Source organism: Anabrus simplex, chromosome 7 (assembly GCF_040414725.1).
Source record: "Anabrus simplex isolate iqAnaSimp1 chromosome 7, ASM4041472v1, whole genome shotgun sequence".
In the NCBI taxonomy this organism is placed as follows: Eukaryota; Metazoa; Arthropoda; class Insecta; order Orthoptera; family Tettigoniidae; genus Anabrus; species Anabrus simplex.
In genome coordinates this window covers 55,288,475-55,432,653 of record NC_090271.1, presented here as the reverse complement: position 1 = coordinate 55,432,653, position 144,179 = coordinate 55,288,475, and positions in this window count along the sequence as shown.

Below are 144,179 nucleotides of genomic sequence, written 5' to 3'. Positions count from 1 at the left end.
CGTAGTTGTCTATGGAATACATCGCGGGTGAATAAACAAGTGTTGTACCCTCATGAATACTTTTAAACTGTAGGCTATTCCCTTGGGAAGCATACACACACTATCTGACCACACAACGGATACAATCTCTGCAGAGAGGAAGGTGATTTATTTAAAATTTCCACAAAAATGTACTTCAGTATTTTTTCACAGTGAGATAAGGGCAGACATATAAATGACCAGGCGAAAAACCATTATTCGCTATCGAATGGCAATATTTCATCCTTTTAAGTGAACAGCGCACATTAAAGTTCGGGAAACGTACTTCTATCGGTGATCTGTTCCCCGTTGTCCAGATATTTAAAAATAGTATGTCACTGAAATGATTTCGTAAACGTAGGCTATGTTTATTAAATACTAGCAAATGTACCCGTGCTTCGCTACGGTATTCTACAATGTATACGGATATCGAAGTAAATTGCTTTATATGAAGTGAATCAAAAAAATTTAATTGCATATCCCTTTGCGTTATCCGAGAAAAAGCATAGGGAGGTCCGCAGACGTTGTTTCCAATGTGAAGTGCGAGTTGAAGAGTTGTGATGATAACGACAGGTCCACTTGTCTGCCGCAATTCACTATGCGTAACTTCAGTCACATTTTGATGGATGAATGTGTTTTTATCGGGGGCACCTATACCTAATGATAAAGAGAATCAGGTAACAGAGTTTTTAAAAAAATGCACGCTCCCTTGCCTTATACTAGTCAAATCGAGAAGGGAATTATGCAGTACAATGGTACACAGGCGTTGGAGAACTATCCTATTCCTATTGCTAGTTAAAGTCGATGTGGGGAGTACTGATTACAACAGCAGACGCCCACCTGCTGAGAGTCACTATTGATGTGTAAAGTATTAATTACAATGTAATACACACACCTTTCTAGATAGCTACAAATCGACTTAAATTAATAAATGTAGATCGACGTACGGAAGTATATGGATGTTCACCTTCATTTACAGAATAACTGCTGCTAAACGGTCCATGATATCGAAAAGCGGATTGTACGGTAAGACACCTCTGGCCTCATTTAGCAATCTAAATGGCTGACCCTATGATATTTCCTGGTATCTCATCTATTTAAAGGTATGATTGAGCAGAAACGTTGAATAGGGTGAAATTTGCCTAAGGTTTTCACACAGTGAATTACTTTTCAGATACTTATGCGACAGCTTCAAACATAGAATTTGGCTGGTGGGCCAATATTCGTGTAGAATTTGATCATCCCCTCTTTCCTATAAGTGAATCAAACCATCAATTATACGTGTACAAAGTGCAAAATTTACGTAAATCAAGAAATAGAGCCAAATTTAACATAAGGGATGGAGATACGACAAAAAGTCATAGGACCAAAGTTGTAGATCACTCCAAATTGAACAAAGATTGTGGCATCTGTTTTGTGATACGACTTACCGTTTAGCCACCTAATACCTCGAAAGAAAGGTCTGCACCGTCATTAAAATTGCCTCCATATTTCGATATTTTTTGGGGGTAAAAAATAATTTTTTAAACATCTCGTAAATTTTCCATCGGTTACAAGCAAAAACCTATAATTTTGCCAAATTTCTATTTTCTAACTCGTCTGGGAGATTGTGCTGCCATCTTGGTATGGGGGAGGGGGTTAAAAATGAGGACTTTCAGGAAACTTTCAAGCCCATGAAACCTATCGGTTATCGTTCAGGATTAACATCACCGACTGTGTTCTTATGCAGATTTGAAACTCCCAACGTGTCCCTCTCAGAGAATTTTGAGAATTTTAGATTTTTCTAGAGATCCTGAAGTCATCAGGTTGTCTGGTACCAAGTTTTAAGTTTCTAGGATGCCCAGAATGGTCTCATTAATTCACGTCTGTTTTCATTTTTATGCCTTAATTTATATATTTATAGTACTGTATATATAGATCGCGCCAAACTGACTTCTATTTATTAATATGGATTACATATTTCACCCGCTTCCGAAGTGGTTCTAGGGGCGTCTTACTCCCACAGTATGTTTTCCATGTAGTAAGTCATACTTGAAAGTCATACTGGAACATACACACGTCTATTACCTTGGGCATTCTTGACATTTTATTTTTTCACCCTTTATCACCCTGTATGCCAAAGGGGGGCATTTTTGACAATTTCTTTTTTCACCCTTTCTCACCCTCTATGCCAAAGAGTGCTGAAGCTGGACTTTAAATATCCGGAATATTACTATTCATCTCAGCGACCCGGAAAACTATGGATTAGGCACTATATTCGATTATTATTATATCTCACTCTCCCTCCCCCTAAAGGGGGTTAAATTTGAGTTTTTAAAAGTCGGGAGTTTCACTATTCACCTCAGCGACCCCAAAAACTATGGATTCGACCCTTTCTTCGATTATTTTTTTACCTGGCCCCCCTAACCCCTGTCACTAAGGGGGCTAGAGGTGGCTTACCCCCACAGTGCTCGTCTCCAGATAGCAAGGAATAAGTTTCAAAATTTGATTGAAATTGCTCCAGTTTACACCCATACATCCATCATCTGTCCCCCCCCCCTCGCTCCCACCCAAAAGGGAGCAGAAATTTGACTTTTAAAAATCGGGAGTGTTACTATTCACCTCAGCGACCCCATAAACTACGGATTTGACACTATTTTCGATTATTCTTTTACCTGACCCACCTAAACCCCACTCCTAAGGGGGCTAGAGGTGGCTTACCCCCACAGTGCTCGTCTCCGGATGGCAAATAATAAGTGTTCAAAATTTGATTGAAATTGCTCTAGTGGTTTAGGAGGAGATGTGTCATTTGCACACATACATTCATCATCAGTCCCCCCTCGCCCCCCACCCAAATAGGACCAGAATTTTGACTTTTCAAAAATCGGGAGTGTCACTATTCACCTCAGCGACTCCAAAAACTATGGATTCGACACTATTTTCGACTATTTTTTTTACCTGACCCCCTAACCCCCCACTCCTAAGAGGGCTAGAGGTGGCTTACCCCCACAGTGCTCGTCTCCGGATAGCAAATAATAAGTGTTCAAAATTTGATTGAAATTGCTCCAGTGGTTTAAGAGGAGATGTGTCATTTGCACACATAAATCCATCATCTGTCCCCCCCTCGCTCCCACCCAAAAGGGAGCAGAAATTTGACTTTTAAAAATCGGGAGTGTTACTATTCACCTCAGCGACCCCATAAACTACGGATTCGACACTATTTTCGATTATTCTTTTACCTGACCCACCTAAACCCCACTCCTAAGGGGGCTAGAGGTGGCTTACCCCCACAGTGCTCGTCTCCGGATGGCAAATAATAAGTGTTCAAAATTTGATTGAAATTGCTCTAGTGGTTTAGGAGGAGATGTGTCATTTGCACACATACATTCATCATCAGTCCCCCCTCGCCCCCCCACCCAAATAGGACCAGAATTTTGACTTTTCAAAAATCGGGAGTGTCACTATTCACCTCAGCGACTCCAAAAACTATGGATTCGACACTATTTTCGACTATTTTTTTTTACCTGACCCCCCTAACCCCCCACTCCTAAGAGGGCTAGAGGTGGCTTACCCCCACAGTGCTCGTCTCCGGATAGCAAATAATAAGTGTTCAAAATTTGATTGAAATTGTTCCAGTGGTTTAGGAGGAGATGTGTCATTTACATACAAACATACAAACATACAAACATTCATTTTTATATATATAGATACAGAAATAGTTTTGAATTTACGTAAATACATTACTACTCACAAAGTTTGGAATGTAAGTACAGTTCTTTCCCTAAGGTACATTAGACTAATTTATTCGTATTCTTTTAAAAATTGGTTTGTTAATCTATCTGGAATTGAAGGTGACTGCGTGGATTCAGAGTCCTGCAAATACCGAAAATGTATAAATTAGTAGTCTGCAGAATTCATGAACAAAGGACATTAGATATAAATATAACAGAGAATAATTTAGTGCATTAAGTACGTAATTAGTCTTTATTCATGGCGAAGTTAGGGCTCGAGACCCTTTCTTACACTTAACCACAGCATTTAAGCCGTTATTTAACAGAAATGGAATTTAGAACATACAACAAATATTTATTTTTAGAACTTATATAGTAGAACTAACAGCAAACATGGAGAAAGTAATAATATAAATAATAATATAATGTACAACATGACAATATAAATTGAGATGTTAATAATTATAAAACTAACACTAGTTATAGTAAAAAAACTATAACTAGCAAATACCTTTGTAAGTTTTTTTATGAAAATATGTTCATTCACGCACTCATTCACACGTCTCGTCATACAAGTCAGGTAGAAGCATTCAGTAAGTGATTTCGGCATTCCATCTTGCATCTCCTACGAGAACGCAAATCTCTAATGTTAGTAGGGAGAGTATTCCACAGCCTAGCGGTAGTGCCTATAAGGGAGCGCTTGTGAATTCCGGTGTGACTGAGAGATATAGATAGAGAGGAGCCAGATCGTGTGTCTTGTTTATGTGATGTCCAACCCTTGTCTCGTTCCTTTACGGGTTCGGGTGTGAAGTGAGATGAATCTTCGTAGCGAGTTGTACGACCGGATGTCCTACCTGACGTCAAACTCATAAGAGGAGTTAATGAGATGAAATGAATGGCATGGTATATGATAGTAGGAAGGGAGAGGGCGAAACCCGCTACCGGAACATAGCCTACTCCTTTCGAATAGTATCTAGGGGTCTGCTCAAAGCTTTACGTTTACATCCGACGAACAAATCTCCATCAAAAGAATCATATGCCCTCACTGCGTATGAGCACTTTGGATAGGTTTGGAGTTTAATCCAAGTTTTTGGCACGCAATGTAGTGATCATAAATTGTATACCACCACCTCTCCTATCCTGCCGGCCAACATTCCGATGATGAAAATTATTTCGACCTACTACGATGTCAGGTCATTTAGACTTCACGCCTTAACGAACATAGCCACTAGGCGGGCTAATGCGTTAATTTACATGATGAATATAAATGAAGGTTCAGGGTAAAAACAGGTAAAGTCATCTTTCTTTAGAACACAGAAAAACGAAATTTTACTTCGGAACATTATTAAATAATCAAATAAAAAGTCGCAGAATCATATGATTTGAATAACTGAAGTTCGAAATGTTGTAAAATGAATTAAGTTTAGTGCGATTCCCAGTATTTCATCGCTAACTCGATTGCGACAGAAAGGTGACTGAATATTTCTTTTCCCTGACCATTCAATTATTATTATTATTATTATTATTATTATTATTATTATTATTATTATTATTATTATTATTATTATTATTATTATTATTAAATCACGGATGTGTTTCCCCCGGACTCAGTGCTTTCCCCCTTGTACCGCCTCAAGGGCAGTATCCTGGAGTGTGAGATATTTGGTCGGTGATACAACTGGCAAGGAGGACCAGTACCTCGCCCATTCGGCCTCACCTGCTATTCTGAAAAGGGGCCTTGTAGGGTATGTGAATATTTAAAAGGATAGACAAGGAAGAGGGAAGGAAGCGACCGTGGCGTTAAGTTAGGTACCTTCCCTGCATTTGCCTGGAGGAGAAGTGACAAACCACGGAAAACAAGTTCAAGGAGGGCTGATGTGGGCATCGAACCCCTCCTAGTCAGTTGACATCCCAAGGATGAGTGGACCCATTTTCTCTCCACCTACCAGTTTTGAAATTTCGTGGCAAAACCGGGAATTTAACCTGGGCCTCCTGGAGTGGGAGCTAATCACAGTAATCACTCAACCACGGAGGCGGACACTCTTGGAATTATGTTTCAATATTCTGTTTGACAACTTCAGTTCTGTGAGGACAAGGAAATAAATGACAGTTTTCCTCACTCGTAGCCTGTTGTGGAATTTGACAAAGACGTAAATGGGACTCTGGTTCAAAACACCTCTCACATTTCAAGGATCTTGAGGCGAAAAGTGCTGTACTAAGGCAGCACAGGATAAGACTTCATTAATTTTGTATCACTATATCGACTTCTTCACGCTGTGTCCCATTAGTCTCGAATCTGAAGGTAGAATCGATAATATACATGCTCGTTGTTTTTACGTCGAAGGCGATGTTGCCTACTCGACGAGAGCAGATGTCTTGTACTTCTTCATCGGCAGCCTTTCTTGGTCTATCTTATGCCCTTTCTGTCATTTTTGCCTTCTTGTCCAATTATTTCTCCTTTTCTTAACTTGTTAATCATTGTACATTTTTGATGATCATAAGTTTTAAGGACATTAAAATAAATGCCATAATCTTACAAGTGCTAGGTTTCCTGCTGATTATACAGTATGTTGAGAAAAAAATTGGTTTTCAGATAATAAATGAAAAATAGTTTATTCATATTATTCCTAGTGTTGACGATCCTGGCTAGGTAGCAATGAATTGAGCTTTAACCAAGACGAAGGATTTCCCTTCGGACTGGAAACTTAAACTTCCGATTATCCTAAGACTAGTTACTACCTATAGGGGCTGCCTGGCCGAGGCGGTAAACGCGTGCTCGGTTCGCCCGAAAGGACGTGGATTCGAATCCCCGTGAGGAAGTCGTAAAATTTAAGAAACGAGATTTCCACTTCCGGAGGTGCATATGGCCTTGAGGTTCACTCAGCCTACACCAAAAATGAGTACCAGGTTAATTTCTGGGGGCAAAGGCGGCCGGGCGTAGAGCTAACCACTCTACCCCATCACGTGCCGCGGTTAACAATGGTGGAAGTCTTTACCTTCCACTCCTCCAAGGGTCTTCGTGGCCTGTACGGAGGTATCTTTGTCTGCCGGCCCCGTGGTGTAGGGGTAGCATGCCTCTCTCTTATGCGGAGGCCCCGGGTTCGATTCCCGGCCAGGTCAGGGATTTTTACCTGGACCTGAGGGCTGGTTCGAGGTCCACTCAGCCTACATGTTAGAATTGACGAGCTATCTGACGGTGAGATAGTGGCCCCAGTCTAGAAAGCCAAGAATAACGGCCGAGAGGATTCGTCGTGCTGACCACACGACACTTCGCAATCTGCAGGCCTTCGGGCTGAGCAACGGTCGCTTGGTAGGCCAAGGCCTTTCAAGAGCTGTAGTGCCATGGGAGGGGGGGAGTTACTACCAATTATGACAGTATAAATTCGATAACGTTATGTAACCGTCCGTTTATGTTTTGATGTGTGATTTTACCAGGAGATCTCGAGGATTGTCGGGTTAGCAGTATATGCTGCTCGCTTAGTACCTCCTGCGGGACACGTGCGGGGTAAATTAAGGTAAATTAAGGTTAAACCTGCGGACGTGAGCAGCAGCCAACCATACCATGAGTCTTTAAACAGCACAGTCAGATCCACACCTACTTTCTGGTTACCCATACCTCCTTGTTTTGCTGTAAAGAGCACTTGTACGGGAGTATACAAAAACTCCAGAATAATTCTCATTTTCCTGTTCGCGCAGACATTCCAGCCATCAGTAAAGGAAGGCTTCGCTCTCGTCACCTACCCCTGGAAAATGCAAGGATATTAGTTGACAACGGGTTTATTATTAACGACTGCTGGAGACAGACATGGCAGATTAATGCTACGACCGACAATTTAAGATGCCGTACATATCGCCCAAGCCACCTGGCTTTGAATTGTCACATAAGATCTGGTCGGTTCTTAACCGAATAAGAACCAACACTGGCAGGTATGCCGATTTCCTGCACAAGTGTAAGAATATAACTCCTCGAAGTTGTGACTGTGGCGATGAAAAGCAGACTCTTCACAATGTACTTCAAGAATGTCCTCCGAGAGCTTTCCCTGGCAATCCAACAGAGTTCCTAGTAATGACGGAGGGATCAGTAGACTACATTCCTGGCCTGGGTATCAGTTTGTAATTCTACTATGAGACTAGCAAATGCACCCATGCTTCACTGCAGTATTCTACATTGTATACGGATATCGAAGTAAATTACTGTACATCCAGTGAATAATACATTTTCAAATTGCATGTCTCTTAGCGTTATCCGAGAAACGGTATCGGCAGTCCCCATGCGTTGTTTCCAACATAAAGTGTGAGTTGCGGAGTTGTGATGATAACGGCAGGCTCACTTGCCTATTGCCATTCACAATCGATTTGGGAAGTTAACATTGCAATGACAAGCCCCATTGTCTAATGCGCGGTCACATTCGATTAGGGAAGTTTTCGTTACAATAGCAGGTCCCCTTTCCTACTTCTAGACATATTACACTTGAGGAGCTTTTATTAGAATGGCAGTCAACTTCCCTACTCCCAGTCAAAATAGAGTTGTGCTGTTATCATTATAATGACAGGCCCCCTTTTCCTACTTCCAGCTAGCCTACCGCCAGTCACACCGAGTTGGTGAATTTCCATTACAATAGCAGGCCACTATTTCTAATGCCAGTCACATTTTAATGGGTACATTTGTTTAAAAATGGAGGGCACCCTCGCCCACAATCAAACATAATCGGATAGGGGAGTTTTGAACAAAATTGCAAGCTCCCTTGCCTTCTGCAAGTCAAATCGAAAAGTGAATTATTCTTGACAATGGTAGGCCCTCCTTACTAATGCCACTTATAAAGGAGTTGGAGAAGGGCCCCATCCCCACCGACAGTCGATGTGGCGAGTACTGATTACAGCAGCAGACACGCCCTTTCTCGGTCGTTTACAAATCGACATTGATCGAAATTCGAAAGTATATGCATGTTTAAAATATTGGAAACCTTCATTTGCAGTTTAACTGTTGCTAAACGGTACGTCATATCGGCAAACGGATTGTACCATTCAACGCTGTATTTAACGGTGTAAATGGCTTGTCCTATGATATTTTCTCGTATCTCATATATTCATTGGTTAGATTGTGTTAGAAACGTTAAATAGGGTGAAATTTGGGGAAGTTTGTCTCACAGTGCATTACTTCTCCGTATTATGTGACAGCTAAAAACAGAGCATTTGGCTCACATATGCCTACTGGCTGGGCCAATGTTCGTGTAGAATTTTATGATTCTATCTTTCCTATAAGTATTGTACGTGTAAAAAGTGCAAAATTTACTAACAATTGAGAAAAAGGGATAAATCTAACGTATAAGGGATAGAGATACGACAAAAATCATAGGACCAGAGTTGCAGATCACTCCAAATTGAACCGAGATTGTGCCAACGGTTTTGTGATATGACTTAACATTTAGTCACGAAATACTGCGAAACGAAAGTTTGAACCTTCATTAAAATTGCCTCCATATTTCGATATTTTTCGGGGAAAAGTGAAAAATTAAAGATCTTGGAAGTTTTCCATCGGTTACAGGCTAAAACGTATAATTTTTCCAAAAGTCAAATTTCTATCTCGTCTGGCAGATTGTACCGCAATCTTGATTTTAGGGGAGGGGGTAAAAATTGGGACTTTCAGGAAACTAAAGCTAAGAATTATGCAGATGGTCATTATTAACCTTTAAAACGATAGCTGTTCGAAATTTTCAAAATCTGCCTTTCATATAACATCAGGATACGGCAAAGAGCGTGGTCCGAACACCTCACAAAACTACACGCAGCAAAAAGGTTAAATCAAATTTTCCTTGAATAATGGTTAGTGATCAGAAGTGACACAGTTTTTTTTTTTTTTTTTTTTTTGTGGACAACTGGTCATTTATAAAACGTGCTCGTTTTGCGAGATAATCGCCTCACTGCAATGTGAGCGTTGCTATCAAATGTGTACTAGTTACAGCTTAATTGGGAAAACGTCAAATGGCACATTTGTTTCATGGAGAGTACAACCACACACTCGGCAGCACAAATACCTCAGGTACTCTCCATAATATATGTCAGGAATACAAACAGCAAGTTTTGTTTTACATGTTTTCAAATAGAATGCAGATGAGCTAGGGGGATTTTTCACGCAGTATTGGGTCGAACAATCACAGCGTCATAATTACGAACGCGTTTATTGCATTTTATACATTAAATTGTATCAACCACAATAAATCGAACGTAAAATATTTCACGAAGTAATCTGAAGGGTAATGACTGAATTTTGAACTACAATTTACGGCTTATCACAACCAAATTTAAAACAGGAGCATACATTAATACGATAGACCACCACACAAAATTTTAAGTTGATTAGTTAATGTGTTACAAAGTTAGGTTTATTCTTATAGGTTAGAAGGGAAATGTCCCTTGTCGCACAGCTGCCAATAATACTCATATACTTAATAATAGGTGTGGGTTTTGCAGTCAGGTATAAACTATTTGAGATATAATTTTTCAGGTTTTCGTTATACATACAACAGGCAAGTCTATTTTTGTGCTATTTTGCGAACAGAAATATTCAACTCATAATAAAGTACAGAAATACTTTTAATTTGTAGACATATTAAAACTTTATCAGGTGAATGTGATAAGAACTCTGTCGCCAGGAGCATTTTATACACCGCAAAGAGCTGATAATATTTCCAGGTAGAAAAATGCAATTGAAAGTTTTCAAGAAACACAGATGGAATAAAACTGCCCTGGACTGTAAGCTACTCCACACCGAATGTACTATAAACTCTGCGTTGACTCATATTAGTGCTCGTAGTGGTAGAAAAAGAGAAGCTGCTAATCGGATAACGATGATTAAGGAAAGGATTGCAAATTTTGGAATCAATAAATAATATTTGCTTATACTTTATTCTATTTTATTTCCCTGAAATCCGTATCTCATATCCCTAGGATATTTTCAACATTGAGTTGCTTGCCTAAAGGGGTAGAACTGCGGATTATTGTTTTGTTGTTAAATAATGCGAAATTACCGCTTCACCAAATGTTGTCAAACAATTCTGCGTTATATGAAAAATATTTTTAAATAATGGTTTTTGTTTGATTTTGTTTGATTACAAATATTAATGAAGAATCTCCTTTTGATCATGAAACTGACTTGTTCTATATTAACTAGGCATTATTTTCTGAAGTGGGTCAGTCAAAACCAATGTGTTTTTCACGTGTTTGTGTTGTTAGCTCGTAAGACTTAACAGCTCTCTTTAATAGAAGCAGCTGTGTAAATTCACTGTCAATAATTAATTTACAAGATAATAATGTTCACGTCCACAGTACCAACGTAAAAATATACTACACAACGCATGTCGGGAGAAGTGGGTTCGAACTACCCTGTCGGCATTACTGAAGATGTTTTTCCGTAATTTTTCCATTTTCACATCAGGCCTTAATTAAGGCTACGCCAAGTTCCTTCCCAATCCTAACCCTTTCCTATCTCATTGTCGCCATAAAACCTATCTGTGTCGGTTTGATGTAAAAGCACTTGTAATATACAAAATACGACGGACTGACTTATCTGGTTAAATCCACTTTCATTGACAACTAGCAAATGTAACTCTGCTTCGCTACGATATTCTACCTTGTATACGGACTTCCGGGCAAATTACTCTACACGCAGTGAGTAATATGGTATTAAATTCCATGTATCTTAGCGCTCTTCGGGAAACAAAACTGGAACGGCCCAATGAGTTTTTTCCGTTTTAAGGTGTGCGTTGGAGAGTTTTGATGATAATAGCTGACCACATTTCCAAATGCCATTCGCAATCGAGTTCGGGAGTTTCTTCTATAACGACAAGATCATTTGACAACTGCCATTCACAATAGAGATAGGGAGTTTTCATTACAAATGACTGGCCCCTTTCCTCAATGCCAGTCATTTTCGAGTTGGAGAGATTTCATTTTAATGGAGAAGTGCAGCTCTATGTAAGTTTTAATGAACCGAGATACAACAAAAGGTGATAGGACCTAAGTAGTGGATCTCTCCCAATTGAGCGACAATTGTGTTATCTGTTTTATGATATGACTTACGTTTTAGCCACCAATTACCCCGAAACGAAAGTACCCACCGTCATTAAATTGCCTCCAAATTTTGATTTTTTCGGTGCCAAAAGTTACACATTTGAACAGCTTGGACTTTCTTCTGAAGGGAAAGAGCGTCCAGGTTTCGGGATTAGCACTCGCGTACACACGGAGAAATTAAGGAAGAAAGTAATACAGTTAAGAAAGTCAATAATAATTGAAATTTAACTTAGGACAGCCGGATAGAAGAAATATGTAAATACCAAGTGGATGTTTTGGAAAATGAAGTGTCCCTCACTAAATTGTGATGATATGAGTTATGGATTTAAAAAAGCAATAATGAGAGATTAACGGATCCCAAGATAGCGGGTTCAAGCCCGGCAGAGGTAGTCGGATTTTTGAAGGGCGGAAAAAAGTCCATTCGATACTCCATATCGTACGATGTCGGCATGTAAAAGATCACTGGTAACACATTTGGTGTTTACCCGACACAATTCATTAAATCTCAGCCATAGACGCCCAAGAGAGATCCGGTTTACTCTGTCTGCCATCTAGTGGGCCTAGAGTAAAACGGTACGTCGAAAATTGCCGAGCAGACAGCCAGATGGCGTCAAATCGAAATGTCTGCACACAGTAGCTGAGGCCATACGATTATTATTATAATTACTATTATTATTATTATTATTAGTATTATTATTATTATTATTATTATTATTATTATTATTATTATTATTATTATTATAAGAGGATAAATTTAGGCGCAGGGATTCTTAGGTAAACAGATCAGAAGACGATGTTATTAGTTCAGCCTAAAGAGCCGAGGCAGAGGCAATAAAGTTAAGCAGAAAACAGAAATAGGTAAGCGAAATACAGTAAGAATTAGAGCAAATGCCAGGAAACAAATTACGGTGTGAATTAATGCGTTACACTCCGCGGTACTGTTCAAATATTAACAACCACCGTTAGTGATATTCAAAGGCGATTGTAGCATCCAATGGTATTCCGCAAATATCCCTCAGAATGGTAACTTGACGCCTCTCTCGCTGTCTACCCAAGGAACAACCACGAATTTACAGGAATTATGACGAAAATGGCATTACGGTACTTCCCTGCTGGCAAGCAGTCAGAGACGTTGCCACGATAACCGGTAAGTTCGTTGTCGGTCACTTAACAAAAGTTGTTTAAAGTGAAGGGGCGTTTCACACACACCCCACGGATTTTACAGTAAATCAATAGTTTAAGGGAAACTTAAAGACAGCTGTTCTGGTCAACGCATAAACCCCCAGTATGTTCAGTTATTTTTACATGATATGCATATCTAAACCTTTCCCTGGATGAGTATACCCTAAATATGAAGTTTAGTCGAGATCTGTTCAGCCGTTTCGGCGTGATGTTGGAACAGATCAACAAACTGATAAACAGATACGAAAGATAAAAATCACCGATATGATCTCGAGTTGGTCCAAAACGGATAAATAGAGTATCTGAAAAATTGGCTAAACGAACGAAATTACAGGCAGCTTACCTGCAAAAACTTTATTTATGTATATTTTCAGAATATTACCAAGATAACTCAACTTATCTTGTTCTTACCAGTGACTGGTTGTATTCGTGAACAATGACGTCCACTTAGCTGGCACAAACATTTCTTGTGTCCTAAAGCGGCGTGTAGCAGATAAAGGATGAAACTGTAATATTATGGAGACTATACGCTGTGTTAATGTAACATGGCTTCAGCCTAGCCATTTACAGTTATAACTTGGCTATTTCTTCAATATTATGACGAAATAACTTATCTTGTTAGTGTCAAAGAATAAAGAGTATTGATCTTAGTAGGTTACTGCAAAAACTTAAAACTGGAAAAACGGCTTATGTGTTTTTCGCCGGGATGTGTGATATAGTCTGATCATAGGAGTTTATCAAATAATACAAATATCTATGAAATATTAATATCCCGGGGTAAGCAAATTGCTTTATCCAGATGCTTTAACACGTGTTATTTTTTCTTCGTATCTGCGTCGCATTTACCATAATAATCGATCTAATATTTTAAAATTCTCTCCCCCAGAATTACACTCATGTTTCACCTATATGCGATAGAGTGGGAGGAGCCAGTTCCTACCTTGTTCGTTTCTGTACTAGTCATTGCTCACACATTCGATTCTCTGTCCTTACATTTCAAATTTCCGTATTTTCTACACTGTAAAACTTACATCTGTTTAATTGATGTCATGTTTTGGTAGATTCGTTATGAAAACGTCACGGAAGAATTTCTCTACTTGATTTACTGCACGAGTAAGAATATATCGTGGGTGATATTTTATTTCATTCTTGGACGTTAGTGTCACACAGACTGGAATAAAAACTGAACTGTAAATGGCTAGGCTGAAGCCATGTTACATTAACACAGCGTATAGTCTCCGTAATATTACAGTGTTTCATCTTTTATCTGCTACACGCCGCTTTAGGACACAAGAAATATTTGTGCCAGCTAAGTGGACATCATGAATTATGGTCTGATCCATATAAATTCTGACAGGTAGTAACTTCTCGTCAACAGTCTTGCTAATGACGAAACAAAGAGAGAAAATATCAAAAATGTTCATCGCAGTATCACAGGAAATATGCCAGAATTCTAATGAGTGTGTATAATATAATCCATGTTATAACTTGTGATATCTAACTAAAAGTGCACTCACATATATAAATACAGGCATAATCTGTGGTGCATTTAAAATTTCAGTGAATCTAGGACCCCCAGAAAATAATGATAGTGTCACCTTACAAAATTCTAAAACTTAAAATTGCACAAAACTACGGCATTCAGAAGCTGTTCATTTAAAGATTAAAATAAATTCAATGCTTATGGAAGTTTTTATCTTTAGTCGCCAGTAAGTCAATGCACGTGTTTTGAGTTATAATGGGACATTACCTTCGTCACAGCCAAGAAAAAATATAGATTTTGTTGATGTCAAATAGTTCGCTCCTCTTTACAGATTATGGTTAACAAGGAACAGGAAATTGATGACCTCATCCTCGACACCGTATCAAGAAACAGTACTAACCATACGGGAATTTTAAAATATTTTCAGAAATATTACATTTGAATTTAGACGTAGCAGAATGTACCTGTCGTTTATCTCCGCATCTCTTATAATATAATAATTAAAAACTTGCCTAACCTCTACTTCTGTTACTTTGTAAGGTCATGTACATTACTCCCTTTGGTAACCTGTCCTCCTCTTTTCGCCTCACTTGACCCCACCTCTCAATTTATTTGACAGGCACAGCTCCGTTCATTGAGTTCATTCTTAGCTTTTATCTCCTAATTTCGAGTGCCTTCTATCATTCTTCCTAGCTGTCTGTATCAGCATCCTGTCTCGTACTTTCATGTGTGCTACTTGCAACTTATGAAGAAGTTATATTGATATCACCCAGCTTTCACTCGCAGACAGCAAAGTCGTTCAGAAAGCGACTGATGTTCAGTTACTTTATTCCAATAGTCCCACAGCGGTTTGTTTGCTATATGAGTGTTTAAAAATATAACCCCAGATCTGTGGCGTTTAATATGAAGTTTTTGTGATTCTACAAGTCGGGATTATTTTAAGCCCTACAAGTATGTTCTTGTTATCATTATTTTCCAACTGTATCCGAGTGTAATCTACTACCATTCGAATTTCAAATTCATGCTAGTGTTTAAAATCATAAACTGAAAATTAACTGGAGTTATTGTCGTTATTAAAGCTGTCCTGTTAGAAATCTGAGGTCAGTTAGGAAATACTTTTTACTTATTTATTTATGTATTTATTTATTTACTTAATCGTTTTACCCTCCAGGGTTAGGTTTCCTCCCGACTCAAGGAGGGAAACCGCCTCAAGGGCAGTGTCCTGGAGCGTGAGACCTTTGGTTGGGGATACAACTGGGAAGGAGGACCAGTGACTCGCCCATGTGGCCTAACCTGTATTGCTGAACATCGGCCTTGTGGAGGATGGGAAGATAGGAAGGGATAGACAAGGAAGAAGGAAGGAAGCGCCCGTGGCTTTAAGTTAGGGGTACCTCGCAGCATTTGCCTGGAGGAGAAGTGGGAAACCACGGAAAACCACTTCGAGTATGGCTGAGATGGGAACTGAACCCTCTCTACTCACTTGACCTCCCGAATCTGAAGACCCAGTTCAATTCCTCCTACCACTTTTCAAATTTCGTAAGAGAGCCTGGATTTGAACCCGAGCCTCGGGGAGTAGCAGCTAATCACACAAACTACTACACCACAGAGGTAGACCGAACAGATAATTTAGTAAGTAATATTTATGTGTAGGATACCCACACACAGACCAACGTACTTGCACCACGGTCGGTGAACCACAGATCCTACCACCTTCATATCAATAAACTTACGTCATTGCAATGTTCACGGTATAACCATGTTACCTGGTCTGGGGATAAGCTATGGGGCGATTTTTTGCAAACAACTTCGCATATTGTATATCTTTAGGTCTACATATTGAAACGAAACCAAGTTAGTCATGTGACAGATTGCTATGGTTTACCCTCTTCCGAGACTGAGACATTTGATGCCATCAACTTGTGTATTTTAAATGTGCTTATAATATGTTCTCCAATGCTTACAGTACACTGGTATGGCCAATATATTGTGTAGGCAGCAACAATGTTTCTTGCCCATGAGGCAAGATTTTCTTCACACCTTTATGTTGTTATGGAAGGCAAATGCTTCATCGTGGTGTGAGAATACGATATATTGGCAGTAATTTCGTTATGTTATAATACATTATGAAAACTGAAAAATTTTTATGCCCTAAAAGCAACCTGAAAATAATTTTTTGATAATCATTTTGCGTGCTCTTATGAAGTCATCTGCAAAAATCAGTAATACACAAATGGCCTCGTATGTACCCACTGGGCAAATATGGCACTAATTACGATATAACATAAACCCGTACTTTTTTACTTTTTGAAATTGCATTTGATTGAACTGAATAAGCATTGATCATAAGAAATTGTAGTGAAATGTTGTTAGTAGAATTCAGAGCTTCTGTAGCCTCCGCAGTAGTGGAAATGTGCTTGGCAATAGAGAAACGAGGAAAGCAATCCTTACCACCATAATCTCCGGCTGCAGTGAAGAAAAGTGCCCGCATGCGTTCTGTTCAAGAAGTGACACTAGATGGAATGGGCTACTATACAGTGGAAAAGGACCACAGAAGTGCAACTCGTTGTAGAGATAAAATTGTAAGAGGCGCACACGAAATGAACGCAAGAAATGTTGTGTACCACTTTTCCCGGAATGCATAGAGTCATTCAACACTGTGCAGTAATTGTAAGTAGTTGTGAATTATCTTTTCTTTGCTATTTGCTTTACGTCGCACCGGCACAGATGGCGACGATGGGATAGGAAAGCCCTAGTGATGGGAAGAAGCGGCCGTGGACTTAATTAAGGTACACCCGAGCACTTGCCTGGTGTGAAAGTGGAAAACCACGGAAAACCATCTTCAGGGATGCCGGCAGTGGGGTTCGAATCCACTATCTCATGGATGCAAGCTCATAGCTGCGCTCTCCTAACCACACGGCCAACTCACCCGGTTATTGTGAAATAAAATATGTAAAAAAGAAACTCTCATTTTTTTGTAACAGCTTCGTTGATTGGTCCACCTATGCACTGAGTACACAAATATTCCCTTTAACAAAAAGGGTATTTTAGAGTTCTATTAAGAAATTTCTAAAAATTAAGTAAATAGATATGATTTTACAGCCCTACTGTACAATCCAGGAGAAAAAATAAATTAATTTGCCCCTAAAGAGTTTAGACGTGATGTAGCGCCGGAAAGTGGGCAGACAGACGTGACAAAGAGGATTAGACAAAATAAGAAAAAAAGAACATTATATGAGTATTGCATTTGAAAGTGTTAACGCTGTAAACTATGGTCGACTAATCCAAGGATGGCTGCGATCTGGATGCGACTCACTCGAACACAAATTCAGCTCAACTATATTTTTGTGGTCTGAAATGAAATGTCGTATGGCTTTGAGTGCCGGGATATCCCAGAACGGGTTCGGCTCGCCAGATGCAGACCTTTCTATTTGACTCCCGTAGGCGACCTGCGTGTCGTGATGAGGATGAAATGATGATGAAGATAACACATACACTCAGGCCCCGTGCCATTGGAATTAACCAATTAAGGTTAAAATCCCCGACCCGGTCGGGAATCGAATCCGGGGCACTCTGAACCGAAGGCCAGTACGCTGACCGTTCAGCCAACGAGTCGGACTTTGTGGCCTGATTAGCAGCGTTATGTTTTTTACTGTATGGATTACTGTTTAGTACGTTCGATGACCGCTAAGCGTAAATTAATTATGGTCGCATTGGGATATCGCCAAATGACATATCCATAAAGGAAATAAAATAATCATAAGGCTAAACGAAACTGAGTCGACCATGAACATCCCTTTGATTATCGGAACATGGTATTAAATAATGAACATCAACACTAGTATATTTCCTATTCATTTGTCTGTAAAATTGCGATGATTATGCACGGTAATGAGATTCAGTTCAACACGAAATTTGTTACCAAAGTCCTTTTGATGGTGATAAAATATAGCAAATAGTGACCAGTATTTAGCTAGATATTGTCAATGATGTGTACATTCATTATTGGATTAGACTGTCTGTAAAACGAAGCCTCGTGAAATGGCAACACGCATTGCTTTGTAACCCTGCACTAAGTCGTACTCAGTGGTGGTTTGGTTACAGAAAAAGTTATGTGTTCACAATTACATTCGGTTAAATGAGTTACCACCTCCTATACACCGATGAATCATTGCATTATGACCATCCCAACCCGGTAAATTTAACACTCATGGAGCGGGCAGGTTAACATAGGACATGATGGGAGAAAGGTATGTATATTACATAGACGGTGAAACAGCTTTAAGTACATGATTCTAGAAACAAAATATTCTTAGTCAAACATGGGTCCACAAACGAGCTATTTGTGATGTAATTCAGAATTTGTGGTTACCAGGCACCACTGATATGACTATGCGTAAACGTGCATAAACGTCATCCTAGTTAGATACTTTGGTAGAAGTTGCCTTTAATGAACATGGAAACAGTCTTCCTTAGCATGTTACATATTACAATGCCTGTACTCGTCGCCGCACAGAGTTTCGAATTCTTTCAAGCACGCCTGGATCATTCTGAAATTCTTGACAAAAATGAATGTGTCACCCCATCGGTGACGCATTGAATGTGTGGTTAGGGTACTTTCTTTTAAGAAGTTGATTTACACTGCACGGACACCGATAGATCTTATAGTGACGATGGGACAGGAAAGGGCTAGAAGTGGGAAGGAAACGGCCATGGCCTTAATTAAGGTACAGCCCCGGCATTTGCTAGGTGTGAAAATGGGAAACCACGGAAAACGATCTTCAAGGCTGCCGACAGTGGGGATCGAATCCACTATCTCCCGATTTATGGATACTGGCCGCATATAACGGGCTCCATCTATCAATCTCGGTGAAGGGGACACTACGCGATTTCCTATTGTTCCGTACATTTTACCAAACAAACTCAATGGATGGAATTATCTTCTGTCTCTGCGGATTCATCCTCCAGAATTGCCTGAATGCGAGTACAAGGACAAGTCATCGAACACTACCTTTAATAACGATTGAGTACACTGTGCATTCATTCTATCATGTAATTGTAACATACTATGTAAGACAGTTTTCTTGTTCGTTAGAAACAAAAACCTAATAACTTTTCTTAATGTTGTATTGGTTCCTTTTCCTAAACAGGATGACGTTTGCACACAATGAAGTCAGTGGCGGCTGATAATCATAAATTCTAAATTATCTCGCTAGCGGCTCATTTGCTGACCCGTGTTTAGTAAAACATTTTGCTCCAGGTTGCTCGCCAGCGCCGTAATTTCTACCTATAACAGTCCCGCATGCAACAGTGATGAATGGGAAGCCTATCAACTGATTTCATAGGAGCTACTTCTGCCAGCAGGTAGGTTACCCAAGAATACGAAGAGATAACCAGGCTGCCGCTTGCTGCATGTTCCTCAGCCTCGTTCTTGAACGCATAGTAGTGAGCTGGTGTTTGTTACAGTGAGTTGCTGTCACCATATCAACAAAAACTTGTGTGTTCAGCAATGACGAGTACGCAAGGATAATTTTTACCTATGAAGAATATGGTCGGAATGCAACCGAAGCTCGCAGGTGGTATGCACAGGAGTTTCCAAATAGCTACCTGCTGTATTCGCCGAGCAGGATTGCTATTAAGAGGTAATTGGTAAGAAGAAATTGATTTGGCAAAATTTGACCAGAGGAAGAGACAGCATTATAGGGCACATCTTAAGCTATGCGGAGTCATTCAGTTAGTTTTGAGGGAAGTGTATTCGATAAGAATGGTGGGGATAGACCAAGGCATGAATATCAAAAACTGGTTAGAGTTGATGTAGGATGTACAGGTTACGTAGAAGTGAAAAGGTTAGTACTGGATAGAGTAGCATGGGGATCTGCATCTAAGCATTTTACAGACTAATGACCCAAAACAGCAACAATAACTTCTATAGTTAGTTTTTCGTCGTGGTACACACAGATTCTTGGCATTGTAACAATTGAATACTTTGTGTTTTTAAACTCGCAGCACAGAGCAAGTGACTGTGTGGTTTGCCTTAAGTAGCTATCGGCTTGAATTCGGGAGACAGTGGGTTCAAACCCCACTATCGGCAGCCGTGAAGATGGCCTTCCGTGGGTTGACCTATTTTACACGAGGCTGTACCTTAATTATGGCCACAGTCGATCCTTCCCACACAGAGCCCTTTTCTCTCCCATCGTCGCAGTAAGATGTCAGTGCGACGTAGAGCCGATTGTAAAAAAAAAAAAAAAACCTCACAAACATTATATTGCCACAAGAATGTGCCATACGGTAACAATTCAATGAATAAATTTCAATAGAAACATTATGTCCCTTAAATTTACATTGCTCACGACGTCAAGATAACATTATTTTCATTCATTATTCTGTTTACCCGTGTAACCTTCAGCATTCTTCTGTAAAACCACATTTCGAAAGGTTTTATTTTTCCTTTTCCTGAGCTAGTTAATGTCCATGTTTCACTTCCGTACAATGCCACACTCCAGACGTGAGTATTCAAGAACATCTTTCTAATTCCTATATCATTGTTCGAAGTGAGCAATTTTCTTTTCTTAAGAAAGGCCTTCCTTGCTTGTGCTAGTCTGCACTTTATGTCCTCTTTACTTCTGTTATCGGTAGATGTTCTACTACTCAAGGAGCAATATGCATCTACTTACTTTGAGACGTCATTTCTAAACCTAATACTGTATTTCATCCATCACCTGACTTCCTTCCTTCCACTGCACTCCATTACTTTTGTTTCGGATTTACTTATCTTTATCATGTACTCCTTCTCCGAGTCCGTGTCCATACAATTTAACAACTTCTTCAGTCTTCGTAATCACCCAACTGTAAAGGATAGACACGTTATAAATTTACAAAAATGCTATGAAATACCTCCTCCTGGGAATAGTCTTGTTTTTAATATCTGTTAAATAATGCGGCAATAATGATCCTTTTAAAGAGAGATTTATCCAAGCAACCCTCACTCCGCCGTTATACAAAGTAGTACGTTACACCCACTATGAGTGATGGAGGCTTCTTTTAGAGCGACGCTTTCATGTATGCGTTTAAATCTTGTCCTTTCACTTCTTGCGAAGGGGGATGATTTATGATTCCCAGAGTCGTGTCGTAGACTTAGATTTGTTCGTAATTTGCTCTCATTATATTACAGTTTTTAAATATATGTCACCATTACACTGGAAGCTAATCAGGAATAATTTATAATGTATAGCCTTATTTTCCGAACACTTAGCGAGTGAGTGTCGTTGTATTGTCAGTCCCAACTTAAGGGGAAATTCACCCTCCCTTGGATGTCAGTCATTGTGCTCGTTCCTTTGTTTATTAATATAAACTTTCCTATGTTCATAAATATGTATTGGCAAAATGATGCAACTGACAGAAAATACGTTTCAGTTGAGAAGTGATTTCATTTAACTGAGAGGTGGCCCATATTTTATTTTCGTGCAGTTAGGGTCCACTATCCCGCTCAATAGTCCTGTAGGCAGGCTTGCATATATGAAAGGTGTTATAAAAGGTATTTCCTTCAATTGTCATGAAAAATTCTTCTACTTCTTCTATAGCTTTGCCCATGGCTCCGGGTGTGATTGTGTAACACATGTGGATTCGGCCCTGTTTTATGGCCGTATGCCCTTCCTGCCACCAACCCTACGTGGAGAAATATAATCACTATTGCGTGTTTTGTGTGGTGTTTGATATTGTAGTGTGTTGTCTGAATATGCCGAGGAGAGTGTTGGGACAAACACTTTCGCCAGTCCGCGTGCCAGAACAATTAATTAGTCAAGATTAAAATCCACGACCCTGCCTCGAATTGAATCCGGTACCATTGAACGGAAGACGTCAGCGCTGACCATTCAGCTAAGGAGTCGAGCACTTTCATGAAAATAATAATAATAAAATTATAAGTGATCTAAACTGTTCTTCATCCTTTTCTCTTTTATCCTATTAATTGAGTACGGTTCATTGTCCTGCACCGAGACTGAAATATCAGTGTAATGGACTTCGGTTGAGAGGACCATAGGTTCGATTCCTGGCCGAACATGGGATTTTAATTACGTCTGGTTAATTCCTCTGCCTCGATTACAGGGTGTTTGATTTCGTCTCAGTGCATATCTCCATTCAATCAGGATGCATCACTTTACCGACCACTACAGAAAAACAAAATAGTGAACACATGTGTCAGACTAGATTTGGTGTCGGGAAGGGAATTCAGCTGTAAAAGCGCTGACCGCAAGTACATCGGAAAACGCCGTGAGGAAAAATAAGAATTTGCTTATGACATACTAAGTTCACCTAGGAACGTATTCCCGCAGGGTTGAATGCGTCATTTTATTACTGATATAAGGTCGTTTGTCGGCGTTCATGGTGTCTTGTCGCTGCTTTGGTCTGTCTGTTCATCGATGTCCACGTATAATGACAGGGGGAGTTTACTTCGTGAGTAACTGGGGTTAGATCAAACTCTCGCTTGATAACCACTGACAATGCATTAATTTGCACTTTACGGTATAATTTTGCTTCGCGGTCCATAAGTTCCCGTTAGCGACCTCCTCAATTCCAATATGTCAAAAGTAAATTATGGCAGGGCGAGTAGATTAACAAGTATTGGAACTTCCATAAGAATCCGTAGTCCAGAGAAGTTAGTTCCATATTTCAACACCACGCACCGCACAGATCTTTTGGTCTGGACGAGCAGCAGTTGAAAACAATATTGTGAAGGCACAACGCACTGTAAAATATTCTTTGCGTCTGAAATGACTGTTGTTAGTAAATGCAGTCAGCATTATGGCGGACTGTTTTGCGTCAGAATGTAAATCGGAGTATAGTAAAGAGGATGCTAGCCACGTAAGTCCTGGGGTTTTACTAATGATGAATGTGAAGTTGGTAATGCAGCATTTTAGTAGTCGGGCGTTCTGCAAGCAACTGGTGTGCATGGCTTAGAAAAAGGGGAGTACTTGAAATATTTACACGTTATATCAACAACATTTTCGGTGATATGGATCCAAAATGATGACAAGCGTCAAAACACTCTGGAAAAGTTAAACAAAATTATCCAACGCAGTGATAACAGTTTCATCTATTTTAACTCTAGGAATCACCATCAAGAGTGCACGCTAGATTTGGCCGACTTCCTTGGTCTTAATCAGTGACTACCAGCCCACTTTTCATTTTCGATCTCGTTCTGCATCGGCGTATATAGGTTACGTTCCTACGTTCCTAGCTCATAGGTCACTGTTATTAATGACAAGCTGTCTTCACGCATAAGTTAAGATCAGAGCTACGGAATGAAAGGCGGTAAAATAGGGAGGTAAGGGGAAATATTCATGAACAGATAAAGGACACTATTTGACTGACAGATATTAAACCGGGCTCAGTCCCATAAATCTGTCAGTTAATGATATCAGTTTAGCCAGAGCAGGTAATAATGAAGTGTATTTACATTAAATTTTGTAATATTTTTGAGAATATTTTTTTAAAAAATATTTATTTGGCTGCTTGATTAACAGAACAGTAAACAAAATTGTACCGAGCGACGAATGTCTGAGAAATTGTTAGATATGATTCTGAAAATGAGTGTGTCCTTAGTGATGTAAGCGTTCCTTCATAATTACGGGTCTTTAGCGGTGGTGTCTCTAAATCTCTGCAATATCCTTCGTGTAAGCATAGCACTATAGCGCCGACAAGCTCCAAGACCAACTGTTTAATATGAAGTCGCGTTAAGACCAACTGACACAATCACCACATTGTGGAGGTAACGGTATACTACATGAGATCACTTCACGAGTGATGGTGGAGGACATCACATCGTTGTGACTGCAGAGAAGAGCAGTATTATATCCCTCCTCCATGCATGGTCTGTGTTCTTCCTCTTTCTAATTTTCTTCCTCTTCACCCCTAGATCGAAGGTGATATTTCGGTATAATTTTGAAATTATTATAAAATATTAATGTTCTCTTAATTGGTAAACAGTATTTACATCACTTAGGTGAAGTTATTTTAGATTTCCTTGGTCGGTAGATGCAGAGTGCGTCTCGGCCCGCGGGTAGCCACGGCTCTACCCTCAGCTCTACACTCTGACTGGCCAACCGAGCAAAGAAGAGGTAGCCACGGCTCTACCGTGGCTCTACGCCTCTGCATTCGGGAGACGGAACAGGGCTGGACATCAGGGCTGGCCCCAACCGACGGCTGTCCTGAGAATGCTTTTCCGCTTTTTTTCCATTCTCCTGCACTAAGGCGAATGCCGGCACAGTTCCCAGTACAGGCCACGTCCGCCAACCTCCTCCCCTTCTCCGAGCTTCTCCTTCACCGTAACAAATCTCACGGCCTGAAAGACGGTGTCACCGTCGAAGAGGCCCGCCTCCCCCTTCAGGGGAGGAATTAAAACGTTTCCATAAGTAAGTAAGGAAGTAAGTAGCATTCCTACCATGTAGAGATGAGGACTTTCATCTTGGAGACTGAACTGGTAACAATGGTTCCCTTAGCTGAGACTGGTATTGATTTCACTCATTTGGGTCAGTTTTTTATAATTGGCTTTATGTCACACAGATAGGTCTTACTGCGACGATGGGATAGGAAAAGTTTAGAAGTCGGAAGGAAGTGCCTGTGGCCTTAATTAAGGTATTTCCTGTTTTGAAAATGCGAAACCACGGAAAACCATCTCCAGGGCTGCCAACAGTGGGGTTCGAACCCACTATCTCCTAGATGCAAGCTCACAGCTGCGCGCCCCTAACCGCACGGTTAGCTCGCCCGGTTGGCCAGTTTCCTCGCCTTCAACTATGTTGTCTAACCTCCTTTGGTCAACTATCAATCTTTTCCGACCTCGAAGGTACTAGGTTTGCAAGGCCTGTATGGTGTTTCCGTTTCACGACCTTCATGGCCCTTCTGTTTCTTTAGCGAATACCTTCATTTCTCGAAGTAATGGAGATATTCCTTTTTCCCTTCTGATTAGTGTTAATATAGGATGGCTAACTAACGTAACTCAATGGTACTAGAGCCCTGAAAGGCCTTAGCCTACCAAGCGATCACTGCTCAGCCCGAAGGCCTGCAGATTATGAGGTGCCGTGAAACCAGCGCGACAAATCCCCTTGGCCGTTAATCTTGGCTTTCTAGACCGGGCCCGCCATCTTATCGTCAGATAGCCCCTCAATTCTAATCACGTAGGCTGAGTGGAGCGTCGAACCAGCCCTCATATCCAGGTAAAAATCCATGACCTGGCCGGGAATCGAACCCGGCGCCTCCGGGTAAGAGGCAGGCACGCTACCTCTTTGGCTGCTTGTCTGTAATTCGCCTTAAAGCAATAATCACAACCACCTCTACCTATGAATTGTAATATTGTTATGCGCCGTGGGTGTATGTAGAATAAATCACAGATTTTATTTTACTACCACTAGGTAAAATTATTTCATTAATATTTATTTATACTCTTTGGCTGAATGGTCAGCATTGAGGCCTCAGGTTTAGTGGGTCCTGGGTTAGATTCTCAGCAGGGTCGAGGATTTTAATCGCGTCTGATTAATTGTTCTGGTTCGGTGACTTGTTCTTTGTGTTTGTCCTAACATTCGCCTATTCATATTTATTTATTTATTTATTTTTTTTTTTTGCTAGTTGCTTTACGTCGCACCGACACAGATAGGTCTTATGCTGACGATGGGATAGGAAAGGTCTAGGAAGTGGAAGGAAGCGGTCGTGGCCTTAATTAAGGTACAGCCCCGGCATTTCCCTGGTGTGAAAATGGGAAACCACGGAAAACCATCTTCAGGACTGCCGACAGTGGGGCTCGAACCCACTATCTCCCGATTACTGGATACTGGCCGCACTTAAGCGACTGCAGCTACCGAGCTCGGTCCTATGCATATTGACACAGCACAACACACTGTCAACCACCACAGAAACACGCAGTAGTGATTACATCCGTCCGTATACGATTAGCGTGAGGAAGAGCATTCGGGAATAAAATAGGACGAAATCCACATTTTCCACACAATTCTCACCCGCCACCGCACAGATGTGGGAAAAGCGGTAGAAGACGATTATTTATTAGTAATTTAAGCCCACTAGGGAGCGGTCAGGACAAGTTATTTCTGGACGCTCGCTTTTCTTCCCTATACCTCTTCAGTTCTGCTATCAGTTTTTCCTTTCTTTCCTGTGAAAGATGTTTGGGAGATTTAACAATCATTGGTAGAGGAGACCACGAATATACCAATTTACAAAATTGAGGGTGATCAGAGACGTCAGCATCAGAAATCCAAGAGGAAGCTAAGTCCTTTTTTACTTCATTGAGCTACTTGATTACAGTCCTGTTGCTTTTTGTTCCGTACAACAATATTCGAAATAGACCTTCAACCTATTAGGTTAAAATATTCAATAGAAGAATAGTATTTTTTATACAATACAGAGTTCTTCAAACCGAGGGAGTTGGCCGTGCGGTTAGGGGCGCGCAGCTGTGAGCTTGCATCAGGGGGACAGTGGGTACGAACCCCACTGTCGGCAGCCCTGAAGATGGTTTCCCGTGTTTTCCCATTTTCACGCCAGACAAATTAAGGCCACGGCCGCTTCCTTCCCACTCCTAGGCCTTTCCTATCCCAACGTCGCCACAACACCTATCTGTGTCGGTGCGATGTAAAGCCAATTGCTTTCTTTCTTTCTTTCTTTCTTTCTTTCTTTCTTTGTTTCTTTCTTTCTTTCTTAATCCATTTACCATCCAGGGTTGGTTTTCCCTTCGGACTCAGCGAGGGATCCCACCTCTACCACCTCAAGGGCAGTGTCCTTGAACGTCAGACTTTGGGTTGGGGGATACACTGGGAAGGAGGACCCGTACCTCGCCCAGGTGGCCTCACCTGCTATGCTGAACAGGGGCATTGTTGGGAATGGGAATATTTGAAGGGATAGACAAGAAAGAGGGAAGGATATGGCCGTGGTTTTAAGTTTGGTACCATCCCGGCATTTGCATGGAGGAGAAGTGGGAAACCACGGAAAACCACTTGCAGGATGGCTGAGGTGGGAATCGAAGCCCTCTCTACTCAGTTGACCTCCAGAGGTTGAGTAGAACCCGTTTCAGCCCTAGTACCACTTTTCAAATTTCGTGGCACAGACCGGAATCGAACGCGGACCTCCGGGGGTGGCAGTTAATCACGCTAACCACTACACCACAGAGGCGGAGTTGCTAATAGTACTAGTGTATTAGGTTAAGACTGGTAAAGTGTAAGATAGGGAGCACATACCCAAGTGTGCCAGGTTAGATAGAATATACTGTTATGTTATTTATTCATCCACGATTTTCTTGATATTTTACAACGCTTTGCTCGTTGCTATGAACTGAAAATAGAATTAAGGAAATCTTACCAAAACTTTGACTGCAGTAACAGGTCTCTCGCTGTCTCACTGTGTGGAGTGGTTACGAAACTCCACGTCGTATTTTTAACATCATCCGAGGGAACGTGGCTTTTGTGTGGCCAACCAATTTCCTTCGAAACAAAGAAAAAAAAAAGACTCCAGATAACTGATCGTGGAGAATTATTACTACTGAGTGAAGTGACATTAAACAATACATCCGTAACATGGTATCACTCTATCAAACTATTCAATGATATTAAATATAGTATAATCAGGTTACGTTCTTTCTAAAGTCAAATACTTATTTTGTGTGTTAAAAATATAAATTATAAATGATTATGTTTCAATTGATATAGCTAGTTACTACTTATATTCACTGCGAAATTCAGTTAAAAATCTGAACATAAAATTTTGCTAATGCTAGTGGCTTCACGTCGCCCCGACATAGATATGTCTTACGGCGACAATGGGATAGGAAAGGCCTAGGAGCTGGAAGGAAGTGGCCGAGGCCTTAATGAATGTACAGCCCCAGCATTTGCCTGATGTGAAAATGGGAAACCACGGAATACCATGTTCAGGGCTGCCGACATTGGGATTCGAACCCACTATGCAATGATGCAATGAACATAAAATTATGTTTATAAACTTGTCTTAAAATATTTGAAGAAGAATTTTCCTAACCTGTTGCCTGACCTTTTGCTTACCGCCAGGCTCCACGCCTAATGAATTAACCATTCTGACCCGGTATGGAGTTAGACCTGGGACCCCTTGAACGCTGAGCTATCAGACGAGGACCCTCACAAACCATCCGAGCTTCTCACCACAAAATATGTTAATATATTTTTCTGCCTTTATCTACCATGTTCAAAATGTTAATTCATATTTCAACAGTACACCACGGGTGGTTGGAGTATTCCATTCCTTTCACATTTAAATTTAGCCAGTTATCACGGTTCTAACCAGTCACAAGACTCAATTTCTGACTAAGAGGATGACGATAGTCGATAACGAGCAAAATTAATTAGTTAAACAATAACGTTAATGTTATTAGCTCAATCCAGATAAAAACATCAATTTTGTGTTAATATCTGTATCTCAGTAAAAACCTTAAAGTACCGAGCTCGATAGCTGCAGTCGCTTAAGTGCGGCCAGTGTCCAGTATTCGGGAGACAGTAGGTTCGAACCCCACTATCGGCCGCCCTGAAGATGGTTTTCCGTGGTTTTCCATTTTCACACCAGGCAAATGCTGGGGCTGTACCTTCATTAAGGCCACGGCCGCTTCCTTCCCACTCCTAGACCTTCTCTGTCCCATCGTCGCCATAAGACCTATCTGTGTCGATGCGACGTAAAACAACTAGCAAAGAAAAACCCCTGGAATCCTATTTTGAATTCGTCAATACTGAAGATCTAGGCCTCTATTTTAACAAATTAATCAATGCTTCAACACGTGCCTAATTAACGATAGCCAGAGAGAAAACAACCAGTATTCCATTTAAACGTGTCAGGTTAAAGTATACCATTGTGTTGTTATAAAGGTCTCTGTGAATTAGCTAAGATGTTCATTCCCTTGTCTGTGGTCCGAGCCAAGGGAAATATCCCGCTGTCTCAACAGAGAGCGCTCGTATATCTCGGAGCACACTTACGGCTGTTCTGAGATACGGACAATATCTAACTGTCCAACAAGAGTCTTTACTTGGTTTGTAAATAATGCTGCAAGCAGTATCTTATTTCATAAAGTCAACACAATATCTCGCAATCTTCAACAGAGGAGTGAATTGCTGCATCTCTGGTCATAAAAAGTTACTTTTTCTATAACAGTTTTATTTCCTTTGGGAAATTTATTTTCCAGAAAAATTTAGGAAATGGACACAATAACACTATTTTACGGGAATACATTGTGTAAACAGATAGCTACTAGTTCAATACACCACATGGCAAATTTCATTATACGCCGGTCTTTCAATAAAGCAGAAAAAAGAGAAATCCATGCAGCAAGCGAAAAGAAAATGAGCGGGCCAGGATCGCACGATTAATGATGTAGAATGCGTCTTTCTAACAGAGAATAATAAATTACATAGAATTAGATATAAGAACACAGGCGTTGTAGAAGTGCTCGAGTGTGCAGTACGTCACTGCGCGGTTGCCACTACTCATTGTGCCACTGGTACTCGCTGACACGTACTGTTTCAGACTTACTGAAAGCACTCGACTCCTCTGATGTCCCTCTATGCTCTAATTTCTAGTCCATTTAGACCGAAGGTATTTAGACATATCGCAAATTTAGCAAAATGTTCAACATTTTAACTGATCTGGTCACAACGTTATAGCATATATTGGAAGGTAGTATGATAGAATTCTATGAGACAACTGGAACTGGTGACGCTTAAATACCATCGAGTCGAGAGCTATACTAATTTAACGGTGTAGGGGAAAAAACCTCTATTTCAACGGCGGTCCCTATCACTCGCCATTGCGTCACCGGTAATTGAAACTACATTCATAAAAATAATAAAAGTATTTCAATTTTTACCTTTCAAACCGTCCATTAACCACTTCATTCAATCACCACTGATCTGCATTTAGGGCTGTACTTTGAGTGACAGATTCTCTATTAGTTGTGTATCTCTTCATTTCCCATTTTCGCGCCAGGTAATTGCTGGGGCTGTCCCTTAGTTAAGGCCACGGTCGCTTCCTTATCAATCCTAGCCCTTTCCTATCCCGTTGGCTCTATAAGACCTATCTGTGACCGTGCGACGTAAAGTAAATTGTAAAACATGTTTTCCCAGTCCTTCCTTAATTTCCAGGGACATGGACATTTATCCAACAACTCTCTTCATGAAATATCCCAATTAATTGCTCTTCCTCTAAAAGAGAATTTGCTTCAAATTTTCTCCTCTTGAATTCCAATTTTATTTTCGTTATTATGAAATGTTCTATTCTGAAATTCTTCACTGAAGCTTATACGTCTACTAATGTTATTCTAAGCCATACCTCCAGTGGTAGATAACAAAATTCCGCTTAGTTCAGCTGTTCCCGACTCCTCCCAACCCAAATCCCGCAATATTCTTCTAACACTACCCTTTTTATCGGAATTCGCCCAGAAAAGATCGTACTGCTTTCCTTTGAATGTTTTCCGTTTCTTGTATCAAGTTTTCCTGGTGAGGATTCCATGCACTTCAAGGGAAGTCGTAAAGGTCCAAATCGGCAAATTTTGACGTTCTTACTTCTTTACATTTTATTCATGTCTGGATCATTCTGTTCAATGTGGCACTTGCTTCATTCAATTATTCTAATATTTACTATTTTAAGTCATTTATTTAATATATTTATTTATTTATTTATTTATTTATTTATTTATTTATTTATTTATTTAATTAATTAATTAATTTATTTATTTATTTATTAAATGTGCCACCAACAGAGACACGCTCCAATTATAGGTGGCTTTTACAAATTATTTGAACAAATAACATAGAAATACCAAAAAGAAGAAAATGTGAAAACGCTATGTAAAGGAGATGATAATGCTCTGTATGAAATGGATGAAACAATATATCATATACAGAAGCCTGCCAATAAATCAAACAAAAAATGTAACAAAATCATGTAAATATTACACATATAAACAAATCACTTCGACGAGAAAAATTATTTTAATATATTTACATATATGTCATATTCATAAGCAAAGTCAAGCTCTATATGATACTTATTAACTAAGTTATTGTATGTTTCACACATATTGATAAACGGAGAGTTCTTAAAAATATAGTTTTGGAGACTGGAGTAATAAACAATTGCCGAAATCTTAAATTTCCTTTTCTAACATTAAAGCATAACTCGTGAAGCGAACTATTATCGTCAATTAATACATTAACCATCTTATAGAGATAAATTTGTTGAGCTATTACACGCCTACTGGCTAGCGATACATATTTAAAATCATTCAACAAAAATCCATATGAAACATAATTTCTAAAGGGGAATATCTTATATTTTTTATAATAAATATATCTTAAAAAGCGTTTCTGCACCCTTTCAATTTGATTTTGATAAGATTTATAACACGGAGACCAAATTATACATGAATACTCAAGTTTTGATCGGACAATACTATTGAATAATAAGGTGAGTGCATACGTGTTAGAAAAATCTCTGGAATTTCTAATTATAAAACCCAATTTCTTATAGGAATCATCAACCATTGTATTAATATGCTCCTTGAAAGATACATTTCTTGTAACAATTATCCCTAAGTCATTAACAAAGTGAAAACTTTGAGTTCTTCATTATTAATTTTATATTTATAATTCAATGTATTTTTCTCATTTGAAATCTGAAGGAAACAGCATTTATTTATATTAAGTTGCAAACAGTTTTCAATACTCCATGCGTATAAGTAATCCAAATCATATTGTAATTTCAACGTATCATAAACATTTTTTATCTCTTTATAAAGTTTGACATCATCAGCATATAATAAACACTGGGAAAACCTAATTCTAGTAGGCAAATCATTAATATATAAAATAAAGGATAAAGGGCCAAGGTTAGACCCTTGTGGTACACCAGAAGTAACATTGTATGCGAATGACTCATGTTGATGATAGTAAAAATATTGTTTCCGTGCACTAAGATAAGATGCAAGCGGTTTTAACCAAGGAGGGGTCAGACCAAAGCATGACAATTTTTTCATTAAAATGCCTTGATCTAATTTGTCGAAGGCTTTGAAAAAATCTGTGTATATTACGTCGACCTGTCCTTGATTATTCAAAACGGCATACGCATATTGTATAAATTTTAATAGATTAGTCGTAGTTGATCTACCTGGCATAAAACCATGCTGATTGATATGTATACCGACCCTCACATGATTAAATATACGCGTGTACATTATTTGCTCAAATACTTTAGCCGGTGCACACAAAATACAAACAGGGCGATAGTTTTCAATATTTTTACTGTCCCCACATTTAAAAACTGGACATACTTTCGCTATCTTCCATACTTTGGGAAAGGTTTGCGTGTTTACCACAATATTATATAAGGGTCGTAAGGGAAAATCCAACACATTAGAACATGCTTTCAGTACGTACGGCGGTATTCCATCAACACCACATGACCTTTTAGGTTTTAATTTTTTAATAGCTAACATATATTCCTTTCCATCCACTAATTCTACAGATAATGGATAATTAACATATACATGAGATGAATCAGGAATATCATAGGTTGGTGGAGGTTTCGAATATACCGATCCAAAAAAGGTTGCAAAGCCATCAGCTATACTTTTATTATTATTAAGTAAGATATTGTTAAATTTCATGCCCTGTTCCAGACCCTCCTTGGTATTTCTTTTGCATTTCATATAGCTCCAGAACTGATTAGCATCACTTTTGATATTCTCTTCAAGTCTAGAAATATAATTCTTATACGCTTTACTGATCATATGTTTCGTTTCTCTCCTTAACTGGTTAAATATTACCCTACTATACTCTGAATATTTCCTTCGCTTTCTGTGTATTTCCTTCAGTTTCAAGTTATTTATTATGTCTTTAGTAAACCATGGAGGATACGTTTTCTTTGTGTGAAAATTCTTCATTGGTGCCGTTTCACAAAATACAGAGTGTACCTGAGCATAAAAATACTCAACAGCCTGGTCAGCGTCTGTAATTTCTACAATCCTAGACGAATCCATTCGCTCGAACATTTTATACATTTGAAAGAAATTAGCCCTTCTAAAGTCAAATGACTACTTAGGTTGTTCAGGTTGTTGTGAAACATGGCTACGCTCTCTGTTTAATAGTAGCGTGCCTGCAATTGCAGGATGATAAATATCCTCCTTAAGTAAGGGGCACTCATCTCTATATACTGTTAATGTGTTAGCATTCGTAATAATAAGATCAAGTGTATTTCCATTTGCATTAAGAATATTATTGACCAAGTGCAACTGATAGTGACATAAACTCAGCTAAGGATCTACAGGGTGTTAGGTGTATACCTGCAGATATTTCTTCTAGCAATAGAGAACGATGTGACGAACCACTATATATCAAACTTTTAGAAATTCTCGGAAGTTATTTTCGAGAGCAAAGAGACACGATGTTTTTAGAATAGGTAGTATGCCTTGTTCTTGTGAATGAATAGCTTCCCTTTGAGAACAGGCGAGTCACGCGCCATGCGTGCCAAACTGGTTTCTGTTTATGTTTACGTACAACAGCTGAACGCTTCCTATGCAGTGCACGAGATGTTACGTAACATACTTGTCAAACTGGTTTTATGTTTAAGAGCAACTGAGCTACGATAACAGCTGAAGGTGGCTACTACAGTAGCGTATGCCTTGTTACGTTACATTCTCGCCAGAGTGGTTTCGTAGTTGTCAGTATTCAGTTTCCGTCTTAGGGGCTTCAGACAACCCTGGTCATCGGTTTCGGACCCTGGATGTTCCGAATTCTCAGCGTTAATACTGGTTCATTTGCTGTTATGTCCTTTACGGGATTGGGATATGTGTGGTCATCAGCCCCGTGGTCTAGCGAGTATGGAAATGACCTGAAAACCTGAATCCGTGCGGGACCTGTACGAGCGTGTGATATAATTATTGGTTGGTATAGGCGCGCCGGGACGTGAAATACAGTAGATCCCCGTTGTGCATTGCGTAAAGGTACAAGAAAGATGGCAGGTCCTTACGCCAACGAAAGCAGTTATGGGATGCCCAAGTGAGTAGCATCGGAATTGAATTATCGAAACACATCGAACGTTTAGTTTCAAAGGAATATTGGACATGTTATACAACTAAATAAATTAAACGTACCTACATTTCATGCCTCCTTCCGGGCTGAGTTGCTCAGACGGTTAAGGTGCAGGCCTTTTGATTCCAACTTTACAGGTTCGAACCTGGCCCAGTCCGGTGGTATTTGAAGGTGCTCAAATACTGTAGGTCAGCCTCGTGTCGGCAGATTTACTGGTACATAAAAAGAACTGTGCGGGACTAAATTAGGGCGCCTCAGCGTCTCAGAAAACCGTAGAAGTAGTTAGTGGGACGTAAAGCACTTAACGTTATTATTATTATTATTATTATTATTATTATTATTATTATTAGGTCATTAAAAGCTGAAATACGTGGAAGAAAATAGTAAAATATGCGTGGTTTAAGAGGAAACAAGATGAAATGTATGTCACGTGAGTTAGCATCGGTCGCAGTAGTTACCTACAGATTACTATGCGTAAAGCGAGAACCAGGTCAAGCTCGTGGGGATGAGTCAGCTGTAATCTCGTATTGTGTATAAACATCAAACATACACATCAACAAATATAAGAAACATAAACAAGGTTACACGTTAGAGACATGTAGTTATTAACCTGAACGCCAGGCCGACGGTCGCTTTCATGAGTACAGATGAGTTATCAAATTATACACAATCCACAGATGTCGAACTTATCTAAGAAGATTCCGCCACAACTATATTACATTTTACTATGATGGTGCTAATAACAAATCGCAGCAGCAATTGGCTTTACGTCGCACCTACACAGATAGGCATTATGGCGACGATGGGACTGGAACGGGCTAGGACAGGGAAGGAAGCGGCCGTGGCCTTAATGGTACAGCACCAGCATTTGTCTGATGTGAGAATGGGAAACCACGGAAAACCATCTTCTGGGCTGCCGAGAGTGGGGTTCGAACCCACTATCTCCCGAATAATGGATACTGGCCACACTGAAGTGAAATGTCGTATGGCTTTTAGTGCCGGGAGTGTCCGAGGATAAGTTCGGCTCGCCAGATGCAGGTCTTTTGATTTGACTCCCGTAGGCGACCTGCGCGTCGTGTTGAGGATGAAATGATGATGAAGATGGCACATACACCCAGTTCCCGTGCCAGCAAATTTAACCAATTAAGGTTAAATTTCCGACCCTCCCGGGAATCGAACACGGTACCCCTGTGACCAAAGGCCAGCACGCTAACCATTTAGCCATGGAGCCGGACTTAAGCGACTGCAGCTATCGAGCTCGGTAAATCGCAGCAGATTACGCTACTGCGTGTTGAGATGATGTCGGTAGAACACAGTATAACTGTTAAGACATAAGGCTGCAGTAGAAGAAGAGGAAGAAGAAGGTAACGAGAGCCACATAGTCAGCACACAGCTGAACAAAGTGCACATTAGTGACACAGACATAAGAGTGGCGTGGTCGCGGGTACTACAGTCGCATTCGTAACACTCTGTTGTAGAAAAATAATGAACTAACATACAGTACGGGCTCCGTAATTCCAGGTGGACGGTAACAAGACTATCTCGAATAGAAAAGTACGGATTTACGAACGTACACGAAAACGCCTGTGAACAACATAATATACCTATGTTAAACATTACAGTACAACAGTTTAGAAAACAAAACATACAGATTGCATTAAAAGAAATGTTAAACTTTCCTTTATAAATTAACAAAACACTCTAGGCAATCTTCTTAAGTTAAATGTTAACTTATAGTTCCTATTTCAGTAATGATGAATATAAAACGATTATTTTATTGAATATTTATTCGTGACGACGACGACGACGACGACGATGATGATGATGATGATGATAATTGCTGTCTTAATGTCATCGGCCCTTAAAACGCAAAGCACGGACGATAATTCGCATCTCTGACAGCTGTTATTCAGGTCAAGGTCAGACAGACCGGTTTCATGTAGGGGTGGGGAACCCGTCCAGCGACATCCCCGTCGCTAAGAACAGCAGACAACCAGCATGTGACAGGTCTAGTGCTTTTGTCGAACTGCTTACGTGGAATATTCTCCCACAGTGCGATTTCAATATCATGGTCTTTTGGGAGTCCTACTCGCCGTATGCAGAAACAACCCGTGTTGACGTGTACGTAAATAAAGTTTATTACGTCAACGAAAGAATGCATGGGATAGAATTTCAAAGTGAGTAGTATCGGAATTGAAATGTCAAAACACATCGAACGTTTTACTTCATACCAGTAAGGGACATGTTATAAACATAAATTAATTAAACGTACCTTCCTTTCGTGCTTCCAACCGAAGAGAACATGTTTAAATATAAATGAGAACCTTCTAGCTTACTGCTGATTTTGCAGTGCCTATTCAACGTATCAAAATAAACGTTGCCAGGCTGAGTGGCTCAGACGGTTCAAGCACTGGTTTCATGAACTTAGGAGGCTCGATCCTGGCTCAGTCCGCTGGTATTTGAAGGTGCTCAAATACGACCGCTTCTGATCGGTAGATTTACGGGCACGTTAAAGAATACCAGTGGGCTAAATTCCGACACCGCGCGTATCCATTGGCACGTGAAGATTTATTATTATTATTATTATTATTATTATTATTATTATTATTATTATTATTATTATTATTATTATTATTATTATTATTATTATTATTATTATTATTATTATTATTATTATTGGGCGAGTTGGCCGTGCGATTAGCTTGCATCCGTCGAAAAGCCACTAACAATATTATTATAAAAACTGTGTTAGTCTATTATTACTGACTATTATGAAAATAAAAGTTAATCGCCCCACTCAAACTTCGTAGCTCGTAATCTGTCAGAAAACACTAAAGAAAATAGTGAACTTTTAACATGTCCGAATTATTATTAATAATATAATTGCAGACATGTCTCCGAAATTACCGAAGCATGTACTTACAAATTGTTTTACGTCGCACCGACACAAATAGGTCTTACGGCGACAGTGGGAGAGAAAACGGATACAAGTGGGAAGGAAGCGTTCGAAGTCTAATAAAGGTACAGTTCCAGCATTTCCCTGATGTGAAAATGGGAAACTACGGAAAACCATCTTCCCGGCTACCGACAGTGGAGTTCGAACCCACTATCACCAGAATACAAGCTCACAGCTGCGCGCCCCTAACCGCACGATCAACTTACTCTAAGCCCCAATGCCGGTCTGCGTAGCTCGGACGATAGAGCGCTGGTCTTCTGATCCCACCTTGGCAGGTTCGATGGCGGCTGAGTTCGGTGGTATTTGAAGGTGCTGAAATACGCCAGTCTCGTGTCTGTGGATTTACTTGCATTTAAAAACGTACTGCTTTACAAAATTCTGGCACTTCAGTGTCTTCGAAAACCGTGAAAATTAGTTAGTGGAACGTAAAGATAGTAGTAGTAGTAGTAGTAGTAGTAGTAGTAGTAACATTATTATTACGGACGTTTTAATTAAACGGGTCCATTACATTACCTATCGGCACTTACTGCCCGGTAATTAGCCTTCTGTCCACCTCTGTGGTATAGTGGTTAGTGTGATTAGCTGCCAACCCCCGGAGGCCCGTGTTCCATTCCCAGCTCCGCCACGAAATTTGAAAAGTGGTACGAGGGCTGGAACGGAGTCCACTAAGCCTCGGGAGGTCAAGTGGGTAGAGGTGGTTCGATTCCCACCTCAGCCATCCTGAAAGTGGTTTCCCGTAGTTTCGCACTTCTCCAGGCAAATGCCGGGATGGTACCTAACTTAAGGCCGCGGCCGCTTCCTTCCCTCTTCCTTGTCTATCCCTTCCAATCTCCCCATTCCGCCGCAAGGCCTACACAAGACCCCTGTTCAGCATAGAAGGTGAGGCCGCCTGGGCGAGGTACTGGTCATTCTCCCCAGTTGTATCCCCGACCCAATGTCTCACGCTCCAGGACACTGCCCTTCAGGCGATAGAGGTGGGATCCCTCGCTGAGTCCGAGAGAAAACCAACCCTGGAATGTAAACAGATTAGGAAAAAGAAGAATAAGCCTTCTATTAGAAATGCCCGGTGGCAATTCCATAGTAGACCGAGCTCGATAGCTGCAGTTGCTTAACTGCGGCCTGTATCCAGTATTCGGGAGATAGCAGGTTCGAACCCCACTGTCGGCGGCCGTGAAGATGATTTTCCGTGGTTTCCCATTTTCACACCAGGCAAATGCTGGGGCTGTACCTTAATTAAGGCCACGGCCGCTTCCTTCCCACTCCTAGCCCTTTCCTGTCCCATCGTCGCCATAAGACCTATTTGTGTCGGTGCGACGTAAAGCATCTAGCAAAAGAAATTCACAGTAGCTATTGTTCCTTCGAGCAATGTTCACGCATGGCTGCAACTACGGTTTTTGAAATCTGTCTCATTAATAACAATATGACTGAATGCTTACAGCCTTTTCTTTCAGTGTCCACCGTTCTTTCATTGACCTGAAAAGTTTATGAATAAGCATAGACAACTCGCATTGTTTATTGTCAGAAATTCATCGTAGACTGTCGCAATAACAGCACAGAAATGTTGCGCTCATTTTTCATTTACTTATTAACTATTTCCTTTCATTTTGTCAGGTTGGATCACTGAGTAATGCCATTGACGTCTTATAAATCACACACAACTACACAATACTTTATTCGCACGTATGTGCTGGTGCGTATCTTCGAGGTCACTGTAAGGATCCTGTGTACATTTCACACAGAGTATCCTAGACCGGTTTACGAGTACAGCAAGTGGCCTGGCACGTGAGTCATCCTCTGCTACTTGCCAAGCCTTTAGGGGAAGTGCACAACAACATGTGTTGGCCTGCGATAAGAAACAGGTTCAACAAGCCCTAGACTCTGCTACTGTACTTCCACTACGCGTGGACAGAATGACGTAACCGGCATATCCTGCTACAGCCGTTCAAAACACATTAGGTCCTGAAATATTTGGCTCAGTTATGGGCAAACTAATAGGACAAGATAAAAAGTACATAGCATATATTGTGAGATGTCTTTTTCTTTGCCGACTAGCTTAATATCTGCACGTATACACCTAACACCCTGTATATGCAGGTCCAAAATTTACAAGATTACTTTGTTCACCAGTAATTAATGGCAAATTAAAGTCACCAGCTATAATAAGATCTAAATTAGAAAGGTCCTTATTAACTTCAAACAATCTATAGAAGTCCAAATATGCTTCCAATTTGGTTGCAGGTGGAATATACACTGACATTATTACATAACTGTGACCATTAACTATAATTTTTACACAAACTGCTTCAGTATCACCAAAATCTAACGTTATTTGTCTTGATACTATAGAACCTTTAACAGCTATTAATGCGCCTCCTCCTTTCCTTGTACCACCACGATCTTCTCTGTACACATTAAAATCCCTACTAAACAGTTCGCTGTTAGCAACATGAGATTGTAACCATGTTTTCATAATCAACAGAATATCGTATTTTGATTCACTATTGTTAACATAAAACTCCGAAATTTTAGTGTTTAACCCTCTTACAATCTGGTAGTAAATATTAATTGCATTACAAATCATTTTTCTCAAAACACAAAAGTTACACAGTCTCATTTAATCCATTCACATCGTCCAGGGTTTTTAGATTAAATACCTGCCGATCACCCTCTCTTTTTCGGAGTTTAATGTTACCTCCATGATCTACCCATAGAAAAGCATAATTTATCTCCTTAATTTTTCGAGCTTGGCCAAGGACCTTTCTTCGTAGGGACGTCAAACTGTGGTTTATATACACCGTCTCATACTCATACTCATACTCATACTCATGCACTTATATTTAAAGACACTTTTTTTGCAATGCATCACTGATTTACACATATCTCAGGGACTATTCATTTTAGAAGGCTATGGTTTGGCGTGTTTTGAAAAGAAATACCTTGTTTCTTAGTTCGTCTTCCAGCCTGAGCTGCAATCGCAAGTTGCAATGTTGTCTTGGCGGAGGATTTTAAAGATTATATTCTGCAGTAGGTTGGCTTTACTGAATTTTTTACTTTTAAATGCAATTTACTTCACATCACTTTTTCTGAAACAAATGCTCCCTTTTGTCAGAAACTGCTGGGTGTATGTCCATTGCATGTTTACTAAATTTTTATGATAATGGTCTGGTAGTGTGAATCTACTTTGGTTGACATTCATTGCATTGTTTATTTTTTATAATGAAATACCTGCAAAAAAATTTAAAATGGGGAATATTTAAATTTTCGTAGCATATATTATAAAGGTATTCTAGATCAGTGTATACGAAAGACATGAGTTAAAATCATATTAAAGGATCATCTTTCTACATTCAATGGCTACTGATAAAAAAGTTCATTTATTCAGCTATTTTAACATCAACAAGATACAGCATTACGGCTTATCTTGATTGTGGTCTTACCATCGACTTACACGTCCTCACCTTTACATCCTTATTGCAACCCCTAAATACGCGCATAACTATATGAAGATATCTGTAACTTTTATTTACAATCCCGCTTGTGATACTACCCCAGTGAAGATCTTTCCTTTTATTAACACCTATATATTAACTATATATTGCTTTTGAGGACCCATCGAAGGAAGAAAAATCGCCAGGAACTGATTTTGAAACAGGCCTCCAAAATTAAAGAATCACACCGCAGCAAGTATGCTAGGGTGACACCGGCTGGAACCCTCGGTGTGTTTGAGTTTGATGCTGAATTCTTGATATGGCTCTAAAGCCAGTCTGAAGCTACATGCAGATTTACAACTCGGGCTTGCAAAGCCTGTTTAAATGTTCCCATGTAGCAATCTGATTGGCTAATTTCAGCAACTGATAAAACGAAAACAATGCGAGATATCGCATTACTTTATTCAAATTATTTATCAGTATGTTCAATTCTCCAACGTTCATATACCCGGCTCGCGATGTTTCCGACCTCCTCTAGTTAGATATCATTTATACAGCAAAACCTTTGTTAAAAAGAACCAATTTGTGAAGATGCTTTCGGATGGAGAAATTTTTATATAATTAAAATTCCATTTTTAGAGGTTTTGACAGGACATTTTACATTTTATCTGAAAGTAAATTAAAATAATACACATACAATGTAAACAAATTATTTTAATAAAAGCACAGCGTCATTTACTTTCTTATTTTCTCAGGATAGCATCGTATTCTTATTAGGCAATTTTGAAGCATGTTCTCAAAATTTATTTTGCATTTCTCATCAATCAGAAATAGTACACAAACGCCAAAATCGGCTGTCACAATCCGGAAATACTCACGATTTTAACTCTTTTAAATGCTTTTTAATTGAAGTTCATAAGCAACATGACAGTCTTATACACTCCTGCTGTGAGCGTGTAGGCAGCACAGTGTACACATGTGTACTATAGTCAGCATGTTCGTGGACTGGCGCCTACAGTGCAGGCAGCACAGTGTACACCCTTGTACTACAGTCAGTATATTCACGGACTGGCGCTAGCAGTAATCTTTTGCCCTGCCATTTCGCGACATTTTCCCGTCGTGGTGATACGGATTTTGGCTTCATAATCTCAAACATTTTTGTCTGAGCGTTGAAGTCTAAACGGTCTGACACCGTCGTTAGCCGGTTCGAGTCCCGTTGGTCGAAAAAAATTTCACCATCAGAATGTTGGCCGGCAGGGTAGGGGAAGTGGTGGTACACAATTTCTAATCACTAGATTGCGTGCCGAAAGCCTGGATTGAATTCCAAACCTCTCCGCAGGGCTCATATGGAGTGAGGGCATACTCGTATGACGCTGTTAACGGTGATGCATCCGTCAGATGGAGGCGTTAAGCCTTGAGCATACCCTTGGTGCTATATGACAGGAGTAGGCTATGTGCCGGCACCGGGTTTCACCCTCTCCCTTCCTAGTATCATATATCACGTCATTCATTTCATCCCATTAACTCCTCTGATGACGTTGACGTCAGGAAGGGCATCGGATCATAAAGAGCCCGCTGCGACAGATTCATCTCACCTTACCTCATACCCAACCCAATAGGGAAACGGAACAAGGGTTGGAAAACAATTACAAACGAATCTCTAACAGATTTGCGTAATTTTTGGTAGAACTTGCTCAAGCTACGACATTCTTAAATTCCGCCGCTCACATTCAACAACCCTTCACAACAGAGACCATAGTTCTGCTTACACCCTGAGCACGCAACTGCCTCTTGCTGGGTCTAGCGAAGAACTGTCACTGCAACATCCTGTGGTACAAACTGTCGGCACCACAGCGACACTACATGGCCAGTCCAGGAACTTAATGACTCTACTATGTATAACCGTGTTGCGACGATGTATAAAACGGCATTCTTTCACGCTTGGAGCCTTATTGCTTTCAAACAACCCCCACAGCTGGCTGAATTAATATACAGCTGACGATGGGAATGAGAAAACCAGGATTTCACTCCAGACTTTAAATAGAGTTTGACTCTCCTAGATGTGTTTCACCACATCATTTTCTCACACTCACCCCAAAATGAGGACTTTATATTGCTAAGCTCCTTCCAGGATACGTTCGGCTCCTTGGCTGAATGGTCAGTGAACTGACCTTTGATTCAAAGGTACCCGGGTTCGATTTCCGGCCGTGACGACGATATTAACTGTCACCTGACTGGAAGAATTTGTGTGTGTGTGTGTGTGCCTGTATTAATACATTTCTCGCCATCTACATTCAACACACCACACTGCCAAGCATCACAGGAACACGCAATACTAAATATATCCCTCCATTTCGGGTTGTCGTCAGGTAGGGTATCTAGTTGTAAAAATGGGTGAAATTCATATCAAGTGCAGACCCCAATAAATTGCGAAAAAGACCACGAAGTTGATGGGACGATTCAGAACATCTGTCTTCTTTCTGGATATAAACATTGTATTTATGACACTTGCACAGAGTAATATTTGCATGGAGATAGAATCTAGTGACTCCTATACTGTGGTGGAAAATTTGAGGCTTGGAGGAGACAGTGACACTAGTACGAGAGTAAAGCTGGTGGGTTGAGGTAGGTGCTCTTTATGGGTAGAAGATTCTACAGGGGGTATAATTTAAGACTTCGCACTACTGGTAACAGTCCGCGGGAATACCCAAGCCAGCGCCATATGGCTTGTGTCAAGCTTGGCGTGATAAAAATTGCTGGTAGTTGTCGCAGCAGATGCAGTAGCTCTCTCGCTCAGTTCTCTAGTAGCTATTTGACTTTTGAGGTGTCCCGATCGCTAAGTGCAACACAGCGTAGGGAATATTTTTGGCCGAGTATTATTTGAACAAGAAGAAGAAACCAGTTAAAAAGGTGCCCTCGAAAATTCTACAGACAGTTTCCCGGTTTGACAGTACCATTAAAACTTTATGTGCAACAACTCGATCACATGTGGCATTGTGCTGGTCACGTAACTAATAAGAAAAACGAAGGAAGGGGAAAGGCTCTCGCACAGGAAAGGTTAGCAGATATACAGTACAGGCAAGAGTGCTAGTCGCTTCGGCGAGTAGCTCAGGAAACTGGTGTTTTACATTCATCAGCAAGTAATGCAACAAAATATTTACATTTGCAATTCTATCGGACTCATTCAGTCCATGACACATTTCATTGCAAGAAGAATTTGCAATTTTTCTTCTTCTTAATGTGTTTACCCTCCAGGTCCAATTTTACCTCGGAGTCAGCGAGGGATCTCACCTCTAGTGCCTCACGGGCAGTGTCCTGGAGCTTCAGACTTTGGGTCGGGGATACAACTGGGGAGAATGACCAGTTACTCGCCCAAGCGCCGGCCTCACCTGATATGCTGAACAGGAGCCTTGTGGAGGGATGGAAAGATTGGATGGGACCGGCAAGGAAGGGGGAAGGAAGCGGCCGTGGCCTTTAAGTTAGGTACCATCGGCATTTGCCTGGAGGAGAAGTGGGAAACCACGGAAAACTACTTCCAGGATGTCTGAGGTGGGAATCGAACCCATCTCTACTCAGTTGACCTCCCGAGGCTGAGTGGATCCCGTTCCAGCCCTCGTACCACTTTTCAAATTTCGTGGCAGAGCCGGGAATCGAACCAGGACCTCCGGGAGTGGCAGCTAATCACGCCAACCACTACACTACAGAGGCGGACGATTTTGCAATTGGCTAATGAAAACTCATCACGGCATTATCGTGGATCAGAGCTGTATTTATTTATTTATTTATTGATTGATTGATTGATTGATTGATTTATTTATTTATTTATTTATATATTTATTTATTTATCCTGAGTAAGTTCAGTTTCTTTTAGTTTCTATGGGCGTAATCATGCCACTTCTTTGAGACGATGTCCGACTCGCTGGCTGAATGGTCAGCATACTGGCTTTCGGTTCAGAGGGTTCCGGGTTCGATTCCCGGCGGGGTCGGTGATTTTAACCTTAATTGGTTAATTCCAACGGCACGGGGGCTGGGTGTATGTGTTGTCTTCATCATCATTTCATCCTCATCATGACGCGCAGGTCGCCTACGGGAGTCAAATATAAAGACCTGCACCTCGCGAGCCGAACCCGTCCTGGGATATCCCGGCACTAAAAGCCATACGACATTTCATTTTTTTGAGACGATTACGTCCGCTCGCCTTTGTGGGCACAGCACTGGCAGTCTCCGTTTTCCTCTGCTTCTATTCCTCTGTGCTACGCTACTCCAGGTAGGAAAACCTTTTCAACTATAGAACTGCCAAATAAAACTTAATTTAGTGGTACTGTTTGCGCACTCTTACCTATAAATGTAAATATTAGAATTTGACCGGTAAACTGCAAATATGGCTAACATATTGTGATGAGTGTATATCAGTTTCATTTACTTATAATCAACCTATTAAGTTCCGCGGCTTACAATTAAGTATATTTCATACACGTAGTATCAGCTTGCACTATTTTATACTATCAGACATAACGTTTAATATGTAAAACGAAATTGTAAAATTTTCGTGATTCGTTCTTTTTATCAGGAATAAAATGCAGTGTTAATCTAATTTAAAGTTCGTGTCAAACCAAATGCAACTAACTTCAAAAACTAATTGAATTTCTTGTACGGTTTTGAGAATTTTCATTCAATTACGTAACATTTCGTAAATATTTCCGCTACTTAGAGCCCTTCACGCCCAGGAGAAATTTGTGAATCAAGACAAATGTGTATTGTAATACAAAGAGCTAACATTCTAAATATTTATAAAGTTTTAACCAATACTGGCGAGTTTTTAAACACCTGTGTGGACTCACTGAGCCAAGCTTATTTCGATTTCCAACCATGTTTACACACCCTAGCCCACACGTCCTTCATTCTCTTAATACGAACATTCATTCTGTCCTCTGACCAAGAAAGCCATTTCATTGGTTTCACCTCATCTTCAGGTGCTATCCAATCCTGTACGTTTTGTTTAAGGATGTGTATATTTACGACATCTTGTTCCGTTATTCCGTTGAGCCTCAAATCTTGGTGCCATCTAGGTTTGTCTTTGTGATTACAAACTTGTGTTAGGATCTGTTTCGTTAGTTTGCTATCAGACATACGGAACACGTGATCGAAGAAAGTTAGCCTCCTTTTCCTAATGACGTCGCTTTGCCAACCTTTTTATAGAGTACATTTTCTCTGAGCTTCCGGGTTACTTTATTTTTAATGGATACTGAGATCCTTCTCCCTAGCCTTCCTTTTATCTTCACCAATTCATTTCTAAAGCTTAATATTTCTGAGGCATACAAAACATCTGGTGTTACAACTGCCTGGTATTTTCGGATGTTAGCTGCCCATGATAGTACTCTCTTATTGTATGTCTTATGAGCGTCCATGTAGTCTGACTGCACTTTAATTAATCTCAAGTCCAAACCTTGTTTCTCATTATTCTTAATATCTAGCACTACAAGTAGAGTATAATAACATTTTGTGACGTACGAAAGACTGGACAATTTCTTTCTTTCTTTCTTTCTTTCTTTCTTTCTTTCTTTCTTTCTTTCTTAATCTCCGTACCCTCCTGGGCTAGTTTTTCCCTCGGACTCAGCGAGGGATCGCACCTCTAGCGCCTCAAGGGCAGTGTCCTGGAGCGTGAAACGTTGGGTCAGGGGATACAACTGGGGAGAATGACCATTGCCTCGCCCAGGCGGCCTCACCTGCTATGCTGAACAGTGGCCTTGTGGGGGAATGGGAAAATTGGAAGGGAGAGACAAATAAGAGGGAAGGAAGCGGCCGTAGCCTTAAGTTATGTACCATCCCGGCATTTGCCTGGAGGAGAACTGGAAAACCACTTCCAGGATGGCTGAGGTGGGAATAGAACCCACTTTTACTCAGTTGTCCTCCTGACGCTGAGTGGACGCCGTTCCAGCCGTCGTACAACTATTCAAATTTTGTAGCAGAGCCAGGAATCGAACGCGGGCCTCCTGGGATGGCAGATAATCACACTAACAACTACATCACAGAGGCGGACGGACAATTTCTTATGGAAGTATATATTTCCTGCATTCGAAGTTCATACTTCAATGATAATTCATTTAATACCATTATGGATGCTAGTGTACATCTGAAATAAAAGAGCTTCGGACGGCCCATACAGCACCAGCAGTTCAAACCATACGAATTATGAGTGGGCTTCCCTGCTGTTCCCCCTCAGTGCCAGCGACATAAATACAGGCCGAATTTTTAACGAGATAGCACGGAAGCCTCATTCCTTTTCCTCCCCCAACAAACCGCAAAAATGATATATTCCCTGGTTTATAGGCGATGGTACTAAGCCACATAATAGCGTGGTAAGTAATGCTGTGATGCAAGCCGTGAAATTATCGCTTAATAAACCTGTCTCATATTATCAGCTTCTATGGCTGGTTTCACGTGGTTCTCAGGTTAAACATGTGAGAGCATGACCATTAATTACAGTGCTGGCCAAAATAATAACGACTTAAAGTGACTTCTTTCTACTGTGCGTAATATGTTGGGAATGCACTGAGTTAGAACTTTTAGTTGAAACTGTAGGGAGTGCATAGGATTTTTTGTAAAAGAAAACATGGAGTTTGGTTGTAAAATAAGAAAGTTTCAGGATTCTTAAAGTTTTGAAATGCCGGACTGAGTGGCTCAGATGGTTGAGGCGTTAGCCTTCTGACCCCAACTTGTCAGGTTCGATTCTGGCTCTGTCCGGTGGTATTTGAAGGTGCTCAAACACGTTAGACTCGTGTCGGAAGGTTTTGTGGCACGTAAAAGAAATTCCTACGGTACAAAATTCCGGCACATCGATGTCTCCGAAGAAGAAAAATGTAGTTAGTGGGACGTAAGGCCAATAATATTAATTATTAAATTTCGAAGTACAGCAAAAAAATGAACAATTTTGAGCGTGTAAACCCCACTTTTGGGAATACGGTGGCACTTGGTCACTTGAAATCTTATGTATCAAAGGCTCATAAGCTAACACAAAACAGGTACATAAGAACTTCTTTTATCCGGATTAAGCGGGACCAGAACTGATCCGGATTAATGAGGGTCGGATAAACGAGGTTCGTGTGTACAACAAACGGGCAATGTCCTACAAGCCCAAAATCCAACATTACAACTCGGTAATTAAACCGGAAAGTTTGTACGCTTCACAGTTCCTGATTTTTAAAAAAAGGGGGAACTGCAACAGCTAGAAAAGAATGGAACAAATATTCTGAGGAAAAGACTACAGGAGACTACTGATGGGACTTGGAAGAAAATAAGAAATTAGGAGCTCTACAAGAACACTGCAAAGTTCACGGACACAATGCGTAAACGAAGGCTGAAATTCTACGGACACCTGGTAAGAATGGATGACAAACGGCTGAGCAAAATGACTTCAGACGCATGATGGGGTTAAGGCAACCTTCAAGTGGGTAGAAGAGGTCAAGAAGGATGCGGAAGAAGAAGAAGAATACCAACATAGTTGGGGATGTGTGGGATCTGGTAAATGCAGCACGGGTGAAGTTTAAGGAAGTGGAGATTGTTATCAGTCGAATACTGTGTAGGAGGGATACTGACTGGAGAGTGATCAGGGATTTAAATGAGACTATGGAGTGGGTATGTGGGAAATTGGGGAGTGAAATTTCTGGAGCCTAATGGGTGGGTAGGAGATAGGGATCTACGCTCAGATGGCCTTCACTTAAACCACAGTGGTACGTATAAGTTATGAAATTTGTTTAGAAGGGTACTAGGGAGGTACATTCAGGGAAACGGTGTTGTCTAGGGAGCGGTGATAAGGGTACAGAAATCTGGAAGTCAAGTGGGGATGACATAAAAGTGTTAGTGTTGAACTGTAGAAGTATTGTAAAGAAAGGAATAGAATTAATTTAATAGATATATACTTACCAGATATTGTAACGGATGCAGAAATTTTCTCACGAAACTGGAGAGTGTGTCGTAGAGATAGGATAGGAATGGTGGGAGGGAGAGTATTCATTCTGATGAAAAAGAAGAATTTGTTAGCTACAATAAAGTTAAAGATGAGAAACATGAAATTATAGGTGTAAGGCTCATTTCTAAAGATAATAGGCAACTTGATGTCTTTGGAGTGTACAGGCCGGAAAAGGGTAGCTCTGACACGGATTCAGAATTATTTGATATAATCAGCTATGTGTGAAACGACATGGAAAGAAATGTGAGTGTAGCGGTAGATATGAATTTACCAGATGTCAATTGGGAAGAAAATGCGAACGACAGGAAGCATGACCAACAAATGGCAAATAAGCTAATATGGGCAGGACATCTGATTCAGAAAGTGATGGAACCAACTAGAGGGATAAATATCCTGGATGTGGTGCTGATAAAACCAGATGATCTCTATAGAGAAACCAAAGTAATATATGGCATTAGTGATCATGAAGCTGTTTTTGTTGTAGTTAAGAATAAATGTGATAGACAGGTTTTAAAAGTAGGACTATTAGGCAGTGCCATATGGCTGATAAAGCAAGCCTGAGGCAGTTTGTAAGAAGTTACCATGATCGGTGGAAAACGGTAAATAAAAATGTAAACAGACTCTGGGATCAGTTTAAAGCGATTGTTGAGGAATGTGAAAATAGGTTTGCACCTTTCAAGGTGGTGAGGAATGATAAAGATCCTCCTTATAATAATAGAGAAATAAAGAGACTAAGAAGGAGGTGCAGATGGGAAAGAAATAGAGTTAGAAATGGCTGCGAAAGTAAAGAGAAATTGAAGTAACTTACTAGGAAATTGAATCTAGCAAAGAAGGCAGGTAAGGATAACATGATGGCAAGCATAATTGGCAGTCATACAAATATTAGTGTAAAATGGAAGGGTATGTATAGGTATTTCAAGGCAGAAACAGGTTCCAAGGAGGACATTCCAGGAATAATTAATTAACAAGGGAAGTGTGTAAGTGAGGATCTTCAAAAGGCAGAAGTATTCAGTCAGCAGTATGTAAAGATTGTTGGTTACAAGGATAATGTCCAGATAGAGGAGGAGACTAATGCTGAAGAAGTATTAAAATTTACATATGATAACAATGACATTTACAATAAGATACAAAAGTTGAAAACTCGAAAAGCGGCGGGAATTGATAAGATTTCTGGGGATATACTAAAGACAATAGGTTGGGATATAGTACCTTATCTGAAGTACTTCTTTGATTATTGTTTGATTGAAGGAGCTATATCAAATGAATGGAGATTTGTTATAGTATCCCCTTTGTATAAAGGAAAGGGTGATAGAAATAAAGCTGAAAATTGCGGGGCAGTAAGTTTGACATGCGTTGCATGTAAGCTTTGGGAAGGCACTCTTTTTGATTAATAACTTGTTCTATAGAAGGCAGTTCGGTTTTAGGAAAGGTTATTCCACTGAAGCTCAACTTGTAGGATTCCATCAGGATGTGGCGGATATCTTGGATTCAGGAGGTCAAATTGACTGTATCGCGATTGACCTGTCTAAAGCATTTGATAGGGTGGATCATGGGAGACTACTTGGCTAAAATGGGTGCAATTGGACTTGACAAAAGAGTGACTGAATGGGTTGCTATATTTCTAGCAAATAGATCTCAGAGAATTAGAGTAGGTGAAGCTTTATCTGACCCTGTAATAATTAAGAGGGTAATTCCTCAAGGTAGTATTATTGTACCTTTATATTTTCTTATATATATATATATATATATATATATATATATATATATAAGAAAATAAGAAAATATATATCAATAATATGTGTAAAGAGGTGGAATCAGAGATAAGGCTTTTGGCAGATGATGTTATTCTCTACAGAGTAATACATAAGTTAAAAGATTGTGGATGAGCAGCTGCAAAATGACCTCGATAATGTTGTGAGATGGACAGTGGTCAATGTTATGATGATAACCGGGTATAAAAGTCAGGTTGTGAGATTCGCAAATAGGAAAAGTCCTCACAGATTTAACTACTGTGTTGATGGGGTGGAAGTTCCTTTTGGGGATCATTGTAAGTACATAGGTGTTAATATAAGGAAAGATCTTCATTGGGAAAATCACGTAAATGGTATTGTAAATAAACAGTACAGAGCTCTGCATATGGTTATGAGGTTGTTTTGGGGTTGTAGTGAGGATGTAAAGGAGATGACATATAAGTGTCTGATGAGACTACAACTAGAGTATGGTTCCGATGTATGAGACCCTCACCACGATTACTTGATTCAAGAACTGGAAAAAATCCAAAGGAAAGCAGCTCGATTTGTTCTGGGTGATTTCCGACAAAAGAATAGCGTTTCAAAAATGTTGCAAAGCTTGTACTGGGAAGAACTGAGAGAAAGAAAACGAGCTGTTCGACTAAGTGCTATGTTCCGACTTGTCAGCGGGGGGATGGTGTGGAATGACATTACTAGATGAATAATTTTGAGTGCCTTCTTTAAAAGTAGGAAAGATCACAATACGAAGATAAAGTTGGAATTCAAGAGGACAAATCGGGGCAAATATTCATTTATAGGAACTGGAGTTAGGGATTGAAATAACTTACCGAGAGAGATGTTCAATAAATTTCAAATTTTTTTGAAATCACTTACGAAAAGGCTAGGAAAACAACAGATAGGGAATCTGCCACCTGGGCGATTGTCCTAAATGCAGATCAGTATTGATAGGTTGATTGAGCTGGAATTAAACTAGAGATGATCCACAATAGCAGTCAGTTCAGAAGAAGAGTCAACAGTCTAAAATCATTTGAAGAAAAACCACTAAAACGGGGGCCGGAATGGATCATTTCCAAAGTGGAGAGGAAGATAAGAAGCGAAAGAATGAAGAGGTTCTGGGAAGAGAAAAAGGAAAGGCCAAGCAGGATTAAGTTCGATCCTGTCCATAGATGGCCAAATTCGGAAAAATAAAAGAAGACGCCTCATCAAAACCTATCAAACATTTATCTTAAAACAATTGTAGGGAGAGAGTCATATATTTATGCGAAATATTAAAAAAACGTCATTTTTAAGAATTCTGTTAAAAATATAAGTTTGTCGCCAGCGCTTAATTATTGTCACAACTCGTTCTATATAGGTTCCGTCTATTTAGGTGCGAAAGGACGTTCGGGTGGTGGAAAATCCTGTCGCTTGAGGTACTTACTTACATACTGAATGGCTTCTAATGTCGGGAGTGTTAGAGGACATGTTCGGCTCGCCTGGTGCACATCTTACTATTTGACACCCATAGACGACCTGGCCGTCTGAATGTGTCATGATGATGATGAGGTAGAGGGAGGGTGAAACCTGGTGTTGGTTCATAGCCTACTCCTGTCGAATAACACCAAAGGGTCTGCTAAAATGTTTACGTCCCCATCCTGCGCGACGAACGAGTCACTATCAAAGCCTCATACGCACTCACTCCATATAAACACTGCGGATAAGTTTGGAATCGAATCCAGGCTTTTGGCACGCAATCTACTGATTAGAAATTGTACACCACCACCTCTCAAAATCTGCCGGCCAACACTCTGTTGGTGGAATGTTTCCGACCAACGGAACTCAGACCGGCTAACCACGGAGTCAGATGGTTTAGACTTCGACGCCTTAACAATCATGGCCACCAGGCGGGAGTATGACTTGTACGAATGTTGGAGACAGCAGCACATATCCACTAGTAATACTCTGAATATTCCTTAAATGGTATCAATACAGTTTTCCAGAAACTGTCTGGAAAACCATAGCAACTCTCTCCAAAAGCAGTCGGGCTAGAAATATCGACTCTTTCCTTTTTTATCCTTTGGCTCAATTTCCAAGGATATTTAGGATGCCGTTTGTACCGTGTTAGACTTATTGATAAAGAATTGTCATGTCTTAGCTGTTAAGACACAGTGTTTACAGTGCACTATGTCTTCTGATGTGGGCTGGAACAAAATTATTACTCTCATTGATCTGTTTCAGTCTCATCATTGGCTTTGACAATACGAAAGTGACTGAATCATGAGAGAGCTAGTAAATCCATTCCTTATGCAACCAGTCGCTGTTATGAATGGTGTGAAAATGTTCTTCATAGGGTCAGTTAGAGCGTTCATTTCCCTGGGGTTGTCAGACTGACATGCAATAGCAACGTGTGGCTCTGGTAGGAAAGAAACGGAAAACTACCTCACTCCACATTTCCCTATGACAACTGGTGGCGGATCAAACGAACCTCCGGGCTGAATACTCAACATCCCAAGAATTCATTCTACACTACTCTCTATCAATTTAGTGAGCAGCTTTGTGGAAGGAGCAGTGAAATATAAACAAATATTGAGGTAAGAATTACAAAGCGTAAGGAGAAGTTACACCAAAATGTGAGAAGTATATTGGAAGTGTATTTACTGCAATATGGTGCAACTCTCAACGTCCTGTTATTTTCCAGAGGTAAAACAAGGTCAATGTTTTCCGTTTTGCTTTACGTCGCACGCGTGGCGCGTATTTATAAAGACATGCACACGCATGACCGTCAAACATCCATGGCACTGGTCTCTTTGTCTACGAAAAACTGGGAGTGTATTTAAATGTCAAGTTACATAAACAGTTTGTGTGCTTTATGCGATTTATTCTTCAACTCTAACCTACTTTCAGGTGTGTTGTGTTTGTCACAACAGGTCGCTTGTCGTTGCGACTTGAGCGACTCGCAGGATAAAGGAGCAAGCAACTGTCCCGCACTGCATGTTCCTAACTATTGTATCTATATATAAAAATGAATGTATGTTTGTAAATGACACATCTCCTCCTAGACCACTGGAGCAATTTCAATCACATTTTGAACACATATTATTTGCTATCCGGAGACGAGCACTGTGGGGCAAGCCACCTCTAGTCCCCGTAGGAGGGGGGTTAGGGGGTTAAGGTAAAAACATAATCGAAAGTAGTGTCGAATCCATAGTTTTTGGGTCGCTGAGGTAATATAGTGGAACTCCCGAGTTTTTAAAAGTAAAATTTCTGCTCCAATTTGCGTGGGGGCGAGGGGGGGGACTGATGATGGATGTATATATGTAAATGACATATCTCCTCCTAAACCACTGGAGTAATTTCAATCAAATTTTGAAACTTATTCTTTGCTATCTGGAGAGGAGCACTGTGGGGGTAAGCCACCTCTAGCCCCCTTAGGGGTGGGGGTTAGGCTGGTCAGGTAAAAAATAATCGAAAATAGTGTCGAATCCATAGTATTTGGGGTCGCTGAGGTGAACAGTGACCTCCGTTTTTTTAAGTCAAATTTCTGCTCCCTCTTGGATGGGGGGACAAGGGGGGACTGATGTATAAAGTTAAACTAAAATAGTGTCGAATACATAGTTTTCGGGGTCGTCGAGGTGAATTGTACACTTCGGATTTTTAGTATAAGGAGACAAACCACGTGGGGGTAAGACAGCCCAAGAAACCTTTGGGGCGGAGGGGGCAAGGGGGTCAGATATACAAATTAACGAAAATAGTGTCGAATCCATACTTTTTGGGGTCGCTAAGATGAATAGCGACACTCCGGGTTTTTAAAGTCCAAGTTCAGCTCCCTTTGGGGGGTGAGGGGGAGTGATATATAAAAATAAGCGAAAATGGATGTATGTATGCATGTATGTAAATGACACATCTCCTCCTAAACCACTGGAGCAATTTCAATCAAATTTTGAACACTTATTTTTTGCTATCCGGAGATGAGCACTGTGGGGGCAAGCCACCTCTAGCCCCTTAGGAGTGGAGGGTTAGGGGGGTCAGGTAAAATAATAATCGAAAATAGTGTCGAATCCGTAGTTTTTTGGGTCGCTGAGGTGAATAGTGACACTCCTGATTTTTTCAAAGTAAAATTTCAGTGCCCATTTGGGTGGGGGACGAGGGAGGGACTAATGATGGATGTATGTGTGTAAATGACACATCTCTTCCTAAACCACTGGAGCAATTTCAATCAAATTTTGGACACACATTATCTGCTATCTGAAGACGAGCACTGTGGGGGTAAGCCACCACTAGCCCCCTTAGGGGTGGAGGGTTAGGGGGTTCAGATAAAAACATAATAGAAAATAGTGTCAAATCCACAGTTTTTGGGGTCGCTGAGGTGAATAGTGGCATTTCCGAATTTTTAAAAGTCAAATATTTGCTCCCATTTGGGAGAGGGTCGAGGGGGGGGTGACTGATAATGAATGTGTGTGTTCAGATGACACAACTCCTCTTACACCACTGGAGCAATTTCAATTAAATTTTGAAACTACTTCTTTGCTATCTGGAGACGAGCACTGTGGGAGTAAGCCACTTCTAGCCCACTTAGGGGTGGGGGTTAGGGGTGTCAGGTTAAAAAATAATCGAAAATAGTGTCGAATCCATAGTTTTTGGGGTCACTGAGGTGAATAGTGACAATCCCAATTTTTTAAAAGTCAATTTTCTGCTCCCATTTGGGTGGGGGGCCAGGGGGGGACTGATGATGGATGTATGTGTTCAAATGACACACCTCCTCCTAAACCACTGGAGCAATTTCAATCAAATTTTGAAACTTCTTTGTTATCTGGAGACGAGCACTGTGGGAGTAAGCCACTTCTAGCCCACTTTTAGGGGTGGGGGTTAGGGATGTCAGGTAAAAAAATTATCGAAAATAGTGTTGAATCCATAGTTTATGGGGTCGCTGAGGTGAATGGTGACACTCCGGATTTTTTTAAAGTCAAATTTCTCCTCCCATTTGGGTGGGGGGGCGAGGGGGGACTGATTTATAAAATAAAACGAAAATAGTGTCGAATACATAGTTTGCGGGGTCGTCGAGGTAAATTGTACACTTCGGACTTTTAGTATCAGGAGACAGACCACGTGGGGATAAGACAGCCCAGGAAACCTTAGGGTGGGGGGGGCAAGGGGGTCAGATATACAAATTAACGAAATTAGTGTCGAATCCATACTTTTTGGGGTCGCTGAGATGAATAGTGACACTCCGGGGTTTTGAAGTCCAAGTTCAGCCACCTTTGGGGGGTGAGGGGGTCAGATATACAAATTAAAGAAAATAGTGTCGAATCCATACTTTTCGGGGTCGCCGAGGTGAATTGTACACTTCCGATTTTTAGTATCAGGAGATAAACCACTTGAGGGTAAGACAGCACAGGAACCCTTAGGGGCGGGAGGTGAGGGGATCAGATATACAAATTAAAGAAAATAGTGTCGAATCCATACTTTTCGGGGTCTCTGGGATGAATAGTGACACTCGGGATTTTTAGTATCAGGAGACAAACCACGTGGGGGTAATACACCCCAAGAGACCTTAGGGGCAGGGGGGCAAGGGGGCTCTGATACAAAAATCATCAAAAGTAATGTTGAATGAAAATAATCGAAAAGAGTGTCGAATCCATAGTTGTCAGGGTCGCTGAGATGAATAGTGAGACTCCGGATATTTTATAAGTTCATCCCCCTTTGGGGTGGGTGGCGAGAGGGGAGCGATATATAAATTTAATCGAAAATAGTGTCGAATACACAGTTTTCGGGATCGCCGAGGTGAATTGTACGCTTCGGGTTTTTAGTATCAGGCGACAAACCACGTGGGGGTAGGACACCCCAGGAATGCTTAGGGGCGGGGGGCTAGGGGGTGAGACATATATAGCATCGAAAGTAGTGTCGAATCAATACTTTTCGGGCTCGCTGAAATGAATAGCAACACTCCGGAAATTCTTAATGTCCAAGTTCAGCCCTCTTCGTTGGGAGGGGGGGGGGAGATTGGGAGTGATATATAGAAATAGAAAATACTGTCGAATACGTAGTCTTCGGGGTCGCTGAGATGAATAGTGACACTCCGGAATTTTAATATCAGGAGACAAACCACGTGGGGGTAATACAATCTTATGTTAATTTTAAGGACACTTCCTCTAAAGCATTACTTTGTCGATTTATATATTTTTCATCTAAACAGTGTTATATGGCTGAAGATGATGATAATATACGAAACATGTACCACTTCTGACCATTAAAAATTGCCTTAAGCAATCATTGTATGGACTAGGTGGAAAATAAATAAATAATTGTGAATCTGAATCCATAGTTGTCGGGGTCGCTGAGACGAATAGTGAGGCTACGGTTATTTTATAAGTCGAAGTTCATCCCCCTTTGGGATCGGGGGCAAGGGGGGAGTGATATATAAAATTAATCGAAAATAGTGTCGAATACATAGTTTTCGATTTCGCCGAGGTGAATGTACACTTCGAAATTTTAGTATCAGGAGACAAACCACGTGGGGGTAGGACACCACAGGAATCCTTAAGGGCGGGGAGGGGCATGGGGGCTGAGATACAAAAATCATCGAAAGTAGTGTCGAATCCATAGTTTTCGGGGTCGCTGAGATGAATAATGGCACTCCGGAATTTTTTAAAGTTCGGCCCCCTTCGTGGTGGGTGGCAACTGGAGAGTGATATATAAAAATAAATGAAAATAATGTTGAATCCATAGTTGTCGGGGTCGCTGAGATGAATGGTGAGACCCCGGGTAATTTACAAGTCAAAGTTCATCCCCCTTTCTGGTGGAGGGTGAGGGGGATTCAGATTTAAAAATAATCGAAAATAGTGTCGAAGCCATAGTTTTCGGGGTCACCGAGATGAATAGTAACATTCCCGATTTTTAAAACTCAAAGTTTAACCCCCTTTAGGGGGGACGGGGAGTGAGATATAATAATAATAATTGAATATGCTGCCTAATCCATAGTTTTCCGGGTCGCTGAGATGAATAGTAACATTCCGGATTTTTAAAGTCCAGCTTCAGCCCCCTTTGGCATAGAGGGTGAAAAAAGGTGAAAAAATAAATTGTCAAAAATGCCCACTTTTGGCATAGAGGGTGAGAAAGGGCGAAAAAATAAATGGTCAAGAATGCCCAAGGTAATAGACGTGTGTATGTTCCAATATGACTTTCAAGTATGACTTACTACCTGGAAAACATACTGCGGGAGTAAGACGCCCCTAGAACCACTTCGGAAGCGGGTGAAATATATAATCCATATTAATAAATAGAAGTCAGTTTGGCGCGATCTATATATACTGTACTATACATATATAAATTAAGGCATAAAAATGAACACAGACGTGAATTAATGAGACCATTCTAGGCATCCTAGAAACTTAAAATTTGGTACCAGGCAAACTGATGACTTAAGGATCCCTAGAAAAATCTAAAATTATCAAAATTCTCTGAGAGGGACACGTTGGGAGTTTCAAATCTGGATAAGAGCACAGTCGGTGATATTTAACCAGAACGATAACTTATAGGTTTCATGGGCTTAAAAGTTTCCTGAAAGTCCTAATTTTTAACCCCCTCCCCATATCAAGATGGCAGCACAATTTCCCAGACGAGTTAGAAAATAGAAATTGGAAAAATTATAGCTTTTTGCCTGTAACCGATGGAAAATTTGCGAGATGTTTAAAAAAAATTATTTTTTTACCCTCAAAAATTATCGAAATATGGAGGCAATTTTAATGACGGTGCAGACCTTCCTTTCGAGGCATTTGGTGGCTAGACAGTAAGCCGTATCACAAAATGGATGGCACAACAACTTTGGTCCTATGACTTTTTGTCGTATTTCTATCCCTTATGATAAATTTGGCTCTATTTCTGGATTTACCTAAATTTTGCACTTTGTAAACGTAGAATTGATGGTTTGAGTCACTTATAGGAAAGATGGGATCATCAAATTGTACTTGAATATTGGCCCACCCAGCCAAATTCTATGTTTGAAGCTATCGCATAAGTATCTGAAAAGTAATTCACTGTGTGAAAGCCTTTCACAAAGTTCACCCTATTCAACGTTTCTAAAATAATCTTGCCTTTAAATAGATGAGATACGAGGAAATATCATAGGGCCAGCCATTTAGATAGCTAAATGAGGCCAGAGTCGTCTTTTTATACAATCCATTTTTCAATATGAATGCACCGTTCAGCAGCAGTTATTCTGTAAATGAAGGTGAACATGCGTATACTTCCGTATGTTGATCTACATTTATTAATTTAAGTCGATTTGTAGCTGTCTAGAAAGGGGTGTGTCTTACATTGTAATTAATACTTTACAAATCAATAGTGACTCTCAGCAGGAGGCCGTCTCTGTTGTAATCAGTACTCCCCACATCGACTTTAACTAGCAACGCCTGTGTACAATTGTAATGCATAATTCCCTTCTTGATTTGACTAGCAGAAGGCAAGGGAGCGTGCATTTTTAAAAACTCTTTTACCTGATTCTCTTTATCATTAGATATAGGTGACCCCGATTATAAACAAATTTACCCATCAAAATGTGACTGACATTACGCATAGTGAATTGCGGCAGACAAGTGGACCTGTCGTTATCATCACAACTCTGCAACTCGCACTTTACATTGGAAACAACGTCTGCGGACCTCCCTATGCTTTTTCTCGGATAACGCCAAGCGACATGCAATTAAATTTTTTTATTCACATCATGTACAGCAACTAACTTCGATATCCGTATACATTGTAGAATACCGTAGTGAAGCACGGGTACATTTGCTAGTTATCTTATAAAAAAGCAATGTGTTGCAATTTTATGCTATCCCGTATGATAGCGATACAACATTCCCGTTCACCGTGTGTAGCACGATACAAGTATAGTCCTCTTACATCATATTATGTTGAATAACTTATTCATTATACCAAACAATGCTAATCGACTGAAAATTCAATCTTTTCTTCTTCTTCTTCTTCTTCTTCTTCTTCTTCTTCTTCCTCTTCTTCTTCTTCTTCTTCTTAATCTGCTTACCCTCCAGGGCTGGCTTTTCCCTCGGACTCAGCGAGAGATAACACCTCTATCGCCTTAAGGGCAGTGACCTGGAGCGTGAGACATTGAGTCGGGGGATACAACTGGGGAGGATGACTAGTGCCTCGCCCAGGCGGTCTCACCTGCTATACTGAACAGGGACCTTGTTGGAGGATGGGAGGAGAGGAAGGGATAGACAAGGAAGAGGGAAGGAAGCGGCCGTGGCCTTAAGTTAGGTACCATGCCGGCATTTGCCTGGAGGAGAAATGAGAAACCACGGAAAACCACTTCCATGATGGCTAAGGTGGGAGTCGAACCCACCTCTACTCACTTGACCTCCCGAGGTTGAGTGGACCCCGTTCCAATCCTTGTACCACTTTTCAAGTTTCGTGGCAGAGCCGGGAATCGAGCGCGGGCCTCCGGGGATGGCAGCTAATCACACTAACCACTACACCACAGAGACGAACATGCAACCTTTGTCAGAAAATATTGGAAAGCTACTTGTATCGTCTTATAACTAGTGTCAGACCAGCTTAAGTAAACAGTAATTTATTATGTTCTCTTAGCGTAAGACTCCCTGTTGTGGTCACGCTGCCTTTCGTGGCGTGAGCAGTCACGGCGGACTTAGATCCGCACGTACATTCAAGTAGATTTAGGAATTGTTAACACAAAACTAACACATAAAACTCATTCGTTTTTGATTTAGGATAAAAAATGTAATATTGTTCATTCTAAATGTGGATACAAAATTTAAAACTTTCGAAATGTTACAGAATAATGCTAAATGAATAAATCACTGAACACACATAGGTCTGTACGCTACATTAGCAGCGTCGCGGAGTGTACGATACTCGGCTACATTTAGAAAAAGTCGCGCTGGATGAGCATGCGCACTATACACCTGCGAGGTGTCATTGCTCGCCTATTCTTCGTCAGTTACTTTTCACTCTACTCACAACTCGTGTTATTACCTCTTATTCAGAGCAGTATTCGCTTATTTAGAAATAACTCCTAATGAATCTTTAAATTGTTTTACATTCATTACTAGGGCCCGGATGTTAATGCAGTAATAGGTTAGAATGCAAACTTACTGAAGCGAGTAACAAGTAGAGTCTACCTGCACGACGGTAATGTTGTGAGGTTTGCATAAACATTAGGGATTCGGCCCATTAGAACTCCCTAATGTTTATGCAATCCTCACAACATTACCGTCGTGCAGGTAGACTCTACTTGTTACTCGCTTCAGTAAGTTTGCATTCTAACCTATTACTGCATAAACATCCGGCCCCTATTCATCACTATGTAACTGCTTTATACAATGAGGAAATTCGCCAAATTTCATTCACGCCAAGCACCCACTGCCTTTCACGCGTACACACGGAAAGTAACAACAATAGCTCGTCGCCGGAGTCATCGCTGCTCACCCTTGGCACTCTATCAGCCAACATCCCGGCCAAGACTGAGCAGTCTCGTACGGACAGTAGCGTTCTGTGTGGCCACGTGTGGTGGCAAACGTAGCATACATCTCGTACGTAGTGTGCGTGGCAAACAGAGCGTAGCATTCTGTGTGGCTACGTGGGGTAGCAAACGTAGCATACATCTCGAACGTAGTGTGCGTAGCGAACATAGCGTAGCATTCTGTTTGGCCACGTGGGTTAGAAAACGTAGCATACATCTCGAACGTAGTGTGCGTAGTGAACATAGCGTAGCATTCTGTGTGGCCACGTGGGGTAGAAAACGTAGCATACATCTCGTACGTTGTGTGCGTAGCGAACATAGCGTAGCATTCTGTTTGGCCACGTGGGTTAGAAAACGTAGCATACATCTCGAACGTAGTGTGCGTAGTGAACATAGCGTAGCATTCTGTGTGGCCACGTGGGGTAGAAAACGTAGCATACATCTCGTACGTTGTGTGCGTAGCGAACATAGCGTAGCATTCAGTGTGGCCTCCACATTATAGGGCAATTTTCGCGCAGGATTTTCAGTCTGCATCTGCTATATGTTTCAACACTACCGCACAGAATGTAGCGAAATGAGACAATATGAATTAAGGTCAAGGACAAGCGGAAGGAAGAAAATGACAGCGTGCAGACTATGAGACTGGAGGCATAACTGTTCTGTGGCTTATCTGTATATTAAAAGAATTTACTAAAAACAGCTTAGGCAAATCCCTCCGTGCGTTCTATTGGACCGACTTGCTTCATTTTTATTGTATTCTCTACGGAATTACCTGCCAAAGAACCATGGGATATTGATAGATCTCTAAGTTCCCCCAACTTTGAGTAATCATAAAATCATTAAATGATCACTCAGTAATTGTAGGCGAAGGCTTAACCTAACCCGCAATACATCATGTACTTGGAATGTTGCTAAGCGACTAACACTTTCGTTAAAGGAGCCTGGGACTAAGATTTTGGTGAAAAAAATTAAAAACCATCGATTTTTCTATTTGTGCATATTGTTGTACACCGGACTCCTGCGGATCATTTGGTGGTGGTATTTTCTGGGTTCCACCATTTTTAAAGTACTAGCGTGACATTTAAATGTCCGGTTGATTCCCCATCCACTAGCTTTTACTTAAAAAAATGTTTTTTTTATATATACATTTTCAGGTATTTAAAATGTTCCAGCTGAACCAATTTGGTTTCAAATTCTATGAGAATTTCATGGGTTTTTAACTCCTGTACTGTCTTGATAGTTTAGTTTAGTTTAGTTTATAGTGTTGATACTTTAAATGATAGTAGCCTTCAAAGGTTTTGTTTAGCATAATTTGAGAAAAACATAAACACACAAAACACATTTTTTCCTCACATGCATGGACTATATTTTCAGACTTTCTCTTTGTTAAAATTCTTTCCATACCTTGAAGTGCCCGTAAACCAGTTTTCAATGTGATATTTGAAGTAACTGTTCAGCTGGAGCCTTTTTTATGCTTATCGATTTTTAAAAATTTTAAATTGTAAGTGTTAATGTCTCAGAAATTTCTCTTGCTATTTTCCTGAAAATTGGTATATGGCCTTATTTCACCATTAGGAGACCATAAACCAAATTCAGTTCTATCAATAATTACTATTTTTTTTATAAATTCAGTCCTAACTACCCTTAATATTCTGACATGTGTGATTTTCATTCTTAGTAATGACCGGCTCCGTGGCTAAATGGTTAGCGTGCTGTCCTTTGGTCGCATAGGTCCCGGCTTCGATTTCCGATTGGTTGGAAATTTTAATCATCAATGATTAATTTCGCTGGCACGGGAGCTGGGTGTATGCATCTTCTTCATCATCATTTCATCCTTAGTAATGTCACTGCTTGCAGCCATGTTTGATTACTTCCTCTCAAGCCAGAGAGTATACGCTTCCTCGCATTACGGAAGAGTACTATTCCCTGCTGTATGCTCTTGGATTCTCTAACCTATCACAGCTTTCCGATATATTCAACAGATGGCAGAGCGTACCTCTGTACATTCTGCTAAGAGAAAAAGTCCACATACAAACAAACTCCATCATGACATACGCCTTGGACATTATCTGGGAACACCTATCGAAGGATAACGTAGCTACACTAGAAAGAGTGAAGGGCATTTAATTTGAAAATTTTCTCTGCCTGGCAAAATAGTCTCCTTCGAGACTAACCTATTAACTCAGAAGACAAACGTTTTCCATAGAAGAACTGCCATATAAAGCATCATTGCCTTTTACGACACAATTCCAAGCTTTACATCAAGAACTGCAGGATAAAAAAGCGAGTATTTAGGTATATTCTTGTCAAACACACGCCAAGATGACCTCAGAATGGATGAATTCTGACCACGAACTGTAGCATACCATAACACGCTTCTTATTAAATGTTAATAAAGCCACTGAGAAGGGCAGGCGAAACAATATGACTACAACAGACATATAAACACGAGTTATGTTACCAATTTATAATGAATGCTGCGGGGAAATACGGATCCACTAGTGGAATTCTATTTGTATTTTAACGTAGACGGAACAAAACTTAATTTCGAATGGTATTTTTTAAAAATAATGGTGTAAACTAGATTCCTGCATGACCGAGTACAGATAGAATGGCATAGTCAGACGCCCTGCTATGTCGGCAAACTGCCATACGTTACATGGAGCATTATTGTATAACTTACTACAACTGAGCATGAAATATCCAGTAAGGTTTGTGTACCTGTCTATGTGAAATGTATCCCCTGTTGTTTCCGTTGTTTGTCCTATAATTGTTCCGCCACCACAAACAATATCGAAAATAACAATTTATTCATATGGCATGGTGATATTTCTGATTTAATTGCCATTATGAGTGAGAAAATAATTTTGTTTCAATTATTAAGCATTAGTCATGAATCAACATATTTGGTAACGCGATGAGAACACTATCAGAACACAAAGTGTACAATATATAAATTAAGTGTGATGAGCTGCCAGCGATTCACAGCGTAACGGATCACGCGTTACACGCACCTGAACAACTTAGAAGGAAAATGAAAGAAGGCAACAAAGTGATGACTGTCACCGCCATTGTGCTTACTCCCTGCGAATGTATTTAAAAAATTAAAATATTAAGTACCGGTACTTATTTTATTTCCGCCCCTGTGGTGTAGTGGTTAGTGTGATTAGCTGCCATCCCCAGAGGTCCGGGTTCGATTCCCGGCTCTGCCACGAAATTTGAAAAGTGGGGTCCACTCAGCCTTGGGAGGTCAACTGAGTAGAGAGGGGTTCGATTCCCTCCTCAACCATCCTGGAAGTGGTTTCCCGTGGTTTCCCACTTCTCCTCCTGGCAAGTGCCGGGATGGTACCTAACTTAAGGCCACGGCCGCTTCCTTCCCTCTTCCTTGTCTATCCCTTCCAAACTTCTCATCTCCCCACAAGGCCCCTGTTCAGCATAGCAGGTGAGGCCGCCTGGGCGATGTACTGGTCATCCTCCCCAGTTGTATCCCCCGACCCAGAGTCTGAAGCTCTAGGACACTGCCTCTGAGGCGGTTGAGGTGGGATCCCTTGCTGAGTCCGAGGGAAAAACCGACCCTGGAGTGTAAACCGATTACGAACGAACTTATTTTGTTGACCTGTAAGAACGTGGGTTCGAATCCCCGCCAGGAAGTGGTAAAATTTAAGAAACAAGATTTCCAATTCCGGAGGTGCATATGGCCCTGAGATTCACTCGGCCTACACCAAAAATGAGTACCAGGTTAATTCCTGGGGGCGAAGGCGGCCGGGCGTAGAGCTAACCACTCTACCCCATCACGTGCCGAGGTTAACAATGGTGGAAGCCTTTACCTTCCACTCCTCCAAGGGCCTTCATGGCCTGTACGGAAGTGATTTTGTTTTTACTTATTTTGTTAAAACACGAGCCAAAAGTTCATCCTTTTCCTTTCTTTCATAATGCAATATAAAGTACAGTACATTAAAATATTCCTTAATCACGAGGAATTATGTGTGTCTAAGGGGAGGTGTGTTCGCTCCTTGTAGGTCCATAAGAGTAGTAATGTTTTCTTAACGTGTTTATAATGTTTTCATCTTCGTCTTAGCTCATTGGACAGGATTCCTATATCCTTATAAATCTGACCGAAGAACATAAAAATAATTTCTAAACTCCCCGGAAACAGATATGACTTAATGCGAATAACATTATATGTCATACTCAAAATTATTTAAAAGTAACCAACAATTGCCTAGTTTAACATCAGATGATTAACACATGTTATACGAACGGATGAAATGATTTCCATAATGAAAACATTACGAATTCTTCTATTAACGATATAGCGCTCAATTCTTCCAGTGACAATAATCCTGAGGCTATAAAGCGGGAATGAGGCAGACTTCGGATGGAAACACTTTAAAGGCAGCTGCAGCTGACGGGAGCAACTCATCCATAATGTAAGGCGCTAAGTGAGCCTCAAGAAGCTATCTCCTTACAAGTACATTAGGGGCGCGCTGTATCTTGACCTATATAGCTGCTCATCGCTCATCAGGTCGCGGTTAGAAACCTTCAGGACAGTTGTTCATTCGAAGGACTATCATAGCGAACATTGTATATGATGGTGGATTAAATACTTACCAAGTCTTTCTTGCTCGCGGAGATAGGCGATAAGGTAGTTGAACCAGGGCATATCTTTACAATTGAGCTTGGGTTTGAACCCCACTATCGACAGCCCTGAAGATGGCTTTCTGTGATTTCCCATTTTAACAATATCCAAATGCTGAACCTTAATTAAGGACACGACCGCATCCTTCCCACTCCCAGGCCTTTCTTATCCCATCGTTGCCATAAGACCTATGTGAGCCGGCGCAACGTAAGGCAGTTTTTAAAAAAAAGAACAATTTAATTAAAATTCGATTTCTTTAACGCACTAAGACATGAATTAATTTTAAATTATTCAATATAAAAATTACACATGCATTATTATTAACGTGCTAGAAGAATTCCAAGTTGACAAGAAAACAAGAGAATTGAGAAAGCAAACAGTGATCGACAGGGGCTGTCTGGCCGAGGTGGTAAACGCGTGCTCGTTTCACCCGGAAGGACGTGGGTTCGAATCCCCACCAGGAAGTGGTAAAATTTAAGAAACGAGATTTCCAATTCCGGAGGTGCATATGGCCCTGAGATTCACTCGGCCTACACCAAAAATGAGTACCCGGTTAATTCCGAAGGCGGCCGGGCGTAGAGCTAACCACTCCACCCCACCAAGTACCGAGGTTACGAGAGGTGGAAGCCTTTACCTTCCACCCCTACAAAGGCCTTCATGGCCTGTACGGAGATGACTTTGCTTTGCTTTTTTAAACACTGATCGACACAAGAACAAAAGTACAATTTTTAGGAGAAATTTCTAAACCATTTGAAGTCAGTACAGGAATCAGACAAGCTGAGGGATTACCTCTCTTACTATTTAATTTAGTTCTGGTAAAAGTGGCAAAATAAAAATGAAGGTGTAAATATTGGTAGATATATAAAAAACAAAATTCACCTTAATTGCATTTGCTGCTGATATTGCTGTTCTATCCGACAACAGACTGGAACAAATTCATTCTGTAGAAAAAGCCATGAAATAGCAGCCAATACGGGACTTCAAATTTCCTGTGAAAAGATAAATTATATGGAAGGGACTAGACCAGGTTTCAGCAGTCAGCCCATAATCTATACTAATATTATAAAGAGGAACAATTTGTTTGTTTGTAACGAATAGGCTCAAAAACTACTGAACCTGTTTTAAAAATTTCTTCACCTATAGAAAGGTACATTGCCAGTGAGTAACTGGGCTGTATTTTATTTTCAAAACAATTCGATGTTGGGGGCACGGGGGAAGAATATAAAAATAATAGGCTAATATAGGCAAAATATCGAATTTGTCGTATAAGGACGAGACAAAGCTCAATTTAATCCTCTTGACGCAAAGAACAAAACTCGGTAAGCCCCACGGGCTCGAAAACCAGGTTTTAAGGCCCTAAAACCAACCGTTACGGAGATATTGGCACTGCACTACCCCTGCTCTAGGAATCGGATAAAGAAATGAACTGCCGTAACCATGGCTACGTCAGCTCCAGGATTCTAGAGCAGTGAGATTATGTATGTACGTTTTTGCATAGCTGCCAACCAAAATTGGTACAAATAAGATTTAGTATCTGGAAAATATATACTGTTGGGTAAGGTACTCATAGGACTCTTTTGGGCGGGGATGGAAAGGGGATGAAGTACGAGTATGAAAAGCTTACTAAATATAAAAACGGAAGTGTGTGTGTGTGTGTAAATGACACATCTCACCCTAAACTACTGGAGCAATTTCACCAAACTTGGTACACTTATCAATTAGTATCAGGAGACAAACCGCGTGAGGGTAAGACACCCCTAGCACCCTTATGGGCAAGGGGAGAGGGGGCGGTATAAAAATAATCTAGAATATTATCGAATCCATAGTTTATATGTGGTCGCTGAAATGATTAGTGACACTCCGAATTTTTTAAAATTCATGTTCAGCCCCCTTTGGGGTGTGGGTGAGGGGGTAGTGAGATATAAAAATAATCGAAAACAGTGTCGAATCTACAGTTTTCTGGGTCACTGAGATGAATGGTGACAATCCAGATCTTTTTATCTCTTAGTGGTAGGGGGCGAGAGGGGGACAGTCTCATTGACAGTTGAAATCTTGTACATCGTATCGATAGTGCGACGGCTAAATACATTATTATAGTTATCACTTATTAATTTGTCGTGTCAGCCCCAGATTGGAGCTCAGGACTCATTCTTCCGAGGATCGAACCCATGACCGGGACGTAGGAGGAATGGTGTCGCTGAGATATACGTTAATATTATAAGGGAAATTATAAGTAATGACTATGTAATGGCAACAAGGCCAAGGAATCATAATTATAATGCTGATATAAGTAATTTAAGAATCATACAAGATTTAAGAGTTGAAGGCACACCAAAAGCTGTGAGCCACAAGTTGTGTAATTAGAAGTAAGGCTTGGTCGAAGTAGGTGAATCATAAGCTGCACCCTGCTAAAGGTGCGTAGTATATCTTCAGAAAAGGTGGGTAGCGAGTGAACGGAAGAGGCAATTCCGTTTTCGTGTGTCTGAGGACATTCTCCATAGGATGGAAACTTCGATGGCCTTCTCGAAGGGAGGCGAAAGTTAGTGAAGGTATAAAACAGGGGTACACACCCTGATCGAGGCTTTTTGGAACAAGTCGGCTAGAAGTGCGGGCGGAAGCCCTGTCAGTCAGGTCTCCGATAATAATAATAATAATAAGGTCCAAGTGTGGACTTAGAGTATTCACTTCAATACTTCGACCACGCCAAGTCTTCTATGTCAGCGTCATTTGAAGTTAGGAAGGAGATTGTAAATACTGTATATAATTATACATACTCATCAGTCTGCTATTAAAGGAAGGTTTTGGGAAATAGAGGACTTCGTCTCTTCACACGTAGCAAATCTCCCAGGCCCATTGAACAATCCCTCATTACCGCTCGGAGGAAATCAATCTGATTATTCATCATTTCTCGTCGTGGCAAAGCCTGTGTCACGACAGGAAAAACAAAACTGGTGTGCAGCTGCGGGGTACTGGGTTCGATTCCGCCTCAGTGAAGAGACAGATTTTTAAGAGCCACGCAGAAGAGGCTAGCTCAAGCAAGAAGATTCGCAGATCCGGTCCAGAGCAGCAGACGAGAGGCCTACCGTTCCAGCCTACGCAGAAGGAAGCGGACATCAGGACAGGAGAGCAGCAGGAGGCACCTGGAGGAGCTCAACGCCGAGACACCGAGAGAAGACAGCAGATATTCGGGCAGTGGTAAGTACCCACAAGTGTTGTAAATATGGCAGATTCCAATGTACCCAATGATGTGCCAGATAATGTTTCTGACTATGATAGTGCTGGGGATGCACAGGATGGACATTTATACGTGTCAGTTACTGAGGGATATCGGTTAATAGGTCATGAATTTAGTGGTGCCAAACCAGAGCAATTGCGTGAGTTTATTGCTAATGTGGATGCCGCACAGAGTATGATCAAGGATAGGGACCAACCGTTATTCTTTAAATATATTTTGACAAAGATTACGGGTTCTGCTCGCGAAAAGTTATTATCTAGATGTGACATAATCAACTGGGAAAGAGCTAAGGAAGCTCTTTGGGAATATTATGGAAAACAGGGCACTTTTGACTTGTATTTGTGTCAATTGTTCCAAAAAAGCCAGGGACCGAAAGAAACCGTGGCCGAGTGGGCCCATAGAATTGAAGAAATGGCGTTGATGTTTCGAAACGCTATCCTGGAGAATGAACCAATAGAATATCGTACAGGGCAGCGCAGAATGCTAGTGAAAATCGCGATAGCGGCTTTCACTCAGGGGATTCATACAGCGCGAATACAGGGTAAGCTACAGGATCGTAGCCCTCAAACTTTTGAGGCGGCTGTAGCTATTGCTAGACAAGAAGAAGCCATGATTAATTCCCAGAAGGAGAGAGAGGCACTCCTCAGGAATAGTACGGCTTCTAGAAAAGAAGGCGCGCACACCCAGCCGGTAAGCTACACGAAGGGTCGGTGGCAAGGCAAGGCCACGCAAGGGGCGCAAAAACCTAGTAAATCTCCCCATTATAACAAGGTGCTGCTAATATGCTTTAATTGTAATAAGGAGGGACATATAGCTAGAGATTGTAAGCAGAAGAATCAGAGTTCTAAGACAAAGGAATCCCTTACTCCTCGAAGAAACGTCGCAGGAGAGATAAAATGTAATTATTGCGGAAAGCCAGGCCATTGGGCACGGCAGTGTAGAAAGAAATTAGCTAACCAAAACAGAAATAGAGAGACCGGTAAGACCGGTAACGAGGTGAACATAGTGCGCACCTCTGGTTACCAACAGAGCGCGAATAAGGTGGGACCGAAATGCTTTAAGTGCAATGAAAGAGGGCACAAAAAGGCAGAGTGCCCACGTAGAAATTCGAAGCCGGAATTCAGGCGTTGTTACGCTTGCGGCAAGGTTGGCCACCTACAGTGGCAGTGTCGCACCAGATGCGATAGCGAGCCCAAAGGTAGAACAGAGTTCTTGCCTAGAAGACAGACTAGGAATGTTCAGAGTTGTAACGGTAATAATAATAATAATTCCCGTGATAGGACACGCGAAAAGACGCGATGTAGAATTTGTAGGCGATGGTCGCATTCAGCTAAAGAATGCTGGTTTAAAACCGAGAGAGAGGCTTTAAACTAGATAAGGGAGACAAGTCAGGGACGCTTGAGATCTCCCATAAGACCATCAGTCCCAGTAAGGTCGGACAGCATGAGGAGGGTACCGTATTAATAACGGTAACCGGGCGTAAGGATGCCTTAAGATTTTTAATCGATACAGGAAGTGATGTCTCTCTTATTAAGGAAGGTAGTGTTCCTTACGGTGCTTGGGTTAACCGCAAGGAAATTCTGAAGTTAAGAGGCATAACGAAAGGTTCGAAGCGAACCAAAGGAAAAGTTCGAATTCCCGTTGGTGGTAGATGCCCAGACTTCCATGTAATGGACAACGACTTTAATTTGAAACAAGACGGTATAATTGGAAAGGACGTGTTAAGAGACAGCGTCTTAAATTATAAGGAAGGCTATGCTGTGATAGCAGGTAAAAGATACCCACTAGGGGCGAAAGAGGATATGTGGGTGGTGCTCGAACCAAGAGTGGAGAAAATCGTAGCCATAGAAGTAGACAAACCGTCAGCCGAAGGCTTGATAGAGCGGCAGGAAGTAAAGCCAGGTGTATACCTAGCTGAGTGTTTAACGAAAGCCAAGGATTATGTCGCACTCGTTAGTATGTTGAACACTACTGACAGGGAGTGGCGATTAAGAAGCCCAGTAGTTAAGTTACTGGATGTAGAAAGCGAAAATACAGCGGAGGTACACAAGGTTGAAGAAACCATAGCTGTAAAGGGCGATAGTCAGGCCAAGAGGCCGATCGCGCAGAGGGATGATAATAATAATCATAATCAGGAAGGTAAATCTCGAACGCAGCGAATACGGGAGCTGCTTAGAGTAGATCACTTAGCTCCCCAAGACAGGGAGAAAATTTACGCTATCTGTACGGCTTATCAGGATATTTTTCACTTAGAAGGGGATAAATTAACGCATACGAATATACTTCAACATGCTATCCCCACACGCGTAGATCAACCTCCAATTCATGTGAGGCAATATAGGTTACCCGAAGCTCAGAAAGAAGAGATGGGTCGTCAGATAAATCAGATGTTACAGGATGATATTATTACTCCTTCGACTTCCCCATGGTCTAGTCCCATTCTTTTAGTCCCAAAGAAATTAGATGCTTCTGGTAAGCAGAAGTGGAGGGTCGTAGTGGACTACAGACTTTTGAACGACGTCACCATAGGAACTACGTATCCTATTCCATTAATTTCTGAAATATTAGATGCCCTAGGAAAGGCGAAGTATTTTTCCACTATGGATCTGGCCAGTGGATACCATCAGGTATTGCTGAAGCCTGAGGACAGAGAAAAGACAGCATTTTCTGCCTTAGGAAAGCACTATGAATACAAGAGATTAGCTATGGGACTTCGAGACGCGCCAGCAACTTTTACGCGTTTGATGAAAACAGCACTAGCAGGCTTAGAAGGCATTAAATGTTTGGCGTATATGGATGATTTGATTGTGTATGCTAGCTCTGTAGAGGACCACAATCAGAGATTACGTGATGTTTTTCAGAGATTGAGAGAGGTAAATCTTAAATTAGGTCCAGATAAATGCGAATTTCTAAGAACGGAGGTAGCTTTCTTAGGACACGTGATTACTAAGGACGGTGTTCAACCTGATGATCGGAAGGTTCAAGCAGTAAGAGAATATCCTCAGCCTACCACTACGAAACAGCTGAAAGGATTTCTAGGCTTGTCAGGCTATTATCGTAGGTTTATTCCGAACTATAGTAAGATAGCGAAACCAATGTACGAGCTGCTTAAGAAGGAAGTACCGTACGAATGGACGGATAAGCAAGAGCAGGCATTCCAGATCTTAAAGAAAAAGTTAACAGAGAAACCGATATTGCAGTACCCAGACTTTGAGAAACCTTTCATATTGACCACAGACGCTAGTAATGAGGCCTTAGGAGCAGTGCTGTCACAAGGACAGATAGGTAAGGATTTGCCGATAGCTTACGCTAGCAGGACTTTAAATAAGGCCGAAAGAAATTATTCTGTGACAGAGAAAGAATTACTAGCAATTGTTTGGAGTGTGAAGTATTTTAGGCCGTATTTGTTCGGCAGGCATTTTACGGTAGTAACAGATCATAAGCCTTTGAAATGGGTATTTAATGTCCAAGACCCATCCTCTAGATTAATTAAATTCCGATTGAAATTAGCAGAGTACGACTTTGAGATAGTGTACAAGGAAGGCAAGCGTAACTGCAACGCAGATGCCTTAAGTAGAATTCCAGTTAGAAACGAAGAGCCTGATCAGAAAGTGCGAGTAGTTAAATCTAGTGATAATAACCAAGAGACTAGTAATGAGGAGCGTGAAGCTAATGACCCCTTAGGAGCATCTGTTAGCTCAGATAATAATGTGCAACCACGGAGACTCAGCTCTGAATCCGAGGACGCCACGGCAGAGGTGACAGAGCCTGAGAGTGGAAGCGAAGAAGGTAGTGATAGTGAGGATGTAACCAAAGAGGCTAGGAACGCTAGCCCGGAGCTAACAGAACAAGAGAAATTAGAGATTATTAAGGAATGTCATGAGTCATTAGTATCAGGCCATCAGGGCATATCCAGAACGTATGCCCGGATAAAAGACCACTATCAATGGGAAGGGATGCAAAAGGATGTAGAAAGGTATATACGCTCATGCCCATCATGTCAAAAGAATAAGATTACCGGGCCTGAAGTAAGAGCAAAAATGGAGATCACAGATACTCCGAAAGCAGTCTTTGAGAAAATAGCACTAGATGTGGTGGGACCTTTAAATGTAACGGAAGCAGGAAACAGGTACATACTCACCTGTCAAGACCAGCTGTCTAAGTATTTAATTGCGAGTGCTATGCCGGACCAAAGTGCAGAAACCATAGCACGAACTCTGATTAATAGAGTAATTAGTATATTCGGTATACCAAATATTATACTGACAGATCAAGGTGCAAATTTTATGTCAGATGTTTTTAAGAAGTTATGTAGAATATTGCGAATCAAGAAGGTCCATACAGCGGCATTTCGACCGCAATCTAACGGTAGTTTGGAACGCTCTCATAGGGTGCTCTCAGAATATTTAAGACATTATGTATGCAGTTCACAAGATGACTGGGATAGTTATCTTCCTATGGCAATGTTTGTGTATAATACGACCAAGCACACTAGCACAAGTTATACACCATTTGAGTTAATATTTGGGCGAAAGGCAAATATCCCTGGTGTTCTTCAAAGGAAACCAGAGCCGAATTATAATGAATGCCAGAATGTCTTGGAGCAGTTAACCAGACAACTGCAAGAGAGCCATGAAATAGCTAGAAAGACGTTAATTAAAACCAAAGAACGAGATAAGGAATACTATGATAAGGCTAAGAATGAAGTTTCATTCAAAGTAGGAGATCTCGTGTTGTTACGTAACGATGCCCTACGAAGGGGACGTTCAAAGAAACTTTCTCCACCGTATCAAGGTCCTTATAAGATTACTAAGGTATCGGGAGTGAATTGCACGTTACAGGTAAACAAGCGTGGTAGACAAATTATCGTGCACCAGAATAGATTAAAAATGTACATTAATTAGAGAAGAATGTAAGATAATGGTTCCTATTTAGGTCGCAGTGAGTTACACTTCCCTCACTCCAACGGCATTGTGGATTATCGTGTACCGCTGATAGAGTTAGTTGAAATACTCTGTCAGGTCGCGTCGAAATCAGGAAAGTACTAGAAATTTCAACCTAAGTAAGAGAGGAACCTAGGAATTTTGGTACGGGAGTACCATAGTGAGTACGTCCTAAGTACCCGTCAGAAAGACTACAGGTGACGAGACTGTATGTCCAGATATCAACTCGTCAAAAATGAACCGCAGGGTTCAAACTGAATATGGAGAGAATTCGAGTTCATAATGAGGATTAAAATTATCTACACTTGCTATATGCACGTTCTGAAAAGCCTTCACTTACTGTCACTAGAAATTAAATGAGTAAATTAGGTAGCGTCGTATGTAAAATAAATGAGATCTGCTTGTAATTATTAAAATCAGAAAGGGCGTGAAGCCAAGCTTAGTTCCACTGAAACGAAATTCATTCATGGTACAGAAAAATTTCACAGATAAATGTTTTACGTAATCCATATGATATCTAATTGAAGGTCGTTATCATGAGGATAACCCCGTGTGGTGTCGGGGATTTACGCAAACAACACTCTACACTTTGGTACTCTTCTTCCCATACAGTTACACAGCCAGAATAACACCACGACTCGAACCTGTCTGTCGTAGGAGGCGACTAAAGGTTCCACTTAGGGAATGGGCTTGTGTTTAGTCCTTTATGCACGAATACGGGCGTCCTGAGTGAGGCATGGAACCCAGTGAGGCGGGTCCTGCCTGGGAAATATCACCATTAGGCCGGTGATTTTCCACAACAGTGTGATTCTCGTGGGAACAGAATCCACTGAAGGGAATTTTCTCACCACGTTGAGAACCATCCCGTGAGATGTGACTCCAAGGGTACGGAGTACAATCCAAAAAGATCACTTCGGTAGATTCATACCTGTATTTAACTTTAACTTCTGTAACCATTCCTGGAGGTAAATCCTCTGCAGTCTTTAACAGACGCTATTCAAATTCTTAATTGCCAATGATGTCTTTCATCTATCCGTAAGGATAAGGAGAAGTGACGCAGGTACGTCAAACAAGGAGAGAATTTTTGAATGGGCTAATGATGGCTCTAAAATTTTGTTAGAGCTGCCCAAGAGTGAAGTTTTACAGAGATATCAGTTACGAAAAAGAATTCGTAGATTTATTTAAATTGCTCACGAGTATACTAGTAGACTAGTACAGAGCATAATTATGAGAAGACAAACGTTACAGTAAGACAGTCAGTCACATTAAGTGTGTATTCAGGTACAGATAAACAGTTGAGGGTAGGTTCCACAACACCTAACAGTATAGTGTGTAAGGGAGAGTGACAAGAAAGTGAAAGTCGCTGTTTACCTTACAGGGAGGTGAACGAACGAGGGGAATGGAAGGGATGACAGACCGCACGACCTGGAGAATGCTGGTCGTCGCAGTTATGTTGCTAGGGGTGTCCATACCCACCAGTCAATTGGATTTCAAGATGAAACGGTACGAGAATACAGCCGGAGTCTATTTTGATTATCAAGGAGAAGTACAATTATACACTGTAAAATGGAAACTGGTTACTTATATTAACCTTACACGTTTGGCAGATCTATTTGTGATAGCCCGTAGAAATTTACAGAAGACTAAAACCCTCTGTATTCAGATAGAAAAGGAAGTACATATTAAGTGCGAACATGAGATAATGTTAGTAGAGCAACAATTTCAAAGGATTCAAGGGATTAAAGATTTAATTAGGAAAATTACTAGGATCGAAACACCGGAAGGCAACGGGAAACGAAGCAAGCGCGGGTTAATAAATGCAATTGGTACCATCGCAAAGACGTTATTTGGTACGCTAGATGACAGTGATGCAATGTATTACGAGGGCAAAATTAAGGAACTAGAACAGGAACAATTGTCCATGATACAAGTAGCAAAAAGTCAAATGTTAGTTGTAAAGTCAACTTTGCAATCTGTCAATAATACCCTGTATGACATCACAGCAAATGAACTCAAGCTAAGTGAAAACTTTGAGCAACTTAAGAGTTACATTCAGAATGAAACAACGGGTATAAATGAGGCTTTTAGACAATCAGAAATGCAAATATCATTAAATAAACACTTAATTGAATTGCAAGGATTTCTGATGCAATTGCATGAGCATTATCAGATCTTATTAGATAGTATTGTAAGTTCTCAGACAGGCACGGTGAGTGTCCAAGTGTTAAGTCCCGATGATCTAGTAAGGGCATATAAGAAGGCCCAAAGAGATTTCCCTAAGGGTTATGATCTGCCATATGATTTGCAAGTCACTTATGGGTACTTGATTCTAAAAATATCATCAGTGAGTGTATATATAACTCGAGATACCTTGGTGTATATTTTACGCACCCCTCTTACCAACAAAATAAAGTACAATTTGTACCATTGTATACCTTTCCCCTCTCCCATGAAGAGTAATCCAAACCATTTTGTGTATATATCTAATGAAAAAACAGTATGTATTAGTTGATCAAGAAAGACAGACATATGTAGAATTAAGTGATGAACAAGTGAAACAATGCAAGTGGACTGACAATGGACAGAGATTATGCAAGGCAATTTTTCCTATTAATAATGTAATGTCAAAGGGTAGTTGTATTGTCAAGTTGTTAACTGGTGTTAGCTTTATTCCAGAAGACTGCAAGAAAAGTGTGATGTCGGTTTATGAACTCTTATGGATACCTATTGATGATAACATGTATATTTTTGTATCGCCTCATGAAACAAAGGTCACCAGTGTTTGTCAGGATATTACCAGTGATATAAGTTTAAATGGTGTGGGAATAATACAATTCACAGACTTGTGTACAGTTTACAGTCCCACAAGTAAAATTCAGAGTGCAGGTTCAGTGAATACGACAACAAGGAAAGACTTAGTGCCAGAAGTAATGTTAATATATGATTGTTGTGAACAATTAGACAGTGAGATCAAATTAGAGGATGTACCAGAATTAAATAGGGTTACAGTAGGAAGCTTACTGAATCATATAAGCGACCTAAGGTTAGCCAGTCATAAGACTGAAGATGTAGAAGCACTGGTAATGCAGAAAGAAAAGGAATTTAAAATGCAAATGACCCAACAGTATACAAGTGTATATCAAATTGTAACTGGTATTATTTTGTTTGCAGTACTTATAATAGTCTGTTGCTGTTGTTGTTACTGTTGTGGTTGCTGTAGAAGGTGTAGACCTTTAAGTAAATGCATAGAAGATAGTAGAGAGCGCTGTCCCAACTTATGTATTTTTCAGAATGTGATCGCTAATGACCACAGAGCTAAGGTCTCTGATGAGGACACTACTGTCCATTTTCAGCATCCTCGACTGGCTGAAAGGGCCCTCAGCCACTCAGGATCGCTGTCGGGATTAGAGTTACACGAACGCCCTACTACAGGTAGAGCAAGTATCAGAGATAACTTGGCACAGCGCACCCACGAACAAGAGCATGGAGACTCTAACAGGATGTAAGAGTAAGAGTAAAAAATGAATGCAGAGGTATTGCATTCATTTTTCCCCAAAGGGGGGAGGTGTCGTGTCAGCCCCAGATTGGAGCTCAGGACTCATTCTTCCGAGGATCGAACCCATGACCGGGACGTAGGAGGAATGGTGTCGCTGAGATATACGTTAATATTATAAGGGAAATTATAAGTAATGACTATGTAATGGCAACAAGGCCAAGGAATCATAATTATAATGCTGTTATAAGTAATTTAAGAATCATACAAGATTTAAGAGTTGAAGGCACACCAAAAGCTGTGAGCCACAAGTTGTGTAATTAGAAGTAAGGCTTGGTCGAAGTAGGTGAATCATAAGCTGCACCCTGCTAAAGGTGCGTAGTATATCTTCAGAAAAGGTGGGTAGCGAGTGAACGGAAGAGGCAATTCCGTTTTCGTGTGTCTGAGGACATTCTCCATAGGATGGAAACTTCGATGGCCTTCTCGAAGGGAGGCGAAAGTTAGTGAAGGTATAAAACAGGGGTACACACCCTGATCGAGGCTTTTTGGAACAAGTCGGCTAGAAGTGCGGGCGGAAGCCCTGTCAGTCAGGTCTCCGATAATAATAATAATAATAAGGTCCAAGTGTGGACTTAGAGTATTCACTTCAATACTTCGACCACGCCAAGTCTTCTATGTCAGCGTCATTTGAAGTTAGGAAGGAGATTGTAAATACTGTATATAATTATACATACTCATCAGTCTGCTATTAAAGGAAGGTTTTGGGAAATAGAGGACTTCGTCTCTTCACACGTAGCAAATCTCCCAGGCCCATTGAACAATCCCTCATTACCGCTCGGAGGAAATCAATCTGATTATTCATCATTTCTCGTCGTGGCAAAGCCTGTGTCACGACAAATTTTTGACAGGATCAAATACTTCCCAGTCGATTCGAGCTTCCGTAAGGACGAAGATTTACTCGAAAATTAAATAATCTAAAACTTGAAATCAAACACATCTAAATAATTCTAAAACTACATAATAGATCATAACATCAATCTGCAAGTCAAAAAGGAATTCTATAAAAATGCACATCGCACATAACTAACTGGTAATGCAAATCTTAAAGGTAAATATTCAGAAACTATCCGGGCAACGTCGGGTATTTCAGCTAGTCACCAAATATGGAAAAATCGCTCAAGTATACAAATTTAAGTATCTAGATGAAATTATTAAACCAGCAGGATTAAATCGGCAAGCTAAAATAATAAAGAATTGCAAATGTTTAAAGAGCGTACAACATTACTTGAAAGAGATACAATAACAGAACAATATTTAAAAAAGGCAAAATTAAGACATTATAACACAGTAGTTAAAACAGAAGCACATTATTCATCTAAAACTATTATAATAAAAAAAAATAAAGGTGATCGAAAAGCAAAAAAGATTAATCCTGAGGATAATTTTAAGCCAAAATGCGGAAATGGAATTTAGATGAAAAGTAAATCACATGAAAACTGAGAAGTTACAGAAAAAATCACGGACACAATCAGGAAGCGGCGATTACAATTTTATATAGAATGGATAATAACAGGCTCACAAAGAACATTTTAAACTTTACCTTGTCAATGAAAAATAACAAGAATAGGCTAAAAGAAATCAGTGAAGATCTAAAGGAAAGTAACATTAAAGAAGAAACCATTGAAGTTAGAATAAAATTCAGAACCTTAATTCACCAACACAAATTTTCTGTAAAGCCCACCCTACTAAATAGAGGATGGACTTACAACGTAAAGGATGAGGATGAGAAGATATTGGGAATAGAAAAAGAAAAATTAAAAAAGTGCTAATAAGTTCAAACACGCTCCTTCCTTGGGCGTAACGAATCAATAATAATAATAATAATAATAATAATAATAATAATAATAATAATAATAATAATAATAATAATAATAATAATATAATGTTATTTGATTTACGTCACACTAACTACTTTTTACGGACTTCGGAGACGCCGAGGTGCCGGAATTTAGTCGTGCAGGAATTCTTTTACGTGCCAGTAAATCTACCGACACGAGGCTGTCGTATTTGAGCACCTTCAAATACCACCGGGCTGAGCCAGGATCGAACCCGCCAAGTTGGGGTAAGACGGCAAGCGCCGTAACCGTCTGAGCCACTCAGCCCGGCTAACGAATCAAGAAAAGAAGAAACCTTATTTTGGGGAATTGCAATGCAATACTACGTTGAGTTCTCAGTCCGGACGCGGATTTGTTGCTCTACATCTCTCATAGATGACTGAAAACGCATGTAAGGAACCTTATATTGTATTCACAGTATTTGTAGCAGGAAAACCGTGGAAAATCTTCTTCAGGGCTACCGACAGTGGCCTTCGAACCCAGTATTCTTGAATGCGAACTGATAGCCACGTGACCCACTCACTGCGTCCTTTTTATTTCAATACTCGGGTACTTTTCGGCCGTTTAATTTCAAGATTTGTATTACCTGTTTCAGTAATCTGTTTGTAGATTTCTTCGTTGTGACGTTGATTGATACTTTACAAACTCTTTGCCATGGCGATGGAGGCAGCACTTTGACTTAAACTTCATCCAGAATGTCACAATTTATCTCAGCGCCCCCAAAATCTATGCATTTCCCATTAATAGGGGACGTTCCCTATTTCTTTTATAATTCATCCACATTACATCCCCGCCCCTGGGGAAGATAGTGGGTGTCTTACCCCGCAGTATTCTTTTCCATATAATACTTCATATGTGTACCGAGTTCGCTTGAGAGTATGCTGAAACATACATAAATAATCTCGGCCAATTTGGACATATTTTTTCATCTCTTCACAATCGCCTTGCCCATTGAGGCAGAATTTGAATTTAAATGCCATTCAGAGTGTCACAATTCATCTTACTGTCCCAGAAAACGACGTATTCGACGCTAATAATAGTATTTTTCGATTACTTTTACATGTCACCCCCTTCTCACCCCCTCCCCAGAGATGCTAATGGTTAATTACTCCTACAGCATTTTTTACATATTTTAATTCATACGCGGTAGCAACGATTGGGAAGAAGAAGTGTGTGTGTGGGGAGAAAAACATTTGCAGACGATAAAAGCGAGGGCGGAGAGTGAGGGCGAGGGTATATACATCAACATAAAAAAATAGAAAAACCTACAAAATTCTAAATTTTCCGATGCTCTATGAGCGGATTTCGACAGAGAGATAAAGGCTGAAAGATCAACTTTAGTGCAATAATGATAGTTTCTTGAGATTTTGATTCAGTACTATACAATAAAACTGTCACGAAAGGAACAATATTACACATGTATTACAATTAAATAGAACTATTATACAATTAACAGTAACTAACAGAAACTTTTTTTTTTTGCTAGGGGCTTTACGTCGCACCGACACAGATAGGTCTTATGGCGACGATGGGATAGGAAATGACTAGGAGTTGGAAGGAAGCGGTCGTGGCCTTAATTAAGGTACAGCCCCAGCATTTGCCTGGTGTGAAAATGGGAAACCACGGAAAACCATTTTCAGGGCTGCCGATAGTGGGATTCGAACCTACTATCTCCCGGATGCAAGCTCACAGCCGCGTGCCTCTACACGCACGGCCAACTCGCCCGGTCTAACAGAAACTAACAGACCCTAAAGAGACTGTCAGACTCACGAATGCTCGTGGCAAGCGGGTGAATTACAGCTCAGTGTCCACAACCTTGGCAAAAAAAAGGTACCTCTGCTACCCTTCCTCACAAAACATATCATACGCTGCTGCGCGAGTCTCCGTTACTTGCTATGCGGATCAGTTAGCCGCGACTAAAGATATTTTGTGCGTATTTCCGCTAATAATTTTGTTAATAATAGAGAAATTAAACGAAAGAATTACCTCATAAGACAACAGGGTTTGTACAGTGCAAATTGCTTTTTTTTAAATAATTGTTATGTTTCCTAGTTTCAGCTGGCTAAAGTGGAATAAAAATGTAAGGTTTTCTCCACAAAGTGGGGGCGTCACTGCACCCCTCGTCCCCCCTAATCGCCGCTACTGTTCATACGGGTACCAAGTTCGGTTATACTGAAACATACATCCATAATCTCGATGATTATGTACATTCTCTTTCAACTCTTCTCAAACTCCATTCCGACTGGGACTGACCTATGACTTAAATGGCATTCAGAGTGTCAAAGTTCATCTCGGCGACCCCAAAAACTGTAGTTTCGACACTAATATCGGTCGTTTTCGGTTAATTTTAAAATTTCACAAACTTACGAAGGTCACCTAGGTCATATGTGTATCAAGCTGGTTGAGAGTTATACGGTCATTTTGGGCTGTTCCTTGTTCTCCCTTCCCAACCCCGTGTCGATGGTACTGAACTTGGACTTCGGTTATATCTGGATTGTCACTATTCATCTCAGCGACCCCCAAAACTGTTTATTCTACATTTGGTCGTTTTCTGTTATTTTTATACTTACACTCCTACCCCTTTCCACCCCCACCAAAGGGGTGCTATTGTTCTCTTGAAACCACAGTATTTTTTTCATACAGTAAATCATAAATGTACCATGCTTTGTTGATAGTTATGCAGGAACATACAGAAATAAATCATAACCTCGGCCATTTTGTACATCTTCCTTTTAACGCCTTCTTACCATAGAATTAAAGGGCATCTGGATTGCCACTGTTAATCTCAGCAAATACTCCCCCCCCCCCTCCACCAGGTATTTCTTTATGATAGTAAGTCATACGTCTACCAAGTTTGATTGAGAGCTATGTTGAAACATAACACAAATGCATCCATCATATCGATATCGGTCTTTGTGGTTATTTTATTCTTCACCTCTTCTCACCCGCACGCTGAACCAAGTTTCCGACTTTTTTACATTTCATCCCCACCCCATCTCCCCCAAAATAGGGGTTCTAGAGGTGCCTTACTGCATAGTACTTTTTTGATATAGTAAATTGTACGTGCACCAAGTTTTGTTAACAGTGCTGCTGGGACGTACACACATGTAGTATCTCGGCCATTTTGTACATTCTCATCCATCCCTTGTCACTCCGCATGCATATGGGGGATGAAAATGTACTTAAACCGCATCTGGAATGTCACTATTACCTTCAGCGATTCCGAAAACTATGGATTCGACATTAATATTGGTCGGTTTTATTTATTTTAATATTTACCCCCTACTCCTACGCGTTCTAGGGGCATCTTTACCCTACAGTATTTATTTTTCAGATATTAAGTCATACTTGTACCAAATTTAGTATAGAGATATCCTAGAACATACATCCATATCATCCATAACCTCAGTCACTTTGGACATTTTCTTTTTTCACCCCTTCTCATCCCCATTCCGGTTGGGGCTGAACATGGACTTAAACAACACTCAGAGTTTCATTCTTCATCTCAGCGACCTAGAATATAATGTATTCGGCTTATTTTCGACCATGTTTGTACCTCACCCGTACCTCACCCTCACCTAGGTGTGCTAGGAGTGTCTTATCCTCACAGGGTTTGCTCCTGATAGAACCTCATATGTGTACCCAATTTGGTTAAAATCACTCTGGTAGTTTAGGAGAAGATGTGAAACATACATACACTGCCGAAAGAGACATCTAACTTCCTCAAGGATGTGTTCAGTGGTACCAGGGTTTAATGTGTGAATACTGAGGGGTTGTTGTGTTAATGATTCATTTGTCACGGACATCGGCGATCAGATGGCGCTCAGGAGGCCCGTCCGTCCGCACTTAGTTTTAACTCTGCAGGCAGTAACTGTGCTGAGGATAGAGGTGAACATTGTTTGCATCATTCATTCTACGGTACAACCCTGCCCCGCCAACGAGTTCGTGCTCCTGCTGAACAAATGCAGCCATTTGAACGGGGTCGCATTGCGGGCCTGCGGGAAGTTGGATGGACTTATCGACGGATTACTGAAAATCTTGGGCACGTTGTATCGGTGGTGTGCCCTTGCTTTCAGCAGGGGTCTGTGAACATTCCCACGCCCGTAGACCAGGCTTCGGACGTCCGCGTAGTACAGATGCACTTCGAGATCGACGTGTTGTGCGAGCAGCGGTTGCCAAACGAACATCATCACGAAACGAAATTCGGTCACAAGTATATCACCAAAAACCAATGGGAACTGTCTGCGTACAGTAGGATTACGATCACGTGTGCCTCAGGCCTGGTTACTACTGACACCACGACACCACCAAGCAGGGGTACTCTGGAGTAGACTGGAGAGGGGAATGGCGCTCTGTTGTCTTCAGTGAAGAGAGTAGGTTCTGTCTGTATGCATGCAAGTGTTGGACGTAGACGTATACGGCGTAGACTTGGTGAGCGGCCTATTCCAGAGTGCAATCGTCCCCGACACCCAGGTCCCACCTCTTGTATACAACAAGCACGATATACAAAACACAACATAAAAGTTTATTTGGTTGTAGTCTTTCATACAATATACACAAAATGAAGGGAATTTGGACTTGCTTCTTAGAATACTGAACACGCTAGATAACAACATAAGTAAGTTGACTGTTTGTCGGAGAAATATATACATATGCACAATTTAAATTCTACATGTACAATGAGATCTATCTTGATGAGGTAGTGTGCCCAAAGGAGTGAAAGTTTGCGATAGCAGATGGCTATCTGAAGTTTGAGAAGTTTGAATGGAACTTGGTGCAAAGTTCTTGTTAGCAGAATGCTAGGCAGGTGTATGCAAGTTACAAGGGAGGCGGATATCTTGAGGCGTAGTTGTCCTGAGGTGAAACCTACCGGTCAGAATTCAGTCCACCTGTTCAGTCCACATTTTCAAGAGGGATGCCTCCGTGTCTGACATACGGTGTAACCTTATCGCTGGATACAGCTGACTGCCTGGAGCGCTGAAAACGTCGCTCCAATATATACACGCTGGCTGACGTCACACAACATACGTCAGCGCACTGCTGTCCACACACTCGTAGCATCGAGTAGGTTCAATGTGCGAGCGGGTTGCGGAGCTCCCAGGCTGAGGACACTACAACACCACCCCAAGCTTCATGATGTGAGGGGCCATCAGTTACAACTCGTGGTCACAGTTGGTGTTTCTGCAGGGTACATAACCAGTGCCCACTACATAACACAGGTTGTTGTCCCCGTGCTGCAGCCATTTCTTCGACAGGAAGGTGATGTGCTTTTTCGGCATGACAATGTACGTGCACTTACAGCTGCTGCAATGCAACGTGCTCTACGTGGTACATAACAACTGCCCCGGCCAGGAAGATCATCGGATCACCCATCAACTGAGCCCGTATAGGACATGAGGAAGCGGAAACTTACGCATTCTCCAGAGCCTGCAAGAACCATTGCTGAATTGCGTCAAAAGGTGAAAGATGCATGGAATCATCAATCGCAAGGATACAATTTGACACCTTTATGATTGTTCGCATTCGCGAATACAAGGCTGCATTGCCACCAGAGAGGGCGTACACTGCCTAGAGATGCGACTGTTTGGACACCCTTTACTGTGACAAGTGTATTACATTTGATATGAATTTGTAACCAACTTACCGGGCGAGTTGGCCGTGCGGTTAGGGGCGCGCAGATGTGAGCTTGCATCCGGGTGATAGTGGGTTCTAACTGCACTGTCGGCAGCCATGAAGATGGTATTCCGTAATTTCCCATTTTCACAACAGGTAAATCCTGGTGCTGTACCTTAATGAAGGCCACGGCCTCTTCCTTCCCATTCCCAGGCCTAGGCCTTTCCTATCCCATCGTCGCCATAAGACGTATCTGTGTCGGGGCGACGTAAAGCAAATAGCAAAAAAAAAAAAAAAAGTAACTAACTTTCACAGGAGCAGATGTAGAATCAGATCACAACTTGTCGGTCATGAAATGTCACCTGAAGATGAAGAAACTAAGAATGCAAGGAGGTGGAATGCAGAATACGTAGACTCGCTAATGAATTGGGGATCCCAATTTTGAGGTCAGAATTTGACAGATCATTGAGAGATATACTTAGGAACAAGGCACGTGGAATTTATAATATTCCCTCTGAACTACTGACTAGCTATTTGAGAATCTGAAGGTGATCACTATCAGGTAACGAAAACGAAGAAATATCTACAATCTGTATAAAAATCAGTCTGCCGTGGTAAGAATCGACGGGCTTGAAAAAGAAGCAGCAATCCAGAAAGGAGTGAGGCAAGGTTGCAATTTGCCCCCCTCCCCCCACTTTCAATGTTTACATAGAGCAGGCAGTAAAGGTAATCAGAGAGGAATTTGGGAAGAAAATCATAATCCAAGTGGAGAAAATCAAAATACTGATATTTGCTGGTGATATTATTATTTTATCTGGGAATGCAGAAGATCTGTAGAAATTGCTGAATGGTATGAGCAGAGTCTTAGGTAAGGAGTACAAGATGAAAATAAATAAATCCAAAACAAAATAATGGAGTGCAGTCGAACGAAGTCAGGTGAAGCAAGAAATTTTAAATTAGGATATGAAGTCTTAAAGGCAATAGATGAATATTGTTACTTGGCTAGTAAAACAAGTAAGGATGGCAAATGTAAAGTGAACATAAAATTCAGACTAGCACAAGCAAGGAGGCGTGAGCAGTCTTAAGGAGAATAATGGGTAGGAAGAACATTGTCATATATGACCTTTAGCCCGAACAGCGACGTTACATATATTTTTACATCCGAAAAAATGATGGCGTTAATTATTTTACTAAATTAAGTTATACTCCACAAACATTATTCTATAAACAAGAAATCTTAAAAATTATAAGTTCGAGCTCGTTCCCAAAAGAAGTATGCATATTTTAAAGTTAATCATACTCCGTGAAACAGATTAATTTGCTGGCGAGACCTAGTGTATATATTTTTGAATGGGCTAGAGCAATTTTGTTACTTTCATTGATCTGTTCAGATTTATCCTTGGCTTTGACAATATAAAAATTACACAGGTATGAGCGATGCTAGTAATGACCTTCTTTATGCAGCCAGTCTCTGCTATGAAAGGTGTGAAAATGTTCCTCATAGGGTCAGTTGGTGCATGTATTTCAGTGGGCTTGGCAGACCGCTATGTAAAAGCTATTTCTGGCTCAGTGAGGAAAGCAACGGCAGACTACCTCACTCCTCCTTTCTCTACAGCGCCTCTTCTGTGACGCCTAGGCCACCTACGATAGCTTATGGTGGAGCTGTTGAGGATCCAACAAGCCTTCGGGCTGAGGATTGAACATACATACATGTGAAAGAGAAAAAGACATGTTTTGCTCTTTCGGGTTTGTGAGAATGGTTCTTATTTTAAATTAATATTACAACTTGGACCACTCAGTCAATCAACACATACGTTCAAATTGTTGACAGGCGGTCTATTTTAGGAACTTCAAGAACACAGTTAACGTGGACGCAACATAGGAGTAATGGCTCGTATGTCATTTTCCTATGGTTACATGTAAAGGAAAATAAACCTTACCATTCATTGCTGTAGGGGTGTATGTTTTCACGACGAATTTACGCACTCCTGCAATATACTGTAAGCCTATATATTCTTTCCTTCTTTCTTAATCTGTTTACCCTCCATGGTTGATTTTTCCCTCGGACTTAGCGAGGGATCCTACCTCTACCACCTCAAGGGCAGTGTCCTGGAGCGTGAGACTCTGGGTCGGGGGATACAACTGCTATGCTGGACAGAGGCCATGTGAAGGGACAGGAAAATTGCAAGGGACGGATAAGAAAGATGAAATGAAGCGGCCGTGTTCTTAAGTTATGTACCATCCCGGCATTTACGTGGAGGAGAAGTGGAAAACCACGGAAAACCACTTCCAGGATGGCTGAGGTGGGAATCGAAACCCCTCTAGTCAGCTGACCTCCCGGGGCTGAGTGGACCCCGTTCCAGCCCTCATACCACTTTTCAAATTTCGTGGCAGAGCCGGGAATCGAACACGGGCCTCTGGGGGTGGCAGCTAATCACGCTAACCACGATACCACAGTGGCGGACTAATAATACAGTAATAACAAAATTTTAAAATTGTTAGTAAATTACCCTGTTACATTACGTGTATATGCAAAGTGGTCGGAAGTAATGTGAATCGGGTATACGATCTTTAGAGGGTGAGTCATACTGATAAATAATGCGAAAAAGTCGATCTCTCGCACCGTTGTCAGTTTATCAGCTGCTGACGTTAGCCAATCAGATCACTTCGCGGGCGAATTCAAGTGGACTTTGAGATATAGTGTTGCTAAATCTGCACGAGGCTTGAAACTGACCTGAGAGCACCAATCGAAGAAGGCTTGCCTTACAATGCGAGTTCAAGTCCGCTGTACACGTAAATGACCGAGCGCCTAGCAGCTACCGAGCCGAGAAATCGGCACAGTGTGGGTTTCAGCAGGTGTCACCTTAGTGCGATCCTGTCTACTCCCAGGTCCGTGTTCTATTCTCCTCCCTGGCAAAATGTTTCTCTAATTGCTGCTCTCAAGCCGGTCTTAAGCCACGTGAACATTTGGCAACATCGCTTCGCAAAGCCCATTTGAATTGCCCGGAAAGTGATCTGATTGGCTAACTTCAGCAGCTGATAAATTCACTGCGGCGCAAGATATCGAATTATTGTTTTTCAAATTGTGTGTCAGTGTGACCAACCCTCTAATGCTCATATAACCGGTTCATGTTTCCTCCGACCACAGTGTATAACTGACATTTGTAATATTGTTTACCATTTTTGATATTTATGCTACAGAATAAAATTGTATTATTTGTTCATGTGTGATTTTACCTTTAAAAGTACTTACACAGAAGTTAATGTAGTTTTAATTTGGTCTCCGTTAATGCTATATGTAGATGTGTTTCACATCATTAAGTTTGTACCTGTCTGAAGCAAAATTAATAAATAAATAAATAAATAAATAAATAAATAAATAAATAAATAAATAAATAAATAAATAAATAAATAAATGTCCGGCTTCACGGATAAATGGTCAGAGCGCTTACCTTTGGTCACAGGGTGCCGAGTTCAATTCCAGCCAGGGTCGAGAATTTTAACCGTTATTGGTTAATTTTGCTGGCACGGGGGATGGGTGTATGTGTAATCATCATCATCATTTTATCCTCAACACCACGTGCAGGTCGCCTACGGGATTCAAATCAAAAGACCTGTACCTGGCGAGTCGAACATGTCCTCGGACACTCCCGGTAATAAAAGCCATACGCCAGTTCGTTTCATTCTATTTGCTTAAATAGCTGTTAAAGTTAGAGAGCTATGAAACTTACTATGTGCCGACCTCTTTAACTACATGTTCTGGTTTATAGGGTGCACGCAGTCTACGAACGTTTTGTAGGATATGGTTACAAATCAACTAAACACGTTTAGTTTGATTAAAACCTCACCTTGGTCGGTAGTTACTATTTTTTTTCTCTCGTTGACTATTTGCTAATTGCCCTGAAGCGCGTGATTATTATATTCAGTGCAATCTAATATATATAAATAAAAGTGTTATTGTTATGAATAATTTGTATTTTTGTTTAATACTTTGTGTTTTTCCCGAATTGGATATAAAACCTTCAGAAGAACGTTGAGTTCTCTCTTTTATGTCAGGCTGCCCGTTTCTTTGCTACAGCATGGGATAATGGCTTAAAATAGTATCGCGAAACCCATCATTTTGTTCCATCTTGGACTCCAGGACACACAGCGTGTTCACAAACACGTGAGAAATAATTTGAGGGTGGATGGTACACCAAAGCATTAGGCCTACATACGTGAATTTGAATTACAGCTCCTAAATAGGAGCCAAAATCCAAAGTAGGTAGTTTTGACTAAAACGCGTGGTATATAGAGTGTATCAATAAGAATGGTCATGCTTGTTATCGAAAGGGGTCTAACATCTAGGTCAACGGCTTTGTAACTTTAACGTAGGCCAAACTCTCAAGATTCAATCCTCACACGTAGAAGAAAATAATATGTTACGTGGATATAGATCAGGAAACGCTCTATTTTTATAACTCATTTTCAACACCTCTATATAGTTAGGTATAGGGCCCATATTTCGTCCCCTTAACACATTTGAGTCCACCTCTGTGCTGTAGTGGGGCCGATGACCTTCGATATTACGCCCCTTAAAACAACAAGTATCATGTGCTGTAGTGATTACTGTGATTATCTGCCACCTCCTGAGGCCCTGGTTCGATTCCCGGTTCTGCCACGAAATTTGAAAAGTGGTACGAGGGCTGGAACCGGGTCCACTCAGCCTCTGGAGGTCAACTGTGTGGAGGAGGGTTCGATTCCCACCTCAGCCATCCTGGAAGTGGTTTTCCGCGGTTTCCCACTTCTCCTCCAGGCGAATGCCGGGATGGTACCTAACTTAAGGCCACGGCCGCTTCCTTCCCTCTTCCTTGTCTATCCCTTCTAATCTTCTCATCCCCACCAAGGCCCCTGTTCAGCGTAGCAGGTGAGACCGCCTGGGTGAGGTACTGGTCATGCTCCCCAGTTGTATTCCCGTACACAATGTCTCACGCTCCAGGATACTGCCCTTGAGGCGGTAGAGGTGGGATCACTCGTTGGGTTGGAGGGAGAAACCAACCCTGGAGGGTAAACAGATAAAGAAATATCACATTTGGACTTGTAGAAAACTCAGAATAGTATGGACAAGGCTACAAATTGGTATATATGTTACTGAATATATTCTCCACTTACGACGAGTTACAATTAAACTTTTACTAGTCAACGTAATCAACATTTGACAAACACTACAAAAATTAAACTACCAAAAATGTGTTCGTAATTTTGTTCCCCACCAAATCTATGAAAAGTACAATTAAATTTAATATATTTTTTCCACCAAGTGAGCTGGCCGTGCGGTTAGGGGCGCGCAGCTGTGAGCTTGCATCTGGGAAATAGTGGGTTCGAACCGCACTGTCGAGAGCCCTGAAGATGGTCTTCTATGGTTTACCTTTTCACACCAGGCTTTGTTGCAACTTGATTCAATATCATTTATTATACTACCCTTCTAAATACTTGAAATTAATGGTGTGTGGTCTCCAGAGAGGCCAGTTACACGTCTTATAATTTGACGCCTTATAGGCGACCTGCGCGTCTTTGAAGAAGGAACTCTACATATGATGAATTCGTATGCTGAAGACTGCACACACCCAGCACTGAGCTAAAAGTTTACAGTACCGGCCTTCAGTCTAAAGTGTCGTGGGTTCGACTTTCGGATTTTAACCCTCATTGGTTAATTCCAATATTTGAAGTGATCTACCTGTTCCAGATTTGTATTGCTAACCTATAATTCAATTCTCTTACCTTTTTCCCCTACTGATATCACTTTAGTCTCCGAAATGCTCATCAGTATATAAAACTATGAGAAAATTCACATCCTACGTGTGCACAAGGATCCTGAATTTTACAAAAACGCTAGTAGACGTAAGGTTACAACTTGGAAATAATTAGCTGTTCGTATGCACAAAGGAAAAATTGCCTGGGCTCATACTTAACGGAATGCAAGACGTTCATAGGGGATTGTCACACGAACTGAGCTACATTAACATTTACGAAATATATAGGTGATGGGGATGGTTTATTACCTGTTCCTTTTAATTGTGCCTTAGGAAAGTCACCAGGGAATGGAGAAAACCCTTCGAAAGAAAGGAAGTTCCAAGTGGACTCATTTTAAGGGATCTAAATATATTTTTTTTAATATAAGTTGCTTTATGTCGCATCGACAAATATAGGTCTTATGGCGACGATGGGATAGGAAAGGGCTAGAGTGGGAAGGAACCGGCCGTGGCCTTAATTAAGGTACACCCCCAGCATTTGCCTGGTGTGAAAATGGGACACCACGGAAAACCATCTCAGGGCTGCCGACAGTGTCATTCGAAGCCACTATCTCCCGAATACTGGATACTGCTTGCACTTAGGCGACTGCAGCCATCAAGATCGGTGCATCAAACTTCGTATAGAGCACCTGGCTTTTGTAGATGATCTTGCAATTCTAGCACCATCCGTTGAAATAGCTGAGTAACGGATTGAGGAACTTTATCATCAGGCAGGCAAAATAGTTCTCAAAGTCTCAGCTGAAAAAGCAAAATATATGGCCAATATTAAGGCCAGTCCATTTGAGATAAAAGCGACACAAAGCGATGTTCAAAAGAGTGAATCTTTCAAAAATTTACGAGAACAATGAAATACTGTGGGTGGAGGCAAAATGAATGAAAATGAAGGCAGCTTACATGAAGACTCTTGAGATATACAATAAGAGAGCACTATCATGGGGAGCTAAGATCGGACACTACCACACAGTTAAAACTCCAGAAATTTTCTATGCGTAAGAAACACCAATACCTTTGCTAGCGTGACCTAGTGTTTACAGTGCACTAAGTCTTCTGGTATGGGCTAGAGCAATTTTGTTACTTTCATTGATCTGTCTCGGTCTTATCCTTGGCTTTGACAATATGAAAGTGACTGAGGTATGAGTGATGCTAGTAATGCCATTCCTTACGCAGCCAGTCCCTGGTATGAATGGTGTGAAAATGTAGCTCATATGGTCGGTTGTTGCATGCATTTCAGTGGGCTTGGTAAGACTGATATGTAATAGCAACTTCTGGCTCGATGAGGAAAGCAACGGGAAACCACCTCACTCCTCATTTCCCTAGTATGCCTCTTCAGTGATGCCTACGCCATCTATTACAGCTCATGGTGGAACTGTTGAGGATCCAACCAGCCTTCGGGCTGATGTCTAAACATACATACATACATACATACATACATACACAAGAAACACCAAGCTTGAGAAATAATATAGTAATTTAGGGATATCTCGACACGCTAAGCAAAAACCTGTAATTTTGATCATGCTTTATTTGTAAAATATTTCAATTATTTCCCTGGTACCGCGCGAGTTGGCCGTGCGCGTAGAGGCGCGCGGCTGTGAGCTTGCATCCGGGAGATAGTAGGTTCGAATCCCACTATCGGCAGCCCTGAAGATGGTTTTCCGTGGTATCCCATTTTCACACCAGGCAAATGCTGGGGCTGTACCTTAATTAAGGCCACGGCCGCTTCCTTCCAACTCCTAGGCCTTTCCCATCCCATCGTCGCCATAAGACCTATCTGTGTCGGTGCGACGTAAAGCCCCTAGCAAAAAAAAAAATTCCCTGGTGATTTTGTACACAGTTTATGTTTTCTATTATTTATGGGAAAAAATAACATTTCATAACATGTTAAATTATCAACTAAATAAAGGATGCAATAATGTCCACTTCTCCCGCACTTAGGGAGAACCTGACTCTAGGTAGGACCTCCGAATAGTTACGCAACTATTGTACGCAATGGGTACATATAAACTGCTCATCGTTTCAATTTTCCGCACACATCTCTTGGAACCATTTCCTGCATTCCCCACTACATCGAAGCCATACCCCATTACGGTTGTCGTCACATGCTGCGCAGTAATTCTCAGAGCAAAGAAAACTGCTTGAGAAACTAACTTCCCCGTTGCGCACACCGAATTCTCGTTGTCCTTCGATTTGAAGGATTATTTTCATTTTCGCGTTTCCTATTCTTTAAATTTACCCGAAAATCCTGTGAAGTCACCGTGGCGGATGGGGGCGAAGCAACACATCCCTATTCATACAGCTTATGCCATATCAAGCACATCCGAATCTTTGCAGTGCGTTGAGTGTCCGTCGATTATGAACCGAATCCTGCCCTGAGGTTTGTAACGGTTTAGGTGATCAAGGAATGATGATTCGGACATTTTAACAACTGATCCACTGGGCATTCCTTTTGAGTATATCTTTGCCTTACCCCTTTCATTATAACAAAGTGTGGGATAGCATATTCAATAGCATTACCACACACCATTACTGTTACCGTAGATCCCTTTTCTGCCGTGGTGCTGTGAAACACGTTTTTCTTCCCTTTTTCACTGATAATCTTCCCTGCCTTAAATATGAGTTGAACACCAGTTTCATTGACATTGAAAATATTACCAGCCTCTTGAAAAACCCAGTCATATCCAACCATTGCCTTTTGTTTTTTTAAATATGCTTCTTAACACCATTCCTCTGAGTGAACCTAAAAGCCAGTTCTCGTAAGTCGGTCACTGTTCGCCCAAACCCTTTAGAATCGAGATGAAATAGATGGTTGACTAACTGGTCCTCCATAGCTTTGTCAATTGTTGCTCCTTTTTCCAGTTTTCTATTGGTAGATATACCAGATAGTATTCTGGATCTGAGTGTATTCCTTGGAATACTGAAATACTTCGCAGCTGTTGCTAAAGTAGTTCCATTTTCTTTCACGTCCTTAATAGCAGCAGCCATATCTTCTGCATTCCATCGTCCAAGCAGACCTTTGTACACATATTTCCGTGGCATCCTCCACCTATAACCATTTGGATGCAAAGCTATTAATGCGAAACTTATACTTTATCATCAGTCTCCAACCCTCGTAATTTGAGTTTAATTTAACAATACAAACATTATTATAAAAATATTGCATTACAAAAATATACATATCCTAATACACTACATTGTCAACATTTATTACTCCTACTAAACTGTAGTATTAACGCACCATTAAACCATGTCCTCAAAAATGTATGCCGGTTTCTCCCAGCTTGTCGTGTCTAGATCACCCCGAATTTCATTGACAGGAAAGAGGTCGCAACACTTACCAAGCTGAAGGTTTGGCGATTTGGAAATGACATCACCGCTTCTCCGAAACTTGCTTAGTGCGCCTAACCTAAAACATTAAAAGTATCGCAATCTACCTATTTCGTTACACAACCTACTCATCATATTATAGCAAGTTACTTTTAAATCATATATCACTTACTTACTCACCTTCAATTGTTTATATGCCTTGTATTTATAGTGATAATCTTCAGCTAACAGGGTGACCATGAGCACAAAACCATACAGCTCCAGTAAATGTAGTTGCAAGTTTGACCTGTGCAGTACTGTGGTTACCAGAGGCGCTAAGCTTAAAAGTGTCGAGTTCTCCCTCATGTCGGGATCTCTCTAAGTTACCTTACCTCAAAACGAGAAATAGATAAACTAGAACGAAGGATGGGGAAAAATATCTTAGGACCGAGAAACAATGAACAAGTGCATAAGAAGGTGGGCAAAATAACGGACGTCATCAGGAAAAGGAGGCTGACTCTCTTCGGTCACGTATTCCGTATGTCTGACAGCAGACTGACGAAATAGATGCTAACACAAGTTTGGAATCTCAAATGTAAACCCAGATGGCACCAAGGATTGGTTGATGAATTGAGGCTTAGCGGGATAACGGAATAAAATGTCGTAGAGAGGCTTACATATCTTTATGCAAAAAATCCTGTATTGGAGGGTACTTGAAGATGAGGTCAAAGGACAGAAAAAAGGCTCACATTAAGAGAATGAAGGACAGGTGGGTAAAAATAGCAAACATGGTTGAGAACATAAATGGAACGTGGTCGAATGAGGCCGTAACGATGTTAAAGAAAAAAAGGTACTGGGGTAGAATGCTGAATGAGTCTTTGATAATGAATAATATAATGTTGTTGAATGTATTTCTGCAGAATCCCTTTCAAGATATTCCAAGTGTATTTTGAAGTACCTCAATCAATCAATCAATCAATCAATTAATCAATCAATCAATCAATCAATCAATCAATCAATCAATCAATCAATCAATACTAATCTGCATTTAGGGCAGTCGCCCAGGTGGCATATTCCCTATCTGTTGTTTTCCTAGCATTTCCTTAAATGATTTCATAGATATTGAAAATTTATTGAACATCTCCTTTGGTAAGTTATTCGAATCTCCAACTCCACTTCCTATAAATGAATATTTGCCCCAATTTGTCCTCTTGAATTCCAACTTTATCTTTATATTGTGATCTTTCCAACTTTCTATCAAATAACAATCCTTTAACCAGTAGCGACGCGTGACGTTCTGAGAGTATATTGTCGCTCGCACCGCAACAATTTATGAGCAGTACAGATGACATTTCATGAAAGTGAAAGACTTGATAATGGCTATTACTTTTGTATAAGATAACATCATTTGAAAATGATGAAATGGCACATAATGTATTGAACATCAGTGAGCATCAACGTCTTAGATACTAGCAGTCTCGATCATGCACTAATTGAAAATAGTTCACATCATGCAAAACGTATGGCACTCATAAACATAAAGTTAAAATTTCTAACGTTGCTTTAAGGCTTACCTCACTATTTCCTATTTGTACTTCAGGTCAATAGGGACTGCCTGGCCGAGGCAGTAAAGGCGTGCTCGGTTCGCCCGGAAGGACGTGGGTTCGAATCCCCGTCAGGAAGTCGTAAAATTTAAGAAATGAGATTTCCACTTCCAAAGATGCACATGGCCCTGAGGTTCACTCAGCCTACACCAAAAATGAGTACCAGTTTAATTCCTAGGGGCAAAGGCGGCCGGGCGTAGAGCTAACCACTCCACTCCATCAAGTGCCGAGGTTACGGATAGTGGAAGCCTTTACCTTCCACACCTCCAAGGGCCTGTATGAAGATGACTTGGCTTGGCTTGACGTCAGGTCAATACGGCGGCATGTTGCGGCATCTAAAATATCTATCACAGCATCGTAGAAATTAGGCCTCTTCATTAAGTCACTCAGAAATTTCTTCTTAATCGCAATCAAAGAAATTGCAGAGAGCCTGCCCTGGTCTTGGATTTTTTTTTGGAAGGAGTGTATTCTTTTTAGAGACCCAAAAGCTTCTTTCAGCGGGATGGTAAGAATGAGGTCAATCAATTTCGTTGCTTATGGATATGCTTTTTCAAGACCACTGGTGTTCAAATATTGGTAGAGGTCATATGCATTATTTTTTACAAAGTCCGGCTTTGTGTAGAGGACAGACTTTTAAGTTTTGTCCATAGGTCTTCACTGACGACTGATAGGCACTGTTTGGGAAATTCTTCGCGAAATTGTTAAACTGGTCAATAGCTGTTAACTGAAGGAACTCTAGCTTGTAAATATCAGAAAATCTATCTGATAGTTGCACGGATATGTCGATTATTTCCAAATCCAATCGGAGGTACGATGTTTCCTTAGTTCCTTTTGAGGGTTATTTTCCCTCCCTTCATTGTCTTGCAACTTTGACCACATAGTTTCAAAATTATTTCTGGTTTTCTGCACAACACGCTTTTAACTTCTTGATCTCTTTGGAGCAGAAGGCAATATTATATATTTGCTTCTGAAGGACCTGATACAGAAGATCAGGTTGAGGGAGCACTTCAGCAAAGAATTTATTAGGGACTAGAAATCAAAGTCTTGCAGAGTAACATAGTAAACCTTAGCTTGAATCCTCCTTCCATCGTCTCATTTGTCTCCGTTATCTTTCATTTCTCTGAACAATTCAAGGAGATCTGTATAGACAGGGTACACAACTTCAAGCAGCCTACCAGCATATATCCATCGGGTTGGTAATCGTCTCGGTATTACTTTGTCAAGAATAGCAGCTCTTTTAGGGGATGATCAAGAAAACCCTTATAACCGGGACAAGGTCTGAAAATGTACTTTGCATTCCTTGATGTGGTTAACATATTGCTGTAACACCAAGTTGAGCGTATGACCATAGCAGTGAACAAATATAGTCTGGTCATATTTATCCCTGACTAACTCCTGCAACCCTCTGTGCTGTCCTGTCATCACTGCAGCGCCATGAAGTGTTTCTGCTACTAACTTTTCACCGCACTGAAATTCTTGTAACACTCCAAAGAGATGTTTAGAGAGAGAAACAGCAGAACGGTCACCGCTTACATCACTGAATGTCAAAAAGATATCTACACAGAGTCGAGAGTTGTGTTCTGCTAGAAAGTCAGCACTTTCATGCAAAATAACGGAAATAAAGTTTTGCTCTCTTAACCTCGTCGTAATTTCGCTGGTAATAAAAGCAGCTATGGCGTCAATAATATCACTTTTATATCAAATGGAAGTCCTGAGAAAACTGTAGATGTTTCTAAGTAGTGCCGACATATGCCATCTTTCTTAGACATTAACGCTAGTAACTCCCTGTCATTACCCCTGTCATCAGATTATTCAGCTTCTCGATGACTCCTGAAAGGTAATTCTTGCTGTGAAAGAAAACACACAGTATCTATTAAAGTGCTAACAATATATATGTGCTATTTTTTACGAGCTCATTATGCTCGTCAATTTTCTTTCTGTAAGCTGTACTCAAACAGAACTCTATTCTGGACCTTCCGAACTGAATCATATCGGCAACAGCGTTGATGTGTGCTTGAGACACCTCATGGCGTCTGTTTACAACTCTGAAACTATCTGAATTGTCCACACCGTCTTTATTCCAAGCATTATTTTCTGAGGAAAATAGAATACATGGCCAACAGTACAGTTTTTTTCCCGCACAACCGCATAACCATTCCAGATAGATGTAGCGCGAGTCATGAAAATATCGTACTGAACTTTTCGATTCCTTGACTACATTTTTAAGAGAAGGCGTGGGTCTACCTTTTTCAATTATGTTTTCCTTTTCCTCAAAATTTCTTTAGTTTTTTTCTTTCCTAGTGGCTTTACGTCACACCGACACAGATAGATCTTACGGCGACAATGGGACAGGGAAGAGCTAGGAGTTGGAAGGAAGCGGCCGTGGCCTTAATTCCAAAATTTCTTAAACCGGGCGAGTTGGCCGTGCGGTTAAGAGCGCGCAGCTGTGAGCTCGCATCCGGGAGCAAGCATTTCAACCAGGCAAATGCTGGGGCTGTACCTTAATTAAGGCTACGGCCGCTTCCTTCTCATTCCTAGGTCTCTCCTGTCCCATCGTCGCCATAAGACCTATCTGTGTCGGTGTGACGTAAAGCAGAGAGAAAAAATTCTTAACGAAAACGGTGTGTTCATTAAGCTTTCTATTATACATGAACATTTTCGGCCCGCCAACTCACTTATTTTCGACGTGGAAGTGACAGCACTCATTTCAACGTTTAATGCGTTGTGCAGTCCTATAGGCTATCTTTACCTAACATAAATTAAATATAAATTCACACTTTAAGAAGAGAGGTCATATCGTATGATAATAGAAAACAATAACACAACAGTATAACAACGCACTGTTGAGCGCGGTGGGAAGAACGGACGGAACAGCTCAGCTCCTACGTCATAAGCTTTTGTTTCCACTTTCCACTGTGGTAACACGACCGGAGAACGTTGTAGGATACATCCAGTGTCGAGGGGAGAGGGGCTTTGCTTGGCGCAGGCGCAGTAATACTCGCCTAGCTGTGAGAAGATATGCAAAGCGTAACCAGAGCATGGAGTGGTAACAGCCTCTCGCTCAGCTTTGAGGGTGGCAGTCTGATGCAATAGAGTTCTCGCGACACATCTAGGCGAAGAAACAAAAATATTAAATATTAATATTAAAGAATATTCGATTTTTATATTTGCAAACTGTTACCAGTGCTAGCAGTGGATACTAGCACGCTTCGCCACTGCATAACTGGCTAATGCTCAAGTCGGAGGTTGTAATATTCGCTTAAATATGGTAGGCATTGTTCATAAATATTTATTTTTTTGTGTCATCCATCGCCAGCTCAAAGTCTCTTTCAAAAGGAATAGTGGGATCTAACTTAAATGCAGCTATCACGTCCTATTTTCATTCTGTACGTTGACCATTTATGTGACTCTATCATGAAAATTTGCGTTTTTTAAGGTAATTAATTGTGTTCGACCACAAAAAAAAATCCTTTCAACATTTATGCAATAGATTGGAAACGAGAATGTCAGTAGATAAATGTCGATAATCTAATTACTAGCAAACCTTTCATACTAATTTACGTGGGTTTAAGTTTTAATTAATATTGCCGTTTTAATTAATGATGCTCTGAAACCTGTATATTCTCTGTTTAACCGTAAGTGTCTCATTAAAAAAAAGTTGAATGATTTACAGAAAATTGGAATAGCGTTTATGTTAGAACAATTGTAACTTCAGTACAAAACGTACTGCTGGAAAGAGGTGGGGACAAGACGAAGACGTACTTGACAGCTTGCTCAGCAGCTACAACCGGGCGAGTTGGCCGTGCGGTTAAGGGCGCGCGGCTGTGAGCTTCCATTCGGGAGATAGGGGGTTCGAACCTCCATGTCAGCAGCTCTGAAGATGGTTTTCCTAATTTTCCCATTTTCACTCCAGCAAATGCTGGAGCTGTACCTTAATTAAGGCCACAGCTGATTTCTTCCCACTATTATCCCTTTCCTATCCTAGCGTCGCCAAAAGACCTATCCGTGTTGGTGCGATATAAAGCCAATTGTTGCAGCAGGGACAAAGACGTACACCATCAAGTCAGATTCAATACGATCTGGAGAGACCAGTACTGCCCAATATATATCAATATTGCAACGAGGGATCTATTGCAATATCTACTAGGACACAAGCAATACTAACCCTAGAACTGACAACTCTCGAATACTCGACACTTTGGGCCCCTGCTGTAGTGGCACTGTCGAATATTCGACATGTTTGTATTTCTTCTTGGTAATTTCCTCATTTTTTCAACAGATGTCATGACAGTCTACTTCTTCTCGTTCTCAATGTCCACAGCAGCCATGCGTTCAGTTTCATTAATATTTACAACCTCTTTGGGCGCAGTTTCACAGAAATAAATGAGTGCAGTTTTCCGACGATCGGTTTGAGCGCCAATTCTGCAGTGTAGTGTTCATAAAAAAACCTTCACGGGATCTGCTTTGATATTCTATTTCATGTTGTTTCGTAGTTTTCCGTTCGGTGCGAGTTATTTACTTATGTATCCTATATTGTTATTTGACCGAGCTCGATAGCTGCAGTCGCTTAACTGCGGCCAGTATCGAGTATTCGGGAGATAGTAGGTTCGAATCCCATTGTCGGCAACCCTGAAGATGGTTTTCCGTGGTTTCCCATTTTCACACCAGGCAAATGCTGGGGCTGTACCTTACTTAAGGCCACAGCCTCTTCTTTCCCACTCCTAGCCCTTCCCTGTCCCATCGTCGCCATAAGACCTATCTGTGTCGATGCGACGTAAAGCAAGTAGCAAAAAAAAAAGTTATTTGATTGATTATATACTGTTTAGTACATTGTGTGTCTAAATATAGTATCTTCACTTCATTATGGAAAATTAGTAATGAAGTGGTGCGAAATGTGTTGGAAGATAAAAGTAACGGATCTGAATTTGAGGTTATTGTGAATGAACCGACAGATCCAGATTTGGAATGTTTATCAGCTATCTTTTCGCATCAAATATGGGAGAGTGAAAGTGATGATGAATCTGTCATAAAGCAACCTATCATACCGACGTGGTCTAAAGGCACTCCTATAAATGATTGCATGCCAATACATTTTCTCTTATATTTTCAAGAATATCTCTCTCAGAGTGATGAAGTTTTGTACACATATGATCGAATATTTTATTTTTATTATTTTAAATTTAGGAATTACACTTTTCGAACAGATCGCACATTTTTCTAGTCAAAACATTTATGCAATTTCGTGTCACCATGACAATTCTCAGTGTATTGTCGCGGATATTTTGTGTATTATTCAGACAGGTAAAGTGACAAATATGGCTGCCACCACAAGATTTAACATAGACAGTTCTGGGGCTAAATAATCATTGCTTGATTCAGGTGCGGGAACGGACCTGTGGTAAACAGACACCAGGATAAGGAAGTGCAGAGTCTGCGGAGAAAGCAAAGAAATAATGGGACAACCTGTTATACGAGTGTATGCACTCAAAGGGGAAAGAAGAATTCGCTATGAGGACGTATCGAACGAAAGAGGGGGGTGGAGAAATGGGGATGAGAGAAATATTAAACCAAGGGAAAGAACACTAATTAAATTATTTAAATGTTTGTGTATACAACGTGTATCATAACTTATATCGCAAAATTGAAACAGCTGTAAGTATATAAATGACACTAGAAGCAAAAAATGCGTGCCTGCCTCTTACCCGGAGGCCTCGGGTTCGATTCCCGGCCAGCTCAGGGACTTTTACCTGGACCTGAGGGCTGGTTCGAGGTCCACTCAGCCTACGTGATTAGAATTGAGGAGCTACCTGACGGTGAGGTGGCGGCCCCGGTCTAGAAAGCCAAGAATAACGGCTGAGAGGATTCGTCGTGCTGACCACACGACACCTCGTAATCTGCAGGCCTTCAGGATGAGCAGCGGTCGTTGTTAGGCCAAGGCCCTTCAAGGGCTGTAGTGCCATGGGGTTTGGTTTAGAAGTAAAAAATATCTTATTAAACATGCGTTCGCAAACGAGCAGTTTGCGAGATAAAATTTGTGTTTACCAGCCTCCACTAACTTGACTATGTGTAAACGTCATCCTAGTTATGAAAAGGTACCAATACAACATTAAGAAAATTTATTGGGTACTTTGGTAGAAGTGAGCAAGAAAACAGTCCTACTTAGTTACACACATGCTGTGCGCGTGTCGCCACATCAGCGACATTTCTCTTTGAATGTGTGCTTGGGGGTACTAAGTGATCATCTTATTGGACTGCACATTTTACACACACAAAAAATTCAGTGGACGGAATTATCTTCGGTTTTTGCGGCATCATCATCCAGGATCTCTTGCATCTAGGTACAAGGACGATACTTTGAACACTTATTTTAACTACAAGTACGTACACTGTACAGTCGTTGTAACATGCAACTCTTAACATACTAATTAAGACTGTTTTCTTGTTCATTTAAAACGACTGCACTTCTACCAAAGTATCAAACAACTTTTCTTAATGTAGTATTGTTATCTTTTCCTACTCGCACTCAAAGCCTACTACAAACTACTGACATATCATGAGGTACTATTTTTTTCAATTTGCTTTATGTCGCACCGACACAGAGAGGTATTATGGTGGCGATGGGGTAGCAAAGTGCTAGGAGTGGCAAAGAAGCAGCCGCGGGCTTATTTCAAGTATAGCCTCACCATTTGCATGGAGAAAAAATGGGAAACCACAAAAATCCATCTTAAAAGCTTCCGGCAGTGGGGTTCGAATGCACTATCTCCCGAATGCAAGCTCACAGTTTGTCAGTAGGGAAAGAGAACCATCATGCTGTCATATAACATTTCCTCGAGTTTGTTGCAGTCGCAAAATGAAATTATTGCGTTTGTTTTTTAGGTAAATCATCCTACCGTGCGTTCACTTCAAATCTCTCTACCTTGAGTACATTCGATGTTTCTTATTTTGGTTCCTTCGTTGATATTAAAATTAATATGAAACTTTACAATGTGTACGTGTTAAAAGACTATCACTGTTTTTACGCTTTCTTATCGTCTCGTTATTACCTCACGTACAGTATACTATTAAACCTCTCATGAGCCGAGGCTGGATCTCCGCTGGAGAGGAGGTCTGAAATGTTGGCGATTTGTCAAACGTCATCATAGCGCGCTCCGCGGGGATTTGAGTCTATAAGACAAACTGCACCTAATATTGCACGTCAAGCCACCACGTCCATGTAACACATTCCTTTTACGTGAACTGTTAATACAGAAATAGTGATGGAAATTGAGGAATTATTGGCTGTCCTACGAAGACCTTTATCTTTTTCTTTAAATCCTGTACTTACCAATCATATAAAATCCCCGAATATACAATATGAAACAATTATTTACGTTTCATTACGATGATCGGTTTCATACGATAAGGGACAGATAAAATTAATGTTAGAAATCCTTGGATCGGATCTATTCAATATTAGGTCAATTCCTGAACTTGCCCCGAAGGAATAATGTGTGAAAGGGGATATAGAAGCCGAATCTCGGCAAACGCACTTAAAATTTTAAATGAATAGTTTTCCATGAAAATCCTGCATATCTTATGGTCACGAAAGCTATAACAACAGTCAAGTAAAACTATAGGCTTGATTACCTGTTTGCTAAGAGGAGGGTACCACAAGGCACTACTATTGAACCTCTGTTTTATACATTTATGTATAAATGATACGTTTTTTATTAGAACTGTTTCCTGTCAGACAATAATATCAAAATACAGGAAATTTAAAATAAATATGCCTACATTTCCCCATGGAAATAACACCGATCATTTTAGATATGATGGATATTCGAACAAAATTCTATTCATTTAATTCCGTTTACCTGCAGAAATTTCGCAAGCTGCTCCATTTACAACGAATATTTGAAATGACGTCCCCCTGCGTCAATGCGGGCTAGCATCATCGCACAAAGTTCCGTCGTACCGGTCTGAATATCTCCGGCAGTAGCGGCGATTGGGAATTAGAAGTGGAGGGGCAAAAAACGGTAGACAAATAAAAGTACCCGAGTTTGCGGGATATAGGGGACAAGAGGAGAGTCGTATATACTAGAAATCAAAACTGAAAAACAGCTACAAAATGGCAAGTTTTTGATGTTCTCTGAGGGAATTTTGATAGAGAGGTAAAGGTTGACAGTTCACAAACTTAAGTGCGCTAATACTATTTTTTTTTGAGTTTGTGATTCAATACTATACTGTGAAACATTCACCAAAGGAACAATATTACACATGCATTACAATTAAATAGAAATACGGTGCGATTGTACAATTAAAAATAATTTAGTATTTGACTACACACGAAGAAACTAACAGACACTAAACAGACTGCCAGGCTGACAAATGCGCAGCAAGCGGCTGTTGGACCTCTGTTTTATACATTTATATATAAATGATTTTTTAAATTAAAACTGTTTCCTGGCAGAAGGATAATATCAAAATACAAGAAATTTAATATAAATATGCATACATTTCCACATGGATATAACACCGATCATTTTGGATATGATGGATATTCTTATTTTGGTCCATGACCTTCGCAAAACATTATACCCCTGCTACCCTTCCTCAGAGCACATGCAAAATCGGCACTACTTGCCGTGGCGATAAACAAATAAGTTAGCCGCGACGAACGGCACTTTGTGCGTATTTCCGCTAATAATTTGGTTAATAATTAAAGAAAATACCGGGAAAAGTTAGCTGGTAAGACAACACGACTTGTACAAATTTATTCTTTTTGTAATAATTTTACATTCAGCCGACTAAAATGGTATAAGAATATTTTTTCTCCACAAGGTGGGGTGGGGAGGCTGTCACCGGTGTCGTTTAAACTGTTAGGAACGGACGGACGTTAAACAACTTGGATCATTAATAACTTTTGCCTCGAACGTTTCAGAACTACGGTTCCTTATCTCATGTTGATCCATTTGTCGTCCTGCATCATCCCTGAAAGTTTGTAGCATCATCACGGATACACCTGCATAACATAGAAACAGGAAAGGAGAACCAAGGAGACAAGAGATTAGATATGAATTCTATTTATTTATTCGTATCAGAAGCATTAATACTATAAATACATATATACTCTAACTGAATTATATACATTATAGACAAAGTCACACTTATAAAAAAAAGGGCTATACTACTTTTGCCCAGAAATTGGCGACATCCAGTGCATTTTCTGTTGCCTGAAGTAGATCTTGTACTGTGCATGTTTTAGGGCACTTACTACACTGCAACAAATCAGACGTCGTCTGGAATGCACCACACTCACACAATGATGACTCGATGTTTAAACCCCACTTCTGCAGGTTGCTTTTACATCTTGTCACGCCTGCCCGTAATCTGTTCGGTGATCTCCAAGTACTCCATTTCTCCATGTGACCAGGTGGTAGTTCTTCACTTGGTGTCAGCCATTCTTCGGAGCGAGTGCAGCTTGCGCGCCACATATCAATTCGGGATTGCTGAGGTGTACCGTTAAGAGCCTCTGTTGTTCTGAGGAAGCCTGAGTCTTGAAGTAACTGGCCTGTATCCATACAGAGGGTGAGCTTCGGATGTTTCCGCCTTCTTCCACTCGTTTTTTGCTGCAACCTCTCGACCGATATCAGGAGGGGCAATACCAGCAAGACTGTGCAATTTGTCCAACGGGGTTGGTTTTAGACAGCCGGTAACGATGTGACAGGTATCGTTTAGAGCAACATCTACCTTCCTGGCGTGACTTGACTTATACCATACTGGGGATGTATATTCCGCTGCAGAGTAACATAGATCAATGGAAGAGGTTCTCACAGTATTGGGATGTGCCCCCCAGGTAGTACCAGTTATCTTCCTTATAATATTATTTCTAGCTGCCACTTTTTGCTTGGTGTTCGAGCAGTGTTTCTGGTAAGTGAGAGCACGATCAAGGGTAACTCCAAGGTATTTTGGTGTGATGCAATGAATTCTGAGAACTATATACTGTATGTGATGGCATCCAATGGTGACGGACTCGTTTATCACCGATCTTGTCTTTGAAAGTAATAGACGAGATTCCCAGCTTTATGCAGTCAATAACATAAGCAAACAAACCCCATGGCACTACAGCCCTTGAAGGGCCGTGGACTACCAGGCGACCGCTGTTCATCCTGAAGGCTTGCAGATTACGAAGTGTCGTGTGGTCAGCACGACGAATCCTCTCGGCCGTTATTCTTGGCTTTCTAGACCGGGGCCACTACCTCACCGTCAGATAGCTCCTCAATTCTAATCACGTAGGCTGAGTGGACCTCGAACCAACCCTCAGGTCCAGATAAAAATCCCTGACCTGGTCGGGAATAGAACTCGGGGCCTACGGGTAAGAGGCAAACACGCTACCCCTACACCACGGGGCCGGCGCTTTATGCAGGCAGTTGCGGAAATTCCTGGCTTGCACCCATGAGCATCTCCGAGTAACCCGATTACTTCATTTTGGCTTCGTTTATATTTCTGTGTGTAAAATGAGGCAGAAAGCTCATAAATGGCCCTCTTCTCCTTATCGACCTCTTTAGACCGTTCCGAGCCAATTTCAAATTGTACGTTTGTATCCATAATTCGTTCTTTAGTGAATCCCAGCTTTAATAATAATAATAATAATAATAATAATAATAATAATAATAATAATAATAATAATACCGAGCTCGATAGCTGCAGTCGCTTAAGTGCGGCCAGTATCCAGTATTCGGGAGATAGTAGGTTCGAACCCCACTGTCGGCAGCCCTGAAAATGGTTTTCCGTGGTTTCCCATTTTCACACCAGGCAAATGCTGGGGCTTACCTTAATTAAGGCCACGGCCGCTTTCTTCCCACTCCTAGCCGTTTCCTGTCCCATCGTCGCCGTAAGACCTATCTGTGTCGGTGCGACGTAAAACAACTAGCAGCATAATAATAATAATAATAATAATAATAATAATAATAATAATAATAATAATAATGTTATTTGCTTTACGTCCCACTAACTACTTTTACGGTTTTTGGAGACGCTGAGGTGCCGGAATTTAGTCCCGCAAGAGTTCTTTTACGTGCCAGTAAATCTACCGACACGAGGCTGACGTATTTGAGCACCTTCAAATACCACCGGACTGAGCCAGGTTCGAACCTGCCAAGTTGGGGCCAGAAGGCCAGCGCCTCAACCGTCTGAGCCACTCAGCGCCGCAAATCACAGCTTTAAAGGCTGTGATGTCGATCCGCCTTGTACCTCCTTGCATAGCGACTTCTGTTACTTCCTCATGGGTGATGTGTGCAGCTAGTATGTGGGGGATGATTGGAGTGAGTGCCTCTTAGTCTGCATGAGAACAACTGTGCTATCTGACGGTGATATAGCGGCCCCGGTTTGAAAAGCCAAGATTAACGGCCTAGAGGATTTGTCACTGAATACGAATCACCACGTAATGTCAGGGGCGGTATGTGGTATTGTTGCAGTGTTGCGTAACTCCCAATAATTTTATACTTCATCTGTCGTCTTTTCTTCTATTTCTTTTAGTTTAATAAATCTAGCATAAGCACAGTTCAAAAAAATTTGGGGAACAGATTTTGTAACGTCTCGTATGTGAACGTTAATTTGGTAGATGAGGTTCCAATGGTCGTACAGCATACCTTGAGACCTTAGCTACTCAGGGTATGTCAAATAGAAGTTATACTCCATCTATAGGCGTAGCTATGCATTAAACTCGCAGGTGACCCCTCAAAACAAAGTGAATAACTGTGGGTCCGTGCGTCGTTGTGAGATGCACAGACTACTGCGTTCATTTGAGCACGGTGTACGTAGACCAGCACATCCCTTGAGGCATCTTAACGAGGTTCAAGTCGCAAGGGCCGTCACTTTCATTTTGCTGGAGACCACTTTGCTGGGGACCTTAATGCCTCTCCGTCAGTTATTCAACGCTTGGGGAATCGCTACAATGAGACAGACCAGTTCACAGGGAGGGTTGGACAAGGTGGACGCATGACAACCCCACAGGATGACCGATATCTGACAACTTGTGCGTTACGGCGTCGTTCAAGCAACTACCAGAGAATTGCAACAAGACCTCAGGAGGGTCACTGGAGTCACGGTGTCTGACCATACAGTCAGGAACAGGTTAAGAAATGTGTCCTTATGACCCAGACGTCCTGTTCGAGTGCCCCGTTTAACGCAGCAACATCGCGCAGCTCGCCTTCTGTTTACCCGTACCCACGTCAACTGGCAACTACGCCAATGCAGACCTGTGTTGTTCACAGATGAGACCAGACTTCTCCTGACACAACGTGTTGGACGTCAACGTATGCCAAATGTTGTCCAGGAAGGCGACCGATTCGGACGAGATTCTGTGATGATGTGGGGTGGCACCATTGTAGATGGCCGTACAGATCTTTTCGTCGTCCGTGGTAATCTTACCGGTGCGGAGTACATCGAGCAGATATTGCTACGACATGTGTTGGTTGCTGCATTCTGTGTTGGCCCTGAATTCCTACTCATGCACGACAGTTCCTGGGCTCATGTAGCGCACATCCCCAGAGCTGCCTTGCGAGAACTGGACATTCAAGAGATGGAATGGCCATCAGTGACTCCCGACCTTAATCCCATCGAGCATATGTGGGATAGGCTTGACAGAAGTGTTCGTGGGCATCCTGTTCCACCACAGACTCTCCAAGACCTAGAACAGGCTCTCATTGAAGAATGGGACCTGATACCGCAACGTGACCTCCGTCAACTTCTACGGAGCATGCCATGTAAGTGCCAAGCTGTGATAAATGCCCGTGGAGAATATACACCATACTGAAGCTCTCCAACTGTGATAAAAATCCGCCCTGGAAGACTGTTATCACTTAGTTTTCGCCCCTATTTAGACGTTTCCGTTTGTCTTCTGAAAATGGACGCGAATCCATGGATGTTCTTTTGTATACTTCAATGGTAAAGAATAAATGTTTAGTTGGTAATATACCTGGGTGTGAGGTATTGTTTTGTGGAGCATGGCATACGTTCAAAAATATGTTTCCCTATTTTTTTGAACTGTGTATGATAAAATATATTAAAATCAACCATCTTCGATCGTTCGATGTAATAATGCTTGGTAACGGACCAATAAACGCTGCTGGCTTCGAATCAAACTCAGGGTGTGTGCTTTCCTACGGCAACTCACAAGCGATAAGCCTGTACGTAGCATCACGAAGCACGTTCGCTAGTATCGGTCTTGGGTTTTGCACGAGATCAGGAAGCACCCTAACGAGAAACAGTTTCAAATCTTCCCGTTAGATTGTACCAATCTATGGAGGTGACATCATGTCTCCTTTCTCTCCTCTCGCAACGGTAATTTCTTTTCCATGCCACTAAGGTTCGCCATACCAGATCCCCCACACAATATTACCTACATTTTGCATCAGTGAAAGACAGGAGGGCAATTTTTTTGTTCAAGTGAGGTAAGAATAACTGTAGTTATACTGTATAATTAGCCTCTTAATTCCTGTGTTTTAATTGCTGGATATAATTCAGTTTTAATGGGAATGAAGATGAATACACAAGGATAATTATTTATTTTGCCTGCTGTCATTTCTTGATGGATACAGTACTTTTGTATCCATCCCTTGGCACAGACCAGAGTAAAGTGTAGCTTTCACCTATGTCCCAGTCTCATCCATGGCTGTGACAATATGGAAGCTGCTGGGGTACGGGTGGTCCTGAGTAATGACATTCGGAACACGACTAGTGCATCTGAGTGTTATGAAAGGTGTTGCTCATAAGGTCAGTCGTGCTGCAATAGCACTTTCTGACCCAGTGAGGAAAGCACTGGCAAACTACCTCACTCCTCGTCTTGCCTAGTACCCCTCATTTTAGTGCTGCCATTGGTTTTTGCGGTTTCCTTATAACCACATAACCTTTGGTGGTGCTATTTGAGGATCCAACCAGCCTCTGGGCTGATGACCTAACAGACAGAATTATTTCTTATTATTTCTGTAAGATTCTCATAAAAAAATGTGACATCGAAAATTTTGGTGCAACATCCAGCTTCATTTGGTAGACAAAGGCGCATAAGTGCGGTAGCGTCTTTCCTTTTTGCGAGATACTGACTGGAAGGAAACTTCTCTTTTTTTAAATAAAATTTTGCTTTACATCGCACGGACACAGATAAGTATTGGATAGGATAGGGCTACGAACACGAAGGAAGCGGCCGTGGCCTTAAATGAGATACACCGTGCGGTTCGAGTCGCGCAGCCGTGAGCTTGCATCCGGGAGATAGTGGGTTCGAGCCCCACTGTTGGCAGCCCTGAAGATGGATTTCCGTTGTTTTCCCATTTTCACACCAGGCAAATGCTGCGGCTGTACCTTAATTAAGCTCACGGCCGCTTCCTTCCCACTCCCTGGCCTTTCTTATCCGATCGTCGCCATAAGACCTATCTGTGTCGGTGCGCCGTAAAGCAAATAGCAAAAAAGAAAGTAAAGAGGTGCACTCCAGCATTTGTCTGGTGATAAAAATTGGAAACAACGGAAATCTATCTTTAGAGCTGCCGCCAGTGTGTTTCGAACCCACTACCTCCTGATTGCAAGCTCACATGTGCACTATCCTTATCGCACGTCCACACCTTCTCACAATCGATCAGCGTTCATCATGAAGTAAATTTTCCTGTTTTTTGAATTTTTCGTATTAGAGTTGCCGTATCAAGGATGTTCAATCCTGTCCAAGGTAAACTTCTCTCCCTGTGAGTGAGATGTTTTGTTACATTTACTTCATAAATCCTTCCTCGATATATCGTTCAGAACTAATCTTCTCCTTTGTCTGTTTACCCTCCAGCTGGTATTGCTCCCGGTGAGATTCGTAGGGAGGTAGCAGCTAACAAAGAAAGGCTCCAGTCATCTTCTTCAGAAGCACATCCTCTCTATGGATACCACCCAGCCACACAGAGGCTAAAATCTAGAAAATATTTTCTCCGCACATAAGTTGAGGGGAAAGCAGAGAATGCTAGAGTCACAATGTGGAAAGAAAGAATCCACCACCTATCCAACTGGATAGAGCCGAAGGAAAGTCTTCCATGTGGACACCAGGAGAAGTGGACAGTGCGGGAAGCCCTTAACAGACTCGGTACGGAAGTCGGCAGAACAAAAGTAAATTTGCGGAAGTGGGGCTTCTCAAGTGATTCATCACTTTGTGATTGCGGAGAGCAGCAGACGATCCAACATCTATGTCAGTGTGTTTTATGTCCTTCAATGTGCACTATGAAAGACTTGATTGCAGCCTTCCCCAACGCTATTGACGTCGCCCAATACTGGGCAAGCATCATCTAGCTCTCGAATATTGTTGCCCTATCTGTGATTGTATAATAGACTTGTATATTTGTATAGTAGGAATGTAGATATCTTGTTGCTTTTTGTTAAATATCTGTAAGTAAAGTTGATACTTCTGACACGAATAAAGAAAAGAAAAAGATCCTCCAGGGTCGGTTTCTCCCTCGGACTCAGCGAGGGATCCCACCTCTTCCACCTCAAGGGCAGTGTCCTGGAGCTTCCGACTCTGGGTTGGGGATACAGCTGGGGAGGATGACCAGTACCTCGCCCAGGCGGCCTCACCTGCTATGCTGAACAGGGGCCTTGTGGAGGGATGGGAAGATTGGAAGGGATAGACAAGGAAGAGGGAAGGAAGTGGCCATGGCCTTAAGTTAGGTACCATCCCGGCATTTGCCTGGAGGAGAATTGGGAAACCACAGAAAACCTCTTTTAGGATGGCTGACATGGGAATCGAACCCGCCTCTACTCAGTTGACCTCCCGAGGCTGAGTGGACCCCGTTCCAGCCCTCGTACCGGTTTTCAAATTTCGTGGTAGAGCCGAGAATCGAACCCGTGCCTCTGGGGGTGGCTGCGCGGCTGTGAGCTTGCATCCTGGAGATAGTGGATTCGAATCCCACTGTTGGCAGCCCTGAAGATGTTTTTCCAAAGTTTTCCATTTGCACTACAAGCAAATGCCGAGGCTGTACCTTAATTAAGACCACGGCCGCTTCTTTCCAACTCCTAGGCCTTTCCTATCCCGTCGTCGCCATAACACCTATCTGTGTCAGTGCGACGTAAAGCCACTAGCAAAAAAAAGAAAGCGAATATTTGGATAGAGTTTTACCAAGCAGACGGCATGGTTACGTCAGAATGGATGAATTCTGACTACGAAGTGCGATGTATCACAAAGCGCTTCTTATTAAATGTTCATAAAGCCATTGAAAAGGCCAGACAGAACAATATGAGTACGACAGACATATCAAGACGAGGTATCTGACCTATTTACATCGAATGCAGCGGAGCAGCACAGATCCTCAAGAAGTTCTTCTTCTTCTTCTTCTTGTTATTATTATTATTATTACTATTATTATTATTATTATTAAATGCCCTTACGTCCTTTAACAGTCTATATACCATTAAGAGTCGACCAATTCCTTTATATGAAAGACACCGCTACACTGTGATCCCATCTCACCCAGATTTCTCTTCGGACACTGTGCAGGTTAACATACATTGTTCGCCTTGGCATTCGCCACCCTCACTACTTCATGATATAGCCTGACCGACATTAGCGTTCGCCGGTGAAGTATACGGTTTATGAGCGGATGCCTAAGCCTCGAACCCCAGTCCTCATATTTACCAACGTAGAGTTATGTTGCACAATTGCTGGTATAGCGGAATTCGTATGATATGACGCGATATTCCCGTACCACATTCTTCATTGTCTGACGGTCAACACACGTGGCCTATCTGGCTGTAGTTTCCTTGACGTTCTCTCTTTCCGTTTCCACTTCCCTGTCACTTCTCTGACAGTCAGCTTGGGCAGCAGGAAAAGACTTGAAATGGCCCTGACTGGTTGCTTACTGATTTGGCGATGAATAACTGTTGCACTTTCAAAGTCCCTAAGTCTCCAGTTCTTCAAGTATCTTTTAACAGTGAATAACATCCAGCCCCAGTCAACTTTTAAAGCAGCGGCGGCGGTCACAGTGACACCTACGCACTTCTTTGAGTGTACAAAAATTGGTTTCCGGAAATATTTGCTCTTTGTTGCCCTTTCCTCCCTAAACCCACACTGGTATTCTCCTATAGTGGCTTCTGCATATTGTCGTAGTCTCTTGTTCAATATCCCAGCAAATGTTTTATATACTGCATTGAAAAAAAATTGAAATGTCGTATGGCTTTTTTAGTGCCGGGATATCCCAGGACGGGTTCGGCTCGCCAGGTGCAGGTCTTTCTATTTGACTCCCGTAGGCGACCTGCGCGTCGTGATGAGGATGAAATGATGTTGAAGACAACACATACACCCAGCCGCCGTGCCATTGGAATTAACCAATTAAGGTTAAAATCTCCGACCCCGCCGGGAATCGAACCCGGGACCCTCAGAACCGAAGGCCAGTACACTGACCATTTAGCCAACGAGTCGGACATATACTGCATTGAGAAACGCTCTTCCTCTATGATTATTACACTTTGTCCTATCACCCTTTTTATACATTGGTACAATAATGGCTGTATTCCAATGTGTTGGCATTAACTCGATTCTCCCAATATTCTCTATCAATCTATGCATTTCCTTTAATAACTCTATACCACCATACTTGAATATTTCACTAGGTAACTTATTTCTCCCTCTCCTTTGAAGCTTCAGTTACCTCTTCCAACTTTGGTTCATCTTCCTCTTCATGGCTGTCATGTTGTTCCTCCTGTTCCTCATCTTCCCGTTCCTGGGTTTCATCCAATTGCAACTTTCTTTGAAATATTCTTCCCATCTTCCGATAATTTTCCTTTCATCACCGATCATCTTTCCGTCTTTGTCCATGAATATTGTTGTACGGGGCTGCCATCCCTGTTTCATCTCCATTAAACCTCTAAACATTCTTCTTACGTCCTTTTCGTTTCTACGTTCTTCAATGTCTTTCAATCTGTTTTTTCTTAAATTCTCTCTTTTTCCTTCTGCGCATAGTTTTTACTTTTCTTCATAGTTCTGTCTGGCGGCCCGCGTATCCTTCTGAAGCAACTTCTTCCTTGCACCATTTCGTTCTTTTATTGCCTTCTCACATTCCTCATCGTCCCACTCCTTTCACTTATCTCTGTTTACCTGAACTAGCTTGGAGTCCATTGTTTGCTATACTGCTCTTTGCTTTTTGCCCAGTGTATCTCAGGGCTTACCTCCTCAAGAGTAATCGCTCTTATTGCTTCTTTCATTCCTCTTTGAAATTCATGTCTTTCCTTTTCATCGGTGCTGATTATAGTTACGTTATACTTTTTATCCCTTTCTACATTGTTATAGATGGTTGTTGATATCCTCTGTCTGTACTTAACCATCACCATACAATGGTCCGAATCAGCATCTGCCCCTCTCATCACCCTAACATCCCTTACATCTGAGCCATGTCTTCTCTGAATAAGCACATGATCTATCTGGTTGACTGCGGTTCCATGCGGTGAAGTCCAAGTTTTCTTTATGTATATCCTTATGTGTGAAAATAATGCTACTTATGGTGAGATTTTGCTTACAGAAAAATCAACGTGCCTCTTTCCGTTTTCATTGCAATCTTCATGTAAACTATACTTTCTCACATTTGGCCGATATACGGTTTCCCTTACATCCTTGGCAATCATATCTTCTAGAATCACCTTCTCATCATTTTCAGCAACTGTATCATATGTGTGTTCCAGGAATCTTTAACCTCATCAGTCGTTTCTTCCGTTGGAACATGAGTACAGATCAATGTCATATTGAAGAATTTCATTGTTACTCTCAATGTGCATATCCTGCCATTAATTGGTTCAAAGTTCAATCCGGAACGCTCCTGCAGTATTCAAACTCAGTACGTTCCATGTCGCCATTCTTAGATCAGTCCGGTGTCCATTGCTTGGTCGTCGCCGTTGAGACTGTCCGGTTTCTACACGTGTTCGACATTTTCGTGACTACTAATTTTTTACATGGCCGAGGAGTCACCCCTGCGCACAACCAACAGGGAGTCTGCCCCTTCTCAGCCTGTTGGGTGGCTGCCTTTTCTGTCGGGGATGGTCCCTTAGCCTTTAAGGATCCCTCTTTTTCCTACAAGGCAGTAGGTTGCCACTGTTAACCTCAGTTGCCAGGTGCCTCTTCCATCAGTTCCACCGTACAAATAAATTTTATTTCCGCCTTCACTGCCGTTGAGATCTTTACCAAGCTACTGTCGCCCGGGGAAGACAACCCAAGGTGTTTTAAAGAGGTGGTACTCTTTTTATTGCTCGCCTTTGATCCTGACTTGTGACAGGCAGAGCCTGTCTTCCTCAACATAGGTTCAGGTTGGTTGAGTTTCTCCCCCACTAACCCTGGAAAAAGAAGATGATAACAGCATTAACAATTATAAATTTCCACTTTTTGATGTTTAAGTTCTATTGATATTTTAACCTGACTGTATTCCGGATCTGAATGGTCATCGTCTTTAGAAGATGGACGATTTATTATTTTAATAAATCTCTCTCTCTCTCTCTCTCTCTCTCTCTCTGCAGTGTATCTTTATGGAGATGCAAGATTATTTTTTCATTTATATTGAAGAACATACAATGCAGGAAATTAGAATGGCCATGTCCAGAAAATAAAGAAAATAAGTATAGTTTCCCATGGGTGTTCGTAAATGTTCAAAATTGTTTGGAACGATGAGGCTATTTAAGTCAAATGGATCTATCAGTTGACAAAATTGCACATACTGGGCGGCTAAAAATCCATTATGACTGCTAAACATCATTTTTAAGTCTACCATGGCTACTGTGTAGTGTGGGATATCCGCATTAGGCATCCTATGATTATTCCTTCTTGACTGAACTGTCATGGGGGACGTTCGCCTAAAGTTCCTGCAGGAATTCGCCGCTCCATGCATTGCAGAGATGTCTGGTGACGTGGATTGTTACTTCCAACAAGAAGGAGCACCTCCCCCTACCGTCGTGATGCCAGGGTCTATCTCGGTGTCACGTTCCGAACAATTGGATTGGGCGAGGAGGTGGTATTAAATTCCCTGCGAGTCCCCCGACCTCACGCTAATGGACTTATTGTTATAGGGGTGCCTCAAAGATAAGGTTTACGGCGCAAAATTGCAACAGACGATGCGCTGAAGGAGGAAATTGCAAGACATTGCCATTCAATGGTTCATAACGTTGTCGACTCCGTTGGTCGATATTATCACCTGTCTCTAGAAAATAACGGTCATCAGTATCAACATTTGCGAACACGCAGGTGTCACCGGTTTTGTTTTCCTTATTTTCTGGACCTGGTTACTTGAATTTCCTGAATGTAACGATATTTAATTTAAAGGAGATCACCGAGCGAGTTGGCACTGTGGTTAGGGGCGCACAGCTGTGAGCTTGCTTTCGGGAGTTACTTGATTCGAACCCCCACTGTGGACAGCCCTGAAGATGGTTTTCCGTAGTTTCTCATTTTTACACCAGGCAAATACTGGGGCTGAACCTTAATTAAGACCTAGGAAGTTGCCTTCCCACTCCTAGTCCTTTCCCATCGTCACCAAAAGACCTGTATGTGTTGGTGCGACGTAAAGCGACTTGTACTTAAATTAAATCATTAATCTTGTAGTAAACACTGAATTAATTGTCATTTCATGAGTGAATACAGATTTTGAGACATCCTATATTTAAGCTATTTAAAGATAATTGAACTGGCAAATTAGTCTTAAAAGCCAGTTCATTTCCTCTACTTTTAACGCATCTATAAATCACTGTGTTGTGTCCTTCAGACAGTATAAATAAATCAGCTGAGGTGGAGAGGAGTGCAGAGGCACTAAAATGTACCGTATTCAGCTCAGATAATAAACATCGTTCAGATAAATGGAACAACTCGTGTCCCTGGGGGCTAGTAGTAATCCCAACTGACTAATTTTATTGTATGTACAAACTAGACTTGTTAGCACTGCTATTGCAAGTGCTTACACTGTGATGCAAATGAGGGGGATACACCCTCTGGACGTCTAAAAGACACTCAAGATACTACCACTTGTCGACACAAGAGCTCCTCTGGGATACCACCGCACTCTCTGAAAGCGCTGCAGACGTGATAACTACGTCTTTTCCAGGACGTCTCTTCATGTCACTTAATCAAGGCAGTGCTCTCCTTATCTTGTCTTCAAGATCTATAAACTTCTGAAATGCAAACACTGGCGCGATACAAGTCGTTTAAGTTTAAAATTTATGCCTGTACCTTAACTTTTGAAACAATGAAATACAATTATGCCACTGAGTAGAAACTTTAAGGGCACAAAGGCTTCATTATCATCATATAATAATTTTCAGTTAATATTAAACCATGCAAAGCGAATTGACTACACGGTTCGAGACATGCATTTGTTACCTTGCATTCAGGAGGTCGTGCTTTCGAATGATACTGTCGGCAGCCTTAAATAAGATTTTCAGCGGTTTCCAATTTTCTCACCAGGAAATCTGTACCTTCTTTAAGGTCTCGATTGCTTCCTTGACAGTACTAGCCACAACCTAACTCAACGTCACCTTAAGAACTCTGTGTCGGTGGGACATAAAATAAATATCAAAATACTAACCAATATCTGAATGAACCTGAACCAGAAACGCATCATAACCCGGGTGAAGAAAAAACAGTGTTGCCAATTTACTGATTTTCCCACCAAATGTAGTGTCTGTCTGATGGCTATTCATTCCGTCTCGTGGCTATTGGTAATTCTACTTAATTTATGTAACGAATTTGTTTGTTTGTGTGTGTGTGTTTGTTTGTTTGTTTGTTTGTTTGTTTGTTTGTTTGTTTGTTTGTTTGTTTGTTTGTTTGTTTGTCCAATCTTGGTCCCATTTCTCTACGGGGTTGGGTATGAGGTGAGATGAACCTGTCGTGGCGGGTTTTTAGGAACGGATGCCCTTCCTGACGTCAACCTCATCAGAGGAGTTAGTGAGATGAAATGAATGACGTTATGTGTGATAAAAGGAAGGGTGCCGGCACATAGCCTACTACTATCGAATAGCACCAAGTGGTCTGCTTAAGGCTTAACGTACCCATCAGACGGACGAATCACTATCAACAGCGTCACTAGATATGAGCCCTGCGGAGAGTATTGGAATTTAATCCAATCTTTTGGCACGCAATCAAGTGATTATAAATTGTATACCAACACCTCCCCTACCAAGCCGGACAACATTCTGATAATGAACATTTATCGGCCAACGGGACTCGATTCGGCTAACCACGACGTCAGACCGTTTAGACTTCAACGCCTTAACGATCATGGCCACCAGGCGAGCTAATTTATGTAAATAGTAAATGCATGATTTAGCGGATTAATTGCAATTGTTATTTCTTATATTAACACGGACTAAATTACGGAATGTCCAGTTCTTTGGCTGGCCTTCGGTTCCAAGGGACCCGGGTTCGATTACAGACCGGGCCTGGGATTTTAAATGACTGTGGTTACTTCCTCCGGCTCGGTGTCTCGGTGTTTATATCAATCTTGATACTCATTTTCATTTACGTACAATACAAATCACACAGCAAACCACCTATGGTCTGATACGGTGGTCATCCGGTACGGGTCTTTTCGGTGGAAAAATATTCATCGTCATCATGTTGGCTGGCAGGAGCGAGAAGTAGTGGTATTTAATTTCTAATCACTAGATTCAGTGCAAAAAGTCTGTATTCAATTCCAAACCTATACGCGGTGTTCATCTCGAACGAGGGCATATGAACAAACAATGAAACTTCGGAGAGCTTTGAACTGTTGCCCCCGATTCATGTTTGAACTTGAGCTATTATGTGCATGTAACTCCTTACTATCAAAAAATTCCCTGTCTAAAACCTGACAAAAGTCGTTAATATCATATACTTTTAATAAAATACAAACTCCTACGTAGCAACTCGCTTCAATAGATTTCTTCTAAATTTCATTTTCTCTCCTCCTTTCTGACACATATCAAAAAGGTTCTAAGGTATTCTGTACAATTTTGAATTGGTGCTTGAAAAGTAATGCAACTTCCAGTTTATTGACAACCTCAACCAAACAAATCACTTCGACTGTAAGCTAACAAAAACGCAAATAACTTTCCTCGAAGGAAGTCCATTGTGTATCAACCTCTTTAATACAGAGTAACATGTCCCTTTGCATGAATGTAAGGCTGAACCCTACGTGGCTTGCTGCCCACGAAGTTCATTTAACCATTGCTGGTATTATTTATCCCTTTTTTCAGTGGCAATCCTGTGTAACTCCCATAGATTTTGTGGTGGGGCAGGACGTATTCGCACAGCTAATTTCAATTAATCCCAAGCATGTTTCATGGGATTCATATCGGGGAAACATGAAGGCCAAACCTGTCGGGCGATACCGCCACGATTAATGAAATCCTTGGCGATGCCTGCATGATGAGTGCGGGAGTTGTCATCCATAAACTTGAATTCTTCCCCGAAGTGATGATGAAATGGTTCAAAGATGGGTTCGAGAATGTTATTCCTGTATTGGTGACAACAGTGGCGTTCGACGCCCCCACATTGATGCCATCCCAGAACATCACTGATCGACCACCTTTCTCTACTTGATGGGCGGGAAGTGTCTGGCGTGCAGCTTTTCCAAGTGCCCTCCACACACGTTATCGCCGGTCACGAGTATTAGACACATGCGGCATTCCTTTGTGAAGAGAACTTTGCGCCATAGTCCATTGTTGGTGATTTTTTTCCCATCCCTACCGTTCAATATGCTGTCGGGTTTTAAGGGCCTGGCCTCTCCATGTCCTCTAGAATACGGTGAGGGGGTGTTGAATTTGTTTCCTTCAGTTTGGTTGAACACGTGCCTCCCTGTGGCCCGCAATAAATTCATTGTTAATCATGGTGGCTGTGTGGTTGAGGATTCTGCGAGCTAGAAGTCTCAACGATTCCAGGTGCACAACAGATCACTCTGGCTCACTCCTATTCGTGTCGCAACGTCTCTTGTTGACATAAAAGCACAATCCGTGTGCGAACAAACGTTGATATTCGCAGAAAGTACATAACGTGATTACAAAAGCCTTACACTGTTGTCTGAAGCGTGATGTGAATATAATGGTGTGTCAGTAAGAGAGACGAAAACGCGTTGCTTCTGCGCAGGTGACGTCACGCGGGGAGCACTGCGATAAACTGGCTCTGCGGCTACATGGCTTGTAGCTATTGTATTTTTAATGTGTTAAACACGCGTTATGTATTAAATATGTGCCGTACATAACTTGAAGCTCTTTTATTCGTTTCATTAATATGCACGGATCACACTTTTGAAAAATCCGGGCTGTGCAGTAGCAGGCCGTTTAAGCTATTACAGGAAAACCAAAGGATCATACACAAAGTATTTTTCATTCCCGAAAAATGAAGATCTTGCCAGACTGTGGGAAAACGCTTGTCGGCGCAATGATAAATTTAGTGTGAAACACGGTACGTATTTATAGTTGACGATACATTATTATTGTCTTTATTCGATACATGCTGTGTTAAGTTAATACAAAGTTTGTTATTACGTTATTACTTTAGGTCGAGTTTGCTCGCTTTATTTCGTTGTGACGTGCTTTGAAATCCCTTTAAGACAACAACTTCTAAATAATCGGAATAAAAGCAGCCGTGAATTAAAGCCGGATGTATGAGTCTATGCCACTATGAGGAAATATATTAACTCCTAATACTGGCAGGAGGGTTGAGAGGGAAAAACAGAAAAATCGACATAAGAATGTAGCTGAACTTCTAAGATCGCCGGCTGCTGATTTAACAGGTGAGTGAAGAAACACAATAAATACATGTTTAAATGTTATATAACATTCCATTTTTTTCAACTGAAAGAATAAATAACTTGTCTGTGTTAATTGTAGGGAAGATGAAACTGAAGAAATGGTGGACTATAACGGATAAAATGGAACTAAAGAGTTGGATGATTTGAGAAGAAAGATCCTACTCTTGGAAAGAGAAAATAGTGACTTAAGGAAAAATATGAACAGCTATTGAAGAATGAATGGGAATTACTACAACAACTAAAAAAGGCAAATGGCATTTCTGAGATAATTACTTCAATGTTCGGACATATTTTTTCTCCAGGGAATATACAATTTTTAATGAACCGTGAAAATAAAATCAAGTCCGCCTCTGTGGTGTAGTGGTTCGTGTGATTAGCTCCCCCCCCCCGGAGGTCCGGGTTCGATTCCCGGCTCTGCCACGAAATTCGAAAAGTGGTGTGAGGGCTGGAAACAGGTCCACTCAGCCTTGGGAGGTCAACTGAGTAGAGGTGGGTTCGACTCCCACCTCAGCCATCCTGGAAGTGGTTTTCCGTGGTTTCCCACTTCTCCTCCAGGCAAATGCCAGGATGGTACTAACTTAAGGCCCCGGCCGCATCCTTCTGTCTCCCCTGTGTATCCCTTCCAATCTTTCCATCTCCCACAAGGCCCCTGTTCAGCATAGCAGGTGAGGCCGCTTGGGCGAGGTACTGGTCATCCTCCCCAGTTGTATCTCCGACCCAATGTCTCACGCTCCAGGACACTACCCTTGAGGCGGTAGAGGTGGGATCCCTCGCTGACTCCGAAGGAAAAACCAACCCTGGAGGGTAAACAGATTAAGAAAGAAATGTACAACTGTTCGGCAGACTCCAATGTGTCTCAAGAGGAAATGTAATGAGACCCAATTACGAGTTACTGAAAGTTACAAATATACTGGAGAAGTAATTTAATGACCGTCACGGTAACTACCTTTGCGGGGAACCCTACATATTTGACAAACTAACAGAGAACCATGAAGCAATTACCGCCAACGGTGAAAATTCCTCGAGAAGTGAGTTTAACTTTAGCGTGCAAAATATCTTGTATACGCTTGAAACAGTTAAACAGGGAGAAAATTTTATAAACGTCCAAGAAAATGTCGAACATTACAAACTGCTAGAGCTGCCGTATAACGCTTATGCGTAAGGCATTCATTGCATAAATGTAAGAGTAAAATACTTAGGATATTAATGATATAATAATAAAATGACTGTAATAACATATTACTGGTCTTTCGATTGTAAACGAATACATTTTGAACGATGCGCTCTCTTCACAGCGAGAAATGTTACCGCCTTCCTTGCTTTGCTACCAGCGTGACGTCACTGCGCACTGACACACCATTATACTTTCATCATGGTCTCAAGTAAGTTACACATGTAACTGCCTCACTGACATTCAACGAAATCGGTGTTCTTGCAAGAGACCGAGCTACACGCAAGTTTTCTTACAAGTTTATACGGTTTAAAAAAACGAAGTTTTTCACAACATATCAATGTAGGTCGAGGAGGAATGTGTTCAAGGCATACATAGGTGATAAATAAATATTTTTGATGTAGGGAAGTATACACAGGTTCTCTTTCCTATTCCTGTACCTTTTTCTGTCATTGAGCTCTGGAATGTTGGTTGGTGTATATTTATTTCTCTTGTTCTGTGTCGCTTCCACCTTGATCCTCATCTCAGTCCAACATTCCGGAGTTCGTCAACGCACTTAGTTCCCTTCTTTCCTCTCGTCCTATCCGTTTCTCCCATACTCTCTATGTCCACCCTGATCACATGTCCAGCAAATCTTGCTCTTATTTCTTCGGAGATCGATTTCATGTTTCGGTACAGTTCGTCCCATGATCTTCGTTACCATTTTTAACCTCCTCCTTTTGGTCCCATTGTCTTCCTGAGGCATTTCATTTATTTTTTTCTCCTGTTGCTCTGCCCCATGCCTTCCTAGTATCATCGTCCGTTAATGTTGCATTGTGGTGCCTGCGATTTGCTTCTATTAATATGTTTCTGTCATTGTACACTTCTCTGGTGGCAAAGCAAGTAGTCCTCAATTGTTTCACACTTTTTACCCCATCGCTGCTCTTGTTCCTTCCTGGTAAATGTTTTCCAAAGTATCGGTACTTGAACTTTTCAATCTTCTGCAATGGTGCTTTCTGGTACTTTTCGTAGTTATGTAAATAATATTTTAATTCATTTATATAGAAATGTTATAATACATTATAATTATGATTCTCAATACAGATGTCAGAATGACCGTTACGGCGTTTGTATGTGTACTCCATAGTAACGCCCGACCCAATGATTCAAAATTCGTTACATTTTTTATGGACGATCCTGACCACCAATCAGAAATCTGTGGCTTGGTTCAAAAAGGGCCAATGTAATCTTTTATCGAAATTGAGATATTAACTGATACAAACGCGTTTTATCCTGGCTTGCAACATGTTAAAAGGGCCAATGTCTCTGTTAAGTACTAAACGAACAGTTAACGTTTAATTAAATAAGCCATTGCCAATAATGTTAGATTACCAATGACGATTAGAGACCAGGCAACTTTTCAAGAATACGATAGAAAAAATACCGTTTAATAAGGTGACTTCCACAAAGAAAGTATCAATTTATTTAAAGTTAGTTGTTGAAAAAAATAATTGGAGAACTATAAGCAAAACTTCAAATGCTCATAGCTCAAAAACAGGTTTCTTGACATTGGCCCTTTTAGAACTAAGCCGCAGAAATATTCACTGCAGCTCGATATCGTAGAATAAAAACTAATCATAATAGAGTTTGAATATATGTAGCGGTCATTTTGATCTCTCCGGTGTTTCTAGTGTTAGTTACGTGCTGCTGCCGTCACCTTGAATGTTATAATGACTTACCTCGGAATTTTAGCTTCTGAACATTTTATTTTACGTGTCTAAAATAGGCTTTCAGATATGAACTTTCTTTTCTTTTCTTCTTTTTCCACTGCGTTTTCCCATACCTGTGCGATCGTGAATACGAAGTGCCTCACAAGGTGAATTTGGCCCTGTTTTACGGCCGAGTGCCCTTCCTGACGCCAACCCTGTATAGAGAGATGTGATAGCAATTGCGTGTTACTGTGGTTGTTCCTAGTATGGTGTCTTGTCTGAACATGAGGAGGAGACTGTTAGGTCATAAAAAAAACCCAGTTCCCGACCCAGAAGGATTAAACAGAGGTGATTAAAATCCCCTACCCGACCGGGAATCGAAACTGGGACCATCTGAACCGAAGGGCAGTACGCTGACGAGTCGGACGCTCTCAGATATAAACAAATAGATTGAATTTTACGTTTTTTAATATGCATTTATTTAATTAAAATGCAATTTTTACTTTACTAAACTGATAATAACTCTTTACTGGAAGGAAAACATGAAACAAAACAAATTTTACTCGCCTCTTACTACAAACGTCACTTAATATAACTTTACCATTCGATGTGAAGTGGGGAAACTCCTGTAACCACTGTTTAATTAAAGACGACTTGAAGCTGACGCTGTCGGCATAAAACATACACTGAAATGTTTTCACTCAGTAAAATCAAGAGTTATGTTTCCAGCAGGTCAATGGACACTGTCTCCCACCTCGTGACACACAGACTACAGGCGTGTTTACTGCAGGAGGTTCTTAAGGACTTCCAGAGAGAGTGGTTTACAGCTTTCCGATGTTAAGATTTTGTTTGTAAAGTATTTCAAGAATATGCTGTTCAAAATATGAAAACTAGTCGGCAAACATTTCAGTTTCTTGGAATAAATTAAAAAATATTTTAATTGTTTTAGGGAAAAGTAGGAATTTAGGAGTATAGACAAATAATCATCGACGTGGAAAAGGCATTCGATCGCGTCGACTGGAATGTTTTGTCCAAAGCATTCAGAGACCTCAAAGTAGACTACAGGGAAACCAATTGGGTGGGGATCGCAGAAGAATAAAACACTCACGGTATCCTCTGTCTGTCGTAAGAGGCTGCTAAGAGATGGGACCAAGGAATGCTGGATTAGGAACCATCAGATTACCTGTGATTAGTACCACTTTGTGAGGAATACTATGGGCCAACGTTACCTGCTATTAGTACCACTATGTCAGGAATACTATGGGTCTGCGTTACCTGGGAGTAGTACCACTTTGTGAGGAACACCATGGGTCTACATTACCTGTGATTAGTACCACTTTGTGAGGAACACCATGGGTCTACATTACCTGTGATTAGTACCACTTTGTGAGGAACACCATGGGTCTACATTACCTGTGATTAGTACCACTTTGTGAGGAACACTATGGGTCTACATTACCTGTGATTAGTACCACTTTGTGAGGAACACCATGGGTCTACATTACCTGTGATTAGTACCACTTTGTGAGGAACACCATGGGTCTACATTACCTGTGATTAGTACCACTTTGTGAGGAACACCATGGGTCTACATTACCTGTGATTAGTACCACTTTGTGAGGAACACCATGGGTCTACATTACCTGTGATTAGTACCACTTTGTGAGGAACACCATGGGTCTACATTACCTGTGATTAGTACCACTTTGTGAGGAACACCATGGGTCTACATTACCTGTGATTAGTACCACTTTGTGAGGAACACCATGGGTCTACATTACCTGTGATTAGTACCACTTTGTGAGGAACACCATGGGTCTACATTACCTGTGATTAGTACCACTTTGTGAGGAACACCATGGGTCTACATTACCTGTGATTAGTACCACTTTGTGAGGAACACCATGGGTCTACATTACCTGTGATTAGTACCACTTTGTGAGGAACACCATGGGTCTACATTACCTGTGATTAGTACCACTTTGTGAGGAACACCATGGGTCTACATTACCTGTGATTAGTACCACTGTACGAGGAACACTATGGGTCTACGTTACCTATGATTAGTATCACTATGTGAGGAACACCATGGGTCTACATTACCTGTGATTAGTACCACTTTGTGAGGAACACCATGGGTCTACATTACCTGTGATTAGTACCACTGTACGAGGAACACTATGGGTCTACGTTACCTATGATTAGTATCACTATGTGAGGAACACCATGGGTCTACATTACCTGTGATTAGTACCACTGTACGAGGAACACTATGGGTCTACGTTACCTATGATTAGTATCACTATGTGAGGAACACCATGGGTCTACATTACCTGTGATTAGTACCACTGTACGAGGAACACTATGGGTCTACGTTACCTATGATTAGTATCACTATGTGAGGAACACCATGGGTCTACGTTACCTGTGTTTAGTACCATTATGTGAGGAACAACACGGATCTGCGTTACCTGTGAGTAGTACCAGGTGAATATATCACTGAAAATGGCACTGAAAATAATTCAGTAGCTTCAAGAATTCAGAAAATGGAAATTGCTTTTCAACACACAAGGAATGTTTGTAACAAAAAATGCTTTTTCTGGAACAGTAAAGTTCGTGATTACTTAACAGTGATCAAACCTGAAGCTCTTTACGTTTCAGAAACGCTCAGTTTACATCATAAAAACTTAAAGGAATAGTTAGAGATCAAAGAAAGGAAAATCATGAGAAAATCTTAGTGCCAAGAATTAAAAATGGAATACATTCCTAAAATCCAACTTGGAAATATATTTAAACATATCTAAACTTACTGGTACAATGAGTCTGCGAAGAATACAATTTTTAAGCCATTTGGAAAGAATAAATAACAACAGATTTACTTATCAAATACAAAAAGTTTTGCGAATCAAACATCGAGATCAACGTGATATAAGTAAGTAGAGAAAGACCTCACCGAATTAGGATCAACAAATCTGCAGAATAAGAATATAATCAGCAGAATTCTTCACACAACAGGATTTGAGGAAGACGAGAAGAAACCAACACGACGTACTTGGTCGGAGGGATAGAAATCACCAAAATCGATGAAAATTAAGAACTATTGGGCAAGGAGGAAAGCTCAACAAATGTTGATTCCGCGTTGCCCTAAGTGACCCATTCGCGCAGAAGAAGAACAATAAGATTCATAGGTCACCTGCTAAGATATTCAACCTGGTGCACCAATCTGATGGAAGACAAAATGAGAAGAAGAAGATCAAGAACAGAATTTATGACGAACATCAAGAATGGACGATCGTACAAAACTGTAAAGAAATTAGCAGAGAGAATAGTGAGGATGACAATGCGCTCCACCAACCGTATAAGAAAATTCCCGCCATCATACAATACGACACATGATTGCGACCTCGCTGAGGGATCACGGTTTCACGGTGCACGAAGAGGTCTCTGGCCTAGCTACCGACGGGAGTAACAGACGTATTGACATGATAGCCTTTCAACCAGCTAGCAAGCAAGGACTAATCTTAGATCCCACAATACGCTTCGAGTCGCACGTTGGCCAGGCCGAAGAGGTGGACGCCGAAAAGAAGTCAATTTACCGGCCAACTGTAAACTACTATAAAGATAAATATCACCTAGACAATATTTCCGTCCATGGACTCATGATCGGAGCTCGAGGCACAATCCCTAAATTTATTGTACAGCTATGGGATTCTCTCGGTCTCAGCCGGACACGACATCGCTATCGCCGCAATACGAGGTTCAGTGACCATACTCCGCAATCATCTATATAACATCTGACGAACCGTATTGCAAATCTATTCCTGAGCCTTTTGGGGAATCTTCTACCTGGCACACTAGCAAAGTCAACAGTAACTTGGAAGACAAAATACTGTGTAGTCGACATACTTTGTCCTTGTGGCAGCCTCCGCATGGGGGAAGTTGTAATAATAATAATAATAAATACATGAAACTTGTAACTACAACTTCGTTTTTAATTATCTCTTTAGGAACAAAATAGGTTTTCGCCTAAAACCCGAGGTCTATTAATGGAAAGCAAAGTCATCTCTGTACAAGCCATGAAGGGCCCGAGAGTGGAGGAAAGTAAAGACCTTCCCTATTCGTAACATCGGTACTTGATGGGGTATGGTGGTAAGCTCTATGCCCGGCCATCTTTGCCCCCAGGAATTAGCCTGCTACTCATTTTTAGTGTAAGCTGAGTGGATCTCAGGACCGTATGCACCTCCGGAAGTGGAAATCCCGGTTTTCAAATTTTACGACTTCCTGTCGGGGAATCGAACCCACGTCATTCTAGGTGAACCGAGCACGCCTTTACCGCCTCGACCAGACAGCCGCTAAAATCTACTAATGATATTTCTTTATGTTCAGAGCATGATTCTAATTTCAGTAATGTTTTGTATTGAAGTATACTGTACTTGAATGGTTCTATATTTAAGCATTTTTCTTCTCACTATAGTAAAATAAAATAAAACTGGATCTCCCTATTTCCTCCAGATAAATTCTGGAAGTCTCGATATGTTAGTGGAGCTGGTTCTATTATAACGTTTGTTTTCTTTCCCTTCCAGCTATCGTCTGAGCTTGTGGAACAGCGCATGCTGCAGACTTCCACAGACGTCGCACATTGATAAGGTACCGTGCAATTGCTTACTTTCCATTGAACTTCTGCTTCCTAATTTGAGTTACTGGTAGAGACCCGAAGCAATTTCTGTCCAGCTCAGATAACTTGATGTACAAGTTTGGTAGGGACAGATGTGATTTAACATGACTCGTAAGGTTACACTGTGCCCAATGGTTGCAATGATCCTGAAAGTATTGTGTAGTTGATAGTTTTATAGTCTGTTACATAGGTTATACAGAATGGCTGTAAGGAATAAATCATGGATACACTTTCATAAAGAAATTCGATATAATCAGAGATTGAGTTCCCAGAATGATCAGGCAGGGTGAGCAAACTTCTCTGTAACAGGAACATCAAGATGAATCTCCGTCTCTGATTACTTCGGTGTTATGTATTTTGTACTGAGGGGAACACACGAAATAAGTCTTTGCATTTTAGTACGAAGCCTCCTTGTAAGAGCAATGAGAGCTGAGTTGTAATAAAATAAGCAATTATACTTTTATATTTCACAAAGCGTTAGCAAACAATTACGTGCAGTTTTTAAAACAGTAACAGAAAATTCTAAAATTTAGCTGTATATAGCTATATTCTTTTTCTTCTTAATCTGTTTACCCTCCAGGGTCGGTCTGTCCCTCGGACTCAGCGAGGGATCACACCTCTACCGTCTGAAGGCAGTGTCCTGGAACGTGAGACATTGGGTCTGGGGGGGATATATACCCCGTTATGGCAATCCACATCACATACGAGTGTTAAGCTATTAGTCCCAGCTAAGAATTGCTGATAAATCTAAAACACTGAACCTAAGTGGAACATTGAAGCTTGAAATTGTCTTCACCAAACGAAAACTAATTCATGCAGTAAAAGGTTAAGTTAGGTACCATTCCGGCATTTGCCTGGAGGAGAATTGAGAAACCATGGAAAACCACTTCCAGGATGGCTGTGGTGGGAATCTAACCCACCTCTACTCAGTTGACCTCCCGGAGCTGAGTGTACCCCGTTCCAGCCCACGTACCACTTTTCAAATTTCGTGGCAGAGCCGGGAATCAAACCCGGGCCTCCAGGGGTGGCAGCTAATCACACCAACCACTACACCACAGAGGCGAACTCTTATTATTTCCATGGCGTGACTCAGTCTATGAAGCCTGCTATTCTGCCAGATTGTCTTACAATGTACATACAGGCCTACGAGTGTGAAGGAAGCGGCCTGGCCTTAATTAAGGTACAGCCCAAGCATTTGCCTGGTGTGAAAATGGGAAACCACGGAAAACCATCTTCAGGGCTGCCAACAGATAGGTTCGAACCCACTATCTCCCGAATGCAACCTCACAGCTGCGTGACCCTAACCGCACGGCCAACTCGCCCGGTCAGAATAAATAAAATTTCCCCAATGCATCAATAAAAATAAATTTAGTAAAACTTAGTAACGCGCAGAAATAATGCGTTGAACTTTTGCATATGACCTTGCCATCTTAGCCAAAAACAGAGACGACGCTCAGAAGATGCTGAAGAGCCTGCATGAAATCGCAGAACACGTGGGTCTTAAAGTCTCTTATGAAAAGACTAAGTACAGACATGGACAAAAGTATTCATACCCCTACCCATCCAATACAAAATGCTCTATTTCTGGACCAATACAGAGTACAGGTCAAAATTGTAAACCCAAACGTATACCTTGTACAACAGTGGTCATTACAAAGCACAAAATAAACTGGAAATAAATAACAGTACATAACAAAGTAACAAATGCGTACTCCATGGCACTACTTGTCTGGACATAAGTATTCATATTTCACGTGTAAAAATGAGGTTTGAACGAGTAAACAAAAACCTGTGTTGTTCCGTGGCATTAATTGTGTAGTAGATGCAGACATAGACGGACTGATCTGCTGGACAGAGACGGTACTAGTCCAATGGCGAGGAAAACTAGGGAAAAGTCTGTTGAAGAGGGACGACTTATTCTACGTCTTCACCATCAAGGAAAATCGTATTCTGAGATCGGAAATATCATAGAAAGAAGTAAACCAACTGTGCAAAGCATCATCCGAAGGTTAAAAGAAGAGTTAACCACGATTTAAAAAAAAAACACACTACATCTTCGACAATAGTATCGCAGCTGGCAGAATATTTCCATCATGCAGTGTCACACAAAACAGTAAGGGGGGGTCCTTCACTCCCTGGGTATCGATCTAGGGTCCCAATAATGAAACCGCCCATAACGAAAGTGAATCGACGGAAGAGACTGCAATTTGCAAAGGAACATGTGGCGAAAGATAATGCGTTTTGGTCGACAGTCATGTTTACAGATGAGAACAAAATATTTTCCGAAGTGATGGACGCATTTTAGTGTGGAGACGCCCCAACACAGAGCTTGACGAGCAGAACCTCGTTACCACTGAAAAGCACGGCGGGGGTGGGGTTATGGTGTGGGGCTCAATGGCCGCTTCAGGTGTTGAGGAGTTGGTATTTATCGAGGAGACCATGGACAGATTCAATATCTGAATGTCCTGAAAGAAAACTTTTCGCAAAAGCGCCGAAAAGCTTGGGATTTCCAATGAGTTTTACGTCGCACAACAATGACCCCAAACATACGGCAGAAATTGTTCGTTAGTAGGTACTCTACAACACGCCGCACACACTAGAAACACCTCCCCAATGGCCGGATTCCAACCCCATCGAACATATATGGAGAGAATTGGAGTCTAGACTAAGAAAATGCCACATAATAAGTAGAGCACACTTGAAACAGTTACCACAACAAGAATGGGGGAACATTTAGTCTGAACTAACACGGAAATTGGTGTTCTCAATGCCCAGCAGGTTAAAAGAAATAAATAATATACAGGAAAGGCAAGCAAACGTGCTACTGATCGAGTTGGGGATACGGTATGAATACTTATGTCCAGACAAGTAGTGTCATGGAGTACGAATTTGTTGCTTTGTTATGTACTGTTATTTACTCCCAGTTTATTTTGTGCTTTTTTATGTACACTACTGTACAAGGTATACGTTTGGTTTTGTAATTTTGACCTGTATTGCGTATTGGTCCAGCAATAAAGCATTTTGTATTGGATGGGTAGGGGTATGAATACTTTTGTCCATGTCTGTATATGGAGTACAAGAGCCAAAGCGAAAAGTATATGGAGGTAAAGCATGGCAAGATTGAAAGGACAAACACGTTCAAATACATGGGATGAATGGATCCAACTCAACGGATTGGATAAAGAGGCGAACATGGCAAGTGCCAGAAAATTAGATCTGGCCTACAATCTAACACAAAACCACGGGCAATATCCTACAAGGCCAAATCCGATATTATAACTCAGGAACAAAACCGGATTCCCGGCTCTGCCACGAAATTTAAAAAGTGGTACAAGGGCTTGAACGGGGTACACTCAGCCTCAGAAGGTCAACTGAGTAGAGGTGGGTTCGATTCCCACCTCAACCATCCTGTTCAGCATTTTTTTTAAATGTTGTTAGTTCGGGGCGTCGACCCATGTGGATCTTTTGTCCCTACTGGCATCATATTATATGAACCAGCGTGTAATGGGAATGGCGGTAGTGTGGAATGTTGTGTGTGAGGAAAGGAAGATTAAGAACGTCACAATCACCCAGTCCCCAGGCCAGGGATATTAATCATTACAATTTAAAAACCCTGACCCGGCCGGGTCATACCGCCATTCCATATGAAAACTGCGGAGAGGTTTCGAATGAAACCTAGGATTTTGGCACGCAATCTAGTGATTAGAAATTCCTTACTACCACCTATCCAACGCTGCCGACCAACATTCTGATGTTGAAATTGTTTACTACCGACGGGAGTCGAACCAGGTAACCTCCACGTCAGGCGATACAGACTTGATGCATTAACGATCTCAGCCAGCAGGCGGGCTCTTTACAGTTACTGAAAATATTATATGTGTATTTGACTTCGGCGTTTCTGCTTACAGTTATCTGATTGTATTCCGATAAGGCCAACACCATGCCACACATGTATTTTGTTCCTTAAAGAACTGCTGGTTAGTAAAAAAATGTACATTTTAATTTGATTTCTTTGCTAGTTGCTCAATGTCGCACTAGGACACTGAATGGTTTCGGCGACGCAACGATAGGAAAGGGCCCATCATTACTTCCTTAATCACGAGGAATTATGGGTGTCTAAGAGTTCATTGCACTTCTGGCAGCTTGCTCTTGATCGACTTGAACAACCGTGGAGCCGGGAGCACAGTGGGGCTTTTGAATCGTCAAGTGCAGGCCAGTGGTTGTACCAATCTTATATCGACACTGGATATTGCTGCTGCTCGATTCATTCTTTGTGACTGCGAGATTTTAAATCGGATTTTCTCATGGATTTATCAAACTTATACATTTTTGCTGTATAGATTATTAAAACGATCATTTTAGAACACAATTCAACAACACAGCGAACAAAAAACTTCTGTAATTCAAATAAAACAAAAATTGTGATGCGGCGTGAAAGAATCAACAAGTGTTCACTGACATTATCAAAACTCGTCCTACCACCTTCACGATCGGAAATTTATCCTGGAATTCAGTGCTCCTTGAGGCGTAAGATGCCAGTAATCATGTGAAATCATCCCCATCATTAAAAGACTAGATCCCTAGTACTAGCATGACTTTGAAAGAGCCCTCACAAACGTGAGTGCCAGGTCTGTAAGGGACAGGATTTACAGTTCAGATAATTTACTTACTTTTCACGGTCCCGGACACCCAAGTTTTCTTTCTTACTGTGCCTTTCTAAAAATACCTGTTTCTTTGATAACCGCTAAAGATCTAGAGAAAATGAGCTTTCTAACGATGAAAACAATCACTGATTACTGTCAAGTGGTTCCCGAAACTAATCTCCAAATACAAATTACGTACTAATTTCCTCTGTTTAGAATATCAGTATTTCATTTCATTGTGCTTGGTCTTCTGTTAGGGGCCTGGGGGACTATGTATCGATCAGTGGCTAATGTCCGCAGTGCACTAGGGATAAACAAGGAATATATAATACTCTTGTACAACGCATTATTGTTTAATCTGTGTGGGGCTGAGTGGCTCAGACAGTTGAGGCGCTGGCTGTCTGACCCCAACTTGGCAGGTTGGATCCTGGCTCAGCTCGGTGGTATTTGAAGGTGCTCAAGTGCGTCAGTCTCGTGTCGGTAGATTTACTGCCACGTTAAAGAACTCCCGCGGGACTGAATTCCGGCACTTCGACCATAAAAGTAGTCAGTGGAACGTAAAGCCAATAAAATTATTATTATTGTATAATATGTAGATATTGCTCACCCATAATTCCTCGTGATTAAGGAATACTATAAAGTAATGGAACAGGATGGGGAATTTCTTGCCTATGAATTATTAAAATAACTACTTAGCATTCTCTATTTCATAAATGCATTCGCAGGGAGGAAACATAATTATGGGAATAGCCATCACTTTGCTGCTTCCCTTCATTTACCTTCTGAGTTGCTCTGGCACATGTAACGCGTAATCCGTTATGCTGCGACTCGCAGGCAGCTTAACACTGTTGAAGAGAAGTCATATAATTATGTGTGTGTTCTAATATTCTCGAATAGTACAACAGTTGCTACTGAAGATTTTGATGCGGTGGTGTCCAGCAATACGTCACGGCATGAATTGTACTGATAAAGAGATTCGCTATGATCTCTCTGTGCGCTTGGTTTTGTTATTTACCCTGTTGTTACTTAATCGCACCTTATTTCTACCACATTTTCCACAAGCGCATTCAATTTCTACCATTCTTTCTGTAGGGGATTACGACGGACCCTGTGCTACCCGGCGTCACCTGGGCAAATTTATTAAATTCAATTAACTGCGTTCTCCATCCCCGGAGCTTCAAAAATTATCTGTTTTCTATACTTATCCAGCTTTTAACTTGAGCGTAAATACAGATCTCACAATTTTTCCCCATTATGCCCTGGAAACCAAATGAGCTCCTACTAAACAACCTGTCCCCTTAGGTACGTAAGTGTAATTTGCACCTTCGTTTCTTCCCCCCTTTTATTTTGATAATAAATGCTGAGATTCACCAATATATGTACCGACATTTTCCTGGCATCTTGTTGGGCAGATTCGATACGGCATCCTTGTTGTCATAAGAGCAATACTGTTTTCTTAACATGGAATAACATTATAGCATGGTACAACCCCTGTACGACAGACCCTCCGACGAAGATGGGTCGCATCTGTAGTGTGATTGTGGTGGATGCTAGTTTTGTACGTAGCGTCTGAATTGCAGGGCCAGCAAAATCCAACCAGTCTTCGAGCCAGGGAGTTAACCATTTAACATTAAAATTCCACAATTCTAGCCCTTCGGGCAAGCAACTCAGTATTGAAAAAATCCTAGAAGTATGAGCTACGAATTTTAGGTAAATAAAGTAAGAGATTATATAATTTATTCCTAAAATTACAATCCTTTTCTTAATCATCGTTATCGGGTCGATTATTTAAGCAATTTGCCATATTCTAATTATTAGCTAATGTGAGTCAATGTAGAGTTTCACTTAAGCCTTTATAACTAAATTTGGTGTGGATATTTTTCAAAAATTGGGCAAAACGCTGAGGGTGTTGAACCAAGGAACACATTAAGAAAGAATTATGTAAATAAGTTAATTTGACTAGGATTTAAATAAAAAAGGAAACGAGTGAAGAAACAAGAGCTTTCAGGCTTTTTTTCCGGAACTGTACTTACGCCGGAAGTGATCTTCGATTTTTTCTAGTTTTCTTTTTTTGCTATTTGATTTACGTCGCACCGACACAGATAGGTCTTATGGCAACGATGGGATAGGAAAGGCCTAGGAAGTGGAAGGAAGCGGTCGTGGCCTTAATTAGGTACAGCCCCGGCATTTGCCTGGTGTGAAAATGGGAAATCACGGAAAACCATCTTCAGGGCTGCCGATAGTGGGGCTCGAACCCACTATCTCCCGATTACTGGATACTGGCCGCACTAAGCGACTGAAGATATCGAGCTATAGAGCTATCTACAACTCACAATTTGAAATCTTCTCGGATCCTTTAGCACTTCGACTTTCGGCACTATTGAGGAAATTAAAATCCACGCTTTGGCCGGGAATCAAACCCGGGGCCCTCTAAACAGCCAAGGAGGTGGACTATGTGTTCAGTATAATGTCATCATTAACCTGTTATACTAACTGTAGGAGCTGACTCTCCGGAACGTTACCATGCTATCTGTGGTATTCAGTATTACATTATTCATTATTAGGATTGCAAATGGTGATTTGGGATATTTGCCTGCTGTGGTTGTTGAAAACAAAGGGAGCTTATCCGCATCATTGCTCAACATAACAACAACAGGGCAGACACACATCACGGTGCAGCGCACGATATTGAGTTGAGCTATGTAAATACTCGAGTAATTAGCTTTGGTTGTGAAAATTGCGGATATTTTAACTCTGCACAGTTATAAACGAATCACCCTACGTAAGATATTCGTATCAGCCTGTTACATACTGTAGAGGCTAAACGTATTCACTGCGACCATAGAGTTCTATTTTTATCAGTTCACTTTAGCTCTAAATTAGAGCCGTAAATCATTATGGTGGCCAAGATTTTGAAGTAGAGCTCTCTCGATCTTCCACTTCTCCTAGTGCTGCCAGATTTCAGCTTGGAGAATAAGCTGCTGCTACTACTACTATTAAAATGTTTTCATTACTCCCCTGAAGGGGGAGGCGGGTCTCTTAGACGGGAGATTTGTTACGGTGAAGGAGATACTCGGAGAAGGTGAGGGGGGTTGGCGCCCGTGGCCTGCAGTCCCGGCATTCGCCTAACTGCATGAGAATGGAAAACTACGGGAAACAATTCTCAGGACAGCTGACGGTTGGTGCCACCCGTGAGGTCCAGCCCTGTCCCGTCTCCCGAATGCAGAGACGTAGAGCCACGGTAGCCATCCTCTGCTCAGTCGGCCGGTCGGACTGCAGAGCTCTCGGACCACGGACTAGCTGTGACCACTCTATATCTACCGACGTAAGAATAAGAGGATACACAGTAATTTCTAAGAAGAAACTTGATGTATTGAAATAAAGTACGAATATAAAATACATAAAAAACACATAATATCCTAACTTCTGCACTGCTGGACATAAATTTAACTGATGTTAACCAGTTTAGGCGCAGTCCAGTAGATGGAACTTCGAAGCTTGAGTGATTAACTGTTATTTTGAATTTTCTTCTATATATATATATATATATATATATATATATATATATTTTTTTTTGCTATTTGTTTTACGTCGCATCCACACAGATAGATCTTATGACGACGATGGGACAGGAAAGGTCTGGGAATAGGAAGGAAGCGCCCGTGTCCTTAATTAAGGTACAGACCCAGCATTTGCCTGGTGTGAAAATGGGAAACCACAGAAAACCATCTTCAGAGCTGCTGACAGTGGGGTTCGAACCCACTATCTCCCGGATGTGAGCTCACAGCTGTGCGTCCCTAACCGCACGGCCAACTCGCCCGGTATTTTAAAATTAAAACCAGGGTTATTTCAACTCTGCACAGTTACAAACGATCCACCCTACTTAAGATATTCATATCAGCACCATTCTTTGATACTCTAAAGGCTAAACCTTTTCACTGCGACCACACAGTTGATCAGTTTGCCTTAGCTTTAAATAAAGGCTGCGTAGAGTTTTAGCGCAGTGGAAATCGATCGAAGCAAACTGACAGTAAACTCGAATTGAGACTATTTTTGGAATGACCCAGCTTCCTTAGCAATTCCCGCCATTTTGGTTACTCTGTCTTCATGTGTACATTCTTGTGACCATAAGCAATTCAAAACGTAGTCGAAAAAATCCGTTAAAGAGGAAAAGTTTTCTGTGAATGGAAGAATGTCACTGGAGGAATAGAACCACCCTGTGCCCTCCGCCCATAGAGATTGGGTAAACGGGGATTTTTTCGAATTCCTGAACACGAAAGGAAATTATAATATTGAAGCCAGTTACTGCAACTTCGTATACAGTGCTGTAAATTGTATGTTATTGATTAGATTATTGTAAAATTTCAATTATAATTGCAGTATTTAATTCCATTAAAATTATACTGTAATTACTTTCTTTAAAATTGATTACTTCTCGTGTAAAACCTTATATTACCATTCGTAATATGATGCCCTTTATTTCTTGCCATACAATTCACTATTTCATACTGTAACGTAGCATATGGTCATATTAGTACCAGTTCAAATGTGTTACTCTGAATCAGCATTTAGTTCACAATAGAATGTATATTAGGCTTTTCAGATCATTAATTTATACTCAGGGGCATTCCTAATTTAATTTTAACAATTTGATTTTCGCAAATCGGTATTATAGCGACGAAGGGATAGGAAAGCTTTATAATTGAGAAGGAACTGACCGCGGCATTTTTCTGGTGCGAAAATTTAAAACCACGGAAGATTATGTTCATTAATGGCCGACAGTGGGATTCGAACCCCCTATCCCCCGAATGCAAGTTGGCAGTTACGGGATCCAAACTGCACAGCTAATTGTTCGGTTGCATTCCTACTAACTCACTCATCAGCTTCAATGAGTTTTATGTTTTATATGTCTGAAACAGTGTATCTTGTCGAGAACTATAACATGTGATGCAAAGTATACCGATCTTACGGCACTGAATTTAAAATTTCGTTTTTGTATATCTACAACATAGCAGAAGTTACAGAAATAAATTCTCAACACAACAACAAACATAATAGATTTAGATGGATTTGAAGCATGCAATGATATGAGCACGAAATCATTTCTATAAGTAAGAGTTTGACAGGTCCGCCTCTGGGGTGTAGTGGTTAGTGTGGTTAGCTGCCACCCCCGGAGGTCCGGGTTCGATTCCCGGCTCTGCCACGAAATTTGGAAAAGTGGTACGAGGGCTGGAAAGGTCAACTGAGTAGAGGTGGGTTCGATTCCCACCTCAGCCATCCTGGAAGTGGTTTTCCGTGGTTTTGCCACTTCTCCTCCAGGCAAATGACGGAATGGTACCTAACTTAAGGCCACGGCCGCTTCCTTCCCTCTTCCTTGTCTATCCCTTCCAATCTTCCCATCCCCCGACAAGGCCCCTGTTCAGCATAGCAGGTGAGGCCGCCTGTGCTAGGTACTGGTCATTCTCCCCAGTTGTATCCCACGACCCAAAGACTCACACTCCAGGACACTGCCCTTGAGGCGGTAGAGGTGGGATCCCTTGCTGAGTCCGAGGGAAAAAACAACCCTGGGGGGTAAACAGATTAAGAAAGAAAGAAAGAAAGAGTTTGACAGACTAGAGAATGCCAATATGCGCATATTATCCCTGTTTCAATGCTGTCACCTTTCAATCACTCGGAAAAATTAATACCAATATACGATCGTCTTTAAACTGTTTAGAATCACTTCATCAATGCAATATACTAGTTTCTTTCTTAATCCGCTTACAGTCCAGGGTTGGTTTTTAACTCCAACTCAGAGAGGGATCCCACCTCTACCGCCCTAAGGACAGTGTCCTGGAGCGCGAGACTTCAGGGTCGGGGATACAAATGGGGAGGACAATCAGAACCTCGCCCAGGCGGCCTCACCTGCTATTCTGAACAGGGGCCTTGTGGGAGATCGGAAGACTGGAAGCGATAGACAAGAATGAAGGAAGCGGCCGTGGCCTTAAGTTAGGTACCATCCCGGCATTTGCCTGGAGGAGAATTCGGAAACCACGGAAAACCACTCCGAGGATGCCTGAGGTGGGAATCGAATCCCCTCTACTCAGTTGACATTCCAAGGCTGAGCGAACCCCGTTCCAGTTCTCGTACCACGTTTCAAATTTCGTGGCAGAGCCGGGAATCGAACCAGGGCCTAACGACTACGCAGAGGACGGATTATGCTTCTTAACTATCGATATTGTAATGCTCTTAATACATGCACTGTCGATTTCGTCGATAAAATGTAAATTTGACGTTGGGTCAATTGAGAACTTAGTCAAAGAGGAACTCGGACAAAAGAATGGGGCCTAAAAGAGGACATGTGCGAAAAATATGAGGGTATCTGATGGCCTTACAGTATCATCCCTCTTGCCTACGAATTTTTTTTACAGATAAGTTTCAAAAGAGGTCGTCATGCACCTGTAAAAATGTAACCCACAGTTTTTCCTTTCTTTCTTCCGGTCTCCTTAATGAGTTTTCATTTTTCACCTATTTCTTGTAGAAGTCCCGTGTTGTTTTTTCAATCAATCAATCAATCAATCAATCAATCAATCAATCAATCAATCAATCAATCAATCAATCAATCAATCAATCAATCAATCAATCAATCAATCAATCAATCAATCAATCAATCAATCAATCAATCAATCAATCAATCAATCGCATTTCGAGCTGTCGTTCTGGTGGCAAATTCCCTATCAGTTGTTTACCTGTTTTTTCTTAAGTGATTTCAAAGAACGTAGAAATTGATCGAACACTTCTCGTCATAAATTATTCCAGTCCCTCCTTTCTCGCCCTATAAATCAATATTTGTCCCAGTTTCTCCTTGTGAATTCGAAATTCATCTTCAATTAGGTTCTTTCTTGCTTTTAAAAACCCCATTCAAGCTTATTCGTCTACTAATACCTTTCCACGCCAACTCCCCACTGACAGCTCGGAACATACCATTTAATCGGGCAGCTCGTCTCCTTACTCCATAGTCTACCAGTACACGGTTGGAATGTTTTCGTTACACTCACCCAGAACAAATCATGCTGCTTTTCTTTGGATCTTTTCCAGTTCTCACACAAGTAATCCTGGCATAGGTCCCTTACACCAGAACCATACTGGAATTGGAGCCTTGCGAGTGAAATACACAGTCTCTCCTTCACGTTCTTACTACAGTCCTTAAATACCCCCATAACCTTGTGGAGAGATATGTAACCATTATTTACAATCCCGTTGATATGATTATCCCAATGAAGATCTCTCCTTATATTAAAACCTACAGTGATTCTCATGAGGTACATCACCCTATCAACACTAATTAAATCTAAAGCCGCGTATACACTTGAGCATTCGCCCCGAATGAGCATGCATTGCCGATGCGGGAGCGCACAAGTACGAACCGTATGCCAATCTGTTGAGCAAGTTTCCACTGTGTTCGGACCTCGTGCGGACCGAGAACACCGCCTGTGTTTAGGTGTAGTGTAGTGTTTTGCCTGACCTGAGGCTACAATGGTGAATCAAAAATTGATCGTCGCCAGTTATTGTTATATATATTTATTGCATTCCTTGAAAACAAAAAGGAGAAAGCGGTGATGGCAAAGAACACTGTATGAAGAGAGATGAAATACTCAATTGTTAAAAACGATCGGACATGAAACAGATGACAATTTTAAATTTTTTTACGAGAATGTCATCCGAGAATTTTGAATGAATATTGCATAGTATCAGGGCTACGACTGAGAGAGAGGTCAATACATTTAGGAAAGCCATATCTGCCGAGGAACGCCCGGCTGTGGCACTGCGAGTTCTGACTACAGCAGATTCTTACACGAGTTTGCAGTACCTCTTCAAAATTTCTAAACAAGCCATTGGCAGAATCATACCTGAAGTGTGCCAAGCCATTGTAAAGGATTATGTGAGGGTGAGCAAAATAATTAAATAAAAAATAGTTTAAGAAGAAGAATTTTATTATAGCAAATACCGAGAAAAACTACTTAAGTATTAATGAAACTGCAGGAGTTTACATATTTATTTTCTTGCGGCACTCATCTTTTGGAAATTGCATGAGGGCAGCAATTTCATTCCAAGCATCGTCCTTTTCTAAGGTATTGTAATAGAACTCGTCCTTGGAGTTCCACAGAACGGGATACTTGTGGTAGTACCCCAAGAGTATAAGAGAATTATCCTGGGACAATTCCATTTCAACTTGAAATTATCTTTCACACACACTTCCTTCACTTCACTTGCACGAGCGAGATCGCATATGCATAGCGGAAGCAGTCGGCTCATACTGTTCGGGCTACCCCACTCGCCATCAGCCGTCCACACTGAGCACGAACAGAGCACGTGCTCACTTTGAGGTACCGACAACATTCGGATCGGGCTGCGCCATGCGGATCCATTCGGTTCGCTCTGTACTCATCTGAGTAAAACTGGGCAAACGCATGCTCATTCGGGGCGAATGCTCAAGTGTATACGCGGCTTAAGAGGACTCCTCCTCTTGGTAAAACTGAAAAACCTACTCGTATTATCCTGCGTCACGATCAATTACCCCTAGCAGCTGTTTGATTAAACTCAATGTCCGAGAATTTATTAATTACGATGTTATCCACTCAAGCGTCTCACATTTCAAGTATAATTTAATTTCGCTCGAAGTTATTCTCCTATAAACCATAAGGATACAGTCACAATTAGTAAATTCCTGACAAGTGAATCTGTTCAGTCACATATTTTGTAAATTAAAATTCATTAAGAATTCCATTCTTCCAACATTCAGGTAGCTACAAAACATTGTAACGTGAAATATTTCAGATGATTTAGGAATTCTTTACTTGTCGTGATCATACATTTCGTATTCAGGTAAAGAAATTTCATATAAACGTTCTTAATGACCGCCTTAAGAGGGTAATATTTCATGAATGTAATTTGTGAGAGTTATTGCATATATTTACTGATGCTATAGCTCCCTCTGTCGATCAGTGGTAGAGTGTCGGCCTCCGGATCCCAAGAGAGCCGGGTTCAAACCCGGCAGAGGCAATCGGATTTTTGAAGGGTGGACAGAAGTACATTCGACACTCCATGCCGTACGATATCGCCATCTGAAAGATCTCTGGTGACACGTTTGGTGTTTACCCGACAAAATTAATTGAAAATCAGCCATAGACACCCAAGAGAGATTCTGTTTGCTCTACCATCTGGTGGGCCTAGAGTAAAACGGAACGTCGAAATTGACGAGCAAGCAGCCAGATGGTGTGAAATTAAAATGCTTGCACACGATAGCAAAGATTATTATTATTATTATTATTATTATTATTATTATTATTATTATTATTATTATTATTATTATTATTATTATTATTATTATTATTATTATTATTATTATTATTATTATACTGGTTTAACTTATAACACGTCGGGAGACTGATGCGGTGAAGGAGATGTGCGGAGAAGGTGAGAGAGTTGGCGGCCGTGGCCTACATTATACTGCTAATAATAAGAGTTGGTGTGTGACATTTCTTAGAGGGAGGTCCGTTTACTGCCTGCCGAGGCGGGATAAAGGGAGTGGCTGTGTGGTTGCCATGGAAACGAGGGTGTGGCGACCGCGGTTGCCATGGAGATAAAAGTTCAGGGTAACTCGTCTTAGTGGGAGTTGCCAAACCTGTCACTGTCACTGATAAGAACCTGATTGTTTATATAAGAGTGATCGCAAATGGGACGACACTGCCTGGCCAGGTAGTCTACAACAGATCACAGCGGTCAGAATGAAGGAGGGAACACGTGAGCCGGAAGCGAGGGGTAAGAGCATGTAGAAAGGAATGCTGGAATGTGGCAACATCGTGAAATGGCACGTGCAGTGCTCCTCCCTCCAACCTTACCTGTCAGACGCCAAGTCTAGTATAGGAACTGTCCCGGCATTAGCCTTAATGCAGAGGAATGGAAAACCACGGACAACCATTCTCATTACAGCCGATTGTGGTGACCAGCGCTCCTCCGTCTCGCGAATACAGAGACGTAGAGCCACGGCCACCGCTCCTCTGCTCGGTTGGTCGGAGTGCAGAGCTGTCGGACCACGGACCAGCCGTGATCACTTGTAGTAGGCCTAAGCTTACTCTAGACCTACTTATCGTCGCTTCACCGGTAAAACGTTGTATCCCACAGTACTCTTCCTATCCATTATTCTCCTTAAGACTGGTCACGCCTCCCAGCCACATATGGATACGCAGTCCATCAGAACAATGTCCGTTGTGTTCGTTTTCCTATGTCGACGATTAAACGAAAATGAACCTTACATGTATTGTACACTAGGAGTGCATAAATGCGTAATGCTAACGTACATTCCTACAGTACGGTACTGTAAGATTCATTTTCGTTTACACATGGGCATAGGAAAACGAACACAACAAAACTTGTTCTGATGGACTGCATATCCATACGTGGCTGGGAGGCGTGACCAGTCTTAAGGAGAATGATTGATAGGAAGAGCTTTATGGAATACATCCTTCGCCATATTACTGTTTGGACACCCCCTAGGGGGTGACGTTTGCGGTGCCAGTACCGGTGCGCTATGCCGCGCTCCTCACCTGGCCTGTTGTAGAAAAAATAAGTATAAAAAGAATAAAATATATTAGAGTGATAATAATAATAATAATAATAATAATAATAATAATAATAATAATAATAATAAAATGGTGAAATTTGAAACTGTTGAGTGAGTGCTGTTATATGGAAAATATGGTGAATCGCAACGTTATTCTTTACGTGCCATGACTGGATGTTATTAATGGTTTCTAAATTGCTTTGGGCCAGCGGCAAGGGCTGGGCCTGGGTGGTCACCCATCCAAACGTTAGCCACGCCCGATGTTGCTTGGTTAACCGGGCCTTGCCGCTGTATTGTGCGCTGGAATATGTTTATATTCCTGAGTATCGGGTGGTTTTGATACTTTAATTTAGAAATATAGCATTTAAGTGTGGAAGTTTACAGCATTGGAAATGCGGCAGTTCGTTGTGGTGCACCCGCTTCGGTGTCCGAGTGTTCCAGTGTTTTGTTTAGTTGGAGCTTTAAGGAGTGAGGTGTTTGTGCGGTTAAGGAAGTGAGGGCATGTTCTTGCTGACTTGGCGGGGATGGGATACTTGGAGACTTTAGTCTATGATGAGTTGTTTGCTTGGCATGGGCATGGGGGGTGGGGGGTTCTGGTTATGGGTAGATATGAGGTTTAGAAGTAAGTTCAGGATGGTGGTGGTGGTGTCCTGTCTGGTCTGGTAACTGGGCTGCTGGGTGTAGGGTCCAGGGTTTGAGTGAGGTAGGGTATTGGTAGCTGTATGTACTGTAGGTTTAGTGCTTGACTGTAGACGTTTTGCGTGTCTGTAGTGTTCCTTCACTGCCTTCTTGATAAAGGGACAGCCAGGGAATGAGGCGGCATGACTGCCTTGGCAGTTTGCACACCTCGGCTGGTCCCGCGGTACCGTGCAATCAGTGTGGCGGTGTGAGCCGCCACATCTGTTGCAGCGAGTAGCCGCAGTGCAGGTAGCTGCAGAGTGGTGTAGTAGAAGGCAGTTGAAGCATTGTATGACAAGGGAGGGGCGACCGGTCGAGCGA